This window comes from Camelus dromedarius, chromosome 2 (assembly GCF_036321535.1).
Source record: "Camelus dromedarius isolate mCamDro1 chromosome 2, mCamDro1.pat, whole genome shotgun sequence".
In the NCBI taxonomy this organism is placed as follows: Eukaryota; Metazoa; Chordata; class Mammalia; order Artiodactyla; family Camelidae; genus Camelus; species Camelus dromedarius.
The window spans coordinates 4,634,155-4,775,244 of record NC_087437.1 but is presented as its reverse complement, the minus strand read 5'-3'; the positions used below and the strand labels follow the sequence as shown (position 1 = coordinate 4,775,244).

Sequence of the window (141,090 nt, the reverse complement as noted above, 5' to 3'; positions counted from 1 at the left end):
CGAAAGTCATCGCCCAGGCCCTGAAAACGCAGGTGCAGCGGGCTCCTACGGAAGCCGGCGGGGCCTAGCGTTGTCTTGGAAACGGGGAACGCGGTGGGGCGGCCGGAGCGAGGTGTGTTGGAGGGTTCTTTGTCGACCTCCAGGAGGGAACGGTGGGGCGCGGCCCCGGCACTTAATTCCCTGTTCCTGGCCCCCAGGGCGTGCGCTACATGTTTGGCATCGTCGGCATCCCGGTGACTGAAATCGCCCTCGCCGCCCAGGAGCTGGGCATCAGATACGTCGGCATGAGGAATGAGCAGGCGGTAAGTACGGACGCGGAGAGCCGAGTGCATTGCGGGGTGATTAACACTAACGGCCCGTATTCACTGCGGACAGTCAGTGCTCACCGCTATTCTAATACTTTACACGTATCAATCACAACAAGCTTAGGAGGCAGGAACTTGTTAACCCTAAATGCAGGTAAGAAAATGAGGCACAGAGAAGTTAAGACACTCGCCCAAGGGGACGGCTGTGAGACTGGATAGGTAGTCCGAGGGGAGGTTGGAGAGAGTCTATAGCTGTAAAAGGAATGTGGTCTTTTTTTCAGTGGGCATTGGGTGAGACTGGAAAGGTTTTTCTGCATAGATGGGAAACGTAACTGTATTTTTACTTTGGAACGATGATTTTCATGGTAATAGAGAGTATGGATCTGAAGGGCAGCTTAAAGTTTTACTTGAGTCCCTCTGGCTTAGTTGAGGGCCTCCATAGGTCCCGGGTGCTATCTTGGGCACTGAGTATGGAGATGAATGATACACCCTTCTTGTCTTCGAGGGGCTTATAACCTGGCTGTGGAGACAGACACAAACAGACACTTGTATTTTAATCTGGTAAGTGCTCTGATAGAGATGTAGCCAGGGTTCTGCGGAAGCCCAGGAAGGGGTACCCAGCTCAGCCCAAGACTTCAGAGAGGGCTTTCCGGAGGAGATGATGCCTGCGCTGTCTCAGAGGATGAGGAGGCATTATTCACGGGGAAGGAGAGAACAGCTTCTTCCACAGAGGATTCCTAGGTTTGGGCTTCCCTGACTGACGAGAAGGATCGTACTGCCCCCGACTCATATACTGCCCCCGACTCATATCGGGAATAGGGAGGGAAGAGCCCATGCGGAGGGGAAAGGGAAGGAGTGCAGATCTGGACGTAGTGAGTTTGAGATGCAGCATCCCCAGTGCATGACCCTCTAGTCGGCTGAGTCTTTGCAGCAGTCAGAGGATGACTTAACTAGGGCCTGGCCGGTGGGGAATGGCAGGGTGGTTAAGAGAGAATGTGAGAAGAGGTTCAGGAGCCGTTCAGAAGGCAGACAAGGACTTAAATCCAGTTGCATGCTTGTCCTAAAGAGGAAAGTGTAATTGGTTATATCTTGATTGTCTTTCATCAGGTCCTTAGAGTAATCAAGACATAGGGACCAGTTTCCCAGGAAGTGGGCAGACCCTTAGGAATTTAACGGTTCTCGAGAGTTCACTGTGTGCAGGCACTGTTCAGAGTGTCTTACATTATTAACTGATTTCATCCTAATTATGTTCATTATATGAATGCGGAATCCAAGGTACAGAGTAACTTGCCAGGGTGACACAGTGGGAAGTAGAGTTGCAGGGATTTGAATCAAAACAGTTTGGTTCTAAAGTCTGCTCTCTCAAGTATACAAACACTAAGCCACCTGTGAGTGGAAGTCACTGGGTAGAGGAATAGATTTTCTAAGATCATAAAACCAGTCCCTGTTCAACTTTGGACATCTGTTACCAGAGGAATGTAATTTTTGTTTTATATTGTTTCGTGTATTGCATTTTGGAGCAACATTGTTTACCCTGCTTTAATAAGTGGATAGTGCTCCTCAGTGTTCAAATAACTGTTCTTATGGCAGCAGATGTTTTATTCTATGCATGTGCATTTCTTAGGAGTTGTCCTATTGTCCTGTGTGAATTTGTCCTCATGCAAAACGGGAAAGAGATCAGGGCCAAAAGAGAATAGCAACACGGAGAAAGTACAACTTCTTAGTTAGGCTTGTGGTAGTGGTGCCAGGTGAGATATGATTCATAAATACTTACTTTAAATTTTTTGCACGTATCTCCTTAACATGGATTTAAGTTTTTTTCTTAACTTAACACTTTTATTGTCATATGGTTCTTGTACAGTAAACTACACATATTTCAGATACGAAATTTAATGAATTGTGATAGACGTGTACACCTATGAAACCACTACCACAATCAAGACAGCTAACATTTCCATCACTCCCCAGGAGGTGCAAATTTTGAACTCCCAATTTATCCCTTCCCACCCCCTTTACTCCCTGGTAGCCATAAGTTTGTTCTCTGTGTAAGTCTGTTTCTATTAACATGGATTTAAGTTAAGCATGTCACATATAAAGTTGAGTTAGAGGTTAGAAAATACCCAATTTTTTATATTTCTTAAACAAATGAGAAGAAATAATACTGGAAAAAATGATGTCCCAGACTAAGACAAAGAATTTGTTTGAAAGGGCATTAAGCATTTTTCCAGGTTATCTTGTATTTAATTGAGCATTTTCCCTCCCTTCCTGTAATGAGCTCAAGTGCAGTTTAAAAATAAAAACTAACCATATGAAGGCCATAAAGAAAATGTCAACAAATCTCCAAAGATGGAAAACATAAAGTGTATCTAACCTGACCACATAGAAATAAACTGGAATTCAGTAACAGAAAGATAACTAGTAAATCCCCAAACATTCGTAAGTTCCGTAACACATTTGATCCTTTGTAAATGTTTGAAAAGATTAATAAAAGCAGTAAACTTCACAGGAGACTAAGAATAAAAGAGAAATACAAATTACCAATGTCAGGAGTGAAAACAGACCACGGACCCTAACTAACTCATGGGATGAAAAAGAAATCACAATGGGAAATGGAACGTATTTTGAATTGAATGATAAAAAGATGAGCTCTCAGACAAGTAAGTTACAGCTAAAGGAGTTCTTAGAGGAAATAGTTTCAAATGAATCTGTTAGTGAAGATGATCAAAAATCAATGCTCTAAGCTTACATTTTAAGAAGCTAGAAAAAGAAAACCAAAGTAAACCCAAACTGAAAGGAGTGAAATAGTAAATACAAGGGCAGAAGTTAGTGGCACAGAAAACAAAGAAACAGTAAAGAAAAACCAGCAAAGCCAAAAATTGGTTCTTGGAAAAGATTAATAAATGTAAATTCCCTAGCAAGACTGGTAAAGAATAAAAGAGAAAAAACACAAATTATCAATGGTAGGAATTAAAAAAGGGGACGTTTCTGTTGATCCTGCAAATATTTAAGCAATTATAAGATGATATTGTGAATAAACTAGATGATACGGACAAATTCCTTGAAAAACTAAAACTTAGATTTAGATACTTACACCATTATTTGAAATTTACGGGTAGAATATGACTGTTAAAATGAAAAGCACTCCAATTCCTCCTTAACAATGAAGTTCTACTTTCTTGCTTAGTAGTAAATTATTATATACATACTTCATAAATGGATAATACTTAATACTTATTACCGAATACTGTTTAATAATATATGGACGCTGAAGTCCCCATGTTTTTTCTTTGTAGGCTTGTTATGCTGCCTCCGTGATTGGATATCTGACAGGCAGGTAAACTGAAGTCTGTTTCAGTTTCTTTTTTTAACTGAGTTGTAGTTAAAATACAGTATTATATTAGTTTCAGATGTACAACATAGTGATTCGGTATTTTTATACGTTATGGTCACCACAGTAAGACCAGTTACCATCCGTCACCATACAGAGTTGTTACAGTGTTACTGACTGTGTTCCCCATGCTGTTCATTGCCTCCCGGTGACTTACTTATTTTATAGCTGAAAGTTTGTACCTCTGAATCCCCTTCACCTATTTCATCCATCCTTCCACTCTTCTTCCCTCTGGCAACCACCAGTTTGTTCTCCGTATCTATGAGTCTTTTTTTTTTTTTTTTTTGCTTCATTTGTTCATTTGTTATGTTTTTTAGATTCCACATATAAGTGAAATCATACAGCGTTTGTTTTTCTCTGTCTGACTTATTTCACTGAGCATAATACCCTCCAGGTCTGTCCATGTTGCCACAAATAGCAAGATTTCATTCTTCCTTTGTGGCTGAGTAATATTTAATTGTATATATATACCACATCTTTCTTATCCATTCATCTGTGGGTGAAAACTGAGGTTGCTTCCATATCTTGGCTACTGTAAATAGGGCTACATGAACATAGGCATGCGTGCATGTTTTTGTATTAGTCTTTTTGTTTTCTTTGAATAAATACTCGCAATAGCATTGCTGGATTGTATGGTAGTTCTATTTTTAGTTTTTTGAGGAACCTCCATACGGTTTTTCACAGTGGCTGTACCAATTTAAAGGCTGTCTTAAGTAGAGGTTCTTAAAAATTATTTTATACATTGAAAATGGCAAACTGATTATATGGAGATTTTTCTTCAATGCTTTAGGCTGAGAAAGTCATCTAGGTAATAAGGCAGAGCCCTACGCTTCAGAATTACTTCCTGTCAGAGACCAATTGATGTTTTATATTTATTTATTAAGAAATTTTTCGAAAACACTTTCACCATACAGAAATGTACTCAGCAGCCAAAAATTTGCTTCTGTATGCAGTTGACTTGATTTAGCCCAAACATACTAGGAGCAAAATATGAATAGGTTAGTGAAGTACAGTGTGAGGATGATAAGTACCTTATTTCCGGCAGGAAGACTGATACAACCCTGTTTATCTAATTCAAAAATACAATTGTTTTACCAGTTGTAGTAAGACCTATATGTCCTTTCTTTGAAGTCCAGAAGGTTACGTTTCACAGAGTGATAATGAATCAAGTATTGCATTTGACCTACTTTTAATAAAGTGAATTCTGTTTTGCTTTCAGGCCGGGAGTTTGCCTTGTTGTTTCTGGCCCAGGTCTCATCCATGCCTTGGGTGGAATGGCAAATGCAAACATGAACTGCTGGTAATTAGATTGTTATTATTGAAAACAGTTTCTTAAAATCCCAGTGCGTGATTTTACCTAGTGAAGTATCCACTGATCTGTGATGGGAATACCGGGAATCAAGTGCTTGAGGAAATGACTCAGTGACAAATTAAGAAGAGCATTAGGAATAAAGTGAAAAACCATCAGTAATTCCTTCACTTAGGGATAAACACTGTTAATATTTTGGAATGAATATGTATTTGCATATATATATATATGTATATTCCACATCTACATATGTATGTGAATGTGTGTTTGCCTCTTTACTTTAAGTAAAGAATTATTTATTAAAGATCCCAGCTCAGTATGCAAGAATATATATAATTTTTCACCTTGTCTTTCATAACTAGGAAAACAATTGAAATCTTACATTTGCGTTTGCTTTATAAGTTCATTAGTTGATCTTGGCCTTTAATCCCATCTCTGGTTCTTTACCAATAAGATCATGTTAAAAGGGGCTATGTCTTGATCAATTCATACAATATTTAATTTTCCAGAGGGAAGGACATTGTTTTCTTTCTTGCTATGTGTTTGTTACAGTTTCTTCTTTCCTTTCTTCCTTCCTCATCTTTCTCTTTCTCATCTGCTTTAGAGTCCAATAATTTTTAAGTAACTTTAGCTTTGCTGTATCTTTTTTTTTTCTTCCTGAAGGATAAGAATTTTACTACTGAGAAATTTTCCTCATTCTGCCATTTCCAAATAGACTTACTTAGGAAAGTGTAAAAAAAGTTTTTCCTTCTCCTGATCCCAAAAATAATAGGAATGGCCTAACAGTTCATTTTACATCACCACATCAGCACCTAGAAGAGGCAGGGGAGAGCCGGGCATGGAGGAAAAATATTTACTATAAATTTCAGAGTTTTCTGAAATTGCAGAAGGGTTCTCTTACATTAGGTTGTTTCCTAACTGTTTGTAAATTGACAGGTCTTAAGGGAAAATATAATTTTCTTTCTCTCTTCTTTAACATTCATTGAATGTTTTTTATTCATTGAGCACCCTGCTGAGTATTTTACATGTTGATCTTATTTGTAATTCTCCTTTTTAAAAAATAACTGTTTCAGGCCCTTGATTGTGATTGGTGGTTCCTCTGAAAGAAGTCAGGAAACAATGGGAGCCTTTCAGGAGTTTCCTCAGGTACCGGACTCTAAGATCTTTCCTCTGGCACCCGACTCTAAGATCTTTCCTCTGGCATTTAGTAGCATAATTATGCTCCATTAAGATTTACTCCATTAAACCTCCTGCCTGCAAAATAAACAGTTAAAATAAAATATAGAGGTACCTGAGATAATTTAAAGGTAATTTTTCTTAACTACAAGAAGACTTCAGTGCGGATATTAAGAAAGCTTATGTTCTGCTTAGGAGCAGTCTTCCAATACTTTTTGACTGAATTTTGGAGTCTATAAAAAAGTTCTTCAATGGTTCAAGAAAATGCAGGAATAAAAATGGTTTGGGGCTATGCCTCTCAGACTTAGAGGAAGCGAAAAATTGAGAGGAAAAATCCTACTGAAAATGACTATCAGTATACTCTGGACAGGGTCATTTTTACTTTAGAGGAATAAAGGTAAGTATTTAAAATTTTTTGAAAACTCCAAAGAATTTGTCAACAAAGTGCTACAGTTTTAAGCATAGCTGTAAAAAGCAAATAGGTGAGAGTGAATGCTTAAGATGTGAATATATTTGAGCATTTATGGTAAAAAGTTATGCGTAAAGTTAAAACCATTTGGCAAAGTCTACTGGTAAATCAGGAATCGTGAGAACTTCAGAATATAAAAACAGAATTTTGTATATGATTTAAACTAATATAAAATATTACATTTTGGTATTGGTTAATGAAAAGTTAGATTTTTATACTCTCAAAAGAGAATTGAAGTTTTATGTAGTTTATGGTAGAGAACTGCAACAGTTATTGAGAAGATGCTGATATATTTAAAAAATAAGTAGAGCAGGTAAGTTATTTAAAAGGAAATTTAAAATTACTACAGAAACATTACAGATGAAAAAAGAAAGCAGAGAAGAATGCCCATTACAAAAATTTTTTCCTGAAAAGGAAGATAATACATATTTATTAGATGAAATTAAAAATTTGAAGAGAAAGATCACTGATTTGATTTAAAGTCCAGGTATGTTTCTTGTAGAAATACTTAAAACTAAGTGACATGACCAGAACAGACTGAAAGCTGGGGGGTAGTCTTAATTCTGTCACGCTTGTGGGATAGAAACTACCAACTGTTCCATAGATTTCATACCAAAAAGTATCAGGAGAAACAGGTTCTCTACAGTGCTTCAAATAAACAGTAAAAAATTAACACTACTGAATTTACATAATCCAGACAGCAAAGCAACAAAATATGTAACAGGAAAACTGGCAGAAGTATGAAAGCAGATTATTATTGTAATGCAGTGTGACAGATGAAGTTGCGTATTCCTAGCTGTGGTGTTTCTGGGTCTGAGGATATACTTCTTTAAATTTTCAGGAGGCATTGCCAACTTCCATTCTCATTTATACCCTCACCGCAGTTTATGAGATTGCCTGTTTTCCTGTATTATGGTAGAAGCTGGGTGTTATCTAACTTTTTTATTTTTGCCAATCTGAGAAATGAAAATGGTGCCTCATTTTCCTGAATCATACCAAGGCAGAAATTTGATTGTGCTTTTGGGCCTTTAAGAAACAGTCCAGGTAATGCTTTTTTCTCCATCTTGCCTCTAAACGTAATAGAAAGTAATGGCTTAATATTTTGTTTTCCTTTAGAGGAGTAATATGATACGTGAGCTGAATTTCAAGTTGTCTTCTTTTCACATATAGGTTGAAGCTTGTAGATTATATAGCAAGTTCTCTGCCCGGCCAAGTATCATAGAAGTTATTCCGTCTATTATCGAAAAGGTACAGTATTTCATTGCAAGTCCTCTGAGTCAGCTGGTTTATCTCAGTTGCTTATACCTGTGTTATTTTTATTCTCAATAGAATGAGTAATAATTTGGAATATACTCAGGCAGTTAAAAATGATATTGTTCAATAGCTATTTACATTTTAATGTTCACTGTCGTTAATTTTAGAAACAGATAAAATGATTTATTTTTGGAAAAATTTCCTCCTTTTCTTTAGTTTAAAACACTTTTATTTTAAGTTACGGAAAAGTAGAAGGAAGGATATGAAACCCTGGGTGCCTTTCTCTTATGCTTTTGCAAGATTATTTTTGAAAATTAGCACTGATGCGTATAAGACTAGCTCTTAGTTGATTAAGTAGTGTATTATAAATTAATTTTATAAGTGAAGTTACAGTTGCACTGTTTCAAAAGCCACGTGTTGCAGAAACTATTTGACACCTGTTACAACATCACAGTTTCTGAAACCTTTGCCCGATCATTAGGATTAGGAAGTGGGTGAAAGTGCATGGTAATAAAGACTTGGCAGGCAGAGCCTAGTAGATAATTTTTAAGACTGAAGTGTAATAGAACATGAATTTTAAAGCCCTAAGTGAGTAATTTCTTTCTTACCTCTCCTCTTTTAAATAAAAATCTTTTAAAATGTATACAATCAATAGAGGACATTTCAGTTTTAATAAGAATTGCTTATTTTTCCAACTAAGGATATCCAGAAAAATTAAAATAGTGTTCATTTCATGATTTTAGTTTACCTTTGAGTGGAATATAATAAGGCTTGAGATTTTAAAAATATTTTCTTCCATTTGTAATAAACTCAGGCAGTGAGAAGCAGTATTTATGGTCGACCAGGTGCTTGCTATGTTGACATACCTGCAGATTTTGTCAGCCTCCAGGTGAATGTGAATTCTATAAAGTGAGTAATAGTTAACTGGAGTTCTTTCTTAATTGTATTACCATAATGCTTACCTTTTAAAAAGAATTTACCTAGCAGTTTATAAGTTAATCTTCATTTGTCTTAACTTTTGATGATTTAGTAATTAAATTGAATCTTAGCCAAACGGCTTAATTCTCTTAATTAAAATGGTATTATTTAGTAATTATTTTGGAGTTTAATTACTCATCGAATACTTGGAGCTTCTCAAAATCCTCGCTTGAAATTATTCTTCCAGTAACCATAAGAAATTAATCCTCCCTAATGTTGTATGATTGTTTAGAGTCTTCATAGTATAACCAAGAGATGAAGTGACTATTGAAAAATTATTAGAACTCAGCATGAAAAATTTCAGTCTATCTCTGTGATTTAAAAATATTCTGACACCAGATGTTACTATGCTGTGCCAAGTTCCTTTAAGTTCCATAAGTAAACACTGAGTGAACACTAAGTACGACGAACTGGTGTCTCAGTCACCCCTGGTAAGGATGGGCACGCGGGTTAACGCATCACTATGAGTACCATTTAGCAGATTCCTGCTGTCGTGGACCAAGTGGCCCTTTAGGGACTACAGAGAGACAGTGGGCATTTCTGCACACTCAGGGTACTGAGTGGCTTCTATGTGGGAGAGTCAGACAAAAAGTGTATCTATTCTTCATAATGCTGAAACATGACAATCAAAATAATATTGCTGTGGGGAGAGGTGCCTCAGGTAAGTTAACCCTGTAAGCCGTCTTTAAAGTCTTTGCAAATATTTGTATGTCCTTTTTTTAATATTATATGCCAAAGTTTTGTACAATATGATGTTTATTAATTACGATAAATGAAATAAAACACTGAGGACTTGGTGTCTAGAAATACTTAACTATGACAGTTTTAATACTTTTTTTTACTAATGCATATTGTGGTACTGAAATACTGACTTCCTCAGGGACTGGAAATATAGTGAGGTAGTTAAAAGCATGGACTTTGGACACAGAACAGCGTGCTTCCATCCAGTCTTTGCCACATGCCATTTGGGAACCCTGGGCAAGTCACTTACTTTCTGAAATTTTCTCCCCCGCAGTGGTGAAATGGAGATAGTGGTAATACCTAACCTCATTATTTTGAAAATTAAATGAGAGTAAATGGCACATAGTGTAGATATTAAATATTAGCTTTTAGTATATTTTGATTTCTACTACAACAACAGCTACTACTATAATGTGAAGCCATTAATTCAGATTTCCTGCCAGTGAGTTACTCATTGACTGGCTGTTAGATGGTCTTAGGGAACAACTGCTGGTTTACCAGATGTGACAAGGATATTATGGTTATATAGGAGAAAGTCTCCATCTTTTGGAGCTGCGTGGAAGTTTTTAAGTCTTGCTAGCTGTAACCTGCTTTAAACTGGTTCAAGAAAAAATGCGTATGCATGTTTACGTGTGTATGTGTGAAGCAAATGTGAAATTGTAGTAGCTGAGTCCACACGGTGGGAACATGGAGCTTGCCATCCTGTTTTTTCCTGCCTCTTTGTGTGTCTGGTATTTTCTCAGTTGGCCACTTTTCAGTAACAGAGCTCTGCACCCCCAGGTACGTGGAGTGCTGCGCGCCTCCTCCTGTCTGCATGGCGGAGGCCTCTGCTGTGCGTCTGGCCGCGTCCATCCTTCGGGGCGCCAGGCAGCCCCTTGTGATCGTCGGGAAAGGTAGCCCCGAGCCCAGCCCTGACTCCTGCCGGGCTTTCCAGAGGGTGCTGGCTCTCTTCAGCAATGCTCTACGTGATTTACTAGTGTCTGCTTTAATGTTCGATGTTAGAATGCGAGTTCTCTTCATCCACTTAGCATTATTTATTAGTTTTGAAATCAAAATTATTCCAGAATGCCTGGAATATCGCCTATTGGATTTCTTTGGTCTTATGAGTAAAATGTGGTTTTTTCCATTATAAAAATAACATATGATTATTATTAAAAATTTGGAAAATCTAGGTTAGAAAGAAGAAATTCCTTCATACAAAGAATACCATTTTAACATGTAGTAGTTTTCTTTTCCTTTTTTGCATGTATATTTTATATTGTCATCATATTATATAGACAGTTTTATATTATACTTAATTCATTTAACTTTATAATAACATTTTCTCATGGTCTTAAATTTTTTTTACATGTAATTTTTAATATCTGTTCATGTATATACTAATACTTGACTGGCAAATTATTTAAATCTTTGCCAGTTTTTGTTTATTTACAATAGCTGTGACAAACTTGATTGTGTTTAAAGCTTTTTCCGTATTTAGAATATAAGATTGATTCCCAGAAAGAAAATTAACTAAGTGAAAACATATTCATATGTTAAGACTTCTGGTGCATATAGTCAGATTGCCTTCTCCCGAGGTGTAGTACCAGCTTATGCTCCTCATAGTGTCTGTTACGTGTTCCAGAACTGAAGGGCTATGAATCACCTGTGCCCATGCCAGTCAGTGATTATACTTAGGAACTAACCACATAGAGACTAAAAATAGTTTTAATAAAAATGATGGATAACAGGAAAAAAGTGAAGTCAGAGCTGAGTTGAATACAGCTGTCTGATGTATTAGTTCTGTGATCTCAGCAGACACTGCCAAGTCTCAGTTACCTTTCTTGCAAAAGAGATATTAGCTACCTCAACAGTGTTATAATTAGACAACAAAATAGATGGAAAGAGCTCAGGGGATGCTAGTTTTCATTCTTCCTTTAACCAGCATTCGCTGAGCGCTTACAGTACAGCAGGGACCACAGAAACCATTTGTGAGGAACGTAAAGGAACCAAGGTCCCTACCAGTAGGTGGGTGGACCTGGTAGCGAGTGAGCGTGGTGTCCTCTGCAGTGACGTGCAGAGGGCGGAGGTGGCTTCTCAGGCAGTGGCGGTGTTGCTGTGCAGGTGGTGTGGAAAGACTACCAGAGGAGATGGCACTGTGGCCACTCCTGGAACAGTGGGTGGCAGGTCACTGAGTAGACGCAGAACACAGGCAGTCCAGGAAGGAGAACCGAGTGGACAAAGGTAAACCGAGGCAAGAGGAAGGATTCAGGGAAACTTTCTGTATTAAAAAAAAAGGAACTGTTTTTTTATCCTCTGTGAATGAGAAAAGATCCTGAGGTGGTTTTAACAGTGGAGAACATTATATTGAATCTGAAGGCATTACGCTGTTCACTGGGATTCAGTAGAGAATTTTAATTTGTGGATAGGGAGTAGTGTTCTACTAACCCTGAGAGAGAGCACAGAGTTAAATAGCTACAACGCTGGCCTTGGTGGCATCAGAAATGAAGTCATTTCTCTGTTCAAACAGTGAGTTGTTTTCAGTGGCGCTGAGGGCGTAAGGCCTAGGGTTGCTCTGCAGACACACAACTGCAGAAACACACAATGGGACCCAGTCGGGTGAGCGCTGTTGCAGTCACAGCATCGTAGAGCCTGTGTGGCGATCCCTGGAGCTTTAGAAACTCGTGCGCCTTTTTAGAGTTTCCATGCCTAGACCCGGAGACTGCAGTCCGGGGTGGCCGTGGTGGGAGCCACCCATGAGGTTAGAGAGAGCCTCTCCCTGTCGGGACAAAGTCCTTTCGTGCCCACCTGCACCTACCAGTAGGTGGTGCGGCCAGGGAACTGTGAGTGGTGCTTCAGTAGGAACATAGCACAGAAATGGCCGTTAAGAGCAGCAAGAGGGGTGAGGTGTGGCTTTGTTTGGGGGTAGACATCCTTGAGAATAACTGATAATATCAGTTGGGGGGAAACTAGAACTGTTGCCTTCTTAAACATTTAAAAATACCAAAGATAAAAACCGCTGTCACAGTTTGTTCCAGCGTTAAGCCGTGGATAAGCAGGACAGTATTTGAGAAGCTCTGAAAGCCACGCCACGTGAACTGTCCTGAGGGTCCCGTGTCTGGAGCCGAACTGACTTGTCCGGTGCACGTGCCCCTCTTGCAGGCGCTGCTTACGCCCGCGCCGAGGAGGGCATCAGGAGACTGGTGGAGCAGTGTCGGTTGCCATTTTTGCCCACCCCCATGGGAAAGGGCGTCATCCCAGACAACCATCCAAACTCTGTGGCCGCTGCCAGATCCAGGTACGTGGCTCCAGGTTCTAAACACAGCGCCTGGCAGATTTTAGGCTGATGTAAAGTCTTCTGTGACTTTAATGAGTCTAGGAGACGTTCTGAAAGAGTCATGTCATTGCAAGTACGTCTGTTTCTTCTTAGGCTTTTCAGCACATTAAAGGTGCTGTCCTCTGCCTCCCGACCCTCATGGTTTCAGACGAGAACTCTGTAGTCTGTTCCCCTCTATGTAATGTGTTGTTTTTCTGTGGCTCCTTTCAAGATTTTTTTTTTTTATCTTTGGTTAGCAATTTGATTATGATGTGTCTGGACATGACTTTGTTTTAGTTTATCCTGTTTGGGGTTCTCTCATCTTTTTGAATCTGCATATTGATATCTTTCACCAAATTTGGGAAGTTTTTGGCTGTTATTTCTTCAAATATCTTTTCTACACCAATCTCTCTCTCCTTTTTGGAGTAACACAAATATTAGGCATCTTGATATTATCTCATAGGTCCCTGAAAAACTGTTTAAGTCTTTTCGGTCTTTTTGTCTTTTATATTTTCTGTTTCTCTGCTGAGAGCTGTAATCCTCCCATTTATTGCAAGAGTATTTTTATTTACCTTATGGGACCTAATTATGATAGCTGCTTTAAAGTGTTTGTCTACTAGTTCTGTCATCTGGGTCATCAATAAAATTGGTATCTATTCATTATATTTTCTTCTGAATTGGTTACATTTTTCTGGCTCTGTGTATTGAGTAGTTTTGTATTAGTTACATCCTAGAATTTCGAATACTATTTCGTGAAATTCTAGGTCATATTGAAACCCTCTGCAGAATGATTTGTCTGTTTTAGCAAGCAGTTAGCCAGGTTGGGTTCAGACTGCATGCAGATACCGTCTTACTTGCTGGAGGCCTGGTTCCAGGGTGGATTCACTTTTCACAGCCTTTGCTGTGCTCCTTTGGGTCTGTCTGCACGTGCCCAGCCCAGGGGTGAGCCCAGACTTGTGCTGGTTCATATCCAGAACTAGGGATTTCTTTTCTCTCTTAGGCCAACCCCACCGTCCACCCCCACTGCACAGAGTCCCTTTTCCTGGCCTTTGTTGCCACCTTACATCACCACACAACTGGGGCTGCCTTTGAGGCAAAGTGGCAGAAAAAAGAAGAAAGATGACAAGTAAGGGGGGTGCCCCATACTCGTCAGACCACAGGGGCCCCTTTTCCTGGTTCCTCTTGCCTGAAAAATGAAGTTTCTCTTGGAATTTTAGCTGCTTGGGGCCTCCCACGGTGCCTCTGTGCTGCCCTCAGAGCACAGCTGGGAGAGAGAAAAACAGAGAAAAAGGAAGAATTCAGTGCTTTGGGTGTTGCAGGGTCCCTTTTCCTGACCTTGTGGCCAAAAAGACAGGGTTCCTCTCCAAGTTTTTGCTGCCCTTTATTTCTGCAACAGGACTGCTGTGAGTCCCCGCTGGGAGATAAAGGAGGAGAACACCTTGGAGAGTTGCCACCCATAAGGGTCACTTCTTTGACCCTTCCGGGGCCACCTGCTGTTGTTTACTTTGCAGAAGCCTCAGGTAGTTGCTTTTTCTAGTTGTTCAGGGTTTTCCGTTGTCATCAGTGGGAGAGCTCGGCTGGAGTGGGTGTCCCCAATCTTGGCTGACACTGGAAGTCTTCTCTTTCCAGATTTTTAAAACACACTTTTAGATTAACCATACATTTTTCTTTTAATTTTTTTATTATGAAATATTATAAATATACAGATAAGACTAGAGAATAATTTAAGGAACACTGATATAACTACCACTGTAAACTTTAGCAGATACAACACAATATTAAGTAGTATGTTGTTGCTTTAAGGTTTTTTTTTGGTAAAGAAACAAAAACAATTTCGGATTCATTTGTAGTCCCTGTGTATCTTTCCTGATTCCATTTCCTCCCTCCGTGAAGAAACAGGAGTTCACTACTGTTACGCATTTGGTAGTTTTCATATTGTCCTGCATGCCCGAAATTACTTTTGAGGTTTTTTTTAATGTGATGTTTGCTGCTCAGTCTTTAAGTGTTGCCCATTTAATGTGAAGTTAATAGCTTATACTTTCACTTTTTTCATATTAGCATTCATTGTACAGTACACAAATTAACTACTACTCTTTTTGACATACTTTTACTTGGGTTGAATTGGTTTATTTTTATTCCAGCTGAATTTTGAGAAAATAATATTAATGACATTAATGGTGTAAAAAAGATTGCAAGGGGCTATAAATAATTGAATCAATGATTTCAAGGGTTTTAGAGTGTCTGTAAGCGAGTCTATCCTTTCACTTCTAGCTGTTAAATTTGGTCCCACAGGCTCAATACAGTATATGAAGATAGCTTTTTTGACTATATACTTGAAATGATAACTGAATTTCTGTGACAAATATCATAAACTACCACAGAAGACAGAAGCAAAACTGAGATCCTCTCTGGGAAAAAGATAAGAAAAAAGGGAAAACAGCAGAGAAGTAGAAAAGACAAGACCCACAGCAGTTATGACAAATTTTCCTGAAAAAAGGCAGAAACTTTAGATTGAATTGATAGTAATGCCAGTTATATATAGCATTAGAGCCACATTGGAGACAAAATGATACAGCTTAAGAACAAGTGAAGACATATGAGATAAACAAAAAGAAAGCAAGGGTTGATTGCTATGTTAATATCAGAGTGGATGTCAGAGTAAAATTTAAAAACTGAAGTTACATGGACAGACATACTAAGATATATAAAACTTAGAAATACACTTGGTGTAGTATTTTTTGAAAGCAGTTCAAGAAAATGAATTACATTTTTAAAATACCTGCTTCTAACAATAAAAAGATGGTGGTTTCTAGGGGTTTGGGGAGAGGGAGGGAGGGAGGAATGAATAGATGGAGCACAAGGGATTTTTAGGGCCATGAAATGATTCTGTATAATACTATTGTGGTGGCTACATGTCATTATGTATTTGTCAAAGACCATAAAATGTACAACATCAAAAGTGAACCCTAATGTAAACTATGGACTTTGGTTGATAATAATGTGTCCATGTTGGTTCATTGATTATACCAAATATGCCACCCTGATGAGGGATGTTGAGGGTAGGGAAGTATATATGTGTGGATGGGGAGGGCTGTGTGGGAACTCTGTATTTTCTGCTCAATTCTGCTGTAAACCTGAAACTACTCTAAAAAAAAAAAAATAGTCTATTAAAAGAAAAACAAAATACCTGCTTCTAGGAATCAGCTTGAAGTGTGTATTGAGATTCAAGAATAAAGATGTGCAACTCAGTACTATTAAAAACAAAATATCCAGCAGTTGAGGAAAGGCAAAATAAATTTGAAATATATGTTCAGCAAAAGATGTAGCCTTTGAAATTTGTATTTAAGAAAAACATATTGACAAAGGAAAATGTTTATGATAAAAGTACATGAGACAGTATTTAGTATATAAATTCAACTATAAAGAAGTGTGTGTGCAGGAAAAAAAACTAGATGAAGATATGCCAGAATATTAACAATGGTTTATAAGTTGACAATATTGGGTGATTTTGGTTTTTCCTTTATACTTTTCTGCTTTTTCCAGATTATCTACAGTAGACCTGTATTAATTTTTCTAATGATCAGAAATTATAAATGAAATAGAGTATATGAACAGCCTTACGGTAGTGTTTCTGTGCGTATTCATCTTTTAGATTACTACTTAAATGGAATGGCTTCATAAATTATTTCAGTTTGAAAGATCAAACTTACCACATATGCTGATTCTGAAGATCAGTGTAAGCTGCAAATCATTTACACTTTTCCAAGTGCTTTAGAAATTAATTTTAGAATAATTCAAGTAAGAATGTAGATATGCTTTTTATGTTACATCAGATTTTTCTTTTCAATAGGGCTTTGCAGTCTGCCGATGTAATTGTGTTATTTGGGGCCAGATTAAATTGGATTTTGCATTTTGGACTGCCTCCAAGATACCAGCCAGATGTGAAGTTTATCCAGGTACTCAGAGAGGAGAGGTTTCAGTCAGAGCTGTCTGGAGTTTATTGTTCTTTTCTCAGCCATTATCAGCTCCACTCTCTTCTTGGCTTTTGTGAACAATCATTTTTCTTTTTATAAAAGTAGGATTTTATAAATTGTCTAGCATAATTATAGGTACCAAAGTAAGCTGCCTTTTCAAGACTGTGAAACATAACATACCACTTTACTTCTACGCAGAATACCTTTCAAAATCAAGTCTTAAACAGTTTGAAAAGCATAATGTGCCTCTTCTTCATAGTTCAGGTGTATCTAAGGTAGACAAAAGAGGTTCAAGTAGGATGGTAGGTTAGAACAAAACACTCAGCATTGTTGGGAATCCCCAAACCTTCGAACACTCTTTGATTGGAAATCTCTAGAAACAAGCTGGTTTTATCTGTGTCATTAAACAGACCGTTTGAAACAGGCTCCTGCGTCTTTGTGGCCTTCTGTATAAGCCGGTTTCCTTAGTAGTGTGGGGAGTACTGCCTGCACCATGCCGTGCAAACCTGTCGGCCCTGCAGATTTTGTAGAGGGGTTTGATGGCCCCGCCCCAGTTACCGTCTTCTCCGTTTACCTTTTACTTCTTCAGGGGTCAACTTCTAATAGTCCCTTTCCCCTTGGGGCTACTGGAAACTAAAACCACAAACAGGTGAGACCTGGGTTGCTGTGGAAGATGCTGCCACCTCTCGATTGCCCTCTTGGTTACAGAATAAAGGGCACCCCCTTTGGGGGCCTGAATTACTCCTTCTGGCAAAAGCTGTTTTCGCTTGCCCATGGCCATGCAGAAATGCAGCGTCTGAGTAAACGGGCAGCAGGCACGCGGCGCCCTGGGAGTGGTCCCCACCACGTGGTTCCTGGGCCGGCGGCGTCAGCAGCACCCGGGCCACCTGCTGAAGTCAAACTCCGAGGTGGACTCTTGCAGTCTGTGGCTTAACAAGCCCACCGGGTGATTCTATTAAATGCTCAAATTTGAGAACTCCTTCTCTGACTAGGAATTCCTGTGCAATTAAGAACCTTACTATTGATTAGACTCAGAACCAGAGTTGATCATGTCAGATGCATTCCTGTGGGTATGACAGAGCAATACCAAAGTTCTACGGAGTATTTTTAAATGAGGGAAGATAATGAGGCTTCTGTACTAGCCATGATGCTCATGTAGTTCCATGGATTTTTACTTTTATTAAGGAACTTCTTAAATATCAGATCTTTATCATATGTTACACATACACAGTCCCTTTATTCAGTCTTAAGTCTTAAAGATTTTTTAAGAATAGACATGGCTCATTCTGTAGCCTCGTCTCTTTTTCAGGTTGACATCTGTGCAGAGGAGCTGGGAAATAATGTAAGGCCTGCCGTGACCTTGCTAGGAGACATAAATGCTGTCACTGAACAGGTAGGCGCTTTCGCCTGGGTTTTAGTTTATGCGATTGGTCTTCAGGGAAGTCAGTTCTTGAAAATGTTTCCTTCTTGATTCACTTGATGACAGGTCTATTAATAACTATTTGAAACAAAATTTATGATGGAAAGCTATTCTTAAACATAACTAGGGAACTTGGTAAATCCAACTGCTTGTATATACATTTGTGTGTAAGTAAGTTAAGCGTTTTTGGAAGGTAACTGAAAACTTAAAGGCATTCAGTCAGTAAACTGATTCAGCCGCCTGAAGGACTGTGCCGTAGCCCCCAGAGGAGCTGAGCTCACAGCCAAGAAACGGCTTTATGTACCGGAAAAAGTTTAACTTAGTATTTCTTTAGGCAAAAAGGAGATTTTTGCTCTTCAAACTATAATCAGCGACTTATCCAGATTGTTATTATTTGTACATAATTTATGCATTTCACTGTGACAGGAGATAAAATATAGGCACACTTGTCAACCTGGTTTTGGAGACAAGTTGGTATTATTATCATGATAATACATGTCACGTATTAAAACACTCTGGAGCGTTTGGTCTGTATCATGGGAATCCCTAGGTATTTGGGGCCTTGAGCCTTCCGGCAAGTGTTCTGTTCTATGGTGGAGTATTTTCCTTCTAGTGTCAAAAACAGAGGAGGGCTTAAGAGCCCCCTGCCTGTGGGGTGTGGAGGGGGTAACGTTTCCGCTTTGTCTTACGGGAATCCCAGCATCTGGCAGAAGTCTACACTGAACCAGGCAAAAACTTTACACGTTATCTGTTTGTCTTCTCTTGGTTGTTTGCTGCCTAGAGGAAAGCAGGGAGTATGAGTGATGTGAAGGGCAGGATGAGAGAGGTGTCCTGTTTTCTGTAAGAAGAGATTTTTATGCTAATGTGATACAAGTTTATTCTCAAAAAAGAAAAAAAAATTCTGTGATTTTTTTTTTTTAGCTTTTAGAACAATTTGATAAAACACCATGGCAATACCCTCCAGAGAGCAAGTGGTGGAAAACTCTGAGAGAAAAGATGAAGAGCAATGAAGCTGTATCCAAGGCAAGACGGACCCACTGAAGCCCAAGGACACTTCAAGTTCATAGTTCAGTTAGTTCTGTCACAGCGTGGCATATGCATTCCTGAAGTCAATTACATACCTACACGCAACCCATTCATACATGTATCACAGCAGACATGGCACCTGACGCTTCTCGTGGCAGTGGGCATTGGAAGGCTGCAGCCCTGAGTCCCTGGGAAGTGTGGAGGGAGGGGATCTGACACTGACAGCTGTCAGAGCCCATGTGGACGGTTGTGGCTCCCTGTCCTCAGTTTGACCTTGGCACCAAATCACAATTAACCTTAAATCCTGGGGCACGTTTTTCTACCTTTAAGTTGTAAGTCCTTCAGGGCATGCATTTATAATAGACAGGTGTTTAATCAAAATTGAAAATCTGATCTAATACATAGTTGCCTTTTTAAAAAATTTCTGCCTTATTGAGGTAAAACTGACATGTAAAACTGTAAGATACTTAAAGGTGCATCATGGTGCCCTGACGTTCATGTCCACTGGGAAGGAATTCCCCATCTAGTTAATTCACACACTCATCACCTCGCATCTCTCTCTCTTTTCTTTTTTCTGGGTGAGAACGTTTATAGCCTCCTTTTTCAAATAACTTTTGTATCGCTGCTGGAATCTTGTAATTTCCTCAACTGCACTCGTGGCTTTGCCCGATAGCTGAAGGCTTTGGAAATTGTAGTAATGGGTGAAACCACCAAACCGTCCACTCTTAGCCCTGAAATGAGCCGCTTCTGCAGGATTTGGCAATTTCTGTTTAAAGTCTTTGTATATAGATAGTGTTTTTGCTTTGATTGTGAGGAAAGATGTTTCTGATTTTTTCCTCCGTTTTGTGTATTCCCGTGCATCTTGATTCAGCTGAGTGTGGTTTTCTCATCGACGGAGTCGTGCATAAGCAAATAGGAAATTCCGGTTATGCTCATATTGTTCCCTAATACATCACTTGTCTTGGAATAAATTCACATTTTCAAAACAAGTAGCGTTGGTTTATACATGATTCTTTCATTGAAATTTTAATCAATGACTGTTTCTCCTATCAAGAGCCAGTCTCAGTTCTATTTCCTGAGTGGTATCGTGATTAATTCCTTCTTTTTTCCGTAGGAATCACCTTAGTGTAGGATGGAAGGCTCTTGCCTCTCTTCTCTGGTGCAGGAGTATAGGAGGGCCCCTCATCCATCGTGGGTATAACCTCCAGTGGACCGGACTAGCACAGGTGGAGAGGCCGTGCTGGGACCAGATGGGGCTTTGCTGCGAGAGCCCATGTGGCCTTCTCTCAGCGCGGAAAGGTGTCAGCCAGACACGGGCATTTACCTTGCTGTTTTCCATCCATTCAGGGTGGAGGGTGAAGCATATCCCCTTTATTCTCCAGTGCGTGTGCGGAAGACCCAGATTTTCAGATTTTCTAAAACCCAACTTCATTTTTTTAAGCATAGGGCCATATTTTAGATGAAAATATTCTAGAATAGAAATTTCACTTTTTCTGAGGCAGCGTTTTCCTGAGAGTGCTCAGATAAGAAGGACTGTTTAGTCTTGTTTAACCCAGTACTTCCAGACGTCTTGGTCTTTAAGATGCTAGTGTGTGCTGTGGATCTCCAGGAAGAGGGACATTTCCTGGCTTACTTGATTGTGTCCCACACTGGGACTGTGGGCCCTGTTCTTCTTAGCGTGCCCCCCGGGACTGTGCACGGATCAGCGGCTTCTCAGGGGCCCTCTGGAGGCCACTTGGGAATCTCTTAACTTGTTTGTTGCCTGTGTCCTAGTAAGTTTGAAAGTATTTAGTGACACTGTTTATTTTTATTGTTATGTCAATCTGATTTGATTGTATTTCCCTCTAATGCTTTAGGAATTAGCTTCCCAAAACTCCCTGCCTATGAATTATTACACAGTATTCTACCATGTTCAAGATCAGCTACCCAGAGACTGTTTTGTGGTGAGTGAAGGAGCAAACACTATGGATATTGGACGCACTGTGCTTCAGAACTACCTTCCTCGGCACAGGTACAGCTTCCAAAAAAGGAATTCTGATGATGAGAATGTGTTAAATTTGAAACTACAAAAAGCAGATTAATAAAACATTTGAGAATTATCTATGTCCAGCGTATAAGGACGTATTTCTTAAAGTATTCTTAGGTGGGGTTTTGTAGAGTTTTTATCCTTGGTATGGCCTCGAGATCATGCGATAACTTGTACACCAGGTGTTCTGAGGACGCGTTCACAGTCTTCCAAGCAGTCAGTGATTTTTCCTGCTCGTTCTGCTTATCTTTGACAAATTAGTTCCTTACAGTCTAAAACTTTACACTAAAGACGGTGTTTTTATTCTTTATTTTTCCACAAGCCATGTGACTGAATAGATTTGTGCCAACCCCACCATCTGTGACATGCCCCAGAGGGTTTCATTTTCGCTTTGTTTCCCAACAGGCTTGATGCTGGTACTTTTGGAACAATGGGAGTCGGTTTGGGGTTTGCCATTGCAGCTGCCATAGTGGCAAAAGATAGAAGCCCAGGGCAGCGGGTCATCTGTGTGGAAGGGGACAGTGCATTTGGGTTTTCCGGCATGGAAGTGGAAACCATCTGCAGGTAAAACAGCATCCTGAATCAGAGCATCTCTTTCTCCAGAATATGAAAAATCACACACAAGTCCCACTAGCCTAGCAAACACCAAGCATTCACCCTGTGCCAGGTGCCCTGTTCTCTGCACTGTGCTGTGTCCTGAGGACGCTAGTATAAATAACCCGAGGGTCTCTTTTATCCAGGACAGTGTGTTCATACCTCTTTACCGCATGCCAGAAACTCACCACACTGGCGGGGGTAGTTTTGAGGTCACTGAAGAAAACATTCTGGTCTGAAAAAAGCTTGTTTTCTGCAGGGAGATAGCAGAGCTTGATGGCTAAGAGCATGGCCTCTGGGGCAGGTGGCCTGGATTTAAACACTGGCTTGACCAGTCTCCTCTAAAGTGGGGATACGTACCTTACTAGTTCCTACCTTAGAGGACAGTTGTGAGGAACAAATGAGATAATCTAGGTGCTTGAGAGGGTATTAAGTATGGAAAGTGTCATTCTTACTGACAACGGGATCTATGAAAACCAAGGTTCAGGAAAGCTTGGTGATTTGCCCGAGGTCCATAACTGCACAGTGGCAGAACCAGGTCTGCCAGCCCCAAATCTGGCATTCTTTCTACGACCCCATGATATTTCTGTTAATGATTTCATAGTCTTTATTAGGATAACAAATGCTTAATTTTCAGTCTTCCCCTAATATTACAAAAATGCTGATAGAAAACTATCCATTTTCCAAGTTAAAATTTCAGTCCCATGAAAAGAAATTGCCTTAGAATGATGAATGATTTCCTTTGTATTTTGCTCTCAATTTTAGGTACAACTTGCCAATCATACTTTTGGTGGTGAATAATAACGGAATTTACCAAGGTTTGGATACAGATACTTGGAAGGAAATGTTAAAATCTAGAGATGCTACTACAGCGTAAGTAACCCAGAACAATGTATATTTACTTTTTTTCATCTATTTTAATCTCTCTTTAAAAAGTTCGCTGTATTGGAATGTGCTTACCGGGTGTAAGTGTTGCTTGCCTGCACGGTCAGCCCCTCTGAAGGGCAGGAACCCGCTCTGCATGGTTGGTTTTTGCACATCCAGTGTTGATTGGGCACTTCAATAAAGAGTTTATGATCAGGAAGCCACTGAAGACTTGGGTGAATGAGTTTGATCTCTAAGCCTTGTTAATGAAAGGGCTTATAGCAAAATGCTTCCAGTCCTGCTGTTCCTACTGCACCACGTAGGAATATGGATGCTTAAATATTACTTACGATACAGAAATGTTTCCTTTTACCACTTGGCTCAGTCTTGATTATCTGTTGACAGAGGCAAACTGAGACAGCAGTGTGGCCGGCTGTGGGCTACGAGGGCTGTGAATCTGAGTCCGCTGCAAGGGAGCGGGCGTGCTTACCTAGGCCTCGCTGACTTCATTTGTTGTTTTGCTTACTGTTTTGTAGTCAACATCCCTTTTTTTCCTCTCTTTTGAGGGGTTTCATAATAGTTGACGGTGTAGCCTGCACTGTGCAGTTTAGTAATCACTAGGCACATGTGTCTATTTAAGTTAGATTAAAAATTCACTTCCTCTTTTTAACTAGTCACATTTCAGGTGCTCACCACAACAGGTCACCAGTGGCCACTGTACTGGGCAGCACAGGTAAAAAATTTCCATCATCACAGAAAGTTCTATTGGATGTTGCCATATAGACAAGACAAAATGTATGGGACGTTTAATGTACCGGCATCTCGGTTTGCAGAAAAGTATCTTTCTGTTCAGTCAAAATTTTTCCATGAATTATTTCAGAGAATGACTTTTTTCTTAACTTGTGACCTCCTTTTACAGAGCCCCTCCGATGTGTCTTCTGCCACACTCACATTATGAGCAGGTCATGACTGCATTTGGAGGCAAAGGGTATTTTGTACAAACACCAGAAGAACTGCAGAAATCCCTGAGGCAGAGCCTGGAAGACACAACTAAACCCTCTCTCATCAACATCATGATTGAGCCACAGGCCATGCGGAAGGCCCAGGTAAAGGCAATTGCTAAGCAGAAATGCATCTCCCCTCCCACCCCCAAAAGTATCTACCTCATAGAACACCCTGTAATTTACAGAGTTCTTTCTAAACCATTTCTGAACTTAGCACTTTGATTTGTTTGTTCAATGAATATTTATTGAGATGTGTGTTAGGTGTGCTGTGTCAGGTGCTAAGAATAGCATGGTGAGCAAAGCCAGACTCAGCCCTCACCTCATGGAGTTTACTGTCCAACAGGAGAGAAGTACAGACGAGTCACCTCTCAACTGAATGTGTCACAACAGAATGAGGCAGTTTCTCTGAAGGAAAGAAACCCAGCTCTGAATGAACGAAAAACAAAACAATCAGATTTATACTGAGGTCACAGGGAAGGCTTCTCAGAGGAAATGATGCTTAAATGAAGGATAGGTAGGGGCAAACTCAGCAAAGAGGCAAGAGATGTGCAAAGACCCTGTGGCAGGAGGGAGCACACAAGTCCGAGGAGTTGCAAGAAGGCCAGCGTGGCTGGAGGGCAGAGGGTAGAGGAGGCACAGTGGAGGTGAGACTCTAATAGGGTGATTTGTGCGGTTACATTCACAGTTAGTTACTTCGGCCTCTAAAGCAAAACCACAATGTGGATGATAGCAGTGAGATAAATGACAGTGTGTAGTATGTTCCTCTCCAAGCCCAGATTAAGATGCTGTTCATACTTAACTTTGTGCTCGGGTCCTGGTCCCGGTACTTGCTTTCTCTTATATTCCTGTCCTCCACGCTTACACCTTGCATTTCAGGTGCTGTTTTCAGCACAATAATTTTTTCGAAGTAGTTTCTGTCTTGGTTCTTTATACACATATCTGCTGTTAAGATTTTTTCTTTTTTTGAACAAGACAGTGGACAGATGGGCAAATGGACACCTGGACAATGAATGAAATGTAAATTAGCAAATTTGGAAACTATAAAATATATAGAATTCTACTGAAATTCTGTTTCTGTAAAAACAGATACTAAGGATTTTGGTGAAAGGAACCAAGGGGAACTATAGGACAGCTGGAAAACAATAAAATGGCAATAAGGACATATGTATCAATAATTACTTTAAATACTAATGGATTAAATTCTCAAACCAAAATAAATAAAGTGGCTCAGTGGATACCAAAACCAGACACATCTGTGTGCTGCCTCTGAGAGACTGACTTCAGCTGTAAGGACACACAGACTGGAAGTGAAGGGATAGAAAGGGATGACACATGCATATGGAAACCAAAAGAAAGCTGGAGTAGCAATACTTGTATCAGATTAAACAGACTTTAAAACATAAAGACTGTAGTAAGAAGCAAAGAAGGGCATTACATAATGACAAAGGGGCCAACCCAACAATAGGACGTAACATTTGTAAATATTTATGTAGACAACATAGGTGCACTTATATATATAAAGCAAATATTACCAGACCTAAAGGGAGAAACAGACAGCAATAATATTAATAACAGGAGGGGACTTTAACACCCCATTTATATTAATGGATAGACCATCCAGACAGAAAATCAGGTAGGAAACATCAGCCTTAAATGGCAAAATACTAGCACACTGAACCCAGCAGCACATGAAAAGCATCACATGCCGTGGCCAAGTGGGAGTTATAGGGATGCAGGGTGTCTCAGCATCTACAGATCAGTCAGTGTGTACACTGCATGAACGAAGTGAGGGGTAAAAGTCATGTGATCATCTCCATAGATGCAGGAAAAAAGCATGGTGACAAAATGCAGCATCTATTTATGGTAAAAACTCTAAACAAAGTGGGTATAGAGGGAGCATACCGCAACATGGTCAAAGTCATATATGACAAGCCCACAGCTAAGACCATATTCAACAGTGAAAAGCTGAAAGCTTCCTCTGAGATCAGGACCAAGAGAAGGATGCTCACTCTCACTGCTTTTATTCACCATGGCATTGGTGGTCCTAGCCAGAGCACTTAGCCAAGAAAAAGAAATGAAAGGCATCCAGATTGGAAGCAAAGAAGTAAAAGGGTCACTATTTGCAGATGATGTGATGTTATATAGAGAAAACCCTAAAAACTCCACCAAAAACTGTTAGAATAAATAAATCCAACAGAGTTGTAGGATACAAAATTAATACACAGAACTCTGTTGCATTTGTAAACAGTAGCCACAGACTATCAGAAATCAAGAAAGCAATGTCATTTACAGTTGCATCAAAAATAATAAAGTATTTAGGAATAAATTTAACCAAGGACTTGGAAGATCTATACTCTGAAAACTATATGACATAAATGAAAAAAAGTGAAGAAGACACGAAAAAATGGGAAGATATTTCATACTCATGGATTGGAATTTTAGCAGTTCATATTGTTAAAATGTCCATACTATCCAAAGCATTCTACAGATTCAGTGCAGTCTCTATCAGAATTTTAATGGCATTTTGGAAATAGAACAAACAATCCTAAAATTTGTGTGGAAACACAAAAGACCTCAATTAGCCAAAGCATTCTTGAGAAAGAACAAAGCTAGAGGCATTAAATTACCTGATTTCAAAATATATTACAAAGCTTTGGTAATCAAAACAGTATGGTATTGGCATTAAAACGGACACATAAATCAATGGAACAGAATAGAGAGCCCAGAAATAAACCCAAGCGTATATGGTCAATTAATTTATGACAAAGGGGAAATGAATATACAATGGAGAAAGGACAATCTGTTCAGTAGATGGTGTTGGAAAAACTAGGCAGTCACATGGAAAGAATGAAATAAGAACATGTTCTTATGCCATTTTTATACCATGTTCTTACACAAAAATTAAAGTGGATTAAAGACTTGAATATAAAACCTGAAACCGTAAAATTCCTAGAGGAAAACTGGCAGTAAGCTCCTTGACATTGGTCTTGGAGGTAGTTTTTTTTTAATCTGACACCAAAAGCTGAGGCAACAAAAGCAAAAATAAACAAGTGGGACCACATCAGACTAAAGCTTCGACACAGCAAAGGGGACCATCAACAAAACAAGAAGGCAACCCATTGAATGGGAGAAAATATTTGTAAATTATATTGTGTGATGCAGGCTTAGTACCTGAAAAATATAACGAACTCATTTAACTCAATAGCAAAAAGTAAACAGTCCAGTGTAAAAGCAGAGAGAAAATATAAATAGACATTTTCCAAAGAAGACATACAGATGGCCAACAGGCACATGAAAAGATGCTCAGCATTACTAGTCATCAGGGAAATGCACATCAAAACCACAATGAGATGTCCCCTCACACCTGTTAGAATGGCTGTTACCAAAGAGACAAGAAATAAGTGTTGGTGAAGATGTGCAGAAAAGGGAATCCTTGTGCCCTGTTGGTGGGAGTGTATATTGGTATAGCCATTATGGAAAACAGTATGCAGGGTCCTCATAAAATTAAGTGCAAAACTACCATGTGATCCGGCAATGCCACTTCTGGGTATTTATGTGAAGAAAATGAAAACACTATCTCTAAACGATACATGCACTTCCATTTTCCTTGCAGCATTATTTACAATAACCAAGATATGAAACAACCTACAAGTTGGATTATTATTCAGCTATAAAAAAAGACTGAAATCTTACCATTGCAACAACATGGTTGGGCCTTGAGGGCGTTATGCCAAGTGACTTAAGTCAGACAGAGAAAGACAAGTGCTGTATAATCTCATGGAATTTAAAGCAAACAAAAACATGAGGCTCCTAGATACAGAGACAGATTGGTGGTTGCCAGGGGTGGGTGGTGGGGATGGGTGAAGGGGGTCAAAAGGTATAGAAAACAAATATGTCATTGGAGATGTAATGCACAGCATAGTGACTATAGTTAATAATGTATCGCATATTTGAAAGTTGCTAAGAGAATAGATAGTAAAAGTTCCCGTCACAAGAAGAATTTTTGTGACTATGTATGGTAATGAGTGTTAACTAGACTTACTATAGTGATGACTTCTCGATGTGTACAAATACCGAATCATTATGTTGTGCACCTGAAACTAACGTAATGTTATGTGTCAGTTATACTTCAGTTTCACAGAGACAGAGGCAGGCTTTGGCATAGCCTCCCCTGGGCTCTTCACAGAGCAGAGAGAAGAGATACTTGGGGAGAAGCATGCTGAGGGGGGTGATGAGCAGAGAGAGGTGTTGGGGAGATGGCATTAGCAGGGATCTATGTGGAGCAAGCAGGCAGACTCTTGTTAGGTCGGATTCACAACTACTCTGTACCTTTGTGGGTTTAATGATTGCCTTTTAAAAAAAATCTAATGAGGGAGGAGGGTGGGAAGGGATAAACTTGGAGTTCAAGATTTGCAGATACTGACTAGTAGCTATAAACAGATGAACAAATTTATACCGTAGAGCACAGGGAAATATATTCAGTATCTTGTAGTAGCTCATGGTGAGAAAGAATATGAAAATGAATATATTATATTCACGGATGACTGAAGAATTGTGCTGTACACCAGAAATTAACACAACATTGTAAACTGACTATAACTCAATAAAAAAAAAAAAGAAATCAAAAAAAATTTTTTTAATTCAAAATATCTAGTTGTTGAAGTTTTTAATACTTTGATTTTGTTTTGACACCTCATTTTCTTACTGTGAAAAAATTAGTTCCCAACAATACTAATTACTTACTTGATTTTATCCTGATGCACACACACATAGACATTAATTGTTACATATATAAGCTATTGTAATAGCTTCAAAATAACAATTTTAGTACGAATATAAACCTACTAAATTCAATTTAAGACATCTTTGCAGGTGTTTTTTTCCTTTAGTTATACAGTGAAAATACAGAGCTTTAAAGTCATAACTTTTCTCAAAGTGGTTATGCCACTAACTTTATACAGTTAGTTTCATTTGTCTAATTTTTGGCTTTAAATGGGTTTAAAAATATTTTTAAAAGAAAATCTAGTTGTTGAAATGATTTCTGCTAGCTAGACTCACAGTAAATAGGTCTTAAAATCTCATGGCATTTTGTCTGCAGCTGAGTATGTGGCTGGGATGTTAGTTTTGCAACCCAGGACGCCCTCCTCCAGGCATCAGGGTATCAGAGTCCTAGGGAAACTAAAGCCACAGAGGCTTGGTAAACACGTTCAGGACACACACACAAAATAGTCTTGACACCTGTGCTGGTCACGTAGGGGCCCAGGTTGTCCCTGCACTGCCTTTCTAAATGATCTTTGAAAGGTCTATTCTCTAAGTTCTCTATGAATTTGGGGTGGGTATGGCTGGAAAAATGCAAGTTCTTATTTCTTCTTTTATGATTTGATGAAGATTATCCTTATATTTTTTGCATGTACCACTTAACATTTTTTAATCTTCATTCCAGTAGAATTCCACACACATTATGGTTTCTAAGCGTTGATTTTTTACTGATGGAGTGTGTCCATCACCATTTGTCATTCTTTTAAAATTGAAGTATAGTTGATTTGCAATATTATGTTAGTTTTAGGTATATAGAATTTCTATAGATTATACTCTATTTAAAGTTATAAAATGTTGGCTATATTTCCTGTGCTGTACAATATATCCTTGTAACACGTATTTTTATATGCAGAAGTTTGTGTGTCTCAATCTCATACCCCTATCTTGTCCCTCCCCCATCCCTCTCCCCACTGGTCACCTCTAGTTTTCTATGAATCTAAACAAATATGTGCACCCCAGTGTTCAGAGCAGCACTATTTACTATAGTCAAGACATGGACGCAACCTAAATGTCCACTGACAGACGACTGAATAAAGGAGATGTGTGTATATATACATATGTTTGTGTGTGTGTGTATATATATATATATATATATATATATATATATGTATATATGTATATATGCATATATACACACAACAGAGTATTCCTCAGCCAAAAAAATGAATGAAATTCTGCCATCTGCAACAACATGGATGACAGATGGACCAGAGAATGTTATGCTTAGTGAAATAAGTCAGAGAAAGAATACTGTATATTACCACTTATATGTGGAATCTGAAAAATAAAACAAATGAATATAATAAAACAAACAGACTCGCAGATACAGGGAATGGACCGGTGGTTACCATTTGTCATGGAAGCAGTCTGGCTGGCCGCTTCCTGCTATAATACAGGGAGGCCCTAATCTCCACAGCTGCCTGTGGCCGGGTCACTCGTGTGCGATTTTAGTCTTGGGCAAGGCTTCCGTGCACTGGCCTTTCTACCCTCGTTCTTAGACATGGGAGCTCGGCCCTCTGTGAGCTGCCTCCATCTTCTCGCTTCTTTTGCATGGATTTCTGGTGCTTTCAGACTCGTTTTTTTGTGCCCTGATTACTATTAATAGGGGAGGACCTAGAAAGTGATTTTAGGTTGTTTTGTAGGATGAGACGGCAAGGTTCACTAATGGATTTTTATTAGCTCCTTTTTGGGAAGAGCTCCAGACCAAAGACAAACTTCATTTACCACCATCGTGGCTAGCGTGGTGCTAGCGGGACTTTTAGAGTTTAGATCAAGCGAAACAGGATCTAGTTTGAGACAGTTACTTCTTTTGACTGAATGCTTGTCTTTCTTTTTCTAGGACTTTCACTGGCTGACCAGCTCCAAAATGTGAAGACTCCGGTGAGTGGCTTGAGGAGCTTTCTCTTTCCTGTGAGGTGGACTTTTATTTTCCACAGCAACATTACTATAATGTTAAAATTGTTGTGCAAAGAAAAGTAAAATACATTTCTAAATGATATTTTATAATAAAGGAATTGATTAAAAAACATTAAAAGTTACCACCAGTATCTTATCACAGAAATAACCACTTACAGATGAAAAGAGTTTATTAAATAGCATTGTTACACATCAGTTTTCTTTTAAGTAAACCTATTCCTGAAGTCACATATCTTTTAAAAACATCTTCCAAGGAAGAAAGTTCCAAGAACTGTCCAGTGCCAGGCATGTTCTGTAAGTTGGGTACCTGGACTCTCCCTGCTTGTCTGTAGACCACTTCCTACCTTAGCTGTGAATGAAAAGCCGGGCTGGGCTAACAAGATAGCTCACAAATCTAAGTGTTGGAATACTGATCTGAGTTCTGCTGCACTAACTTGTAGATCTAAGTTAATTAGTGTTGGTTTGCTGTTCATGTTTTTTTGCTTGCCAGCTGGGTTTTCAAAGATACATACCTGGCTTTGGAATGTTGGTTTGCTGCCTCCCCGCCTCCACTTTTGTGATGATAATGCTGCTAAAGCTGTTCCATGCCTATTGGCCGAATACCCCAAGCTTGTACTTTACCCTATAAAACCTCATGCGCACGTCTTGGAGGTGCTCAGAGCTTCGGAGCAGAAGCCCCTCTGAGCCCACCGGCGTAATACATCTGAGTACTCCAACCCTCCGAGTGGCGCTTGTTTCTTGACTGGCCTGTCGTTTCCGTAACAAGCCTCTGTATTTCATGGGGCTTGTCCTACACTTATGAGTTGGGTTTTTGTTCTGTTTTGTTTTTCTGGAAATGACTTATTGAGCCAAAGGAGAAGTCACACCACACCCAAAGTAATAATTTCAGGGTATATTTGGATTAACAGCCTTTTTATGTGTGCCACCTTGAGACCAACAGAATCAACAGCCTTAATATATAAAGAACTCTTATAAATAAGAAAGATATTAATGCACTAGTAGAAAAATGGGCAAAGGACATGAATGTGTGATTAACAGAAGTACACAAGTAATCCATAAAAGTATGAGTATGAATAAATATGAATTGTAAGTTAAACAAAAACCTTTTTTTACCCTAGCCGCTTGGTAGTGCACTTTTTAAATGATAATTCTCAGCGCTGGGTGAGGTGAAGTGGGGACTGCCGTGCTGGGTGGAAGATGAACGTGGTGCAGGAACCCACAGAGTAACTCTAGCAGTGCTGGTGTTTGCAATCATAAATGTGCATACTCCATAACTTGACCCAATGGGCTGATTTCAAGAATGTATTTTAAAGAAGTAATAAAATATTCGGTCAAATATTGACATATATAAGGCCGTTCAGCATAGCTTTACTTAGGAACACCACCAGTGTTTAATAAGACATTTGTTATATAAATTATGATCTGTCAACATCACAAAGTAAATGGAGAAATAACCACAATATAATACTAACATGAGAAAAGCAAGCTACAAAAGTGGATGGGTCCGGGTCAGGATATACGCCTTTCACTCACACACAGATACATACATAGAGGGAAAAAGATGGGCACGAAATGAACCAACATTAATGTAACTTGGTGATGGGATCGTAAGCAATTTTTAATTTCCTCCTTTCCTGCTTTTACAAAATTTTAAAATAAAAATAATTATCTAATTGTATTGTTAGAACAGGCAGATAGCTAGATATGAGCAGAGAAAGGGGGATACAGACCAAATGGCAGGACATGGGTAGAAAGGAGGGGCACAAGACAAATGCAGGAAATCACACATCATGTAAGCACCAGGGGTCCCTGGGCAGAGAAAGAAAAGCAGGAACCTTTGGGCTGATAAGGGGCCACACCTTTTGGGGTGATGAGTGGCCTGGAGACCGCCAAAGAAAGGTGAGAAAAGGCAGGAATTTACAGTGTCCGAATGTAACCTTTTGCTCATTATGCCCCCATTTCAATAAAATCAGCCTTGCAGATCAGAAGTACCCATCGTGCACCAACGCCATGTCAGTGCTGATCCAGACTCAATGACAAAAATCCCTCCCTCCCTCTAGGAAGGTGGAGTTGGGATGATAATCAGGAAATATAACCCCAAGCCCTTCTCTCCTCAATGAATATTCTGCCCATTCATTTTTACACCCTATGTAACTAACTTGCCAAAGACACACAGGGCAGCCGCTCCCCTGAGCCTGCCCGCTCTCCCCTGAGAGTGTGCTGTCCATCCCTTAATAAATCTTCACTTTACTTTTCTTAACCACTACGTCTTGTCTCTGAATTCTTTCTGGGACGGGACAAGAACCTGGAACACCGGTTGCATCCACCGGCAACAGTATTACCGGTAACAGACATTATTTTAAGAGAATGCTGGAAGTGGAAAAGTATCCCTTATTTTCAGGGCCATCCTTGTTGATTTCTGTGGTTCTATATGAATTGCAGCATAGGACTTTATATCCGAGTTCAGCTTGTTTGACTGTACTGTACACATCAGACTCATCTCCACTGGCTGGTTAGGGGCCTAAGTGACCTCCACAGAGTGGTGGACTCCAGCTTTGAGGTGTGAACCCAGGGGATACCTGCAGGGAGCCGTGGTTTTTACCTGACAGGCCCATGAAATCAGGCCCCCCAGCAGGTTCTCGAACAGAGTTACACACTAGAGAGCCTGGGCTGTGTAAGAGCAGAGGGTGGAGGAGGTATCCAGGCTCATGTTACCTCTGCCCCTGGACCCTGGCTGCTGGCGGCCAAGGGAAATACAAGATTCTGCTGGAAGGCAGTGTGGAGAGCTTGATGGGTACTTGTGAGTTGAACTGTATAAGTCTGGATACTAGATACAATTTGGGGAAACAGCTCTTTCTCTAGCCATATTATCTCAAGAGAGAAGAAATGTTGGCAGAGCAGTAGACTGCCCAGCAGAGGTCAGTCTGAACGTACAAAGATCAGACTAGTCCAGGAGCACGGTCCACCAACTGCCTGTTTTATAAATGGGACCTTGAACTTGGTCTCCTCATTGGAATCTTTCCTTAAAGGATAGATACTGAATAAGCCCCTCTGAAATGAATCTGTTGGTTGATAGTCAAAGCTTGCTTGATGAAACATTTTGCATCCCCTAGTTTAATAACGAACACTCTTTTTGTGATCCTAGTACATTGAATGCTCAAGTGCGTCATAAGAACTGAACTTTGACAGATTATGGTTGTTTTCTTGATTTAGGAAAACTAAGAATCCGGGCTGGGAAATGGATGAGTTCCTCTGTTCCTGTTCTTTTCAAAACCTTTCGTACTTCAAGGGGTTGTCTGGGGATTCAAAAAGCTATCCAAGGGCGAGGCTATAGTTCAGTGGTAAGAGTGTATGCTTGACATGCTCGAGGTCCGGGGTTTAATCCCAGTACCTCCATTTAAATAAATAAATAAACCTAATTACCTCCCCCCTCCAAAAATAATAAAAGTAGGGGGCTGGGAGGAAGGGAATGAAAAAAAAAAAAAAAACACTTCCCCAATTGAAAAAAAAAAAAAAGCTCTCCAGAAGCCCCAGCCAGATGCCTGGCCTCTGGAAGGCACTCAGTCAACGCCACTGTGTCTTAGGAATACGCAGCTTCAGGGTAGAGGAGAACGCTGGCTGGAATTGTGTCCTGTTTAGCAGCATGGTCTCACTTTTCAAGTAAGTGGGTCCTGTTTCCCAAGAAGATGAGTCATTTCCTGGAAAGCGGGCTGTGTGTTTTCACTTCCTTCTGCAGCCACCCGCCCACTGACTAACAGTTGAATGAGCATCCATGATGGTTGGAAATCGCTCAGTGGGTATTTTCTGTGTTGTTTCACATATGCATCTTTGATGCAGCTCAGCTCATTATGTGACAGGAGTATATTTTCCTTAGGGAAAAAAGTCTCAAATCTGTAACAAAGAAATAATAGGGTTTTGACACCAAAGAAAAATGAAAATAGTCTTGCATCTGAAAATATCTTTGTTCTCTTACTATTTTTAATTGAATTGTAAGTAACATACAGTATTATGTTTCAGGTGTACAACTTAGTGATTAGATATTTTTATACATTATGAAATGGTCACCAGGGTAAGACCAGTTACCATCTGTCACCAAACAAAGTTGTTACAGTGTTACTGACTCTTCCCCATGCTGGTCATTGCTTCCCTGTGACTTGTTTTACAGCTGGAAGTTTGACCTCTGAATCCCCTTCACCTATTTCATCCATCCTTCCACCCCTCTTCCCTCTGGCAACCACAGTGTTCTTTGTATCTATGGGTCTGTTTTATTTTGTCTGTTCATTTGTAATACTTTTTAGAATCCACATATAAGTGAAATCACACTGCATTTGTTTTTCTTTGTTTGATTTACTTCACTTAGCATACCACCCTTCAGGTCTATCCTTGCCACGAATGGCAAGATTTCATTCGTTGTATGACTGAGTAGTAGTATGTGTGCTGTATGTTGAGTAGTATGTGTGTTGATACCACATCTTCGTTATCCAGTCATCTATGGATGGACATTGAGGTTGCTTCCATAACTTGGCTACTGCAAATAATGCTGCACTGAACATAGAGGTGCATATATCTCTTCAAATTAATGTTTTTATTTTTATTTTGGATAAATACCCAGGAGTGGGATAGCTGGGTCATATAGTAGTTCTATTTTTAGTTTTTTGAGGCACCTCCATACTGTTTTCCACAGCGGCCGCACCAATTTCCTTTACTGTTTCCAAGACACTTCTCTAGGCAGTGGAGAAGCCATGCTGTGCAGTGAAGAAGTGACTAAGTGGCTAAAGCGTGTGCAGACTTACAGTGACATGAATGTACCGAGACCTGGGAACCAGTTCAGTTCCAGATGGGGATTATGACTGAGGCATGCTGTGGGGAGCGACATGTGTACTGAGGAATCACCGGTGTTTTCTGCTGGCATTTGCTGCTAATCTGAATAGCACAGTCAGTGGATGGAGGAAATCGAAGGCCCTGCAAACCCCTCCCATAGGTGAGGCGCAGGTTAAGGTGCACCTCGGGTGGGGTCTGAGGCAGGACTGCCCGTGCCTCCGCTTTTCCCTGGATTATCTCGGCTCTCCCTCCCCTGCGAGGCCTTTTCCTGCAGGAGAGAGGCTAGCCGGTCAGCGAGCCCTACAGCCCCGCCACTGAGGGAGCCGAGAACAAAGGCACCCAGAAACCACTAGGTCTCCAGCCTCAAGGTCTGAAGGGAACACTTTACAAGGTTCGATGCAGGCCTGGAAATACCAGAGATGGCATCACCCGTCCTCCCCTTCCCACGGTCACCGGAGCCGGCTCTGTGGAGTACACGGGCCACAGCTGGACGGTTTGTCCCGAGGCCCATTCCCTGTCCCTGCGTTTCCCAGGAGCTGCCTCCTCACCCTGCTGGTCCCGGTGGGCTCAGGAAATCAGACCCAGCGTCCGCTGCAGCGCTCTGTGCGCGCACACCTGTTTTTTGCCACTTGGAAGCAGCTGTATTGCTAAAGGTCCGGCTCAAACCACCTCTGCCAAGAAGCTGTCCTCTCCTGGCGCCCCTGCAGCACCCTGCGTGTGCCTCCTTCACCACTTGCGATGTTCGTGGTGAACTGAGTTCCCACCTTCGTCCCAGCCCGACTGAGTGCCTGTGTGCCCGGACGTCGCCCATCTCTCCTCTTCCATGGCCTGCTTCCTCTTGCTCTGTTTGGCAAGCTGCTCTGTGGGGTGGCCCTTGAAGAACCTGCTCCCACATAGTGACACAAACATCACATCGGGGACACTTCCTTGTGGGGGTGGTGAAACAAGAGGAGGGGTGCACGTCACAAAAGCTGCAGCAGACAACTGTAAACAAGGGTGAGGGTGGATAGATAAGGCCCGCTGTCCTCCGAGGTACACACTGGGTGCTGTGGTGGGGGCCCTGGGGAGAGGACAGCTTCAGGGGGGTTATTTCCCACCTCAGCAGAACAGGTCAAAAGTGAAGTTGAGTTGAGTTACTGGGAATAAATATTTTTTTCACACCTGAGTGCTATGCGCCAAAATTTACACCCACTGCACTGAGCACTCCCAGCTAATGGGGACACTCCAGCCCCCACCCTCCCTCCGCCGCTCCTCTGGTCCCCTCTCCCCACCGCCCTGCCTACGTTATTCTTCAGAATTTTCCTGGTTATCTTCATTTGATTACTTTCTGTATTAACTTTAGTACCACACACAACAAATCTAGTAATGCCCATTTAAAGATACAGTGATTAGTAGAAAGACTTCAGATTCAGCAGGGCCACCAGATCAGGAGATGATTGCCGAAGAAAAGACAGTTTCCTACTCACAGTTCCCCAGAGGAGAGGGCGCAGGGCCGCAGGAGGAAGCAGGTCGTCCCGGCACTGAGAGACAGGGAGCTGGTGGGCTGCAGCCTTTACCGTGGCTTCCTCGGGAGGAAGGATGTGAGGCAGATTAAACAGATTTGGGATCGGCTCCTTTGAACAATGCCCTTGGGCTCCAGGGTGCAGAGGCTGCCCCCACCTGGTGCACGACCCCGGGGCGACTAGGGCGGGGAGCTGGAGGCCAAGTGGGATAAACGGGGAGGGGGCGGGTTACGGGCAAAGGATTGATAAGCCTTTACAAAGAGAGCTGTTTGCGCTCAAGGAGTGAGCTCACCTGGGAGGGGCAGTGCCTGGGGCCAGCAGGCGTCAGAATTACAGAAAATAAGATGCGGTTAATACAGAGTGGCATTAAATGGATACTTATTAAATCTTCATTTAAACATTAAATGAATATTTGGAGATTCAGATCTTAAAATATTGCTGACTTCTATTCAAGAATAAGGTGTCTCTGAATTTATTCAGGTGTGATTTCCGACCCTCAGTGGAGTTTTAAAGTCTTCATCATTTTCACGCTGCACTTTTGTTAAACCTGTTCCTAGACCTTAGTCCGTTTTGTCTCTATTGTAAATAAGTTCTTATCTTCCACTGTATTTATATTTAGCTCTTGTTTGTGTGTTTGTATATTAGTTCCGTGCCACAGAGAATTCTCTCAAACCTCTTCTCTCTGATGGGTGGCATTGGCAAGTACTTCCAGATGGATGCTAAGTGGTCCTGGTGACCGCAGGCATGGACCACTTTCCTTCTAGGTGTTTTAGAATCAGGATTCATATACTCTCTTCCTTCAGGAGGAGCAAAAGATGGCAAGAAGATCTCCCTACAAGGAGTTACGTGGGCTGCAGGGCTTGAATATCTTCCCCAAGGGACATAACAAGATGGGGAAAGACTTCCTACCATTTCCAAATTGGCGTTTGTGCTTGTGGTCCCCTGCCGTAAGACAGGCTTTCTTGATGACTGAATTAGGGCTAGTGGGAGTGCTAGTCAATTACCTGTCGCCTAGACTTCCTTCCTTCATGACTCTGAGACCAATGAGAAGGTAAACATACTGAGAAATCGGTTCCTCTGTCGTCTTCGCCTGCAGAATCTCAGACCGAGGTCCTCGGTAACCAGCAGAAGGTGACCTCCTTTGCGCCCTCTCTCCTCCCAGGTGACATGTGCATGGTTGGGGACCAGGGTGAGGGTGCTGTTTTAGTCCAAGTCTGCAGAGAAGCAGATGCCAACATGGGGTTAAACACGTGAGAATTTTGTTACGGGAAATTGCAATGAGAGCAAGCTGTGGGGCTGGAAGCTTGGGAGAGCCACCAGATGATGCAGACCAGACCCCAGGACAGGAGGGGGAAGGAGGCTTGGGTGGGAGTACCGTCGTTGCCACGCAGTCCAAAGAAGATTTGGCAAAGCTTCTCTCAGAGTTCCGTGTCTCCCGGGAACAGCGCCCTCTATAGACTGCTGGACACAGACAGGAGGGGGCCACAGGGTGCCCGGGAGACGGGCTCAGCACAGATGCCAGCTACGGGTTTCCGAGAGCCTCAGCTGGGGCCTCTGTCCTCTGTCACTTCCGCTCCACAGGCACTTGTGGAGGCCTTTAGACTGTTAGAGCTGAAAAACAAGGGGCAACATTCGTTCCACAGGACTTACAATCTTAGCACCAGACCCAAGTCTGTCTGCAGCAAGCTTTTCAGCTTTGGACCTGGACTGTCCTCTTGGACACAGTCCGATAAGCCCGAGTTTCCCTCCTCGCTCTGCTTTGGCAGTTTCACCTCTCTGAGCCTCAGTTTCCTCATCTCTATAATGGGGAGAGGGAATAGATGCCTAGCTCGGAGCCGCCTGGAGCATGTGCTATTGACAGAAACGCTTAGCAGGAAACCTGGGATCCCTGTGACCACCTTTAGTCCCTCTCCCTTCACTCCCACTTCTGTCTCCATCCCCAAGCCCATGCGGAGTCACAGAGCCAGCTTAGTCCCACCTTGGGAAGAAAAGTCCCCATGCCTGCACAGTGACCGTGTGCCTTGGACAGCCGGTCCGCTGCCCACTGGGGAACTGCCGCAGCCAGTGTTCAGTTTGGCCACCTCCCTCCCACACCTCAGCACAGGCCTGGGCTGTCAGTGTAAAACCAGGAAGAGGCACATTCATTTGAACCCAAACTCAATTAGCCAGGCCAGTCAGTAGCCGGGAAGTCACGTGCTGCTTTCCCAAACCAAACAAATTATTTTTAGATTATTCACTCTTCGGCATCATCCATGCCACAGCCCCTCCTGTTAGGGCGCATCAGGGAGAGCTGGCTGTGGCCAATTAATGGATGTTTCGCAGCCATTTTTCCGCACTGGGCCTCCGTGTACTCGGTGGTGGAAGCAGTACAAACCGACCCCTGGCTCTCAGCGCTGACAGTGCCCTGCCACCACCCGGGGGCTTTAAAACTCCTGGTCCTCGGGTTACACCTCAGCTACGCCTCGGCCCCATCGCATCGGAATCTCTCGGGTGGGACCCAGGCATCATCGTCTTTTAAAGCTCCCCTGGTGATTCCAGTGTGCAGCCCCGTTTGAAAACCAGTAAAAGACAATTTCAAAGTTTCCTTCCATCTCTGATTCCAGGGACAATGGCCTCAAAGAGGGTACAGCCTACTTCTAATTTAATCCATAGAATAGAAATTGTGTGAGTGACTATTCCAGCAGTTGTGTGATTTCATACTCGTCTTAAACTCCCCACTCTCGATCGTATTCCTCTTTGGCACCTTATCACTCAGTGTTTAGACTCCTAATTAACACCTGTGCCATGCATCTGCCATAAACCATTGTTTTCACTTACATAGCGTTTGTGGCAGGCATACATCCACAGAATGGGTTCACTTTTCTTTGTCACTCTAACAGACGTTACTCCTGAGCGCCATTTCTGCTTGTCTCATGTGTACAGCCCAGTGAACTCTTTCACAGGGGTGCGTGCACCTGGCCACCGCCCAGGTCGAGATAGAGGACCCTTCCGGCAGTCCAGGGCTCACCTCTGGCCCCTCCCACTCGCCCCGGCACCCCGCTGGGGAGCCCTCTGGCTTCTAACACCAGAGGTGAGCCCCGGTCTCCTTCGACTAAGGGCCTCCTCTAACTGAGGTTCGTGCCCCTCCAGTTCCCTTCTTCCCTGAGGATGCACTGAGTCCTGGGGGTCTTGCCGTCCTGCCATGGGCAGGGGGATCTGCCTCAGGCGTGTGGCTGTTCAGTAACCTACTGAGGTGTCACAGACCATCCCCAAACGTAGTGGTGAACATAAGACGTGCTCTCTCACAGGCTGGTGGCGTGATGGGGCTCAGCTGAGGTCTCTCGCAGCTGCAGTCAGATGGCAGCTGGAGCCAGTCCTCCAGAAGCCTCTCTGGGCTGGAAGGTCCAAGTTGCCTTCTTTTTCTGAGAAAGTGAAAAGTAGCTCAGGCTAACGATGTAAACATCTGCCGGGCCGGTCATCAGGCTGGAATCCGAGCCTCAGACAGAGCCGAAAACAGAGCTGGCAGGAGGAAACATCCCGTCCAAGGCCTCACTGCAAGGGGCGAGTGCCGAACAGCCCTCTTTTTCATTCCCAAGTAACTTTGTTTTCTAAAATCAAAGATGATCAGAAACTTTTTTCAGGAAGAATGACATGCCCTGATTTTGCCCAGAGGCGCTAAGTCCCTTGGACACAAAACAGCCTCAGTTTCTTTCCGGACAAACCTCAGGTGCGCCTCCTCAGGTGCAGGGTTTCTGGGCCCAGCACTTCCCGTCTGTCCCACCTGTGTAGTACCCGAGGGGACAGGACCTGGGGGCCCACTTCGCAGTCCCAAGCAGTTGTGGAATGCTTTACACAGGGCCTGCTCTGCTCTGAGCCTAGCAAACCTTTGATTCTGTGCTAAAATCACTTAACTGTATACTCTAAAATGGTGACTTTTACAGTATGTGAATTTATGGCCTGTGAGATATGGCATCTCAATTAAAAAAAAATAAATAAACATAGCCATGGAAAGAATTAGAACTTGTATACGGCTTTGAATCAGCTGGCACTCCCTGTGACGCCTTGTTCCCCTTGCCTGGCTCCCGCTGGGTCTCCTGGGCTCCGTCTGTACCTGGGCCAGGACACAGGAACTCTCTCCTGCCCCCATCGCCATCCTCCGTCTGAGCCCTAATTCCCACCCATCCCTTCCCATGCAACACACCTATGTTCTCTAAGCGCTTTGCATGGAAACTTGTTGGCTCTTAATGTCAGTTTACACTCAGTTTCTTTGATGACCTCAATTTTATAAAATGGTTTTTTAGTTAAAAACAAACAAAAAACTCAGCTTCATTTACATTCCACCAAACTCCACCTTTCCCCCAAATCCTGTATAACTCTACGTTTGTCTGGTGCGACGCCCCACAGTGAGGTGTGTGGTCTGTACCTGTCCGGCTGCAGGGTGTGGCTGGCTGTCCCAGGCTGTCCCCGGGGCCTTGGCCCTCCTCCACAAGGTCTCTCTTCCTGCCAGGGGTCTTCCCCTCCAGGGCCCCCTCCCCGGGCTGCCCTCTCCCACCAGGGACCCGGGCTCTCACACGGCAACTGACTTCCGCAAGGCTATAGCAAAAGCTGCCAGGTTTTCTGAAGACTTGGCCTGGAGCTGCCAGTGTCCCTTCTGCTGCACTCTGCTGGTTAAAGTGAATGACAGGCGTGGGAGGGAACTGCCCAGGGAAGGGAGTCCCGGGAGGTGTTGTTCATCAGGGCCACCTTTGCAGGCCGGCTACCACCACTGGCCTCTCTCCTCATGACATCCCTCCTGAGGCTTCATCCGCCTTCATCAGCCTCAGGCCCTCTTGCCAGTCTGCAAATAATATTCACTCTTTGCAAACAGCCAGAGCTTCTCCGGTTTGCCATGGCTCAGTCCCTCTCCAGGCCCTCCAGGGAGAGAGGGAGTTTCTGGCTGCACCCCCCATGCTGTGCTGGGCTGGCCAGGTCTCTGCAGGCCTCTCTCAGGCCCACCTGCCTGGGCTTCCTCCTCAGACATTGCATTGCTGACACCAGGTGCCACACTGGATGTGGCTTCTCCCGGGGCCAGCACTCAGGGGAGTCAGGCCCTCGTGCTGAGGATCCCCGACCAGGCTGACCTAGCCATTCCTGGAATGTGAACACCACTGACTGCATGAATGGAGGGCTCTGGGAAAACAAGGGGAAAAAAATGTGATGTGGAAGAGAAAGCGGCTAGAATCTAAAGGTTATATAGTATACCTTTTCTAGGAAAGCTCCAGCAGCGGCCTCTCCTGTTTTAGGTAGCTGTGAACGTTGATTACTGGTATTGTTTTGATCTGAATTTGAGGTAATGATAATGACAATAAAGTTTACATAATTCTTAGGAACCTTCATATACATAATTTTATTTCATCTTCACAGTAACCTTCTGAAAGGAGTGAATATTTTTATCCCCACGTTACAGACAGGGAAACAGGCACAGGGAAATCAGGGGGCTTTCCCAGGGTGGCACATTGTATGGTTTTAATCTTGAAGGGACAATTTCAAAAGAGGAAAGATTTGAAAGAGAACAAATGGGCCTGTGATTTTAAATGAGAACTTTTCGATTTTTCCATTTTGATTGTTTTTTTTCAAAATACTGGGCTCAAAATTTAGAGGCGAAAAAACCTCAGGGTTACCTAAAGAAGCACAGAGGTGCAGTATGGCGACCAGTTGTGACAAAGCGATAAAAATTCGATAATACAATTTCCGTTTAATTCAGCATGTATCGAGTCCCTGCTGTGTGCCATTCACTTAGCTACTCCCGTGTGTGACAGGATGGGAGCCTCTGAATTGCTCACCTGAGAAAGGACAGAGAAGCAGTTCCCGGCCTGGATCAGCTACTGGGGCTGCCAGACCAACTCTGGGCTGAGGTCTGACTCAGTGAGACTGACCACGAAGACGGTGCAGGTGACATAACGTTTCTCTAATTGCAGGAGCCTGGGGAGGGGTGGTGCTGTAGAGACGTAGGATTCAGGGCCCTGACGATGTCCTACTCCTCCGCAATAGTCACATGCAACAACGTGCCTGGGTGTGTGCTGCAGAGTCCTCTTCTCAAATTCCTGCCCAGAGGAACTCTCCAGAATGGGATGGACGCAGCGTTCACGAGCACCGAGACGTGGGAGAGGAGGGGCCCTCCAAATTCTCTGACTTTGGGGGCTCAACTTAGAAAACTGCTGCCCAGTAGATCTTATAATACATCCGGATCCTGCCTTTAAATAGCTGTGTAATGAACACTTGGCATTCATTTTTTCTTAAAAACCAGACTCCAGTTTAAGTAAAAACAGAACATCAGCTGACTGGAGAGAGAGAGGCCACCAACCAAAAACTGGTGCGCATTGGTGTTGCCTTCTTCTTCCTGTTTCTCTAAACATGTTTATATTTGCACATCAGGACAAGTTCGAGCTACTAGAACATAAGCCGCTTCAGCTTTCTTTGATGCTGTGACTCAGCTTGGGCAAGAGGGTTGAGAATGAGCCACAGAAAAATAAAATAAATTGGCTATTTATGGAGCCAACTACTAATAAAAATGGAAATGCGTTTAGCACATGTTCTTTCCAGGAATCTCCCAGACTGATTGAAACAGGGAGGGAATAAAAATGGAACATTGCTTTAGGAGGGCATTTGCACATTGGCTGCTGCCACTGATCAGTTGCCTTGAGCTTGTGACGTTCCTAATTCAAGAACTGGCCATTTCTATAAAGAAGGGAGAATTGTAAAAGAAATTTGGGGCAGGTAAGAAAGACAAAAAAAGTAATGAGATACGTATTTTTTAAATTAAAAATTTTTTTTCTAAGTAATTGTTTTTTTTAAATGGAGGTGCTGGGGATTGAACCCAGGACCTTGCGCATGCTAAGCACACACTCTACCGCTGACTATACCCTCCCTCCTATAAGATATGTTTTAAATTGACCTCAGTTCAAAAACTGTGTTTGAATTTGCAAACCACAGGCCTCTTCCAGTGTGCCTCAGTTCTGAGAATCTGTGCACCAAGTAGAATATAGTTACAAACAGAAATCTTAAAATATGGTTATATATGGTTTTATATGCATGTGATATTTAAAGGGAGGGGAGGAACATAGGGGGAAGATAAGAGACCAGAAAAAACACTGCCACAAGGTAGAATTTTCCAGGAGGTTGTCAGTTTGTCCAAATTTCCCAATGGAAAATGGTCATCAGAATAAGTATGCCCCAATAATTCAATCGCCAAAGATACGCTCCTTTCGCTAACTTAAACTCTTAGACCAGTGGTTCTCAAAGTGTGGTCCGTGGACCGCGAGCAGCAGCAGCAGCAGCAGCACCACCTGGAGACATTGGAAATGCAAATCCCCACCCAACTTCCAAGACTTCCCAAGTCAGAAACCAGGAAATCTGTGTTTTAACAAGCCCACTGTGTGATCCGATGGGCGCTAGTCAGACCAGTTGACCCAGATTCGTAAGTTTTCAGTTCTAGGCATCTAAGAGGGAAGACTTGGCCCGTTTTCCTCCTGTCCAGGTGTGCCTCATTTCCAAAGCCCGGGGGGTCAGGATCGGGAGGTGGATGTCAGGTGTGGATTGTTTCTGGGTCATGATGTCACACAGCTGAGGAGAGATGCAGGGCTCAAGAGAAGGACCAGGTTGGGCGCCCCTGCAGATGCAAAGTGGGGAGTGGGTTAAGGTGCAGAGGGAACTGAGACGCCTTCTGAGGAGGAAAGGGAAGGTCGGGAAGCACAGGCCCGGCTCCAGAGAACGTGTCCTCAGATTGGGTACTCCTCCCTTCCAGAGGGGGACTGTAACTTCCCTTCCTCTGGGTGCGGCCTGGACCCCGTGACTTGGTCCTAGCGACCCTGCCGCACTTCCAGGACAAGGTCACAAAAGGCACTGTGGCCTCTTCCTTTCTCTCGCTCTTGGATCACTTGCTCTTGGGGAAGCCTGTTGATGTGTCTTGAAGCTGCTCACGAAGCCCCACAAAGAAGTCTGTGCGGCAAGGAACTGAGGTCTCTGAAGAGCCTCCAGCCTTCAGATGGGCCCTTGCCACCTCCTGAAGGAACGTGACTCCTCCCATGGCCCTGGCTCCCCAGCTCCCTCCATCACCCACACTTGCCTCCAGCCCTCGGAAGAGGAGGGTCTTCCATCACAGGGCTGTCTATGCATTTCCCGCTGCTTAGCCTGCAGCCCACCCTCAGGGGCAGCAGGAGAGATGGACAGGAAAATGTGATAGAGGCCTCCCCTTCTCCCTGGTTGACAAACGAAAGTTGGACATGTTTAAAGTCTGCGATATGGTGTCTTGATCCATGCGGACACGGTGAGATGATGGCCACAGTCAAACCAGCTGATGTCCATCTCTTCACATAGTTACCGTTCTGAGGAGAGGGGGGAACACTTGAGATGTACTCTCTTAGCAAATTTCAAACAGTGTGCAATACACTCGTGTTAATATTAGTCACCTTAGGGCCTCAGAACTTCTTCGTCCTGCACAACTGGAACTTTGTTGCCTCTGACCAACACCTCCCCCTTTCCCCACCCCCAGACCCAGGAACCCACCCTTCTACTTCCTGCCTCTATGATTCTGGCTTTTTCTAGATCCCACAAATAAGTGAGGTCATGTAGTATTTGACTTCCAGCGCCTGGCTTATTTTAGTTCACTCAGCGTGATGTCCTCCGGTTCACTGTGTGTCCCCTCCACCCACCAGTTCACATGGTGAAATTCTAACCCCCAAGGCGATGCTATTGGGAGGTACCCTTGGGAGATGATAAGGTCAGAACCCTCATGAATGGGGTTGGTGTCCTTATAACAGAGACTCCAAGGAGACCCCAGGGACCCCTTCCACCATGTGAGGACACAGCGAGAAATCGGCAGTCTGTGAACCAGAAGGAAGAAGGTTTCCACCCAAACCTGACGGTGCTGGCCCCGCTGATCTTGGAATTCCAGTCCCTGGAACTGTGAGAAATAAGTGTATGTTGTTTATAAGCCACCCAGTCTGTGCTACGTTGTCAGAGCAGGCGGAGCTAAGACATCCATGTTGTCACAAGCGGCAGAATTTCCTTCTTTTCTGAGGCTGAATCATGGTTCATTGTACACACATAGCATTTTCTTTATGTTTCCATCCGCTGACAGACACTTAGGTTGCTTCCCCGTCTTGGCTATTGTGAATAGTGCTGCTGAGAGCATGACAGTGCAGAGAGCTCTTTGAGGTGCTAATTTCATTTCCTTTGAATAATTACCCAGAAGTGGGATCGCTGGATTATGTGGTAGCTCTATTTTTAATTTTCCCCCCAATTTTTAAACAAATCTAATGCTTTTTCTGAAACAATTTCATTTTTCCGTATTATTTACTCACAGTCGAAGTAGCTTCACCTGCCACATATAAAGAAGAGCTTTTCTAGGAAGAATGTTTCTGAAGAGTTTTCCTTTCCTGTCACATCAGGTTTCCACCAGAAGCCCTCCTCATCAGGCGTTTCACGAGAGAAGACTCAATCACAGGGAGGGGTGCGGACCAGGAGAACACAAGACTCCATTAAGAGGAACGGTTACCGTAACCACATTTCCATTTCCTCTTTGGACTTCAGCTCAACCACATAAACAAGGTGGGAGCAGAATTATGTAATATGAGGCTGTTGAGACAAAGTAGCCTGCTATGAGGGTGGGACTGGGCTGTGCCCTCCAAATTACATGATGGAATTAGAAATCCATCCAGGTCAGGTGCAGTGGATAGGATTACTTCCAGAAAGACTCTTTTGAGAATGCAGACTGTGCCAGAATTTTTATGTGATAACTTAATGGAATTGACACATAAAATGGACCAGCAATGGATGCGTTCTGTTTCTACCAACATGTCCTTGAGTTAAAATTCCATCTGGGGAAGGGACAAAACCTCCACGTGTCTGGAGTCTAATTCTGGTGTCTGGCGTGAGCTTCAGAGAGCACCGTCTCAATCCTTCACTCCACCTTCAAGGCTGGCTTGTGATCCCTAGCTGCTTCCTGCCTCACCAGGTCTGCAGAGCTTCGAGGGACCCCGACCAGGGCCCATGCACGGACTTGACTGCCCGTCTGGTTTCTGCCTGTGTCTGTGCCCCACCGGACCGGGCAGTAAGCTGAGGAGGGCCTGAAGGAGCACACAGAACCCAGGCTCTCACTCCCTGATATGTTTGGGTGCTTCATGAGTTTTACTGTTTCAAAAATTTTTAAGACTGTACTGAGGCTGCTGGTGCCAATTTTATGAATCAGGTAAGTTCTTACTTGTTGGCTGCAGTTGTATACATTTCCCTGAAGACACCATAGTGTCCAGCTTTATTAGTAAATATGACACATTGGAGCATCAGGTGCTTTGTGAGACTGGCGGAGGGTTTTAACCCAGCAGTGAGCGTTGCTTGTGAGCAGACTATTTTTAATTTTTTGAGGGATTAATTTTAGTCTCCGTTTTCCATAATGGCAGTACCAGTTTACCTTCCCGCCAACAGTGCACAAGGGTTCCCTTTTCTCCACATCCTCACCAACACTTATGTTTTATATCATTTTGAGGATGGCCATTCTGGCACGTGTGGTGTGATATCACATTGTGGTTTTCTCTCATCAGTGCATTTCCCTGTTGATTAGTGATGTTGAACATTTTTCCATGTATCTGTTGACCACTTAGATATCTTTGGAAAAATATCTATTCAAGTCCTTGCCCGTTTTTAAATCAGGTTATTTGTATTCTTGCTTGAGTTGTTTGAGCTCCTTATGTATATTGGTTACTAATCCCTGATCAGATGTATGGTTTGCAGATACTTTCCCCATCCTGTAGGTTGTTTCTTCACTCTGTTTCTCGTTTCCTTGGCTGTACAGAAACTTTTTAATTGAATGCAATCTCATTTGACTATCTTTGTTTTCACTGCCTGTGCTTTTTGGGGTCATATCTAAAAAAGCATTGCACACCAATGTCAAGAAACTTTCCCCCTATATTTTCTTCCAGGATTTTTATAGTTTCAGATCATGGTTTAGAATTTAATCCATTGGAGTTGATTTTTCTATACGGTATGAGATAATGGTCCAATTTTATTCTTTCTGCATGTGGTTGTCCAGTTTTCCCAATAGCATTTATTGAAGAGACTGTCTTTTCCCCATTGTGTGTTTTTGGCCCCTTTGTGAAAGATCAGTTGACTATAAACATGTGAATTTATTTCTGGGTTCTCTATTCTCTTTTGGTGGTCTACATGTCTGTTTTTATGCCAGTATCATACTATTTTGATTAATATAGCTTTGTAATATATTTTGAAGTCAGATAATGTAATGCGTCCAGCTTTCTTCTTCTGCAGTCAAAATGCTCTACCACTGAGCTATACCCTCCAGCTTTGTTCTTCTAACTCAAGGTCGCTTTGGCTTTCAGGGTCTTTTGTGGCTCATATAAATTTTAGGATTTTTTTTTTTTCCTGCTTCTCCTTAAAACCGTCTTTTGGAATCTTGGTAGGGATTGCACTGAATCTTTAGGTGACCTGGGGTAGCATGGACATTTTAACAATATGAATTCTTCCAATCAATGAAACAAGGTATCTTTCCATTTGTATGTGTCTCCTTCAATTTCTTTCACCAGTGTTTTATAGTTTTCAGTGTACAGATCTCATCTCCTTGGTTATGTTTATTACTCAGCATTTTATTTGATGCTATTGAAAATGAAATTGGTTTCTTAATTTCTTTTTCAGATAGTTCATTGTTAACGCATAAAAAGACAAGAGACTTTCCTGTGTTGATTTGTATCCTGCAACTTTACTGAATTTATTTGTAGTAAATTTGTGAATTAGTTCTAATAGCTTGTTTGTGAAGTCTTTAGGGTGTTCTATATATAATATGTTATCTGCAATTACTTCTTTTTTTTTTTTTTTCCAATTTAGATGCCTTTTATTTCTTTTTCCTGCCTAAGTACTCTGGCTAGAACTTCTAGTACTGTACTGAATACAAATGATGGGGGTGGGCACCCTGGTCTTGTGCCTGATCTTAGAGGAAAGACTTCCAGCTTTTCACCATTTAGTATGATGGCAGCTGTGGGCTTGTCATATATGGTCCCGCATGGCCTTTATTTTAACATCTGTTTTAGAAAGTGCTTGGTAAGAGGTTTGAGGTTTTCTGTGGAATGTTGGTAAAATCGGGTGAGATATAAAATTTTATTCCAAGGGGAAAACTCAGTTAAGAGAACGCTTTGGATTGACACTTGTATTGTGGGAAAAGATGAAAGATCTGAATTTGTGGTGTTTGAGGGGTTATTAAAAGATGTAAGAAACCAAAGGGATGAGAAATACTAATAGCCGGTTTATTGAGAGTTTTAGGTTTTTAAACAAGGTTCTGTCACATCCCCCTTTCACAGATCTCAGGCAATAGTTCAAACAGGAATCATAGCTTTGGGGTCAGTTTCAGGTAAAAACCAACTATCCTTTTCAGGCTTTAGAAAGCCCACCCTAGTCTGCACCAAAACTTCAACCTCTCATCCATTTCAAATGCCAAGGGGCATTAGGTGAGTGTGGACCACTCTTTTCTGGGGTTCACCCGGGGGGAACCCTGGGGCAGACCCAGCACCCCACCTGTGAGAGGGAGGCCGAGATCTGCTGTGCCCCTTGGTAGCTTAACAGTTATTTTAAGCTCTTTTATTTCCATGATTCTTGAAACACATAACATTTGAAAATGCTCTGCGAGGGTTTCAGGATGTCCTTCCTGGCTGCGGGCTTCAGTTCAAGAACCATCGATCGTGGTTATCATGAACCATTCGGGGGCCTCCTCTGACATCACCAGCCTCCCTGGCTTCCTGTCTTAAAGACGTGACTTTCCGGTTTCCCCACCAAGAATGTGGTTCCACCTCTTCATAGCTGAGCGCTTCTTGGACTCACAGAATTTCCGAGTCTGGTTTTAGGTAGAGACGAGGTTGGCTGATATTCCCCTGGGGAGCCCCCTGGCCTCTGGCTGGGGTTCAGGGTCCACTCTTGCCAGTAACTGCTCCACCTGCCAGACAGTGACCTGAATTTCTGTTGTCCCTGGAGCCTCCCCTAAGCTGCAGTTTTCTCATCTGTAAGATGGGCATTATCAGTCTAGTCCTGCTGCCTTCCCTTGTGGACATCAAATGAAAAGGAAAATGTTAAGAAGGAGTTTTTAAAAAGTAAAGCCCTAAATAATAATTATTTATTTAGCAGACCAATGACATGTTTGTTATATAAAACATAGATAAGAAAAAGGAGAGGATTAAATAATCGGAATGACATTAAAATGGGTTTGGAGTCAACTACTGTTTAGGGGAAAAAGCAAAAGTAAATGGGTCTCTGTGCTGCAGGACTTCCCAGGGGCTTTGGTGTGCTGACACGTACTGTAAATGTCCCAGAGGGTCACACAGCAGGCCGCCTCTCTCAATTTATATGAACTCCTCCGCTTTTTAAAAACAGTAACTTTTAGAACGGGTGCCCCTCCTGCCCAGTATGGGAAAGGCTGTATTGGGTAAGGTTATTGTCACTCTTGTGATTTACTCTAGGTGGCCCGAGGCCAGCCCAGTGGAAGTCTCTTCCATGAAAGTGAGGACAGCCGTCTCCTGCCTGGAGAAGGACCAGATGCTCACAGCCGGGGCGAGTCCGATGAGGCTCCTTAGTCCTTCTGGTTCTTAGCTGAGCTTTCCTTGGCCTGAGAGGCTCCATCAGTTCTGGCTCTGACTTTAGCCTGAGTTGCAGGGGCAGGACGGTGAGGGGGGATTTCCCGAGCTTCCAGCTGCCCCGTCTTGTCTGCCTCCTGAGGTGGCCGGGGCCTCAGTGTGACTGAGTCGTCCTTAATTCTGGGCCAGAAACACCAGTCTCAGAGCTCTGTCTTCTGCCAGGACCAGTTGGTAATGGTCTGCTCCACTCAGCACTGCGACAAGGACTTGTCGGACCTCAGATGTGCAGGAAAACGCATTTTCCCTTTCTTCCTTCCATACTCCTAAGGTGGCTGAGAATTTCATTTTGTTTAAAAAAAATCCTTTCATTTGTAAACTAAAGATTAGGTAATGCTTACTGTAAAAATTGCCACTAATACGAATATTATTTGTGTCAGCTTGAAAAGGTAGGAAAATGTATAAAAGATGTAAGGAGGTTATGAAAGTATTGCTTGTATGAGGTTTAAAAGGAAAGTTCCCCTTTTTCTCCCCTCTGCCCACACACCTCCACCTACCAAGTGTGTTGTGTGCGTTGTTCTAGATCTTTCTCTGTGCGTGCCAACAGTTGATAAGTAGACTTACTTGGCTGTTCAGATGTTTGGTCAGACGCAGTGCAACTTTCCAATTCCACTCAACAGAATTCCACAGACTAGCGTTTATGTCTGTGCAGAAATAGGAACTCTCTTTTTCTCATTTGCTTAAAGTCAAGTGTATTGAGGGAAATTTACATGAAGTAAAACACACCCTTTCTCAGAGTGCAGTTTGGTGAGTTTTGATACAGCAGACAAACAGCCATTCCATCAAGACAGAGACACTGCCGTTGCCTGCAAAGGCCCCCTTGCGGTCAGCTTTCTTCTCACAGCCCTCCTGCCTAGCAGCCACTGGTCTGGTCTCCATCCCTGGAGTTTTCTCTTCCCTAGAACGCCATGCACACGCAAGCGTGCAGGATTAGTGTTCTATGTCGGCTCCTTCCACTTTGCATGATGCGTTGGAGATTCAGCTGTGTCCCTTGTTCTGCAGCTCATGACACATGACCCCTAATGGCTGCTGCCTTGCACACAGCTTGTTTAGCTCCACCCATTAATGGCCATTTGCATTGTTTCTAGTTTGGGGTTATTACAAATAAAGTGGTTATGAGCATTCATGGACAAGTCTTCTGGGGGAAATATGTTTCACTACTCTCAGAGAAATACCAGAGTGGGTGGTATAGTAAGCATAAGTTTAACTTTATAAGAATCTGCCAAACTGTTTCCCAAAGTGAATGTACCACTTTGCATTCCCACTGGCAACATCTCAGAGTTCCTGCTGCTCCACATCCTCGCCGACACTTGGGATCGTCAGTCCTGTTAATTTTAGCCATATGTCGTGGATTTCACTATAGTCTTCATTTACACTGTCTTAATGACTAATGACATTGAGTATGTTTTCATGTGCTTGTTGGCCATTCATGTATCTTCTTTGGTAAAGCATCCATTCACACCTTTTGCCCGTTTATTTTAATTGGGTTGTTTCATTATGATTGAGTTGTAGCAGTTCTTTATATATTTTGAATACAACTCCTTATATATGTGTTTTGCAAGTATTTTCTTCTAGTCTTTGCCTTGTCTTTTCAATTTAGCATTGTCTTTCGAAGAGCAGACTTTTTAAAATTTTGATGAGTCCAGTTAAACATTTTATTCTTTTCCTGTTTGCTTTTTGTGCCCTATTTAAGAAATCTTTTTTTCATAGAAGCAGAGAATAAAATGATGGTTACCAGGCGTAAGGTGATGGGGAGATGTTGATCAAAGTGTACAAAGTTTTGGATACCGAAGATGAATAAGTTCTAGAGAGCTAATGTACAGCATGGTGACTGTAGTTGATAATACTGTGTTGTATACTTGAAATTTCCTGAGAGAATACTTCTTAAGTGTTCGCATTGGAAAAAAATAACCATATGAGGCAATGAAAATGTTAATTAGCTTCACTGCAGTAATCATTTCACAATGTATATGTACATCAAAAAATCATGTTGCAGACCTTAAATATATATAATTTTTATTAAATTTTTTTCATATAAGAAGAGACATTTTTATTTTTTATTAAAGTAGAGTCGATTTACAATGTTGTGTTAATTTCTGGTGTACAGCAAAGTGATTCATATATATATATTCATATATATATTCTTTTTCAGATTTTCCCATTATAGTTTATTACAGGGTATTGAATATAGTTCCCTGGGCTATATAGTAGGACCTTATTATTTTATCCGTTTTATGTATAGCAGTTAGTGTCTGCTAATCCCAGACTCTTAATTTATCTCTTCCCACCTTTCCCCTTTGGTAACCATAAGTTTGTTTTCTATGTGAGTCTGTTTCTCTTCTGTAAATAAGTCCATTTGTCTCTTAGATTCCACATATAAGTGATATCTTGTGATTTTTGTCTTTCTCTTTTTGATTTACTTCACTTAGTATGATAATCTCCAGGTCTATCCATGTTGCTGTAAATGGCATTATTTTATTCTTTTTTATTGCAGAGTAGTATTCCATTGTATAAATATACCACATCTTCTTTATCCAGACATCCGTTGATGTACATTTAGGTTGCTTCCATGTCTTGGCTATTGTAAATAGTGCTGCTGTGAACACTGGGGTACATGTGTCTTCAAAAGAGACATTTTTGCCTAACCCAAGGTCATTAAGATTTTCTCCTGTTTTCTTCTAGAAGTTTAATAGTTTTAGCTCTTACATTTAGGTCTATGATCTACTTTGAGCTAATTTCTATGTAGGGGGCAGTGTAAGGGTTAAGGTTCATTTTTGCTTGTTTTGCACATGGAAGACTAACCTTCCAGCATCATTCATTGCAGTGACTATATATCTTATTCTTTGTAATGACTGTATAATGTTTCATCTAATGGAGTGAAAGTTAGGCTGTTTCAGATCTGAGGCTATGATGAAATATATATTGCATGTAAATATATATCCTTGCATGTAAACCTCTGGGCAGTCGAGTGAGTATTTCTGTGGACTCTGCGTAAAATAGCACAGTGCTGCTGGGTACCCCAGATTGTTTTTCAGGATACACCCCCCACTTACAAGGCCTGGGAGGGATGGCTCTAACTTTATCTTTATCGGTGTAAGCCTTTCACAGATCTCAAATAATTTCCTTCTGGAAAAATCTAATAGCCTGTGTTATTAGATTCTGAAAGATTTAGAGCTGTTCCAGGAGGGTTTGAAGAGAGATGATAATTTCTGCCTCGGTCATTTAGGGTCACCTCATAAGAAATAGGCTCATAAAATACATGGTCCATGGGGAATGGAAATTTACAAGAAACTGTTTAATAAATATTGAGGGCTTATGAATACCTGTGTGCTGGGGCCTCCCTAGAGGGGAGAGGTTCCTGTGTTAACTCTACATCAGCGATGACTCAATCCCCAGAGGCCTGAATGTGTACATTCAGCCTCCATCATACAGGCCATTGTCCACGTGGACCACCCTCACCCAGCCCTCCCTGGTGCCAGGCCCTGGCCAGCTGGCTGCATGTGCAAAGGCTGCTAGGAAGTGCCTGTTGCTCAGTATGGCTGGGGCATAAAGTTATGTCACTTTTGCCACTTTCTTTTCTTTCAATCCTACAAAGGTGTGATTGGATCAAATTAACTGACATTGTTGAGGATGTGTTAGTTGACAAGGGTGGTCCTGGGGGCAGTGGGGATGCACAGAGCTCTGGGATATGCCTCCATCTTCAGGGACATTAACACAGATTAAATAGCAACAGAAGGTGGTTTAGAAGCAGCTCAAAAACAACAGCAGCAGGTGTCACAGGCAGGACTTAGTGACATCGTCTGTGCCAACTGCACAGTCAGTGATGGAGTCCGTCTGCTGAAGGAAGGAAGAGATACCTCTGGTTTCTCAGGGACAGTGAAAGTTTAGAATCTGACACCAAGTTCCTCGAGGGTCATCTTCCCCTACATAGACTGCACCTTCTCTAGGCTTCCCAGAGCCCAGTGCCAGTGCTGGAGGTTTCCAGAGTGAACAAGAAGAAGCCTGAGAATTTCCTGGTTAGGCTTGGCCAACAATCACGGATCCTTCTGCTAAACATTTTGGGAACAGTGATGTGGGGTATCCCCTCTCTAAGCTGTCCTGTTGATTTGTATGTAGCTCACATGTATTCTTCATGCTTTTCTTATAAATCCTGTATCAGTTAGCTGTTGCTGCATAACAAATCATCTTAAAACCTAGTGGCCTCAGGACACTGCAGGCAAAAACAGCAGCCATCTAATTTGTTCACGAATCTGCAATTTGGGCTGGTTCATCTGGGTGGTTCTTCAGCTGGTGTCACCTGGGCTCACTTCTGTGGCTGTCATCTGGAGACCTGAATGAGGCTGGGTGATCCAAAGTGGCCTCATTCTCATGTGCAGGGCCTCCTCTGAGATGGCCAGACAGCCAGGGCTGGCTGCTTTCCCCACCTGTGGCCTGTTCAATCATCCAGACTTTGTAACGTGGAGACTTGTTTCCAAGAGAAGGCAAAAGCAGAAGCTGCCAGCTGGTTAAGGTCTAGGTCTAGAAGTGGTACAGTGTCACCTCACTGCATCCTGTTGGTCAAAGCTTGTCACAAGGCCAGCCCAGACTTGATGGGAGGGAAAACAGACCCCTTCTTGCTTGGAAGGGTGGCGCGCACACAGGCTGGGGAGATGTTGGGGGCCATGGCTCCCGGGTCTCATTTCTGCATCTCTGTACACAGATTTCAATTCATGTGTGATTCATCACATGTTGCCTCATTGCAGCTTTCCGACAAACCTTTAAAGGGAAATGCCTCCATTGTATGAGAAAACTGAGGCTTGGAGAAGTCGAACAGTTTGTCACGGTCACCACAGAGCTTGAATGCAGCCCCTCTGGTGTTGGACCTGTGGGTGTCCCTTCATCCTCTTTTGTCACCCAGCCCCACCTTCCCCGAGAATGAGGACCAGCTGCTGGACCTGAGTCCAGGCCTACCACCTCGTTCCTGAATTATCTCCCATGAGTGCTGGGTGTATGTTACACAAATTAAAGCAAAATGGACAACTCTGTGGATTATTATGTTAATTATTTTAGTAATCTAAGGATCTCCATAACAGGCTTTAAAAGCTTACAAGAGGTAGTCATTCATTTAAGAATATCTTTTTTTGTTTTGAAGTTTTGTTTTCCTTGTCTTTGTTTGTTTGTTTCTTTAAATGGAGATGCTGGGGATTGAACCCAGGACCTCGTGCGTGCTAAACACGTGCTCTATCACTGAGCTGTACCCTCCCGAAGAATATCTTTTTGTTTGAAGAATTTCGTCTAGCCAAAGGTCAAGTCAATGATGTTATTTCCCAGATGTAGTTTGATCAATAATCACTTTCCAATCCATTAAATCTTTCCATTTATTTTGCTTTGCATGTGGGATAAAAGGTTACGGCTTCTGGAGAGAGATTAACCACTTTTTTTTGGAGAAAGATGTTTTGAAAAACAGAAACTCTTCCCCACCGTCATCCTTGCTTTTTACTGGATGATTAAAGGAAAAAAAAAAAAAATCCGGGGGCAACTTTACATTTGTCACCTGGTGGGTAAAAGTGTCACAGACTGACAGCAGAAGGATTTGTCTCCACGGAAATGCACTTTGAATCCAGGGAATTTGAACACCTCAGTTGGAAGTGGGTAGGCACGGGTGGAGAACCCACTAGGACTGCTTCTGGTGGACATTTGAGATTTGGCTGCCTTTTTTTTTAATCACCTCTTCAATGGTCACTTCAGTCTCAAAAAAAAAAAATTGGACATCTTAATTTTAATGTGGGCATTTGGTCCAGTGCTTAAGATAAATATAACCCTGTGTAGTACGGGGCAGGTTTAGTGGGAAATGGTTGGCATTCTTTCTTGGTAAAGGCATGGGGGAGGGAGGCGGGGAGGGAGGGAGGGAAGAGGGGGGAGAGAGGGAGGCACACAGCGCGAGGAAGACGGGGCAGAGATAAGGGAGGCTCCTCGCAGCCCTGCTGGGAGAACTTGACACTTTGCAGCCCGCAGCAGCCAGCATGGTTGTCCTGAGCCCGGTGGCTCGGGGGATTTATCTTCAGCTTTTCTTCCGCCTCATCGTGTCCCAGCCCACCTTCATCAACAGCGTGCTCCCCATTCCAGCAGGTAAAGGACGACCACGACCCCCCTTGTTCTGCCGGTCAGGGCGGGAGGGGAGGAGGGCGGACTGTTCCCAGCACGTCCTGATGTTTTTCCCTTCCCAGTCTTGTTGGAGGGAGGCCGGGGGGTGGGGGGGGGGAGCCGGCCACCGGGCAGCCTCCTGCTCATCAAAGCCAGAGACCCTTTACTGACTTGTGTCTTCTCCCCACTTGCTGCCTGGTTGCATTTTGGTTGGGAACTGGGGGCAGTGGAGACAGAGGGGAATGCATGTCAGAGGGCAGTGAGTCCAGACGTTTCTGTAAATACAGCCCTGACCCCTTGGGGGCTCGGCTCACAGGGATGCTCTGCAGGGAGCAGTCACCTACGTGCCCCTGAGGCACGGCACCAACCCCCCTCCCCCTGCTGCAGCCTCAGGACCAGGTCCCCTCTGCTCCCTGCTGTGCTTTCTCCCTGGGGTGGGCTTCGCTTCAGCCTCAGATGGGAAAGGAGAAGGGGGCTTGCTGGGGAGAGGGGAGGGGGCTGCTGAGCAGAGTCAGGCCTGGAGCTGGGGGCAGCGCAGGGGGCTCTTTCCGCCCCGCCTGGCAGTCTTTTCCAGGGCGACTGCCCTTGTCCCGACCCACCCCGGGCAGGGGAAGTATTGGGTTACTAGCCTGGCTTGTCTAAACCTTTCTGAGGAGACTCAGATGCTTCCTGAGGGCTTGAGGGAGAAAGGCAGACCCCAGGCTTTGCCTCCTGTCTCCTCACTGCCGCCCTCAATTTGCCTCAGCCCCCCCTTGGCTCTCCCCAGAAAAACGAATCTCAGAAATACTGTAAATGAGACAGAAATTTCACTCTTGCCACCTTTTCTGAAAGCTCAGGCTGTCCGGGAGGGAGGGCAGAGCCGTGAACCCAGGCCCCAACCCTCTCCATTCATAGAACAGCCCCCTGACATGTTGCCCTGCCCACACTTGTGGTCTGAGGGAGAAGGGCAGGGAAAGGGGGGGCTGGAAGAGGGGAGGGGATTTGTGGGGAACGTGGGGGCGGGGAAGGTAGGGGCTGGTGCCACTCAAATCCAGTTGAGAGCTTCAAGCTTCTTCTGGGAGTGAGTGGGTCATGATTCCTCTATTCGAGGGGGGAAGCCGGATACTTAATTTGGTCTAACTTGGTGGCTCTTAACTTTGTTTGGGTCATGGATTCCTTTGAGAATCTGCTGAAGGCTCAGGATGGAGAGAAACAGGGTCTCGGTCTAGCCCTGCCCCGGTGGGCAGCCTGACTTTACGGAGGTACTCGGCATTAGACTGTAAGCACCCTGTGGGCAGGGACCGCGTCTGTCTTGGACATTGTCACTGCTTTCCCAGGGGAAGAACAGTGCCTGGCACAAGGTCGGTGCCCCCCAAATATTTGGTGAATGGATGAGTGAATGCAGGGTTGAAAACTTCTCTGTAGATTGGAGTTTGCCATCATTTTGTATCACTTAATTAATTTATTTATTTTTATTGCAGTGCAGTTGATTTACAATCTAGGGTACAGCATAGTGATTAGGTTATACATACGTACATATACATTCTTTTTTCCATCATAGGTTATTACAAGCTGTTGAATATAGTTCCCTGTATCACTTAATTTAGATACAGCCAACATGGCTAATGGGTTTTGAAAGCTGGAGAGAAAAGGGCCTCTGATTTTCTTCGAACTCCTTGCCCTCGAGAGCGCCCTGGCGTAGCTTAGACCTCTCTTGGGTGAGACTTGGTGCAGACTGTAGCAATCAGTGTAACAGCAGGAAAAAGAAGCAACTCAGAGGGTTCAAAAAAAGACTTGAATGAAGGCATCATTTCTGAGGTGCGGGTGGGGTTAAGGGAAACAAGAAGAGAGGTTGAGAAATTAGCCACCTTGGACCCGTTACCACCTCTATGCTTGAGGAGACAAGAGGGAAAAGTGGGGAAGTGGATCCCGGGAGATTTGGGACCTTGGAGGAGGGGCCGCTGAGCGGGTGCTCTGATCTCAGAGGGACCCAAAGCAAAGAGTGTGCAGAAGAAATAACCCAACCACTCTCTCCTCCAGCCCAACCACCATGGGCAGTGCTTCCCATAGGCCAAACCCAACCCGAAGCCAGGAGTCATGGGGGTCAGCCTGGGCGGGGTGGGGGCAGAATGAAGGGGGAAGGGGCGGGAACTTAGAAGAGCCAGCCCACCCATCCACAGGCACTTCCTCTGGAATTGCTAAACCCAGATCTGGTTGGGCATGCGGTCTTTAGACATTTGCTAAAACAGTGGGGTAGATCTGGCGGGAGTCACCAAGGTGTCAGCTCAACAGAGCACAGAACATCTGCTTTGTCGTGTGGAGTCCCTCTGCCCTGTCCCCTTCCTCTAGTCGCCAGCCTCCCTGATAGCACAGCTCAGAAATAAACACACGCCCTGGAGCCGGAACTGTCCCTTAACACTGGAGAACTGTATCCTTTGAAAATATTTTCCAACAATTTGATGTGAAGTCGTCTGTGTCCAGAAGCTTGTAGGTTCTTACTCTTCTGAAGAAGACAAGGCCTGTGCACACAGACAAAAGTGCCGCCAGGAAATCTTTTCGTTCCGCCCACGTGCCCCTGGTGAGTGCCCGCCGCGCGCTGTCCAAACAGACTGCCCCCGAGGCCGCCCTGACGGAGGAAGAGCTCTCCGGGCCCACAGGCTGGTCCCTTCCTTCACTCTCTTCGGGAAAGACTGGATCCCAGCAAGGCTGGACACAGCGCGGTGTCCCGGAGCAGATGGTCGTTACCTGGCAGCCCCCACTGCCGGGCCCCTGAGAGGACCAGGAGGGAGCAGAAAGCATTAAAGGGGCCAGAACTGGTGCTAGAAAGCCCAGCACTAAAGCACCTGCATCCGACATGCGGAAAACCAGTGCAGGCTGTTCCTCCAAGCCTGTGAACGTACGCTTGGGACATTGTCCTGACGGGCTGAGAAAGCGGGGTTCTAGGGGGTGGTGACTGAGCTGGAGCACATCATACTGCGGACGGGGCCGCTGGCTAAGATAAGACAGCTGGTCAAACAGATTACCAGGAAAACGGTACAGAACCAGGGGCTAGTTCTGCGATCTAAGAGGGTAGTGGATTGGAATTCTTTCCAGAGCCTCCGTTCTGTACGTCCCCCCGAGGGCATCTCCGACTTATGTATAGCATATTGACTGGTTTGCACTACAGCGAGCACGAAGGACCGAGTCAGACTGAATTATGTTCACTTTATTTCACCTAAGAAGGCAGACAGGTGTCAGATTTATTCATTTCTGTTGAATGTGGCCTTAAATTTGTTAATGTCAGGAGCCCTAACTTTGGTGTATGGTTTTAACCATTGCCAGGTGATAAACCACCCTGATACTCAGGGGCTTAACGACAGTTACTTGTTATTGAACTCCACGTGTTTGTGGGTCACTCAGGGTCCGCTGGTCTGGCCGGGGTTTGGCGGGCCCTGGCTGGGCTCACTGCACTCCGCGGGTTGACTCAGCTCCACATCCATCCACAGACATGGCTCAGGAGCTACACAATGTCTGGAATGCTTTGGCCCAGACCCAAGGACAGTAATTCATATGGAAGGACAGTCCTTCCACACGCTCCAGGCTGTGTAATTCTCACAGCACCCCAGTGTGGGTGTAGCCTCACTCCTACTTTTCAGATGAAGAAATGAAGGCTCAGAGAGGTTAAGTGGCTCACCCAAGATTACACAGCTGATGTGTGGGAGAGCTGGAGACTGGAATCCTGCCCTCTAAGTCCATGGCTTTTACCAATGTAGACCAAATCAGTTTATGGCCATGGATAAAGAGTGATCTTAGCTTTTAAAGTCCCACACCCTGGCCTCCGAATACCCATTGCAGGCTCTTTCTTCCCCATTCTCTCCTGTCTTCTCCTCAGGATATCAGTGCTCGAAGCTCTTAGCAAATGACTATGATTACTTTATACTAAAGTGTGCATGACTTGCCAGGGTACTCGCTTATCTTTCTTTGGAGATATTTGTGTTGTACCAGGAGTCAAAGATCTAAGCTACAGGATGCTCTAGTAGGTGAGCTTCAACCAGGGCATTTTGGGGTATGAGGCTTCCTGGAGTCAGGGGAACACTGTTTCACAGACATTCTCTTTAGGGATGTGAGCCAGGCGACTCTATACCCACAGACACGTGTGGCTTCCCTTTTCCAGCACAGGATTTCTCAGGCAGGCAGGGACTCTCCAGAGGACGTGTGGGTCCAGGGCTCAGGACCAGGTGGAAAGAAGACCCAACCCTGTCCTGGAGAGCGAGATCGTGTGGGAGCTCGTGAGTTTGTCTGGGTGCCAGAGTCTTCTCCGTGGGTGCTGGGATGCGGCCTGCAGGACCTGATGTCCAGCCCTGCAACCCCCGGTGGGAAGCCAGCCAGGCCACCACTTGGGAACCAATCCTGTTCTCAGCAGTAGATGATGAGCTATTTATTTGCGTCTGATGCTGGTCAGCTCTTGTTTAATGTTCCGTAATGCACTTCCCGGCCGTCTCCTCCGATTTAGCTCCAGATATGTCCTCTGGATAATAGAATCAGAGAAGGTTCTTAAATTAGAGGGCCCTCCAGGGGTCCTGGCTGGCCGATTTCACCCCTCCCGAGCCTCTGGATGAAACAGTAGACTCCTCTCCAGCTCAGAGAGGGGTGGGTGTGAGCCGGGGGGGCTCTCTCTTCAGAGACCCAGGCCGGGCCCCGACACAGTCATTCACTACACCCCAGCCTGCTTTCCTCAGGTCCATAATCATCACTGCCAGAGCCACGCAAAAACCACACAGCTCCAGAGGGTCCAGAAGCCCCTCTGACTCCCAGGAGTCATCAGGCAGGTCGACGACCCATCTTCTTGAAATACAGTTCAAGCCTTAACTGCTACTCGTATCACTGGTACCAAGTGTCCCTAAACCTCTCATTTTGTTTGCTGAGCTTTCTCACAGCCACAGGGTACTTCCTCTTCACAGTTGTCCCTACTGTGAGGGGTCTTGGGTTTGAATCCTGACTCTGTGTGATTGTGGAAAGCTTATACCATAATTGCGGTAAAAAGTCCCAATTTCCTCATCTGTAAAATGGGTATAATAGTCTCACTGGATTGCTGTGAGCATGTATTCATTCAGCAAACACTCAAAGTCCCAACACTGTACCTGGAACCAGGATGCAGCAGTGAGCAGATGAAAGCATCTCGCCCACGTGGATTTCCTGTCATCACCCTGAGAAGAGCCGGGTGGGCCAGAGGGGTGAAAAGACCCCTGCAGCGGAGCCAAAGCTCAAGAACCAGCTGCCTGGGAGCCCAGGTCAGCCTTCATGTTGCTGAAAAAAGAAGAAACAGAGAGAAAAAGTTTTTAATTGCCTTAGTTGCTAACATTTAAGAATCAAGTGATTTGACATTAAAAAAAAGTATTTCTGATATCTCTTAAAAACCCAAAAGCTCTTAAAAAGCAGGACAACCTGGCAGTCCTGGCCCACATCCTGATACCACAACGACTGTTTGGAACAGAGCGGCTCCAAGTCTGCACCCTCTCATCTTATGCCTGGGCTGCCTTCCTTGTGACCGCTGCCTGTCTAGCCCGATCTACACAGGTGGCTTTTGGCATCTGGGGCCGGAAGCCGTGCTGGTTTGGACTCAGCCTCCTTCTTTAGCAGTCTCGGGCATTTCCCCAGAATTCCCGAGCTCTGCAAAGCTTAGTTGGACAGTTAATGTTCTAGATTGGTGGATCTCAAACTACAGCACTGGTTCTCTGCCCTGGAGACACACGAGAATCCTCTGGGATGCTTTACAGGAGCCCAGTGTCTAAGCTGAACAGACCAAGGACATCAGAATCTCTGGGGCAAGGGGTCAGGCACTGGGAGTGTGTAAGGTTCTCCAGGATTCTAATGTCTAGCCTTGGTTAACCATTGCAGCCAGCACCAGAATCACCTGGAAGGTTTGTAAAAACACACACTGCTGGCCCACCCCCGGAATTTCTGATCCAGTGGGTCTGGGGTGGGGCCCAGGGTTTGCTTTTTTTTTTCTTTTCCATTATAGGTTATTACAAGAAATTGAATATAGTTCCCTATGCTATACAGTAGGACCTTGTTGTTTATCTATCTTATATATAGTAATCTGTATCTGCTAATCCCAGATTCCTAATTTATCCCTCTCCCTTTTCCTCTTTGGTAACAGTAAGTTTGTTTTCTATGTCTCTGAGTCTGTTTCTGTTTTGTAAATAAGTTCAGTTGTCTCATTTTTTAAGATTCTACATGTAAATGATATCATATAATATTTGTCTTTCTCTGCCTGACTTACTTCACTTGGTATGATAATCTCCAGGTCCATCCATGTTGCTGCAAATGGCATTATTTCATTCTTTTTCATGGCTGAGTAATATTCCATTGTGTGTGTGTGTGTGTGTGTGTGTGTGTGTGTGTGTATGACATCTTCTTTATCCAGTCATCTGTCGGTGGACACTTAGGTTGCTTCCATGTCTCGGCTATTGTAAACAGGGCTGCTGTGAACACTGGGTGCATGTGGTCTTTTTGAATTAGAGTTTCCTCCAGATATATGCCCAGGAGTGGGATTGCTGGGTCATATGGTAACTGTTTTTAGTTTTTTAAGGAACCTCCATGTTGGTCTCCATAGTGGCTACATCAATTTACATTCCCACCAGCAGTGTAGGAGGGTTCCCTTTTCTCCACAGCTGCTCCAGCATTTGTGATTTGTAGACTTTTTAATGATGGCCGTTCTGACTGGTGTGAGGTGATACCTCATTGGGTTTGGATTTGAATTTCTCTGATAACTGAGTTTGCATTTCTGTAAGATCCCAGGTACTGCTGAAGCAGCAGGTCCATGGGCCACACTTTGAGGACCGCTGCTCAAGTCTGTATCCTGAGTTTCTGTGTTAGTTTCCTGTGGCCACTCAGTGGTCACATGACCTCCTTCTTTGTCAGTCTCTTTCTTCCTCTCTCTTATAAGGACATTTGTGATTACACGTAGGACCCACCTGGATAATCTCCCCTAAACTTCTTGATTTCATCACACTTGCAAAGCTCCTTTTGTCAAATAAGGTAACCTTTATGGATTCCAGGAAATAGGGTGTGAACCTCCTTGGGGGCCATTATTCAGTGTCCCACAGTTGCCTTTCCCACTGGGTAAAGTGTCCCACGAGTGCTCCCTTTAAGTGACGTCAGGATCAAAGGCACAGGCAAGTATACTGTCATCATATGGATCCCTTCCCAGAGCAGACCTTGAGACAAGGATTGGGGTGCAAGTGGTGTGTTTGGGAGGCGATTCCAGTAGGGCACTGGGAAGGATGTGAGGCCGATCTGGCTCTGACATCTGTCACCCCATTGATCACCAGGGTTGATTCGGCTGATCTGGCTGGCTGGGCGGGTGTCCCCTTCCTCCCTCACTGCTCCATGAAGCTGTGCGCTCTGTGGAAGGGGATGACCATCCCCAACAGAGGAGGACTGCTGTTCTCGGTCAAGGGCATACAAATAGCTGCGCTCCCCTGCTAGAACCTCCAAACAAGCTCTCAAGGTCCAGTAGGGCACTAGGAAACCGAGACAGGGAAGGGAGATCGCCAGTCCTGGGGTCAGGGGGCAGGGAGCTCGTGAGCAGATTTCTGCTGTGGACAGCGGGGCCCCAGATCCACTGGGGACCCCAGGGAGACAGGGGCTGGGATACTGACCCCCAGCTCCAGGGGTGTCCCTGCCTCCAGCCACTTCCTCGGACGTGGTGTCTGTGGCTGGAGCTGGAAGCCCACAGGGCCTGCGGGATGCTGAGGGTACAGGTTGGGGTGGGGGAGAAGCAGCGCATCCACTGTAGATGCGCTGAGGGAGCGGCCGTGGTTCCACTGGCTCTGCTGCAGCTGCGTGCCCACCGCGCCTTCCAGGCAGCGGCAGCTACAGCTCAGCACACCTGGAGCTGGGGTCCAGTTGCTCAGGGAGCCCCACGAACACCAATAAAGCGCCTTGCATGGAGCACTGCTTATTTGCTAGACTCTTTATGTACCTGACTTCTAATCTTCACAACAGTTTCACAAGACATCAGTCCCCGCATTTTACCAAAGAGGGAACTGACAAAGAGAGGTGCAGTCACTTACCTGAGGTCACATAATGCCAGGGCCAAATTTCTAAATCAGGACTTTCTGAGCCCCAAATTGTTGTAGAGGCAGAAAAGCCTAGTGGTTCAGAGTAGGACATTTGGTGCCACGCTGCCTGGGTCCAAATCTTGTGTTTCCCTTAGCTGTGTGATGTTAGGCAAGCAAATTGCCCTCTCAGTGCCTCAGTTTCCCTGCCGGTGAAATGGGGCTAAAAGAAGGATTTCACTCATAGTGCAGTTGTGAAGATTAAGTGGGCTCATTATGAACATAAAGGACTTTGAAAAGTGCCTTGTGTGCAATGTGTAAACTTTTTCTCTCATTATTTCCAGAACCTGACAGTGTCTCTACACACGCCAAGAAGTCATGATTTCCCCTAAGGTGCCTTTGTGGCAAAAGGCAAAAGTCCCCAATACAATCCAAAGAGTGGCTTTTTGCTTAAAATTTCCAGTGGGTTAAGGCCAGAAGAGAGGCCCCGCTTTGACCTGTTTTGCATTTGTGAACCAGTCCCCAAACCAGGGACCTGTGGACCAGGGAAGGAGGCTCTTACCGTGGTGACCGGCTTCCCCAGATGGCTCTAAAATTATACCTGGCCCTGTTCCATCTCCCGCCCGCCGGGAGCGGTCAGCTCCATTCAAGCCTGCACTTAGGTCTCCACGGCGACCAACATAAGCACAAGCGGGGACCGTACTGGGAGCCGCGACAGCTGCGGGGGGCCTGGTGGCTGCTGAGGGCTGTGCACCGCGAACCAGCTGAGGTCTGAGAAAAGCAGGAAAGGAGAACGGGGGTTGGACAGGCCTCCCCCCACCCCCCAGGCCTCCCCGCCACGTTCCCCACGTGTCCTGCGGCCCCTCACTGGGCCTTCTTGATCACTTTCTGAGAAGTCTGGAGAAAGAAAGCCAGGAGCTTTCCTGATGCAGCTGGGAGTCCTCTCTTGGGACACACACTGCGGGAGGGACCTTCTGGGGTCTCAGACCTGGCACGGGGGTCTCGGGGGCCCAGGAGGGTGAGGGGTGGGGTGACGGTGCCCATTCTGCCTGTGGAGGCCTACCTGCCCGACTGGGGCTTTCTTACTTTCCTGTGACTCTGGGTTTGTTCAAGTGTTTGGACTTGTCCCCTGTATGAGGGGCCTGCGGGTAGGGGTGGGGGTCGTTATCATTGAGTTGAAACTAGGCCGCCCTTTGTGCCCAAACAGAACTGGTTCAGTGTCTGAGATCATCTGTTCTAAGGTGGACCCCACAGGGGGACCCCCCAAAGGCCTCCAAACTCTCAGTGGTCAGGATTTAGGGGGCACCAGGCCAGGACAGCCCTTTCCCTCTTGTCTGTCTCCCTAAGAGCTGTATCAGGCAGGTGGCTGTGGGTAAAGTTCACGGTTGGGAAGGCGAGCGTCCTGAGGGTCAGGGGCCACGGGATAGGGGTGGCACCTGCCTGTGAAGGGGCACTGGGAGGCTGATAGGCTGTCTGGATGATTCAGGCCCTGAAAGGGCTTCCCCCAAAGTGTCTGAGCAAATGGTTTCTTTTCTTTTTTTCCTTCAATAATCTGAGTTGACGGGACAGCCCTGAAAGTCAGAGGACACCTGCCTGACCGCCGTGGGGCTGCTGCTCAGTGTCTCCTGCCCAGGTCCCACCAGAAGGTGGCGGGCGACAGTGAGCCAGCCGGCTTGTCCGCTTGCCTGTTTCGGGTTCTCCAAGAGGCTCAGGCCCTGAGGTGGACGTCGGGGAACCCGGTCACCTCTCTGGCCTGCTGTTGACTTGGGGACATGTGTAGCGTTGGGCCAGCCATGCGCTCTCTGGGAGGCTCAGTTTCCCCATCTGCAAAGCGCAGGGCTGGGCCAGATTCCAAAGAGCCTCTGAGCCGTAGACTTGCTCTGACTTTGTGGCTGACGAGTTGCTTGCTAATTTACAGAATCGGCTCCTCCGCAAAGAAGGGGTCTTGTCTCGTGCTCCTCTCCCGAGCACTGGCACCCGAGAGCCCACGGAGCAGGAGGAAGAGGCAGGCGCCGCACGTTCAGACAGCTCTGGGCTTGAGTGGCAGCCTCGTGACCCATTAGCCGAGTGAGCCTGGCCAAGTGGTCTTGGTTTAATTTCTTAGCACCTCAGTTTCTACCTCTGTAAAGTGGGGATGAGAGAGCCTGCCTCGTCAGATGGCAGTGTAACAGCACGGAACTCTGTGCGGCACCTGGAACACAGGCATGTTCTCAGTTACAGGTTCTTCCGAATGCGGTGAGACAGCTGGAGTCCAGGCCGCCTGCCTCCCGCTGGGGTGCTTCCTTCTACTATAGTAGAAATTTTGGTAGAAACTACTCAGGAGTGGTTGTGCCTTGAGATGGCGACACTGGACTTAGAGGACCTGGAAAGCACAGCTCACACCTGAGGATGGAGCCTCAGCTCCAGAGCGCTCAGCTGCACCCGCAGGCGCCCCTCCCAGGCAGGGGAGCTCACAAGGAGCTCCCCTCTCCCTGCTCCCGGGCACTCCATCCCGAGGGCGTCCCCTCCCCCAGGTTGGAAATTGCACAACCCTGCAGGGACACGACTGGTGAGACAAGCCACTTCCCGTATCTAATTCATCTGTGTCAGGAGAACGGGCTCTCTGTCCACACCGCATCTGCCTCATATGAAATGACAGTCTTGCCCCCTTCAAAGTGGACAGCGATGCCAAGTCACCAGGCCTGCCAGCGTGGGTCCTCCCGGGAGATCAGAGGCAGATTATTAAACATGGAGATTTCGGATGGAATGCCAGCCGGTGGCGGCTGACTTGACAAAGATGCTCAGTTTTGTGGCCTTATACCCATCTGCTGCCACTTTGCATTTTGTTCCATTTTTTTTCCCTAAATGAGGCAATAAAATCCATTTGAATGGATTCAGATTATTATTATTATTATGTTTAAAGCTGTCTCTGTCTCTAAACAGAGATTACTTATGAGTCTTACTTGAAATATATAGCTTTTGATACACTTCCCAACAATCGAACGACCAATTTTTATTGCGCCTCCTACTGTGTATTTAGGTATTATATTGAACAAGAAGATTCGTAAGACAAACTAACACAAGGAGCCCATCATCTGTTTGTGACACTAAAATAACAAATGAAACAGTCAGTGAGAAGTGAGGTGAGTCACCCTCGTGGTGTCCGGGGTGCAGTTCGTATGAACGGAGCAGTGAGGATAAGAACACAGCTGATCTGGGTTCAGTCCCAACCCCGCCGCTTACCTGGGCACTTCTTCAAGCCTCAGTGTACTTATCTGTCAAGTAGAGAAAATATTACAGCCCTGACAGCTGTTGGAGCCAGTGCTCAGCACGTGTGAAATATCTCCTGGAAAACAAGCAGACAAACTTACATCTTACACCAGAATAAATCACAAATGAATTAAGATTTAAACATAAAGTATGAAATTATAAACTTACTAGAAGAAATCTTGGGGGATTTGGGGAGTAACTTTAGTGTAGGGGGAAGACCCAGAAGCTATAAAAAAAAAAAGTCTTCTACAATCAGTTCTATTACATAAAAAGATAAAATTTGTATGTGGGAAAAACAATTAAAAAGAAAAAAACAATGTCAAAAGGCCAAAACAAACTGGGGAAAATATTTGCAAGTCATATCATAAAGTATTGCTTTATGTGTAAGTGTGTGTATATATATACATATATTTTTTTTGATAAGGGAAGATCAACAACCTAATGGAAAAGTGGAAAAAATACACATGGCTTTAAAACTTGTGGCAATACCCCCCGCTTCATTCACCATAAGAGAAATGCAAAATTAAGAGGAGCACACTGACATACCATTTTTCATATGTCAGATGGGTGAAATTCAAAAGATCTGACGTCATGAGTGCTGACAAGGGTGTGTGAGAACAGATACGCTCATCCGTCCTCTGCTTGTGGGACAGAATGTGGGTTGCTGGAGACTGTGGAGGTAAATTAGGCAGCCTGTGTAAAAACTGCAAACGCACCCACTCTTTGACCCAGCAGTTCTATTCAAGAACTCGTCCAGTGGGCCCGCTTACCAACATGCACGAAGATGCACGTAGAAGGTTACTTCACGGTATCGTTGCTGGTATCAGCAAGTGTTTGCAAATCACCCAAATGCACATCAGTGCAGGGCAGGGTGAACAAATTATGGTTCTTCTAAGTGAAGGAATATTATGCAGCCAAAGCAAGGAATGTGGTTGCATTTTCTGTAGTAATACAGAAGAAACTCTTAGAAATACTGTGAAGGAACCAAGAGAGAGAATCACAGGTCTACTATTTCGTTACAAGTAATAGTAAGAGCAAGAGGAGAAAATATACCTACCTGTTTGCTTCTGTGTACATAGAATCTTTATGGAAGATTACACAGGAGATTAATTGATAATAAATCATTGGAACTGGGACAGGGGTAGGAGAGTTTTCATGCTCTCCCATTTATGCTTTTTGAATTTTGAATCACATGAAGGTATTCCCTATTTTAAACAATTAAACAAAATCCCGTATATGCACACAAAGCAGAGTCTCTCATCTGGAGCACAGGGTGGGATTTTTCTGTCTTTAAAAGTCTGTTTTAAAAGACTCAAGTTAGCAGTGGGAATGGGGATCTCAGAATTTCCCAAATGGTGGAATCACACAATTTTTAGCACTGCTTAGAATGCCTAAGGGTCGTCTTGCCCGCTTGTTCACTCGAGAAGCTCAGTGGCTCAGTTGAGTCCAAAGGGGTCAGCCCGAGATCCCCCACTTTCTGGAATACAGGGATTTGAGTGACTCATGAGACCACTGGATGGAAATGTGCCAATGGGCAGCCAGAGCTCCCAGGGACCACCTGCCATGGACCTGGGATAACAGTTACCAGAGGCGGTGGGCAGGGATGGGGGCTCTAGGGAAAGGGTTAAGGGAGCCACGTGGTTTTGAATCACAAGTAATCAGAGCGCTGAAATGTCATCATGAAAAAATGAGGACGTGGAAACATAGCTGGTGGAAACTCAGGGTCTTTCCACCTGGCCCCAGTTGTCAGCGCATGTTGGCAACAGCCAGCCTCTGGGCCCCGTGCAGTTGGAGGAGTCTGTCTCTGTCCTGGCTAGATCTCCCGAATAACTCTAGAAACCTGGCCTCCCTCCTCAAGCCAAAGCAGAAGATGTAACAGGACTTGCTGATTTATCCCGGCCGCTGTAATCAAATTCAGAGCCAAGGCGCAGCCAGCCTGGGGGAGCTTTCCTGATGTTCCCTTGGCTCCTAATAACATTGCCTCACCCTTCCTCTCTATTACCACATGCCATTTGGTCAAATTAGAACTTGAACTCAGAAAAGCAGATGCCTTCCTTCAGATAAGGTCCAAAAAATTTCCCTGGTGGGAGGAAAGGGAGATGAGTTTGTCTCCTTGAATCTGTACACAAAGGAGTAAATTTTTTTTAATTGAAATTTTGTTGATTTACAGTGTTGTGTTAATTTCTGATGTATAACATGGTGATTCAGTTTTACATTTATATACATATATTTTTCATTACAGGCTATTACAAGATATTGAATATAGTTCCCTGTGCTATACAGAAGAACCTTGCTGTTTATCTGTTTTATATATGCTGATCCCAAAGTCCCAATTTATCCCTCCACCTCCTCCCATTTCCCGCCTGATAAGTTTGTTCTCTATGTCTGTGAGTCTGTCTCTGTTTGATAAGTAAGTTCATTTGTGTCATTTTTTTAGGTTTCACATATAAGTGATATCATATGGTATTTTTCTTTCTCTTTCTGGCTTACTTCACTTAGAATAATGATCTCTAGGTCCATCCATGTTGCTGCAAGTGGTATTATTTCATTCTTTTTTATGGCTGAGTAGTATTCCATTGTATAAATGTACCACAGCTTTTTTATCCAGTCACCTGTTGATGGACATTTAGGTTGCTTCCTTGTCTTGGCTATTGTAAATAGTATTGCTGTGAACATTGGGGAGCAGTCGTCTTTTCGAAGTAGCATTTTCTCTGGATGTATGCCCAGAAGTGGGCTGGCTGGATCATAGGCTAACTCTATTTTCAGTTTTTAAAGGAATCTTCATACAGTTTTCCATAGCGGTTGCACCAAATACATTCCCACCAGCAGTCTAGGAGGGTCAAGGGAGTCACTTTTGATATGTGACTTACTATAAAATAATGACCAGTGTGAGGTGGTTTTCCTTCATCCTTGTAGCTTGGGGAGCCTGGGGAGTGTGGCGTCTGTATTGTCGGGGAAGGGTGCAGAAAAGAACGTCTGTCTCCTGTCCTTCCTGGGGGTTCAATTCCTCGCTCAAGGTCTCCTGATGAGTGCAGACATACTCCTCCAGATGGCGCTGGTGTCCTGGCTCTGTGCAGCCCCTAGATGTTCACCAGCAAGGGCGCTGGACCCACCCACCCCGATCCTAACCCTGTGGAGATATCTTCTGGTTCTCTGTTGCCTACCTACATTTTTACATTTTATTTTATTATGAAAAATCCCAAGCATTCAAACAAGTGGGAAGAATTGCCCAGGGAGCACCAGATACCCCCGGTTACGGGCTGACTTGCGTCTTGCCCTCACCCCCAATGTGCATGCTGAAATCCCAACCTCCATGACCTCAGCATGTGACTGTATTTGGACACAGGCCTTTAAAGAGGTGATTAAGGTTACAGAGGCCATATGGGTGGCTCTGGTCCAATAGGATGGGTGTCCTTACAAGTAGAGGAGATTTGGGCACACAAAGAGACAGCAGGGACGCTGAGAAAGAGGAAAGGTCCCGTGAGGACACAGGGAGAGGGCAGGCATCCGCAAGCCAAGGAGGGACGTCCCGGAAGAAACCAAGCCTCCTGACACCTTCACCTTGGACTTCGAGGTTCCCAAACTGTGCAAAACAAATTCCTGTTGTTTAACCACCCGGGTGCTTGGCTGTGGCAGACTCGCAGACAAATGCACCCACCACGCAGATGTTGCAGATTCTGCAAATGTTATAATTTTTGTGGTGTTTACTCCATCCCCTGTGTGTTTACCCATCTTATTTTTTTTGATGGATTTCAAAATGAGTTGCAACCCTTTGCCCTCTTTGAAGAGTAGACTATTCAACAGAGAAGGTAAATGACCAAACCCTCCCTGTGGCCGGGAGAGTCCGGGAAGCCACTCGGACTGACAACTCATTTATGAACCAGTGAAGTAGGATCGAAAGATCAGTCATCGTGAGGTTTGATTAGCAAGACGTGGAACCAGGTGTTGGAAACGCCTCCAAGCCCATTTGGCTGGGACGACACCTGCTGTTTTTTCTGAGTCCCTGCTCATTCTCTCTAGATGGAGTTGGGGGCGTGGGGCGAGTCACCATGTTGTGCTGGTCACCAAGTCATCCAGGGTCAGATGTCAGGATTCAATCGATATCTTCAATGCAAGACACCTGGCCAACCACCTGCTGGCTGTGTGTGACCTCAGGCGCCTCCCTGGATCTCTGAGCCTCATCTGAAGACAAAGGTGATGGTCCAGGCACACACCTTGTGTGGTGATTTGGGGAACAGAGAAGGACCCTGGGTGCTCACGGACGTTCCATGGTTGGCACCTCACTCGCGGGCTAGGGTGATGCTATCTGCTGTGACAAACAAGCGCCAGCATTTCCAAGACTTAGTCTAATCGAAACGTACCCCCTGCTCACCCGAGAGTCCAGTGTCCCTGGTTGGGGGTGGCCGGCCTCCCCGCTGGCGTCCAGGCACGCGGGCCCTGCCTGTCCTGGCAGCAGGGTGAGAAGAGGCGCAGTCCCACGACCCCAGTCCCCACACCGAGGGGGCCTGGCAGTGCGGCCACTTCTCAGGGGTAGGTCTGGCCGGTGGGGCCAAATATGTTGGGGGGAATACAGCCCCAACTCTGAAGAGGCCCTGAGATGTGAAGTCAGTGGCTGGGGGTTAGGAGTGGGCGCCAGGGAAGGGCCGGGTCCACAAGAAGAGCGGGGGTGGGGGAGACAGTCTGATGGGGGTCCCCCCCAGGGGCTGGGGAAACGGCCACCAGGGGGGCGTCTTCTCCCAGGGCTGGGCCAGAGTCCTGTGGAACTCTGACCCCGACTGTTCTAGCTGTGTGGCCTGGACAAGGTGACTCGGCTTCTCCAAGAGCTCTTTTCTCCTCTGGGAATGGAGGATGACTGCTGGGAGGGTTCAACAATGTTAATAATTCAGTAATGCCAAGTCCAGCGTTGTCTTTGTTGCATGACGAGGACTTGGCGAGACCAGGGCCAGCAAAGACGCAGCGCAGCTGCCACGCCCGCCTCTCCTCTCAGGGAGGCAATTACCAGTAAGGCATGACCCTTTCCTCAGGGTCCTTCTTTACACAGCATCCCAGGAAATCTGTATCAGTCGGCTGGAGTTAGCAGATGAGAAGAGATCACTGCCCTCCAGAGGCTAGACTGTGGGTGCATCCACCCCACATCCTGCAGCACAGCAAGGGCTCCGCACGAGCAACTGCTCAGTAAAGGGTTAGGAGCTCAAGTTGAATCTGTGTCAGGGCTCCCCTGTGTGCAAAACATGGGTTCTGTGTCAAAGAGAAGATGGTTCTGATGCTTGTTGAAAGGACTGGGAAGACTTTGAAGCAGACTCTGTCCCCGGGAGGCAGGACGGTCTCAGTAGGGGAGGCTGAGCTCAGTTCCGAATGAAACAGAACAAGTGGGGATTTGTAGTCAAGGAGTGGGTTGTGGGGGTCGGTGGATGGAAAATCACCAAGAGGAGACATCAAGGGTAGGGGATCTTGCTAAAGCCTCTTAGCAGGACTCCAGCTGAAGGCAGGCCAGGGTGATCAGATACCAGGGGTGGGGATTCTCGCTAAACCGACTTAGTGGGTTCTTGCTAAAACTCGACTCAGCAAGGCTGTCACGGAAGCCCGAGGTCGAGGCCTGGTTGAGAGCCTGACCAAAGTCAGGCCAAGGACAGGGTGTCTGGCAGTGAGAAGGCTGAACCCAGATCCTCCAGCCTACTTCTCTGCCCACCCAGGTTTGGGGGTGGGACAGCAGACCCAGGCGCCCGGGGCTGGCGGGACCCGGGGCTCTGCCCCCAGATGTGCACTGGGACCCTGGCTCCTTTGGAAGGATGCCGAGTTATCCAGGCCGCACAAGCTCTCTGGGCCGCAAGGGCAGGAGACACAGCAGGAAGATGTAAAGCAGACTCTGCTTTGTTGGGGCAGCAGGAACCAGGCCTACGCATGGCCGCAGCGGGGACAGGCGCTCTGGCCCCGTGCCCGGGAGGCAGTATTCCAGAAGTGGTCTTCTGGCCTGGGTGATAAATCCCAGAGCCGCAATTAAGACAAAATACTGTGAATATGACACCTGCTGACGGCTGCAGGAAGGGCTCAGAAACCTTTCTTATCAATTAGATTCTGCAGGCAGCCCTGCTCTGGTGAGCCAGTGCTGGGCCCAGGATGGGCAGCCCAGCGGGCCGGCTGCCTGGAGGGCAGGGATCACTCTCAGGGGAGTGGGGGTGGTCCTCCATCCCGGTCCAGCACCCTCATGAAGGACCATTGCGTCTTGGGTGTCACCACCCCTGGAAGAAGCCGCGGCTGGAAAGGAAGGGCTCAGAGCTCATGTGGTCCAATGCTCCCATTTTACATTTGGGAACACCAAGGCCCAGCGTGGAAGTGAATTGTTCAAGGTCACACAGCAGGTTACTGACCACACCGGGGCTGGAGACCAGGATTCCTCAACCCAGGCGAGCACGCTTGGCTGAAGGGGTGGTTAAGGAGTGAGCTCACATCCAGGCTTTTGACTTCAGGAAATCCAACTGTTAGTTGGGGAGGCAGACACAGAGAGTGAGACAAAGTTAGAGATAGGGAGGCAGAGAGATGGAGGATGGGCCTGGGGCAGGAAAGAGAATGGCAGAAGGAGAAACAGAAAAGAGAGACAGCCTGAGACACTGGGTTCGGAGCAAAGATTCAGATGCCTGCAGGGTTGGACAGGACCTCTGCCATCATCTGGTCAGTCCCCTTCATTTTGACAATAATGAAACGAAGTATAGCAGAGTGGTGTCTTGTGTAAGCCTTTTGAGAAGAAGTTTGATGCCAGTGGTAAAAAATGGATGCTTTGGGTGCTAAAAGTGGCAAAACGTCCACCTCCAAGGATCTTTGAAATGAGCCCTGAAAAATAGAGCCGTAGGAACAGGACCTGGCACTGGGGTATTTCAGAAAATGTGACGCAGAAGACTTTTCTGCAATGGTCTGGGTTTCAGGACCGAGCTCTCCACGCCTTCCGCACTGTCTCCTCTGATGTCTTAGACTCTGTTTCTGAGAATCGAGGGAAACATCCCAGAGAAGGAGCAGAGCCTTTCCCTGCCCTCCCGTCCCCCTCCCATTGTTGTACCAGCAGACCTTCTCTGCTTGCAAAGTGCAGCTCAAATGCCACCTCTTCCAGGAAGCTTTCCCTGATTTTTCTCACTTGTATCCCCCGCCCAACTTATACCCATCACTTTCTCCTGTAACCCACCACCAGACACCCCAGTCCCATGGTAGCCACCTTTCTTTCTCCACCTTGTGCAAGTTACCTATGGAAATGTTGATAAAAGAGCTGCTGTTCTATGCCCAGGAACTCCAAAAGCCACGACGAGCTCGCAAGATGCGTTTCTCCATACCCTCTCTACAGACGAGAAAGCTGAGGCTCAGACAAAGTAAATAACTTCCTCAAGGTCAGACAGCAAGTGAGTGGCAAAACCAGGACTCCAGCCTGAGTTTGCCTGACTCCATTCCTCGACACCAAATGACTCATTTCAAGGGCAGGAACCGTGTCGGGTCATCGTGTCTTGCAGGCATTTGGTCCCCGCTCACTGTGTATTTCTGAATGAATGAGACAGTAGATGAATGAATGAATGAACGAATGAATGAATGAATACAGGAAGCATCCTTTCTTTTGGAGGCTGTCACTCAGTGGTTGGCTCACTACAGCCTGTGGGCCAGATCCAGCCTGCCTCCTGTTTTTGTAAGTGAGGTGCCATTGCAGCAGGCCACTCGCATTTCTGCCCGAGGTGTCTCAGGAAGCTCTCATGTGCAACAGCAGAGTTGCTCCAAAGGCCACGTGGCTCCTAGAGTCTAAAACACTCACTATCCGGCCCTTTCCCGAAAAAATTTGCTGACTCCTGCTGTAACTCTTGATCTTTACTAAGGTGGTTACAACAGCAGTGCTTCCTGCGAAGTACTAATGATCTTGTCTTCTATAATCTTGATAATTGCGTGTGCGTGTGTGTGTGCACGCACGCACGCCTGCTTGTGCACTGGGTGCCTACAAAGTATCAGATTGCCACATGCATCTGGTATATGTCACTTAATCATTCATTTTACAAGGAGGCTCCAGCTAAGGTTTGCCCCGTGAGCCCTTTGTAAACATATAAATATATTTAAAAAATTAAATTTAGCTTTGTTGGCAGCACTTTGGCACTGACATGGTGAAGCAACAAAGACCTTCCGTGGAGCAGAGGGAGGCTGAGTCCCCCCACACCATCCCCCTCCCGGATTCCACTCGGTTTCCTCTCAGCTGCAGGGCCATCACTATCCTGGGCTCCCAAGCTCGCCTCCCCACCCCGGGCCCTCCCCAAGGACCCATCCCTCTCCCAAGCTGCCCCCAGCACAACCTCCTGCGAGGCCAGAGCGCTGCCTTTCCCGTCCTGCTCCCGGGAGCTCAGGACTGGCTTCCGGACCCCTGGCATCTGGGGCAGAAGCAACACCAGAGCAGGATTGGCCAGCTCCCACCCCAGATGCCCGGCAGGCTGGGCGCCGGGGCTCTGGGGGCGTGACGCGTCTCAGCCTGCCTCCAGCCGGTGCCCCGGCCAGTCTGCCTGGGCCTGGCCCCCCGGTGACGATGACGGGCCCGGCCCTCAGCCTCACTCACCTGCTCACGGTTTCAGGACTGCTCTGCTACTCAGCCTGCTGCCGGGGTGAGTTGAGTGAGTGAGTGTGTGCGTGCCGTGTGGAAAAACGGACCCTTGGAAAGCAGACTTGCTCTGGGAGCTTTCAGCAGCCTTTAAATCTGAAACTTCTCTGCTGGTGTTGGATTGCAGTGCAAAGGGGTCTGACAGAGTCTGTGAGAACCGTGGCACACACGCTCGTGTGATGTGTGTGTGTGTGTGTGTGTGTGCACACTTGTGTGTGCCCCTCTTGTGACCTTGGTTCGGACTGGCCGGCTGGCAGCTGCTGCCCTCTTGGCTTTGAAGTGGCATGGTGTTGTGCGGTCCAGGGCCACCCCTGGCTTTGGGTTGCCGAGACGCCCTCCATCTCGTTCCGGGCTGCCTGGCTTGGGTCACGTGGCCGACTGTCCCTGGGGCGAGTGTCTTCGTTGTAGGTTGTGTCCTCACCTGCCCCCCACAGGCCTGCCTGCTCCATCACATCCCAAGACAGCAAACCCCTAACGTGGAATTTCAGAGAAGTGTAAACACCTTCAAGCGTTAGGATCCGAATTTGTTCTTCAAGGTGTGTGTGCTGGGAGTGGGGTGAAAGGAAAGTTGTAGGGAGCCGCCTTCCCTGGAACTCGTGAACCCGGGAGAACCAGAGAAAACCGGGCAAACCGCAGCCAGATCAGGTGAGAAGGTGGCTGTAGCTGAGACACCTGACTTGCTGTCGGAACATGATGCCGTGAGTGTGTGCCCGTCGCCTGTCCTCCCCTCGGGCTCCTGCTCGTTCCACCAGGTGGCAGGGGTGGGGTGGGGGCACCTAGAAAGAAGGAGGATGTGAGGACCTGAGTGCAAGCAGCTGTGGGGTCGGAGAGAGTGGCCGCACCTGTGATTTCCCCAGCCTGCAAGGGCAGGATGTTAGGGTCGCTTTTTTCCTTCAGTGCCGCCTAATGACAATTTGACTGGCTGAAGGGGTGCCACCTGATGCAGAAGGAGGCAGATGGAAAAGGCTGTCCCTAGGGCCCTGCTGATGGGCCAGTCTGTGAGTGAGAGGTCCTCATGGATGTGGTGGTGGTCCTGGGACCAGAGGAATAAAAAAGGCCTTTGGAGATGGTTTGGGCCAAATTCCTCGTGGTGCAGACGGGGACACTGAGTCTCAGCTTCAAGAAGGGAGTCACGTGGGTCACACGGTCACTTGTACCCGGACTCACACTCTTTGATCCAAGTCCCTACGTTCTGAGAGTAAGTTGTAGTGAATCACTTTCCAAGGATATGCCCAAGAGTCAAGTGGGTGCTGCATCCAAAGGGCAAAGCCAGCAGCAAGAAAAGCAAAGCAAACGTTTGCCAAAAGCCTGCATGGGGCTCGGGGTTGTTTCTCCCCACGACATGGTGCTGCAGTGGCCACACACAATCTGACTTTGGTGTCTATAAATTTGGGGCAAGCAGTCCTCAAATTACAAGGCAGCTACCTGGGGCTGAGCCACGTGGGGCCCCAAGGTTTCTGCAGGCCCTGCGCGAGCGCGCACACACACACACACGCTCGCACAATCGTTTCCATTACAAGTGAGCCCCTGGGGCTTTTCCAGGCTGGACCCAATCTTGGACATGATTCCCTGGAGGCAGCACAGTCCGGAGAGAAACCCGCAGGCCACTGGGATGACACCAAAATAGACATGTGAAGTCCTGGCTTAATGGCTGGGAGGGAGGGGCAGGGGGAAGCTGTTCACAAACACGTCCACCTGATGGAAATATTCTGAGCTGGTGGGAGCTGTAAATAAACTGGACTGGGCTAAACACAAACATCTCCAGGGAGTTGAGGGATGGGCAGAAATAGATGGTCTTCACCTGCTGAAATGAAGTGGGTCGAGGGGGGCGGGAGATTGGGGGGTGAACAAGGCAGAAGCCCCAGCGGGAGGAGCAGCTGCCGGTGTGTGTCCACTGAGGGTGCTCCCACTTCCCGGAGGAAGTGAGGGAAGGGGCTTTAAAGGAGACAGGGTCTTTCATCGGGGCGGGCTGCGCAGGATGTATGCTGCAGGGAGGCGCGGGGGCCATAGGTGGTCTGGAAACAGTCACCACATGCACCTGCCGGTCCCCAGGTACCCCAGCTGACCTTCCAGAATGAGCGTGAATGCCCCCTCTCCTGGGACGCCTCCGCGCCCCTCCCAGCTGGTCATTGCCTCTTCCTCGCTTCTCTGAACTCCCTGGGGTCCCTGTTAACCTAGCAGCCTGGGCAGATGCCGTCTTGGGTCTGGGAAACCAGGTTCTGTGGACTGTTTGTCACCGAGCCAGCTCCAAGCTTGGGATAAGCCAACCGTCCCTAATGGGGCTGCTTTGAACATTTTCATTTTCGGCTGTCACAATGGCTGGGTGAGACGTTTCCTGCAAAGAGCAGGTCAGAACCATACATAAATGGGGGGTCCGTGTGCCACACGACCTTGAAGTGTCACAGGGAAGATTCACGCCTTTTCTGAAGACCTCATCCTAGAACCTAATTCTCTTTCACACCCCTCTCTGCAGAACCGCTCTTGTATTAAACTGAGTTTTCTGAGGCTCTTGAGCAATGCCTGTGCTTGTTTTGGTTGGGACTTTAAGGCGGTGTTGTCTGTCATTTGAGAAAGTCCCACCCCTCACAGCGGAGCCAGCCCTTGAAGCTTCCGTGTTGCCGTGTTGGCCTTGGCTGTGATCTCACACACAGGCGCAAGCCTCCACCTGCATTGTCTCGTTTTCCCATCTGCTTCTGCCTGACCGCTTATAATCAAATATGCATATTTTTATACCTTAAATTACTTTTATGGTAAAAAGAAGTAAAAAAAGAGCTCTCTTTTATGTTACATTCCGAGCATTATGTTGATTTTGTAAATTGCATGGATGTGTTGTCTTTTACTTGTAAATTTCATTCTGGGGATAATAAAGGGGTCTTTAAATAATATTTCTTACCAACGGGGCTCTTCCAGGGGCTGAGGACCACTGGCCTAGCCAGAGGGATGCAGGTCCACGAGACATCAGGGTGTGTGTGTGCTCAGGGCAGTGACTCCCAGGGCGCTGGAGCTGACACACACAGCCCCACACCAGAGCCCTCTGGGGAGCACCTATCGGTTGCCTGATGTCTGAGGAAGGTCCTGGAACACAGGGTGGAAAGGGAAGGCCAGCGCTGGCCCCTGGGGGACAAGACTGACAAGTGGGTGCAGGGCTGAGAGGCATGAGAGGGCGGGGGGCAACCTTTCTGCGAGGTCAGAGGCTTGAAGGCGTGGAGGCCAGGGCACATCATGAGACCAAAACTGGGAGATGAAAAATCACAGCTTTTGGCGATGATGGATCTTACTGCTGAGAATGTTCTCGTTCAGGTGTTTGGGTGAATGTGCACCCACTTTCCCATCAGTAAGCACTTAGGAGTGGATTTCTCAGCTAAACGATGTGCCTACATTCAGCTTTAGTAGACAGTGTTGAGCAGTTTTCCAAAAAGGTTGAACCAATTTTCACTCCCACCAGCCCACGCATGAGAGTTCTGGCTGTGCCACACCCTGGCAACCTTGGATGTTTTTGGTCCTTTTTGTTTTAGCCATTGTGGTGGGGGTGTGGCGGTGTCATCCGATGTTCAGCGGCCATGGGATGGACACATAGTCACACAGGGGAGCTCTAGTTGGCAGCACGAACAGCTGCAAACAGCGACCAGGCACAAAAAGAACCCAAAGGGTTGACATGTATGTCAAGTGCAAACACAGGCCCCAGGAGTCCCCAGGGCTGGAGGTGGGGGCGGTGGGGAGGGAGCAGTGCAGGGACCTGCGGGAGCTGACGGCGCTGCTGGTGGCTGCGCGGTCCTGTGTCTGGGCCCTTGCACCCACTTCCAGGGCACGCTCCCTGTGCAGCAGTCTACTGGGCTGGACACTTAGGATCTGTGTCCTTTCTGCGAGGTGAACTTCAACACCGAACACATGCCGACATTGAACGTGCGTGAGTCTCCACGTCACAGCAAAGCTGTAAGGATCCAGGGCCATTGGCCTACCTCTTTACATCTATGTCTTTTTTTCTTTTAATAATTGTTGGCTTTTATATTTTTTATATTCTTTTTCATATTCTTTTTCATTATAGGTTATTACAAGGTATTGAGTATAGCTCCGTGTGCTGTACAGTAGGACCTTGTTGTTTACCTATTTTATATATAATAGCTAGTATCTGAAAATCCCCAGCTCCCAGTTTATCCCTTCCTCCACTCTCCCCCCCCCCCGGTAACCATGTTTGTTTTCTATGTCTGTGAGTCTGTCTCTGTTTTGTAGATAAGTTCATTTGTGTCCTTTTTTAGATTCCACATATAAGTGATAGCAGATGATATTTGTCTTTCTCTGTCTGACTTCACTTAGAATGACAGTCTATAGGTGCATCCATGTTGCTGCAAATGGCGTTATTTAATTACTTTTTATGGCTGAGTAGTATTCCGTTGTATAAATACACCACAGCTTCTTTATCCAGTCACCTGTTGATGGGCGTTTAGGTTGTTTCCATGTCTTGACTATTGTAAATAGTGCTGCTGTGAACATTGGGGTACAGGTGTCTTTATCCAGAGTTTCCTCCAGATATATGCCCAGGAGTGAGACTGCTGGATCATATGATAACTCTATTTTTAGTTTACACTCACATCTTAAGACATTAAACTGTCGCTCTCTGGTGAGCATGGGTGACCCCGAATGTGTGTGTAGAGTCTGGAGTCAAATGCGTGTTTGAAGTTGTGGCTCTGGGTCTAATTGGCACTGCCTCCAGCCCTGGCTGCCTCCTGCTCTGAACAGTTCCTTCCAGGCACAATGTCAAGGTTATTAACAGACACTGCCTTCTCCCTGTTAGTTGGGGGGCACATTTTGAGTCTGTTTGAACTTTGCATTCTTTGTCCCATCTACAAAGTGAACAGTCAGCATCTGGAGAAGGAGACCTGGACCTTCTAAGGTTGCAGTGTCTGCACTAGCTGCTCGCTTACTCAGAAGGTGGTGGAGGGCTACGTCAAGGAGAAGCAGGAGGTGTGCTCACATCTAACAGGCTGGAGAGCAGACGCGGACATCTGGGGAGGCATGCAGGTCTCCCCCTGGGCTCGGGGGGCACACGAAGGCCCTACTGCTGACCCGCACTAATGAGCAGTGCTTTTCTCTGAACAGCCCTTCCCGGCCTGGACCAGAAGAAGCGTGGCAGCCACAAAGCATGCTGCCTGCTGACCCCCCCTCCGCCCCCTCTCTTCCCACCACCGTTCTTCCGAGGGGGCCGAAGCCCGGTGAGTACCTCAGGGCCGGGGCGAGAGCAGAAGCCCGGGCCTCAGGCCCACCACACAGCCCACCCACACCCCTGCCATTTGGACACTTTGCAGTTTGAGGTGCGCGTCTGTTCTCCCACTGTCTTAGACTCCCTGGGAGAAGACTCCCAGGGAACTGGACTAGGCGACGTGCCCCATCTTCTCAAAAACAATGAGGGATTTATGACTTTCTGGGGTCCCATTAGCGGCCCAGACCAAGAATTTCCCCTTTTGTTTTTCTTCTCCCCAAGTGAAATTTCCTTCCACAGCCTGTATCTAACTTAGACCATCTCCATGAAGTGACACATGAAATAGTCCTGTGAGGGGAAATGGAACTGGGGAAGAAGGGAAAAGGTAAGGAAAGTGCGAGATTTGGGATGCTGATCTGGAAGACAATAGGCCAGGGCCTTCCAGGGACTTGAGATGCTCAGATCTTTCCAGAAGCCCTTGGACCTCTACCATCCAGGACAGTAGCCACTGGCCCTACATGGCTACTGAGCACCTTTAACATGGTCAGTCCCAGTTGAGATGTGCTCTGAGCATGAAATACACACTGGATGTATTTTATAAGAATGTAAGATTCTCGGTAACTTTCTATGTTGAATATACATTGAAATAATAATATTTGGGATATATTGGGTAAAATAAAATACTTCTTAAAATTAATTTCACTTGTGTCCTTTTATCTTCTTAATGTGGCTACCAGAAAAATGTGAAAGACACAGGTGTCTCACATTTTATTTCTGTTGGCCAGTGCTGCCCCGGACGTTGGATAGAGGCCCCTGAATCAGCTTCCTAACACATCGCAAGTGGCCATTATGTCTCCATAGAGTGACGGTTGTACCTCTTCCCTTCCAATTTGGATCCCTTTTATTTCTTTTTCTTGTCTGATTGCTATGGCTAGGACTTCCAATACTGTGTTGAAGAGACATTATATCTCTATAATCTATTCAAGCCAAGTTTGTCTCCAGAGCAGGTGAGAGAACAGGAACTGGGGGCCCGGAAGTCGCCTTCTTGGGATCCCCACTGAGGTGTCAGGGAACTGCCAGCCTGGGGGCTGGACTGTGGAACAGGTCTGTGTCCAGGGGTGTGACCCTTCTGTCCCCCAAGTCTGACCTGTAACCTGTGTCACTTTGCTTTGAAGCTTCTCTCCCCAGATATGAAGAATCTCATCCTGGAGCTGGAGACCACACAGGAGCCCCTGTGCATGCAAGGGTCACTCAGCTCCCCTGGGCCTCCGGGCCCCCAGGTCAGTGCATCCCCCAGGCCCTCTGCCCTGCCTCTGTTCAGAGCAGGGATACCCACTGGGCAGAGCTGCCCTCTTTAATGTGACATGGGGTGTTTTCCTTCCCTGGGTTGCCTCTAGTTCCAGAGACACGTGGATAGAAAACTGGTTCTTCTTGGGGTGAATTCTGCCTCCCAGCTTTCCTGTTGATTTCCTTATGTGTGCAGTGGGGCTGATAGCTTCCCCTGCAATACTGGATTCTGGGGTGACCAAATGAGGCGCTGCCCAGTTGGGCTTGGTTATCATATAGTTATCGTCAGACAAGCATTGATGACAGTGTGACCATGGACCCCACCAGTGGACGCAGGGGTGCCTGCATTCAGGGCAGAAAAATGGAGACAACAAGGAACACGTTACCCTAAGCTTATTTGGGCCCCCAGATACCAGGCAGCCCATCTCACCCCACCAGAGCTAAAGTAAGGGTGAGAGACAAGCAAAATGCCAGAGAAAGGATTTTCTAGGCCAGCAAAGAGTACCCTCCATCCAGAGACCCTGCTTCACAGACTCCCGCCCCTCTGGCCAGCCTGGGAGAGGGGATCCATCAAGGAGGGACGTCCCCCGGCCTGGGCCTGCTTCCCGTCACAGGAGGACTGAGACAGACCCCTCATCCTGGAGCAAAGCCTCTGCACAAGGGACTCTGCCCACACCTCTTGCATCAGCTCGCATGACTGCCACTGCCCGCGCTGTGTCTCTCCGGTCCTCAGCGCCCCAAGCTTTTTCCGGTCTTAGGGCCTTGGTGCTTGTGGCTCTGGCTGTCTGGGACCTTCTTCCCCCTGATTTTTAGTGTGACCAGCTCTCTGGTCACTCAGTGTGCATGCCCCTATGCAGAAATGCCTCCCCCACCCACCCCATCTGCAGGCACCTTCCCTGTCTCTCTCCAGCCAGTGATCTGTCTTCATTCTCTGCATAGTTTTCTCCTGTTGTTAGAGTTTTCTTACCTTTGGTGCCTGATCTTTCTGGTCTCCCCTCCATAAAATGTAAGCTCTGTAAGATCAGCAAACAATGATCCAGGGGTCCAACCCGGCTTGTTTTTGCAATTAAATTTGATCATCTCTGGCTACTTTTGTGCTGAAGGGCAGAGTTCAGTTGAGTTGTCATGACAGCATTGCTGTATCAGAGGCACAGCCTGAGATATTGACTCTTTGGCTCTTTATAGAAAAAGTGAACTGGCCCCTGATCTTATGAGCAGGGTGGTTGTCTCCCTTGCTCACGTGCACCCAGCCCACACCCGTGCGTGGGGAGTAGAGGTTCCCCTTGCAGATTTGTTGAATGCAATGAGGAAAACAGGACCTCAGACCCTGAGTTGGCCAGAGCTGCCACAGACGGGCTGGGAAGTCTGCGCAAGGGCAGGGTAGGCACCAGAGGATCCCCTCTCGGGGGGTTTCCATCGTCCCACCTCTTGTGGTCCATGCGAACAGTGTGTGACTGCGTGAGACCCCACAGAGCACGAGAAGGGAAGGGGGTCCCTGCTGCCCTCAGACTGCCATCTCCAGCACATGTGCAGTCCCGCTGTGTAGAGCATGCTGGCCTGATAACGATAAATATTTCTAGCCCATTTGAAGAAATGGAAAAAATGGAGGCTTGGAAAAGGAAAAAGAGTGGAGTTGAAACTCTCCCTCCTTCCCTCCCTGAAACAGGAGTTTCTGTTGGGAACCAAAGACAGTGGTTCCCAAACTTTTCTGCACATCAGAATCCACCGGGAGCTTCAAGAATCCCTGATGCCTGTGCCCCTTGGAAATTTTCAAAGATCCCTGGGGGGTTCTATTGTGCAATCGGCTCAGGAACCACTGGCCCAGGGGGCCGGGCCGTCTGTAATTTGGACAAGCATTATAGAAATCCTATTCCAAACAGGCTTTGTGCGAGGCATGTCCACCTGCAGGTCTTGGGGATGAAGTGGTGGCCTCGGGGTTTGATGGATTTCCTCTCTGCTGTCCTGGGGAGCTTGGAAAACAGTTGGCAAGCTAAGTGTTTCACAGACACGTGAACAGAGAGCAGCTGCGCTCTGCTGTGGGTGTGCCGGGCTTTAGTGCAGCGGGTGCCGGAGTCCCTGAGCGGGAGTCGGCCCCGCTCCCAGGCAGTGGGACCCAGATGCACTGTTCCCTTGCCCATGTCCTTAATATCTTCAAACAGAAGGCTTCTGCTGTACCACTGAGGTCTTCTTCAAATTCACTGTGGGAGTTTCTGAGTCCGCTGCTCTTGTGTGCAAAGCACCCCTTCCTCTTGTCGGGGACACTTGGTAGGAGCAGCTGAAAAGGTAGGAGAGGTGGTGAGGCATCTTGCTTTCAGCCAGTAGCCTTTCTGCAAGACTTTCTAGTTGCTCTCACCAAGCCCTCATAATGTTTCAGGCAACCCAAGAATTCCAGGGAGCAAATGACAGTCACGGAGCGTGGGTGTGTGAGCATAGCAGTAACACAGCTCAGGGAAAGCTGGGGGAGCCGGAGCCTGGGCTGGAGGGCTGGAGGGTCCTCCCCGCGGTGCCTGGAGCCCTGAGTCTGCAGAGCGAACAGGGCCACCGATGCAGGCACCCAGGGTACCAGGACCCCCACCACCCCGTCCCGCCTCCCTCCCCGCCCGTCCTGCCTTGGTCTGATGTTCACTTTCTTCACTTCTCTTGATTGTGCAGGGCCCACCGGGGCTTCCTGGCAAGACAGGACCAAAGGGAGAAAAGGTATGAGCCACCGCTTTCTTCATCCCACGTCTCCTGGGTAATTGCAGCCTGTTTTCTCGGGCTGCCACGGAGTAGTTTCCGGGTGAGATTCCAAAGCACGTGCTAATCCCGCCTTTGTGGGTGAGGACTGGCTCCATGAAGACTGGGCTGCTGTGAGTGTAGGACCCCACCGGTGGGTCTCAGCATGGCCAGGGTGCTGTGAGCCGCCCGGGGACCCAGCTGCAGGGGCATGCCCAGTCATCAGCCCTGCAGAGCCCTCTGCTTCCAGAACTTTTCCTCCAAACAGCCTCTCCTTACCTCTCTTCTCCATCCACAGGGGGAGCTAGGCCGACCAGGAAGGAAGGTATGGAACATGCCCCGCGTGTGTGTGAGTGTGTGCACCCCAGGAGTGGGTGGGGACCAGCCTTGCACCTCTGCGGCCCTGATACCCAGGTGGTCGATGATGGCTCTTCCATCCCCATGACAGTAGCCCACTGTGCAATCTGGAGATGCAGCCTGCTCCTGCCAGCATTCCGACGTCTGCTGGAGGCTGCCAAGCTTGGCCAAATATCCCCCAGCCTCTGCGACCAGCAGATAAACCCTCCAGGGCCCCAGTCAGTGGCACAAAATGACTCTCCCTGTCAATTCAATTAAACTGGAGTAAAGTGTCAGACAGAAACAATGGTTTTGCTCCCAGGCCCAGCCGAAATAAATGAGAGTCGCTTCAGGTCACGGGGACTCTGAGTGACCCACACATGTTGGTAAGACTCCCATTAGTGTCAGGAAGGAGTAAGCCAGCTGCGACTTGCTGTGGTCAGTGGACGCTGGCGCTGAAACTGTAGGGCTTGGTGGTGGAAGGAGGTGCAGTGCTTTGGTCAAGGAATAAGGTTCTAAAGATAAATTACGATTTTCCCAGGTAAATGTCTTATTCAGATGCTTTCACTGTCAATAAAGGCCCCAAGCAGAACTTTGTGAGGCAACGTTCCAGCTCTTTAGGGCACAGCTGGCAACTCCAGCCAAGGCCTGGTGGTCGTCTGAAGTGCTGGGCTGGAAGGATGCTGGCCTGGCCCCCAAGCTCAGAACTGACAAGTGCCATGAAGGACTGGGCACATCTGCCAGGGCTGAGAGAGGCAGGAGCAGAACCTGGTACACAGGCCAGCATCTGTGATCTCTGATTTAGGGGCCAAGCCTCCCACATCTCCAGTGAGGCTTACTGAAAGTAGCCAGTGGGGGCGGAGGTCAGGACAGACCCCCAGTGGCCGCTCCCTGGGGCTCTCACGGGGCACACTCCCACAGCTCAGCAGCTTACGTCAGGGGTTCCGAGACACAGAGACAGAGATGGGACAGGCTGTGTGCAAGTGGATGAACCATCGAGGGGCTCTGTCAGGAGAAGCCTGAGGGGAGGGGGCCTCAGAGGGGCAGGGGCAGAAGGCTGGTGTAGGGTGGGATCAGGTGACATCCAGCCTCAGGCTGATCCCTAGGGGAGCCCTGGAGTCTGCATCGTACCACAGAACTACAGAACTCGTCCTGCCTTGACAGAAGGGAGCTGGGCTGTGGGCTGCAGGAAGGGAGAGGTACATAAACTGCTAGGCAGCTCCGAGCACCCCTCAGACTCCACCGTCACAGGCTGCAGGAGTGAGTTGCTACAGCAAGGAGGGAACGCCCTGGGAGGTGGGCACCCGAGTCGGGGAGAAGATGCGGAGGGAGTGCCAGCAGCATCGCTGCAGCTCCAGGCATGGTCCCTCCCCATACGCTGCCTCCCGGGGGCATGCAGGGAAAACCGGGGGTGGATGGTGGAGGAGGTAACGATGGAAGAGCTGAGACGCTGAGAACCCCTTCCCCACCACCTTCCGTGTCGTGAGTGGAAGTCTTGTGTGTGGACACGACGTGGCCAGGGGCTTCGACTTACAGCCAAGTGACCCAACTTTCTCGGCCATCAGTCTTCTAAGGGCGGGGATGGGGGCCCTGGGGCCACGCTTGGAGGCCCACACTTCCCTCTGGGCCCCAGAGACAAATCGGAGTCTTTGGAAGGAGGGGAACAAAGCTAGCTGTCCTGACTTGTGTTCTTTGTCTTTGAAGGGTAGACCTGGCCCCCCCGGGGTGCCTGGCATGCCTGGGCCTGTCGGCTGGCCCGGCCCTGAAGGCCCCAGGGTAAGTGTGACGTGGTGTCAGAACCAGAGGGGAGAAGGTGGCAGCTCCCCTGGCCCCTGGCCCATAGTAGGTGAAGCTCCCTTCCTGCGGGGCTCGGGGGAGGAGGCAGGAGGGACCATGAGGACTGCCCAGAGGTCCCCAGACACTCCTGCTTCCCTTGGACCCAAGGTCTTGGTCAGTCCCACAGCTCTGCTCCTGCGGGGTTGGCGGGGAATGAGGGTCCTGGGGCTCCTTGTCCTGAGAGTTAACGTGCAGTTAGTTATTCAGCTTTCCTGGGGTGACCCTAGAGAGCTGGTGTCCAGAAAGCTGTTGGCCTGTCCTGCTCATCGGCAGGGCTGGGGGTCAGGGCACAGGAGTTCGCTGAATTCATACATTCAGAGAGAGATCACCAAATGCTGGTACAACCCCCTTCCTCAGGCAGGTTATGAAAAGCCAACATGTCCACACCCACGTCTTCGGGTACATTTTTCTCACTTTGATCCTGGACCGTTGGGTGTGGAAGCCATGACTTAGAAATGTGACCTGCCAAAGTCAGGGGTGGGCAGGTGAATGTCACATTCTGCCGTGACTCACTTACTGGCTGTATTTATTACGAGGATAGAAAATTGTTCCCAGTCCTCTTAGGAAGAGTCCTGAGGATATTTCTTTAAAAATCCACTACACAGAGCTGAGCTGCCCAACATGGCAGCCACCAGCCATGTGCAGCTTTTGAGCCCTTGAAATGTGCCCCGTGCAACTGAGGAACTGAATTTTAAGTTTGAATTGAAAAACCTTTCCTCTGTGCAGTTATTGGAAAACATTTAAGTATCATGGAGTGACTTGAGTATGTGAATTTGCTTTTTTCTTTAACTATAAATTTAATGAAACCTAAATACAGATCAAGTGTTTTGGATGAAAATCTCGCACCTGGATTGAGATGTGATTTAAATGTTAAATACACAACAGGTTTCAAATATTTATTATCAAAAATAGAATGTAAAACCCTCATTAGTGATTTTTAATTGACATGTTGAAAAGATAATTAGATTAAATTAATTAGAGGAAATAAAATATGTTTTAAACTTAATTTCATCTGTTTAGTTTTACTTTTATTGTGACTTCTGAAAAAATTAAAAATTAAGTATGGGGCTCACCATATATTTTATAGTTTAGTGCTGTTTTAGAGGATTTTTTTAGCACAAAAAGTACTGAAAGTTCCAACTGTAAACCATTCTAAGATCCCAGCCATGAGTCCTAGCCCCCAGCCTCCATGGTAAATACCCAGAGTCTCTTGTTCATTCTGCTTGGCTGCAGACCTAGGGTAAGAGTACATGGGAATATCTGAAAGATTCTCCCTATGTAAGAGCAGAGAAGGGGAAGTTTTGGGGGAGCTGACACCCTGTCCTTTGAAGCCCCGTTGCCTGCACATGCTCTCCCCTACCTTTCACAGCTCTTTCTGGAAGACCAAACATCAGTCCACTTACAGTATCTTAGTGAGTGTTTAGTTTGGAGACAGTCTCCGCCTTAGACAATTTCACTCTCTGTTTAATCTCAAACACCAGAATGAAGCGTGGAGCATGCAGTCATGGGCGAGTGAGCTAGGCAGCATTGGGGTCCTCGGAGTCACAGGCCAGCCCCAGTGTCCCCATTCCCACCCTGGTCTTGCCCGTGCCTTTCCTGGTTCACTTTCTCTAGGCAGTGTCATTGTAGCTCTTTTTCCCTCTTTTTCTGATTCCCACAGGGTGAAAAAGGCGACCTAGGTGTGATGGGCTTGCCAGGGTCGAGAGGACCAGTGGGCTCCAAGGTCAGTGCGTTGGTCCAGACAAATGTTCCCAGGCTCTGGAGTAGCTGTAAAGATGGGGACTGAGTGGCTGCGTACTGGGCTGGGGACTGTCACAGATGTTGGAGAGCCCAGTGTCAGAGTGCGCCTGTCTCTGCCGGCCCGTTGGGGGATGTCATGCCCTGGGATGTGGGGGTGCAGGGAGGCATTCATGCTGGTCTCCTGAGCTGCGAGGCTAGGCCTCTGTACAGCAGAGCAGATGGAAACTTTTGTTCAGGCCTTTGGGGGAGTCAGAAGAGCAGTGTTCTTCTTAGGCCTGGTGTAAACCCAGCCCTCAGGGACATCTTTCAACTTACGGCTGCAGCCCCTGCCCCTCAAACTTGCAGTGCGACGTGCAGACGTCACACCTCCACAGTCAGGGCTTCCTTCGCTCTGGCACCAAACCCACCGGTCCTCCGGGGCTGACTGTCAACGCACCTTCGCTTTCTTTCAGGGCCACCCTGGATCCAGAGGGGAGAAGGTTGGTGCCCGTCTTGATGGCTTGGTCTGGGCTGCCAGGTCTGGGGTCAGTGATGAGCAGAGGGGTCCCCGGGGGTCTCTCTAGGCGGCAACTGCAGCCAGCAGGCCGAGATGTGCCCCGTCCCTGTCAGTGGCTGGGAGAGGGAAGCGAGGGCCTCTGGGGCAGGCCTGGGGCAGGTCGGGAGGAGCTCCTGGTGGAGGTAGAGGCCCTCACGTGGATCGGGTGAGCAGCTGAGGGTCATGCAGGTGGAGGTGAACGGGGTGCTGAGGGAAGGTGACAGGTGTGGGTCCAAGACCAAGCTTCTACCACACAACCATGTCATCTGTCAAAAATGGGGCAACACAAAACCCCAGCCAGACATTAGGGACACATGTCCTAGAGGATAAGAGAAAGTCTGGGACCCAGAACCTTCTATGGGTTGTCCTCTATTAATGTAAGAGGTCTTTGGGGTCTAAGTAGGAGGTATGTCACAAAGCATTCCTTCCCGGGACCAGTCTCCACCCCTCTGAGTCTGTTTCAGTTTGAAACACTCTGGTTTTCCCCCCATGGTGTTAACTCATAGATTCTCTCCTGTGGTTCCTCCTAGGGGTCCAGAGGTGAAAGGGGGGACTTGGGCCCCAAAGGAGAAAAGGTAATGGGAGCATAAATGGCAAACTACAGTCACCGTGGCAGCCCCTGCCCACCCCATCTTGTGGCTGGCTGGCTGGCTGACTGACTATCTGACTGACTGACTGGCTGACTGGTTGATTAACTGGCTGATTGACTGGCTGCTGACTATCTGACTGACTGACTGACTGTCTGTCTGTCTGACTGACTGTCTGTCTGTCTGACTGGCTGGCTGGCTGATTGACTGGCTGTCTGGCTGTCTGACTGACTGGCTGACTGGCTGATTGACTGGCTGACTGACTATCTGAATGAATGACTGGCTGGCTGGCTGTCTGACTGACTGACTGGCTGTCTGACTGGCTGATTGGCTGTCTGGCTGTCTGGCTGTCTGACTGATTGGCTGTCTGGCTGGCTGTCTGTCTGACTGACTGGCTGACTGGCTGACTGACTGGCTGACTGACTGAATGAATGACTGGCTGGCTCAATGACTGACAGGGCTCTATCTTGAAAATGGCTGACCAAGCTCTTCACAGCCCTTCCAAGCATTATTTCAGAGGAGTCACTGTGTTTGTTGTTCTCTTCACAGGGTTTCCCAGGATTTCCTGGAATGTTGGGGCAGAAAGTAAGTACCTAGAAGTAGTAAAAATAGGCCTCAGTAATGAATTAGACCCTCTAAGTACAGCAAAAAGCGGTCTGCCGCTCCATCCTTCAGGGAGGGAATCAGTTGTCGCTGTGGGAGGTTCTGGTTGGGAAGGAACGTGTTCCTGAGACGTCCCTCCAGCTCAGCGGGAGGAAAGGACGCCCACCCGAGTGGAGAGAGGCCTTCTCTGCACCTCCTGTCCTTAGGGCTGTGGGACTGCTCACAAGCAGAAGGCCTGGTGCCCAGGGACTCAGACTGGAGCTGTGCGCGGGGTCGGGCGTCCGCGGTTAAAGCCGCTGCTGCCCGCACGCAGCTCGGCTCCCTCGGGGGCGCCCCTGCAGCCCGGGGCACGCAGAGTTACTTCAGTGGGTTTAGATGGCTCAACGGTCTTTATTTGATATTTACATTTTTAAATTTTAAGTATTTATTTAAGTATTTAATGGGATTTCATGGATATGTTGCTTGGGACAAGGCTTAATAAAAAAGGCTGTAACCCAGTTGACTTAAAAAATACTCAGTGAGTAACAATGGAGTGGGGTGCAGATGTGATGAAAACTGTGAACATGGCAGCTGACTGACAGATTTTTAATGTTAGCGGTAAATTTTCCTTCGGGTCAGGGTCTGGGGAAGAGGACTGGCGGGAGGGTGAGGGGAGGTGTCAGAGAGCAGAGAGAAAGACTGTCTGAACAGCCACGTCCAACACCCACCAACCTAATGGCGGTTCCTCGGGCTGTAAGGTGTTAACACTGGAACCTCGTTTTTCCCTAAGCCTCAGAGTGTGATATTCTGCAAACAGGCAAATGGGATGCTCTCTTAGGATTCTAATTTTTTTTTCAAGTTTCACCCTAAAGTTTTATCCTCCAAACTTGAACGATTCTGTAATCTGACTGCCTCCCCTCAGTAGATCCTATTTAAATAATGTCAGTCATCTGACAGTATTATAATTTATCCCGGACTGAAGCTGTCAAAAGCTCGGTGGCTGCTCCCCTACGTAGAGTGTTGGGTTGCAAAGAAATAGATGAATTATCTGAGCAAATGAAAGGAAACATTAAAAGAGAGAAATAATTTTATTAAAAAATATTTAGCCCAGGTTTTCATTCAGTGCCACAGAGGACATCAAGGAATACTGCATCACTGTAAGATTAAGTCTGGCAGCTTCTCTGGTCTCTGCCCTATTTACTAGACTTGCTGTAGAGAGTTCTCTTCCCTCACGGCAGCCTGTTTTAAGACGGAGCTGATATTATAACCTTAATTAGGTCTTAGGAGAGAAATTAGATCAAGACATTACTGGCTGCTTCCAGCTGCTGGTGAGAAGGACCACACTTCCTTCAGACAATGTTCCCCCCGCCAAAATACGCTGTTTGGGCTGCTGGGTTCTCCCAGCCACACACGACACTCCTCAGCCCCCTCTAAACAGCCGAGGGAAACCATGCAGACATCAGGGCCACAGAGAAGCCACCCAACCCTCTGACACTCTCTCCCTGCCTGGCATGTCGAAGGACCGGACGGATTGGAAAGAAATCGCAGATTTAAGGACACTTCTTGGCGAGGCAAGATGTTGAAAGCCTGACAGATTCGTGACATTGGCTGAGCTGACGGGTAATCTCAGAGTTTATGCCCAATCCTCACTGAATACTGGTGTCCCCTGGAATTTTCCGTTGTGTTGCAGCTCCTCCGAGCTCCCAGCCAGAAGCTGTCAGGGCTTCCTCGTTGTCTCAGAGTGGCTGGAGCAGCTCCTCACGGGCACTGGCTGCTCAGTCACGGACACTGTCACGGTTCCAGCTGCTAAACTTGGCTCGTGGTGCTGCATCCGGGGCTGCAGCAGGACTGCTGGGGGTGGGAGTGATGCCCTGCGGTGGTCACGATCCAAAGAAGCCACAAGTGGGCCTGGAATCCTGGAAGAACCAGGAAGGAGGAGAGAAACCAAGATGGAGAGATGGGTTTTACTAAGGCTGGCCTCAAACTCTGGAATTCTGCACTCGGTGCATTTGGTTCTCACAGTTCAAAATAGGGCTTCTCCACCAGGAGTATTGCTTTCCATGCCTCTTTGAAGAATTCTGTTGAGTATCTGAACTTATGTCTGAAACATCTCCCCCCGACAAAGAGTTTGTATCTGAATCTAGTGGAAGTGAGGTAGAACCCAAGCCCATTTCGGACTGAAGAGTGAGGAGATGCAGAACGTGGGCAGAAACTTCCTGAAGACGACCATGGTCAGAACTGCCTCCGACCGTTCAAAAACCCACAGATTTGAATCTGTGCTAAATAGAAAATAAGACACAACGTAAAATTTCAACAAAAAGAGCAAGCCCTTTTCCCTGATGCTGCCGCAGGCACGTGCGACAGAAACATAGGTGGTTATTTCGGACCCCAGGATGTGTGCTGCCTGGTGTGCAGACGCCCCCTCAGATGGCAAATCCCTCCCGGGGCAACCCCTCCTCCCCTCCTCCTCCATGAGGAGGACTCATCGCTCTCCTGTCTCCCGGAGCAGCCCACCTGGGAAAGACTGGGAAGGACCAGGGACCCTGCCCTCCTGGCCCGTGACTGGACAGAGCTGGACAGACCACATTCCCCTCTTGCTTCTCTTTTCTTCCTTCCAGGGTGAAATGGGGCCAAAGGGTGAGCCTGGGATGGCAGGACACCGGGGGCCCACGGGAAGACCAGGAAAACGAGGCAAACAGGTAAGGACCCCGAGGGCTGACCATGTCCCTGAGGTCACCCTCCTGACCTGGAGTGGGGTGGGACAGGGACACTCCGTGGACGCGGGCAGCATCCTCTGGGCGGGTGGGCAGGGCAGCGCCACTTCTGGGGCACCTGGGCTCTCGAGGCTTAGCCAGGGTTTGAGGCGGGTGGGGTAGTCCAAGTGTCCAAGTCTGGAAGCAAGGGTGCACCTTCCGTCCATAGCATGGGTCTGTCTTAACCAAAGCAGAACCAGATCTGCTTGTGTGCCCAGAAAACCTGCCTTTTGCCTTGATGCCCAGACACAGATGGAGTTCTGGAATCAGCCCAGATAGTTCCCTGCTGGTCAAGGGACTTCTGGTCCATTGGTGAAGGACCCTCTTTATCGGCACTACTCAGGGTGTCAGGGGATTTTTCCTTCTGAATCCCCCTAGGCAGCAGGCTCTTGTGTCAAACCACATGCTGTGAGTGGAGAGGAGAGAGGACGGTGTTGGCCTGGGCTGCTCTGAGCCACCCCAGTGCCACAGGGAACCGCTCCTCTTTGTGAGAATGGACTGCCCTCCTGAGGCCAGTGCCCCTTCCTCTTTCGGCTGTCAGTCTGTTGGCATTTTATCTCCTTTCCCGTTATATGTGTGACATATGATCATCACAGAAAACGGAGAATTCAGAAAAACAGAAAGGAGATGATCTAAAGATTTAACACCCTGCATAACCACGTTAGCATTTTGGTATACTTCCTCCCAGTGTCATTTCTTCTGTGGACTTGCCAGTCATTTGTTCCTTTTATAGCCAATATACAGTTATTGTATCTTAAATTTTTAACTTAAAAATCACAGTGTACACGTTTTTACTTGTTACTGCAGATATATTCATTAAGCATTTTTTATTGAAGTACAGTCAATTTACAATGTTGTGTCAGTTTCTGGTGTACAGCATAATGCTTCAGTCACATATACATACATAATTCATTTCCATATTCTTTTTCATTCTAGGTTACTACAAGATATTAATATAGTTCCCTGTGCTGTACAGTAGGACCTTGTTGTTTACCTCTTTTATATATAGTAGTGTGTATCTGCAATTCTCGAACTTCCAATTTATTCCTTCCCACCCACTTCCCCCCCAAATAACCATAAGTTTGTTCTCTATGTCTATGAGTCTGTTTCTGTTTGGTAAATAAGTTCAGTTGTGTCATTTTTTTTTTTTAGATTCCACATATAAAATGATATCGTATGGTATTTTCCTTTCTCTTTCTGGCTTACTTCACTTAGAATGACAATCTCCAGGTCCCTCCATGTTGCTGCAAATGGCATTATTTCATTCTTCTTTATGGCTGAGTAGTATTCCATTGTATAAATACACCACATCTTTTTTATCCAGTCATCTGTCGATGGACATTTAGGTTGATTCCATGTCTTGGCTGTTGTAAATAGTGTGCTGTGGACATTGGGGTACATGTATCTTTTTGAATTAAGGTCCCTCCAAATATATGCCCAGGAGTGGGATTTTTTGGATCACATGGTAAGTCTAGTTTTAGTTTTTAAAGGAATCTTCATATTTTCCATAGTGTCTGCACCAGCAGTGTGGGAGGGTTCCCTTTTCTCCACAGCCTCTGCAGCATTTATCATTTGTGGACTTTTGAATGATGGCATTCTGACTGGTGTGAGGTGATACCTCATTGTAGTTTTGATTTGTATTTCTCCAATAATTAGCGATATTGAGTGTTTTCATTAAGCATTTTTAAACTTCTTTTTTAAATCTCTGCATCGGATCTTAGTAAAGGAGTCACTGGTGGGTTGCTTGGACAAGGGAACCCTAACCAGACGCTATGTAACACTGAGACCTACCCGTGTGGTGGGCACAAGGCTTATCCCATTCTTAAATTTCCATTCTCTCCTTTGGCTAGATCCGTGGTTCTCCAATTTTAGCTTACATCAAAATCGTCTTGGGGTAAGTACAGATTCCTGCCCCAGGCGTAACGGTTGTAGTTCCAGATTTGTGTCTGCTTGTCTGCAGCACCTTGGCCTCTCTGCCCAGAGGCTCTGACACAGCTGGGGCTTCGGCGTGGGCTGTCGCTGTGTGTAGGGCTGTCCCCGTGAGTCTGACCTGGGCCGGGCTCTGAGCCATGGGAACACTACGAAGCCAGTTCCGGCCTTTCCGAAGTGAACTTAGGAATGACACAGACTCCAACCCGGATACATCAGATTCCACAATAACTTAAAAAAATTTTTTTAGACAGTTTTTCTTCATTATTTATTTGACAGCACTAAGTGCTTTATGAAAAGAGCTGAGGGCAGCTTCTCTTCTCTGCGCCTGAATCAGACATGACACCGATAAACCACGAGGGGGCATGAAGACACATGATTATCCTGGGATAACAGAAAAGATGCCACGAGAACTTCTGACATCACAATGTTCCCGTTCAACTTTTAAAGCTTTACAGTTGGTGGCATGGTCCTGGCTTCACAATGATGCCATAGATAACCAATTTCCTGAAAACTAGGCTCAGAAAAAGAAGAAAAAAAGGGGAAAAAATCTTAAAGAAAATATGTTCTCCCCTACTGCTGTGTCCCATCCAGAATTTTTTCTGTTTGGGGTTCAAGAAGCCAGCTGGCTTCTGTCGTCCAGTTCCTCCCTTGGGCAGTGTCTGTCTTGTCCTGCTCAGGGCTGAAGCCAAGAAGGCTTCTTGACCCTGTTGAGAATGATTCTGTTGGAGCAACTGTAAAAACGACACCAGAACCGTGTCTGGGAGCTCAGAGAGGTTAGGGGAATGAGCCCATCTTCCTGCAAGATGTTATAAACGACCTGAGCGTATCCCAAAGCCCGGGGCTTGTCTAGTCAGCAGAGGCTTGAGCATCAGCCTTGGGAACCTGGCTTCGTGCTTTCTTTTCACCATGAATGAATTGCCCAGTGGGTGCAGAGTGTCTGTTGAGCCAGTGGGGCTAAGCATTTCTGGAGGTTACTGTCAGTCAACCCACATCCTGGAATCAAATCCAGATCAGAACTCCAGATCCAGAAGGACTACAGAGAACACCGACCCAGTTCCCTCCACGGAGTCGCCAGGAAGCCGAGGGTCAGAGGGTCCCCAGGACCCTCAGCCGAGCTGTCTTGGGTGTGAGAAATTAGAGACTCAAAACCAGCTTTTCCCCCTGGAGAGCAGCTCTTGACTTGATCATCCAAACCTTCAGTCAAGGAGCCAGAAGAACTTCCTGAACAGGAGTCACCAAACTCTGTGGCAATAAAGGAATAGAGTGTGCTTTTCCTGGAAGGCACTGCTCTGTGAGTCCTGCTCAGAGATGGGCTGTTCTGAGCAGATGGCCGAGAATATTCCATTCCTGCTGAGGCCACCACGAGGAGCTCTTCCAGCTCCTTCAAGCTGTGGTGCTTCCCATGCCGGCTGACGTGGCTGTTAGGAAAACAAGACTTGACCACGGCTATATTGAGATGGTGTGACTTCCTCAGCCACCAGGGCCCCATCTTGGTGCCTCACAGGATGCTTCAGCTTGGCCAAGGCTCAAGATCCCTCCATGAGGAGAGAATTGGAGACAGACTCTGACCTCCAAGTCCCAGATTAAGAGTTTAAGAGCATCTTGGACATTGCCGAGAGAGCCTCCAGGGCCCTGGTGATCAGGCGGCAGGTCACACGTCACCATTGGGATGGAAAGGAGGCCGGATTCTCATCCAGGTGGGCAAGGCTGCCAAGCGCCAGCGTCTGAAGGGGACCAGGCTAAGTCCCTCAGGCACCAGTCCCCATCCTGGGTAGCCCAGGGCAAGAGCGGACAGTTAGCAATGTGTTTGGGGGAAGGACCTCCAGCCTGTGCCAGCCTTGGTTTCTGGGGTCGTTCCTAAGGGCAGCCCTGGGTGGCGGGGAATGTTTGCTCTTAACCCTCCCAGAGCAGGCGGGGGGAGGACACCCCAGGTGGGACGACCATACCTGCATGTGTGCCACTTGTTAACAATCAGGACTCCTCTACACACGTGAAAGAGGTGAAACCAGGCGGGTTGCCGTGGTCATCAGCCCTGGGTTCTGCACAAACCACTTTTCCCCTCTGACATCTCTGTTAGCCTCACGACAAGCCTGAGCAGGTGTCTCTCACCTGGCTCCATTTCACAGATGAGAAAATGGAGGCGCAGAGCAATGACATGAGTTCCCCGGTCTCGTGGCCAAGATGAAAACCCAGAGCTGTTACCTTGGAGCCAGCAGGCCACGTCCCCTTTGTGCGTTCAGCTTCTTCCTCCTCCCTCTTTGATCCAGGGGAGGGAGGGGAACAATGTGGACAGATTCCAGCCCATGGGGAGCTGCTGTCTCCTGGAGAGACACCGATGCAGTGACCACACGAAGGAGCGCGGGTGGAGTCATGATGGGGGATGGATTCCAGGAAGGAGAGGGCCTTCGACCAGAGAACGGACTTGATCAGGTCAGGAAAGGCTTTCCGTGATGGTGATGCTTTAGCTCAGAGAGGAAGGAGGGAGAGTTAAGCAGGCAGAGGGGCGGGAAGAGGAGTTATGGGCAGAGAGGCGTCTTGAGAAGGGAAACAAAAGGCTTGGTGCTCTGAAGACCAAAAGCACTGGAAAGAAGGCCAGGATAAGCGGGGAAAGCCCACTGGGCAGGGCGGCGGGGGGTTTGTCCTGAGAGCAACGGGAGGCCACAGGGGAGAAACAGCTCTCGTGCTGAAACTGAAAAGGTCCTACGAGCATGCGGAGGCCTGGAGCCAGATGATTGTGTGAACCCCTGCTCTTTGCTTGAGCCTCTGTCCCTTCACCTGCCTGGTGACGGGAATGGGTTGGATTGGTTCTGATTGTTTTCAGGACAGAGCAAGAGTGACTCTGTAGAAAACAAACTTATGGTTACAGGAGGAGAGAGGGACAGGGAGAGGGGAAAATTAGGGGTGTGGGATTAATAGACACAAACTACTGCACACAAAAGAGAGAAACAACAAGGACTTACTGTAGAGCACAGAGAATTATACCCAAATTTTGTTATAACCTGTGTAATCTGCAAAAAAAAGTAATCTGCAAAAAAAAAAAAAATAAAAAGCACCCAATCACTATGACGTACACCTGAAACTAACACAATATTGTAAATCAACTGTACTTCAGTTAAAAAAAAAAAAGTAATGCCTATAGACTTGCATCCATCGCTGTCTCAAATGTCACTTGCCACAAGGTTTTTAGGAGCTTGGGGGTCCCCCTGGGACTGTATCCTCCCCTGGGCACTTGCTCCAAAGTGCAAGTGGTCCCCAACTTAGAGGTAAGTGGGGAAGGAAGTTTTCCGTGTCATGCTGTTGTAACAGCTTCTGTCTTCCTCTCTGTCAGGGGCAGAAGGGAGACAGTGGAGTGATGGGCCCACCAGGCAAACCTGGGCCTTCTGGTCCACCTGGCCGTCCAGGTCCCCCAGGCCCCCCGGGCCTCCCATCTGCAGGTAAGAGCTACCCCTCTTCACCGGATAGACCGTGTCATCCTTCTGGCCAGCCTCCCAGAGAGGGCACAGGGTGTCAGCAGAGGCCTGCCTTGTGTTTTGAGTTAGAAATGACCCAAAGCATTTCAATATGTTGATAATTTCTCCACGATTTAGCTTCTTCAAATTTTACCCAAGAGAGATCAACACAATTCTGGCTCTGTTTTAGCATTCTGGAGAACAATTAGAGGAGAAGAAAAAGAAAAAGAAATTACACTGGTGATGCCATTTCTACTTTAAATGAAAAATGGCAGGTGCCTATTTCATCAACTAACACCATTTTCTGGAAAAATATTTCATGGCTCCAAGCAATTCTCTTAGATCTAGAAGTAAAGACAATGTTGTAAATTTTTCTGTCTTACAAGGTGTTATGAAAGGGTCCTTACTGATTTTCATTGAATATGGGAAGAAATCTCTAAAAAGAAACAAATGTTTACATTGAAGAGGGCAGAGGAAGGCCGCTGCCTTGCTTCACCTTGTCTCACTGGCTGAGCCCAGGCTCCAGTTTAGTTTGCCAGCTCCAAGTAAGGCCTCTCATGGCACATCGTCTGTATGAACAGCAGCTCCAGGCCCAGGAATACTGTTTCCTGACAGTGCAAGATTCTTTGTCCTCAGTTTTAAAGGGATCCAAATTTTTCTTCTAATTTTACAGTGCACTTTTCCCCACCGTGCTTATGGGAATATATTTACAACCACATCATGGGATGGCCACGAAATGTCATTTTGTTAGATCCTTTAAGCCCAGTTAAAACTGGCCCTGCGACTCCATCCTGCCGGGCTGGCAGGAGAAGTCAGTGTCGGGCATTATTGGGGTTTTCTTCCCTTCTTCAACTGCCACAAAGCAGTGGGGGCCAAAGATCTGGGGAGTTATGGCAGAGAAACATCAGGGGAGGGCCCTCCAGCCTTTGACCCGCCCTGTTCAACTCTGAAATGGCCGTGGTCGGAGGCCGTGTGCTCAGACACGTGACCACCTTCCTCCTGGCAGGCTTGGGCAGCAGATCATGTCCAAGGCTGAGAATCCTGGTCCCCAGCGTTCCACTTCCCCAGGAGAGCCCACAGCCGCCCCTTCTGAGATCTCATCTCTTCTCCAGGATTCAGGAGTCCCTGTCCCTCCCCTGTCTGCTGGGACCCCTCCTCTTCTGACCTCAGCCCCTCCCTCCTCACACTCCTCCTACACCGCCCCTCCCTGAGGAGCTTTTCTCTTTTGAGAACAGAAAGCAGAAAGACAGAAGTCTTCAAGTAGTCAGCAAGTCTTAGCAAGGGCAAGAAAGCCGTAAAGTCTTGCCACCTCCTTGAAACTGGGAGAGGAAAAAGTAACGGGAGAACGAGCGTCAGTTACTGTGATGCTAGCCGTCCGGCCGCACCTGTTTCGGTTTGTTAGGGGAGCTGGACGGAGGTGCAGCTCAGGCCCTCTGTCCACGCCCCCTGACCCATGTCCCTGAGTTGACCGGATGATCCAGGGAAGGTTGTTCCTGTGGGTCCTCTGCCTCCTTGTTCTGGTTGCATGACATTCCCCGAGCCCATGACCTCGTGCCGCCTGCGCCAGGGATGGCGAGCATGGCCTGAAGCCTGGGCTTTGCCTGGAAGGGACTCTCTCAGGCTATTTAGGGGCTCACAAAACTGAGGACTAGCCGGGGGGGGAGTGGGGTTGGGAGCAACCTCAGCAAACGAAGACGTCAGTGGTCTCGCTGTGCATATCTGACTTGAGTCCTGGTTCCCTCCTGGGGCCTGGAGACCCTCGGCAGCTCACGGAGATGCCCACTGTTCTGTCTTATCGTCTCTGGTTGTTTGCGACCCCGTCCCTGCAGCAGGGTCAGCGTGATCCTACCTTCTCTCCTTGGCCTTCCAGCTCCCTCTCATGCAGCTCGTTTGCCCACCCCCTCCTCCCCAGACCCCAGCCTCACTGCCCTCTGCCCTCCAGGGGACTCTGCTCTCTGGTGAGCACATTCTCACCATCTCTCTCTCACGTGGCCTGAAATAGCTCTCCTGTCATCTTCTGGTCCACGCCACCAAATCCCCTCCTTCTTCCAAAGCCCTCTCTTCAGTAAGGCCTTCCTTATCCCTCACCGGGTGGGTGTCCGGCCCCTGGCCCCAGTCCCACGTGGCGTCTGCTGTGGCCCCTCCCCTGGTGACTGTCTTCTGCAGATATGTTTCCTCTTCCAGGTGGCAGGTCCTTGAGGCACAGTCTTGGCCGAGTCAGCTCTGCCTCCTCATGGCATCTGGCAGGTGGGGTGGGCGGGGCCGGCCCCAGCAGGGGCTCCCACACCTGGGTTACCTTGGCTCTCAGTCTGTCCCCATGGGTCACCGCACAGCAGGCAAGCAGGAAGCGGGCCACCTCTCTGACTGATGTCCCCTCCCTGTGCCTGCCTTTGAGTCCTTCCCTTCTGGGGAACCTCCCAGGATGAGAGGCTGAAGAAAATGGGGCCATAATCCTGCTCTTTGGAAACGTTTTTTGGGGGCTGGGGAGAGAGGGGGTGGGAGGAGTTTAAAAGAGAACTTCCCTTTGCTTGGGACCAGCTGGAGCACCATCAAGGGGTGGGGACAGAACCTTTGAGATCAAAGTCCCAGACTCACTCTCAGGGAACAAAGGATGTGTCTTCCTGCCTCTGAGGTTCTGTACACTACTTCCCAGAGTTCCAGAAGACCTGCCCCAAATCCGTCTTGGGATATCCGTGGTCTCTGTGGACCCCGGGTTCCACTCCCCTGGTCTAGTTCAGGCCTCCTCTTATAGATAAGAACTGTGGGCCTCAGAAACTGCACACACACCCCCAAGGTCACACAGCTGATTGGCGGCCACTCTTGGTCCTGAGACCTTCCTACATGGTCGTGCAGCCTCTGAGGGGCAGAGTGTAGGACCAGGGGATGTGGAGACTATTCTGTGGTCCTCTGCCTTCCCCAAGACCCCTGCTCAGACCTGCTCCCGCCAGCAGAGATGGGAGGCTCCCTGGGCAAAGATGGAGAGCCAGGTCCTCGGGCTCTCATGGATGGTGGAGAGGCCAGGCCCACCGGACAAGTTCCGAAAGGCCAAGCTGGGGAAGTTTGGGTCAATGCAGGCTATCAGGAAGCCCCCCAACAGCTGGGAGGACACGCAGAGAAATGGCTGTGGTGGCGGGAAGCAGGCTCCCTGCCACATCCTGCCGTCCCGTCTGGAGCCTCCTCTGCATCTGCGTCTGCTGCCTGGTGCTCAGGTGGGATGGTGCTGGGGTGGAGGGGGACTTTTTTGTCACCCAGGTTAACCAAGAAAGAGGGACTGGCGGGGTGGGTGAGGGAACTAGGGCAAAATGTCTGTAGGATGTAATTTGCAACGACCAGATTAGAAATTTGGCTGAGTCCTTCCTGCACCCAGGCCAGGTATAAGTGAATCAGCATGGTACCTGGGGATTGCCAGCTTCCTGCGAGCATCAGTATTCTTGGCCACGTGTCTTTTGAACATCAGAGTGTTAAGTCAAACATAAATTCAAATCTCAGCCTCACCACTAAGTAGCTGGATAACTGGACACACTCCTGAATCTCTCTGAGGCCATGATTCTGGAGGTGTCATCGGGGCTGCAGAGCCTGCGGGAAGTTTGCTCCCATGCCTTCTCGTGCCCTCGGTTGCAGGGCCTTCCCACCTCATCTTCCCCAGGTGCTTGCCTCCCCGCAACATTCCTGGGCTGCTGGAGGCTCTGTCTGTCCAAGCTCCACTGAAAATATCAGAACATGAGATGGGTGCCCCTCCCACAGGATTGCAGTCGTATTTCCTGTTAGAACAAACAGCCCTCACTTGGTATCAGGTGCTGGCAGGCCTCCCTTCCCCTCAGGCTGGCAGCGTTCTGGTCCCGGCCATCTCTGTCCACCAGCTCAGGAGGGCTCGGGGTGCGGGCCCTCGGACTGGGGTCTCCTCCTCCAGCTGCAGCCGCTTCCCCGGGGGCCCCGAGGTCATTTTTCCCTGCCCTTGTGGGACCTGCAGACCATGTCCCCAGTGGCTGGCTGCCCTGGATACAGTTCTACAACCTGACACCAATGGCTGGCCAGTCTCCCAGCTCCCCCGCCTTCCCGGGAGGAGGGTGCGTCCTTATTTCCGTTTTCAGTCCCCGTGTCCCCTCGCTTCCTGCTGGGAGGCTCTGGCACTTTCCTGCCAGCTGGAGCTCTAGTCTTTCTTTTCCTTCCGGTCAGTCTGCACTCATTCATTCAGTCATCTGACATGTACGGTGCCTCTGCTGGTTACCCCCTACTGGTGAGTGAGGACAGGCACCCACCTGCCCTGTTGACGCTGACGTTCTCCTGGGGGAGACCGACCCAGACTGGATAATCTCACAGTGGATACAACCAGAGATGAGTGCTGGGAGGAAAAGTCCACGAGACTGTATCTGATGTGGACGGGAGGGAGCGTGAGGAGGCAGAGAGGCTTCCCTGAAGAAGTGATGCTTGAACCCAGATCAGGAGTGAGTGCGGAGGCACCTGGGAGAGGGGTGGGGACAGCCTGCTGGGGGATTTTGTGCCAAGACCATTTACTGGGACTGGCGGCTCTCAAACTCGGCGCTCATTGGAACCATTGTGAGAGCTTTGAAAAGCACAATGCCTGGGTGCTATTCTCAGCCATCCTACTGGAATTGGTCTGGAGGGTGGCTGGGGCATCAGGGCCTTGAGAAGTCCAGGTGAGACCTACTCCCCAGCAGGGCTCCCACTTTGCAGGGAGTAAAGTTCCTGATCACATCTTTCCAGGACACTCTCTTAGTATCAGGGAAGAACAAACAGGCCTGGCATTTTCAGACATTCCATTTTCTTCCAGAAGGATTAAAGAAACCCATATTCAGAAATCCCTTTGTAAAGATCCCGTATATAAGAACAAAATCAAATGATTCAGCAAATAATAAACGTTATGAGTCAGCAAATAATAAACGTTATGAGTCAGCAAATAATAAACGTTATCAGCCAGCAATGGGGTCATCAGCCAGAAGACCCCCTTAATAATGGTCTAAACAAAAAGGGGACTGTTTTTCTCATACAACAAAGAAGTCCAGAGGTGGACAGTGGCTGGCTGGGGTTCAGCCTCTAAGTGTCACTATCAGGGCCCCAGGCCCACGAGGCCCTGGTTTTTTCTGCATGTTGGCTTCTCTTCTCATGTTTGTTACTTCGCGGTTGCAGCATGGCTGCTGTAGCATCAGACATCTTGTCTGTCTTCCAGGCAGGAAGGAGGAATCTCTGTCTCCCATCATCTATGTTTCTCCCCTATGAGGATAGACTTTTCCAGATGTTCCCCCTTCTCCCACCACAGACCTTGCATTAGTGAACACTGTGGCACATAGTCACCTCCAGGGGCATAGTCTTCTGGAGTTCATGCCATCTGTCTGGTCTCGAAAGTATAGAGAGAGGGAAGGGAGAAAGAGGGTCAGGAAAGGTGCTGCCACACCCAGTGTGGTTAAGGAAGCACCACTTCCTCCAGACCTTGGACCGCAAGGTCTCTCCTCCAGGCCTACCGGAGATCCTGTGGACTTCAGACTCCTTTCTGTCCTGAAGGTTGCTGACACCTCCCTGGGCTGTTTGGTTTCCTCTTCCTTTGCTCTAGTAACACGGCCCTCTGTTGCTTCCTAGGACAACTTGTAATGGGACCCAAGGGGGAAAGAGGATTTCCCGGGCCTCCAGGAAGATGTCTTTGTGGAACTCCCACAAATGTGAACAACCGTCCCTATGGGGAGTCGGCGTATGGGCCCAGTTCCCCGCGAGTCCCCGTGGTAAGGCTCTTCTGGGAGGAATCTGGGGAGGTGACCCGTCACCCGATGCCACCCTGCGCTTAGTAAAAGCCTTTTAGTAAAACTTATTTCCCCATTATACCGGACAAACTCATTAGAGGAAATGGGAAAATCAGAAAAAACAAAAGAAGAGAACCAAATTGTCCATTTGGTTGTGGGTTCATTTTGGAGTATTTTCTTGGTCTTTTTGAAGAAACACAAATTACAGAAAATTTCAAATAAACACAAAAGCAGAATTAATAGTCTAATGGACCGCCACATCCTCTTCACCCAAGTTCAACAACGATCAACTCTTGGATTTTTCTGAAGTAAACCCTGGACGTCAGTTTGTCCTTTGCAGGGAGATATGATAATCTGTCTGTCATGTGGCTGTGCTATGGTTCATGAAATCAGTGCGCTGTTGTCACGTATGTGTCAGTGCACCCAAGCTTTCCCCTGATGTAAACAGCACCGTCTGAACGCCTCTGAGCATCAGAATTGTGCTAAGCATCATTTCTACATGTTAAATGACTGGATTAGATGACATCTTTATTTAAGTCTTTATTTAAGTACCAGTTTACACGTTTAAAAGTTTTAAACCTCGGCGGACATTTTTATTTCGGTCTCAGACACCAGGAACTGGATTGGGAGGGTATGGGAGTGGACAGGCGTCACCCATGCAGGAGGGACCCGGGAGTGTGACTCCCGACCCCATCCCCTGAGCACCGGCCCCAGGACGAGACTGTTTCCTCCTCCGACTCCTCCCCCGTCCCCCGTAGATGTGTTTTCTGGAATCCTCACCAGTGTGTTCCCCCGCAGATTTTTGTGGTCAACAACCAGGAGGAGCTTGAGAGGCTGAACACCCGAAACGCCATTGCCTTCCGCAGGGATCAGAGGTCTCTCTACTTCAAGGACAGCGTTGGCTGGCTGCCCATCCAGGTACCTGGGGTGGGGGTGGCACCCAGGACACACCCCGCCCAGCTGAGGGGCACCCAAAGAAGGAGAGGCCGGCAGTGGGCCCGGCGCGGGGGCCTGTGCAGTCTGCTCCTGTGGGAGACTGAGCCCCCTCACCCCGCTGCTGAGAGCTCTCCGTGGTCCACACATGGAGCCTCCGCTCTGGGCCCAGGCTCCGGACCGCCCCGCCCTGCCTTCCCGCCACCCCCAGAGCTCTGGGCCACGGGACAGGAGTGCCCTTCCCTCCCCAGGAAGCCGAGGGCTTCCCCCGCCCCCCCCCCCCCCCCACTGCCTGCATCCAGCGCCTCTGCGCCTCTGTCCCCGGCGCCTGCGCTGCATGGCGCGCCCTCCCTGGCAACTGTTCTGTTTCTCTGGCCAGCTGACTCCTCTCTACCCGGTGGACTACGCCGCGGACCCCCGCGGCTTCTGTGGGGACGGGGTCCTGCAGCCTGGGGAGGAGTGTGATGACGGCAACGCGGACGCGGGTGACGACTGCATCCGTGAGTGGGGCCAGGCCGGGATGCCCGCTGCGCTGGTTTGGGGCAGTTCCAGAGCCACAGCTGGGCTGCCGGGGCACCGCCCTCCCCACTCTGGCCAAATGTGGACCTGCCATGCACGCATGGCGATGGGGTCGGTGTCAAGGATCTTGGCCCCAGAGAAACCACCAGGCCCCCCGTCTTCTCTGAATCTTGCAAAACCCACATCCTGATCCACGTTCTTTAGCAAAAGAGAAAAGCGCTGCAGGACTGAGGGCAAACGGGAGGAGCCAGGCACCTGCACGAGGACCCGCTCTCAGCAGACAGCCCTGCGGGGGGAGTGGGCGGCCGGAGCCCCCTCAGGCTCCGGATGCCACAGGCTCGGGCAGGCAGTGTAGTGCTGGAGGGCTGCCTCTTTTCCCCTTTTTCTTTTTAATCAAGTGACAGGAGCAGGAGGTGAGGGGTCAGACAGAGTGTGGCTGCAGGTCTCAAAGCCACCAGCTCAGCTTCACGCCCAGAGCAGAGGCTGCGGTGGGTAAGGTGGTGGAGGCCTTGCTTCCCCCACTGACAGAAAGATGGGTGTGATGCTCCGACAGCCAAGCCCTTAGATCCTGGGCAGTTCCTTAAGCTGACATGCGCGTGGATGGTCTTGGGGGAGTAAGGGCTCAGAGCGCCCTCACTGAGTTATGGTGAAGCCTCTGCTGAGAGGAGCCAGGCTGCACTCAGGCCCGAAACATGCGGGTGCGAAGGCAAGGAGCTCAGGGGAGGGTGAGCGTGCCCAGGGTGGGTACGGAGTGGGAGGCAGTCTGTCCTCCCATGTAGCTGCACCTCCCATGACAGTCCCCAGGGTGGCAGTTCCAAGCATGCTGGCTCTGCCTGGGGTCCCTCTGGCCCTGGTGCATGAAGGGACTCGTGGGGTCTGAAGCGCTGTGAAAGCCGGGCGGGGTTTGAACTCCAGGCCCCTCCCCTGGTGTAAGAACTGGACCCCGTGCAAGATGGGCTGGCTCTCGGGGGACCCAGGGTCGCCATCTGGAGGCTTCCTGCAGACAAACAGCGGTCAAGGCTACCTGGTGCCGGCCTCTGTCTCCTGATGCTTGACTCGCGGGAACCTGCAGTGGTCCTGCGATGGGAGGCAGCGTCCAGGCCCCAGGCTTGGGACAGGACACTGGGGCTCCGGGGCCAGTGCTCTCAGTCTCTCGGCCAGCAAGTGGCAGGACTGGGCGGGGGGTTGGTCTCCTTCCAGGGATCATGGCCTGAAGTTTTGTGGAGGTTGGTCCACCAGGGTGCAGGCTCTGGGGGGATCCTTTTTGGCCACAAGGTCCTGCCAGGCTGTTCCCCCTGTCCCCCCTCAGGGTGGCCCTTCTGTGTCCCCTCAGGCTGTCGCCGGGCCTACTGTGGAGACGGCCACCGGCACAGGGGCGTGGAGGACTGTGACGGCTCTGACTTCGGCCACCTGACCTGTGAGACCTATCTCCCCGGGTAGGGACCACTTCCATCCTGCATCCTCTTCGTTTGACAAATATCCCTGGGGGCCCCTTATGTACTTTCTAGACACTGAGAGAGGGTGATACGTAACAGAGCTCATGGTCCCTGCTCATGTGGGGTCGGGGAGGCGATGAACACATGACCCTTCAGGCCCCCAGCTCCAGCCTGGGCCCTGGGCCCTGGGCATCAGCAGCACTGTGCTCACCATGGCCCCAGGCGAGCAGCTTCATTCCCAGTGGCTCCCGGGATCATAGGGTCCCTGGGCAGTGGGCCTCAGAGGGGAGCCCAGTGGAGGATGGAGGTATCCGGGCACTTCAAAGAATCGAAATGTGGTCACCCGCAAACTCAGTTTAGGCTGGGCCAGGACCCTTTGCAGCTGCGTGTCCTCCCCCTTGCCGAAGCCAGAGGCTCCTAACAGACACCTGCCAGAGAGCTGGCGGAAGCTCTGAGCAGGTTGGTGCCCCATGAAGACATCTGAGTGTGGACAATCAGACGTGGAGTATAGGCCAGTGCAGCGCAGGGCTCACCGCTGTCTTGGTGTGGTGACTCTCCGAGTCCCTGGGAGCCTCAGGGGTGCATGGGGACGCGGGTGTAGTGCATTACACACTGGCTCGGAATTAGCACCCGGGCTCACAGAGGTGTGGGCTGCGTTGTCCAATACGGTAGCCCCTGGTCACATGTTGCTATTTAAATTTCAATAAAGTTAAAAACCCAGTTCTTCAGTCGCACTAACCTTATTTCGGGAGCTCCACAGCTACGTGTGGCCAGCGGCCGCCATGCTGGGCGGCACAGAGGCAGTGCAGGGTGTCTGACGGACTTTGCTGGGAACCTCTCTGGCCTGGAGAGGTGGGCGACTCCCTCAGAGACGCTGCGTTCAGAGCACAGTCGCCTGCCAACCCAGTGTTCCCAGGTCCCTCGGCTTGACTTGGCTGCCCCAAGCCCCACACCCCACATGAGAGTGAGAACAGTCTCTGAGGAGCCCTTGGCCCTCAGTGAGGTGGCAGCAGGGGCAGCTGGTTGGTGAGGTTTGACCAAGGTCATGAGAGGTGGCCTTTTAGAATGTGGCTGTGTCCCCAGCTCCCGCCCACGGCCTGTGTCTGCCTCCCTCAGGTCGTATGGAGACCTGCGGTGCACCCCGTACTGCTATATCGACTCCACGCCCTGCCGCTACTTCACCTGAGGGCCGCCTGGAGGAGGCAGCCCTACCACGGAGCTGGCAGCAGCCCCTCCACCCTTGGCAGACTGACCTCGCCTGTCCTGGTCCAGTTTCCACCACCTTTGAGCGACAGAAACAAGGACAAACTCTTGCTGCTAAGACGTGCTTTTAACTCAGTCCGACTGGAGGAACTTAGGACACTTGCATCCTGTCCTAACCCCAAGTCCCAGGACTCCTCCACGTGCCCAGCCTGGGAACTGCTCCCCGTCGCACCCTCTGGCCCGACAGCCGGCCTGCAGGGCCCTTTCCTCCCGATGCTGTGGACTTGGCTTCGCACTGTTAGACACACACGACTGTTGGAGTTTGCTCTCATCTTGGGGTGTCTGGGGGGCAGGCCTCTCCCCTCCTCTGACCTCTGGGACTGTGAGCATTCTCACCCGGCCCTGGGGACCACAGAGCAGGGACATGGGCCCATTCTTGGGGTGGCCCCCAGCTCTGGGCCTGCCCAGGGACCCCCCAACTGGCCACAGCCCAGCAAGGCCTCCTGTGGATGCGGCCCTCCCAGGAAGAGCCCCCAACTGTGAAAAAGGACTGAGGATGCCGCCCAGCCCGCGCTTTGCCCCGGGGGGTGCTTGCCGTGCGAAAGAAAGCAGGGCAGTGGCCTCCCCATCCCTGGCACCGTCCTGACCTCGCAGCTCTGTGCACTTGGGCCTCTGTCTCATAAGCGGCCCTCTGCCCCTCTCTCAGTCAGGAGATTCGCTGGCAGGCAGGCCGTTGGTGGGTCCCTGGGAAAGTGCCGCCTGGTTTCCCGCCTGGCCCCACGACTGAGCATGAGGTGCGAGCTCTGGGCACTGTCCTGTCTGTCCTGAGCGCCAGTCCCGGCTGCCTGCCAACTCCTGTCGCCCTGGGACCGCCTCCTGTGTCTCCGTGGTGCGTGCCCGTGTGCCAGAGCCCCCGTGTCTACAGGATCGTGAGTCCTGCGTGTCCGTGAACCGCCTTTCACCTCCATCTTTCCTGAGTGGGGCTTAGCTTTGTTTGGGAAAGACATCTTTCCCACAGCAGACCTCAAATGGGACGTGCCTGCTGGTCACCAGGTGGAGGGACACTCCTGGGCTCATGTACAAGGCTGTTAACTGTGCCTAAGTCTCAGGCCGTCGGCGTAGTGATGGTGGTTTGTCGTGGGCAGGATCAGCCCAGGGGTGGTGTCCAGAGGGACCACTGGTCAGCCTGGTTCCCTCAGCCTCTACCGCAATTCCTGGGGTGATGTTACATGGCCCACGTCGTCCCATGTGAAGCCACCGCCTTCATACTGGGACCTCCAGATGGGAAATCAGTAAATAAAGGCCGTGTGCTTCCCTATGGTGGCTCTCTCTTCCCTAGGGGTGTGGGGCTGGTGTCCCAGAACTGCTGGCTGGAATGAGAGGTCTGAATTCAAGTCTGCTTCACAGACTCTGCAGAGGGTTCTGGAATGTGGGAGCAGTCCTGCTCCCTCAGGGACGAGGGAGGAAACTGAGGTCCAGGGATGTGGAGGGACTTGCCCAAGGTCACAAAGCCCAGTCTTGCAAACCCAGCCCTGCCCCCAGCTTCGTGTTAGAATCTGGTTGAGGACAGAATGGAGCTCCAAAACAGCCCTGAGACTTGGCCAGGAGGGCACTGCTCTGGGCTCCCTCTGGCTGTGACCAGGCCAGGAGGAGGAGGTCTCTGGGGCCAAGGTGACATTTGTACACTCCATGCTCCAGGTACTGGGAAGCCCTAATTCCCCACCCTAGGGGTCCTGCTTCCTGGGCCTACACAGCCCTCTCCCCCGTCTTTCCTCCTGCATGACTCACACATAGCTGTAAGCATGAGGGGTGGCCAGGACAAGTGGTTTGCAAGGGCCGGAGATGGAGCTTGGACACGCAGGCTGGGGTTTCCTGGGACAGACACGCCGGTTACCCATCACTAGATGTGCGTGGAGGGCATGTGTGGGTCAAACTGCTTAAGAATCTCTAAATCTCATTATATAAATGGGCCAGCCTACACTCCAGTTTTACTGTTTTACTGGGTTGTCGCCCCCCCCCCCCCCGGAGTGGAGGGAACCAGTTAAATTTTCAACGAAGCACCTGTCTTCCATTTGTGTGGTCACAGTGAGCTCTCAGCTGGAGGACCCTGGCAGTTCACCAAGGAGACTGTTGCCCTGGAGCAGCCCAGTTACCACCGTGGGTGCAGAGGGTCTACAGGTGTGGGGCTGTCTCCCCCATCTTCATGGTAACCATTCTGGGGGGGTGTGGCTCCTATGAGAGGAGTGGGTGAAGGACTCCCCACCTCACCCAAGCCCCACCTCGAGGAAGAGGATGGGAGCTCACACTGCCTTCGCCCGAGGGCTTTCTCTCTGGTGGGGAGGGGCCACCTGAGTTCCGTTCAGCCCCAGGCAGCTGACTGATTTTAGAGTCAGACTAGTCTCCAGGAAACAACCTTACCAAGGAAAGAAACTGGCCATTTCCCTTGTCCCCCACCCCCATCCCACTGCTCCCTTCAGAGAAAGGAGGTGCCCACATCACAATGAGGTTATCCCCCGGGACTTCCTCAAGGGCAGCGATGAATGTTCTGTGCTGTTCCACCCCATGGCCAGCCCCACTCCCCTGGGTGCCCTGGGATGGGAAGGTGACAGCAGTCGTGGTGGTCGTGGGGCTCACCTGGGGAGCTGTGTCCCAGGGGAGGGAGTGGCTCCCAAGCTGTTGGGTTCATCAGAACGACCTGGAGAGCTTGTTACTCTGACTCAGCAGGTCTGGGGTGAGGCCTGAAAATCTGGGTTTCTTGCAGGGTCCCAGGGATGCAGGTGCTGCAGACCAGGGACCAAAGAGCCCACTCTGGGGAGAGGGCTCGACCAAAAGCGATGAGGCCGGAGACACAGGGCAGAGGTGGGGACAGGTGTGGGTGGCTTTTCATACACTTTCATTCAGAGGTGGGGTCTACATCCCTTCCCCTTGAATCTAGGTGAGCTTTTGATCACTCTGACCATTAGAACACTGGGAGGTGATGCCGCACCCTCCAGGGCTGGGTCCTAAGAGGCCGCATGGCTCCTCAAGACACTCGTTCTAGGGAAGGCAGCCACCTTGTGAGAAGACAGGGAGGCCACGTGTGGCCCCACGAGCCTGTGTCCAGCCATCGCACCGCAGGGCCAGACACGTGAGTGCAGCCAGCATGGATAGGTTTCTAGTAAGAAAATAAAACCCACAAGACATGAAGTGCAGGGCTGACCTTCACTGTTTACTTAAGTATAGTGATCTTTGAAACCAAAAAAACTACACAGCAAATACTTTACATAAATAAAAACATGCACATCTACTTCATAATTAAGCAAAATAAACTTTCAGGAACAAGATATTAATAACGATTAACGAATGAGACATGAACCCAAGATGGAAGTGGTAAGAGCTGGAACAAGACACATTCCATGACACTTCACTTGGTCTTGTCCACCTACTCAGGCTAAGGCCTGAGTTTCGGGAATCCCACCTTCCTCGCCAAATGGAAACATTCAACTTGGCCGTACCTGACAGATATCCACAGAACAGACGCTTACCCTTTCCAAATTATATAACAAATCCCCCCACTTAACCAGCCTTTCAGATAGAGAAGTAAGGATTTTGGAATTTTCAAGTTTTCCCGCCACTGAAGCACATCCCTATTAATATCACACATAGGAAAAATGATTCTGCTGAAGAAATAAAATGGTAAATGGTTGATGACTGGCACCCGGACAAAGCTCTAGTCTGTTTAAGTTTCCCCAGACTGCGTCTTGACTGCGGCAGGTTGCCATGGCTCCTGAGATACTTGGGAGTTGCTGAGTGGCCCACGACATGGCAGATGTCACACAGAACAAAGAAAAGGCAATTTAAACTATTTAGCTTGAGACTTCAAACCCGTGGAAATCAGCACGGGTAGTTTTCGGCTGTCTCCAAGTGCTGGGAATGTTGGCCCTCCGCGTGCCCCTGAGCTCCGCAGGCTGCTCCCCTGCCCCTCCCTGCAGGCTGTGAGCACCGAGTGTCCCGTGTACACTCCAGGGAAGGAGGGGAGAATGGCGGCTCCTGCTTAGAAGGCGTTCCTGCCAACCAGAGCCCAAGTGAGAGGAAGGGCTGTGTGTGCAGATGGCACTCCAGTTGGCTGAAACCCAGAGGAAGAGCCCAGGAACGGGGCAGCCACAGAGCCCTGGGAGAGGGGCCGGGGTGGCGGTGTGGGGCTGAGAAGGCACAGACCCAGAGAGAGCAAGTCCAGCTCAGCTGGCGGGAGGGCTCTCGTGAGAAGCAGTCTGTGGGGCCAAATTCTGGGTTTCCAAAGAGAAAAGATTCCTCACTCTGTCAGGTAAAGCTGGAGAGGGAGGAGAGGGAACCCTGAAGGCCTGAGCAGAGAACAAGCCTGGAGCTGTGATCACAGATGATACACCAGCAGGGCTGCGCCAGGGGTGACGGGGGGACGGTCCCAGCTCAGCGCACCCGGCTCACCCAGCCCACGGCCACCTATGAGCACTTCCTATGAAATAAACACCTTGACCCGACGTGCCCCAAACCACAGTCTGTCCATATAAATCAGGACTTCGGGCAAAACTAAAAGAGGGAGGCTTAGGTAGACTATTTTTAGTTCAAGTTCCTGGAACCTGCCCCAGCCTGAGCACGCAGAGGGCAGGGAAACCACCCCCATGTCCGGCAACAAGTCTCCCAACCAGGACCTGACCTTCCCTGAGCTGCCGCTACTGAGGAATTAAAAACCAAGTATCTGTTCACTCTAAGTCAGCTCTCCCCACCATGAAGCCCGCTGAAGCCTTGTCCGGGCTCAGACCCCACCTCGGGGCACCAGCCTGTCCCTCTGCCTTTCTGGGTCCAGACCGCTCCCCTCTGGGGCTGGGAAGGGAAAGGCCATCCCCAGGGAGGAGAATTGCTCTTAATGTTCCCGATGCCCACTGAGCCAAAGAAGACGGAGTTTCTCAGAACATGTTCACTCAAATGCCGGAACGGGCTACTCCCCGGGAACGGCGGGCCGGTTTAGCACACGTCCACTGAACACAGAATGTGACTAGTGGCCGGTTTCCTGCAGCAGCGGATTCGCCTGGAAACTGCAACTCCAGAGGCAACCTGTGACTTTTTGCCAGGCGCGGTCTGGGAGCCAGGCACACACAGTGCTTCAGAAGCACGAACAGAAACACCTCACCACACACTGCTGCTTGTTCCCCACTAACAACGCCTATCCAAACCCTGGTGTGGAAACCGGCCGCTGGGTCCTGTGCTCAGAAAGGTTCCTTCCCCTCCCACCACCACCCCTTGGAAGGACACCAGTATGGTCCGTGTGGAACGCCAGGCCTCAGTATGGCGGCCACTGCTTTAATCTGCTCCCCCCGCCTTGTGTATTTAGGGGCTGTTTGGATCTCAAATGGAGCTATAAGTAGCCAACAATTCTGCCTTCTGGAAGCCAATGCAAGTTCCAGCACACAACTCTGATTCCCAAGTATAAGACTCTCTGTTCTAGCAAGTGAGACTCAGGGCAGGGAGCAGTGGGCAAGGCCCAGATGGGGGCCAGACTGGCCGTGAACCAGCCGTATGCTTCCCCTTGCTTGCAGACAAGGGGCTGACCGACAGTGCTGCAGGGACCCCAGGCTGGCTCGGGGGTGGTCAGACGGCTTCCTTACCACTTCAGGGCAAAAGTTAAAGTGGCTTAGACACACTTCTGTGCTGCAGGGGGAGGGCCCCCTCTCCCGCCCTGAGACTGCCTTTTCTTTCACTGGTGCAAAACATCTGGCCAAGCTGGCGGCTGCTGAGGGTTAAAACTGAAATCACTGGCCAGGTGAAGAGACGCCTTTGAGCACCTAGACCAGGGCACGCCTGTCTGTTCTTCATTAACGGTGTTAACCAAATAAGAAAAGATTCTGTTAGTTCTTCTACAGATCTACTGAAACTCTGAAACGTGAAATTGTTCAAAAATTACACGAGAAAATCACCCATCACCACTAAGTTAAAGACATGGATATCCGAGGCCCGAGAGCCTCCCTCCTCCCACAGTCCCCGACCCACCGCATCCTCCCCTTGGCAGCGGGCTCGCGCCGAAGCGCCCGTGCTCACAGCGGCAGGTGCCCTGGACAGCTGGCTCGGAAAGACCCGGCTCTAGTCTTCACTGTCACTGCCAGACTCACTCAGCTGCAAGTCGTTTCCTGTGAAGAGAAAACAGAGTCAAACCAGAGCACACAACTTGAAAACGGCTTCCCTGCCATTCTTTGCTGGATGGAAAAGCAGGCCACTTCAACTTAGTGAGCAAGGAAAACCGAGGTGGCTCAGTGACAAAACGGGTGCAGTCGCCATTTTTAAAGAACTGCTAATTCTGGTGTCGCAAAGCACAGCAACACCGCTCACTGGGACAGAACAGGGGAGGAAGAGAGGCTGGCCAGTTTTTGTATGCGTAAATAAATAGCAAAAAAAATTTATGAATAATTCACTCAGTGTCTAGAACTGTTCACATACGCTGCTTTACAACTAAAACGACACCGAGCTGGGCTCCCGTAGAGCGCGCTCTCCTCACTGCCCACCTCAGGTCTCAACTAACGAGCTCTGTGAAGTCTCCAACTTCTGTTCAGTGTGCAGAATTTCGGGTTTAGGGGTAAAGAATGTGAGTATTTCAATCTAATGTTATCATATCAGATAGATTAGCTTAGATTAGATTGAAATATTAATCTCAGGACCCCAGTTGATACCACTTGGAAAAGAACAAAAGTGAACCTTGGTATTTCTGGGTGACTGATCTCCGGGCCACCTCTTCTCAGTTTGTTCTGAGGACCCTGGGGTCCCTGAGATCCTTCCAGAAGGATTCAATCTGCGGCCCTCCTTTTTCTGACTACATATCTATCTGTGTGAGGCCAGATTTTCTTCATACACTTCAACCTAAATAATCTATGGCAACAGACTGAACGCAGAAGCATATGTAAGAATACAGCTTTCTACCAAGGCAGATGTTGAAGAGATTTGCAAAATTTTAGGATTTTTTTTTTTTTTTGCTGGGGGGAGGTAATTAGGTTTATTTGTTTAGTTTTGTGATGGAGGCATTGGGGATTGAACCCAGGGCCTCGTGCATGCTAAGCATGTGCTCTACCACTTGAGCTATACCCTCCTCTCCGAGACTTGCAAAATTTTAAAGCAATGTTACCTCTCTCACTAAACACCTTTTTGATTTGAAAATTTTACTTTTCATAAAAATATTATTTTTGTTAACATATGATAGTTCACTATTGTCCTTTTAAATGAATCACTGAATGTTTTAAGTATTTCTCAGTTTTAATTTCCAATATGGCAAATACTGATAGATAAAAACTACACACAGTCTGGTAGTTTCCCATCAGGGATACCAAGCTCCCAGTGTGAAACTTACCCACCGGGCCAACCGAGAAGAGCATCCCACACACCCTGACAGCCAGAACCTGGCCCGAGTGGTGGGCAGACACCACCCCAACTGACATCATGACAGTGCCGAACTCACTCAGGTAGCAGAGCAGGGCCCAGCACGGTGGTCCTCCACCGGCAGGGGTTTTGCCCCCGGGGACATGTGGCCGTGTCCTGAGACACTGAGGGCTGACACAGCTGGGGGAGCAGCAGGGAGTGCGCCAGCATCCGGGGGAGACGCCAGGGACGCTCTTCACCATCCCATGGTGCATGGGCCAGGCCCCCACTAGCACATTCACACGTCCACGGTGTCGACGCTGAGAACTATCTTTGCTCCACAGGAGGCAGGTCAACCAGGCCAACTTGCCCGCCACTGCCCCCGACCTTCCCACAGAAGCCACACCCAGTGAGAGAACATCACAGGGCCTGGAGGGAGAACAGCGCAGAGCCCGCACCTCCCCGCCTCCCCTCCGCCCTGCTGCACTGCCAACTGCACCGAAAGCCACGGGACACCACAGTGTCCCTTCCTCTCCTCCCACCGAAGCCTAGCAGGCCTTCAAATACATCCGCACGGCACAGGCTCCCAACTCTGTGGGCCGTGGGCCCTGCGGTCTGACACAGGGCTCTCGTGTGTAAAGAGACCTGGAGATGGGCGACAGAGGGGGGCAGGCAGCGCCCCTCAAGCTGGGTATATGCAAAAACAAAGAGCCCGGCTGGTCACGTTTTGGCACTTTCCAGAATCCACAGGGCCTAATTTGTGCCAATGGGGAAAAGCAGGGAGTGAGCACGGGTGTTCAGTTTTGCGTGTCCCTCCTTTACTGTCTGGTGACTGCTCCTTTCTGCTCCAGACCGTCTGTCAGGACCCCTCCTTGTGCCTTAGCTGCCTTCAGCCCGGCCCGAGTCCCCCCACCTGCCAACAAGGTGAGGGACAGCGCACTCACGGAGGGTGCTCATGAGCTGCGTGCTTCCCTGAGGCCGGCTGGTCCCGTTGGCCACGGCCGGCCGGCTGCCGAAGGGCGGCTGGTGGGGCGGCGGCAGCAGGGGGGACGCAGGGCTGTTGTCCTCGCCACCGCTGCTGGAGCTCTCGTCGTCGCTGCCCGACGAGCTCTCAGAGTCGGAGGAGCTGCTCCCGCTGCTGCTGCTCATCTGCTCGATGATGTCCACCTCGGCCCGCAGCTCTGCGGGGACGACAGGACACGTTGGCACCCAGCCCGCGGGACAGGAGCCCGGCAGAGCCAAGACGACGTGACCCGAACCAGCTCTCACCAACAGAAACGCCTAACCTGTCTCCGCACAGACGAGGGAGACGTTCGATTCGCCCAAAACCACCAAAAAGCAAACTGTTTAGGACAATGACTTTTCTAAGAAATGAATTAAGTCTCTTTCAGCTTTCATCTCCTAAAAAAAGAAAATAGTGAATTATGGGATTAAACCCCAGAAAAGAGCAGAGAGGAGCACTGTTCTGAGGATGATGTGACCCGGATCTGGAAGGCCCAAGGGCCTGCTCCAACCCACTCTAGCCAGTGAATCTTCAAGGAGCTCCAGGGAGAGGAAGGGCCAGAGCAGACAGCCCTTGGGGTCCTTTCCAGCTGCAGGAGGAGCCGTGGGGGCCCAGGAGAGACTGTGGGACCACATGGCTCCTCCACCCCCTTCACACACTAGACTGACAGCCACGCCTCCAGGCACTGCACTTCTGATAATCACAGAGCAGGGAAGGAACACGTTTTATGGAACCATCTCACTGTCTGTGAGTTCATGAAGGACATGGCATAGGACAGAATTGAGAGATGGCAGACTTTCCTGTCCAAACACCATGTGGCCTTATACGACTCTGGTTCCTCAAAGCGTACCTGGCAACAACTAATCCCGCGTGGTCCAATTCCTGTCCGACCAAAGTGAAAACTCTCACAAAGCATTTTAACATCCGTGAGGGAAAAAAAATCAAGAGGCTTAACAACTATGCACCACGCAGAGTGATCTTGTTTGCTGAAAGACAGCATTTCCACAAGGTGGAAGAGGCAAGCTTCCCAACGGCAACTTTTGATCTCTCCCTGTTTACTACTGTGATGGATTTAACTTTGTTTCATCAAACTTCACAAATAGGAAACACCACAGTTACCTTCATAACTTCTTAAGAGTGTGGACAACAACACCGCCCACTGTAGAGGGGAGAGAGCCAAGGTCAGCTGCTCTATCTCAGGTTTACACTGGAGACAGTCTGACCCGACCTCCAGGTCTCCCTAGGCCAGAGTCCACGGCCACTGGCCCTCGTGGTGCGTCCATGTTTACACACCGTGTGTTAGTACAAGCAGCTGACATGTCCCTCTGACCTACACACTATACTAACATTGGCACACTTGGTTTTCACCCCAACATCTTGGAATTTTCTTCTTCCAAATCCATCAGGTGCATCGCATGACCCTGAGATGGCAGAGAGGCTTGCTGAAAATGCGGGCTTCTCAGCAGAAAGCTGCAAAGACAGCACAGCGCCAGCCACTATTCCCGACGGCCCCGTCAAGTCAGGTAAGTGGTAGGCGCCCCGAGCCCATCACATATGCACGGGAGCCCTGCGGAAGCTGTTATGATGGCAGAGAACACCAGGGCCACCCCAGACAGCGGCCTTGTCCCCTCCACAAAGACAACGCTGTCCTCCAAGTTGCTGTCACAGCTCCAGAAAACACCCTCTACCTCTTTTGATGTCGTCCAGCTGAGGTTCCGGTGAGGGGTTGTCCTTCAGGGGAGATGTTTTGGGTCCAGTTGGAGGCTTGGTTGGAGCTCTGAACGGCACGGGCGGTGGAGGTGGTGGCGGCTGTGATGGCGGTGGGGGCCGAGGGGGCTGCTGCTCCATCCGAGCCTGGATTTTACTGCTCCCCTCAGCTCTGAAACGAGACGCAGACATCACACTGGTGGGGCAGAAATCGTGGTTCTCAAGTTCGCCCAGGGGACCAAGCACCTGGGAGTCTCCGCAGAACCTGGGCTCTTGACACAGCCTCAAATACGGATGCGTGTGATTGTATCACATGAACTGATTCTACTGCAAAGAGGAGTGAAACAGACTCGCTGCCTGCAGGGGGCTGACGTTTTATCACAAGTGGCAGACAAGATACACGGGAAGGATATAATGTGATCATGAGGACCCATCTTACTACCAGAAAATAGAACCACCTGACCTGTGCACACTGCAAAGTTATAATCACAAGTGCACGAGTTAATAAATAAAACTAGCTCTTGAAATACTGGTCCCTATGCAATTTTCTCCATTATTTCTTTACTGCTTGCTGATTTTGCCATGTGCCAGCTCTTGCGGGCAGACAAGTAGAGCATTCCACCCCAAACCAAGAAAATCCTATTCGTTAACAATTTCTTCTGTAAATGGACTGGCTCAGCACTCTTCAAAATTTGGTGTACGCACACGTCACCTGGGGATCTCGTTAAAGTGCAGATTCTGACCACGGAGGTCCTGCAAGTCTGTCCTTTATCAAACACCTAAGTGATAAAAAGAACTGCGAGTTCCAGGATGACACTGGAGTAAGAGAAGCACCTACAATCGTCAGCTGTTGGAGGCCTAACAGCGGCACCTGGTTCACGGAGGTGATCAGCACAAAGGCACTGTGGCAGGAGAGGAGGGGGCTCTGCGGAATGCGGCCCCGGACCAGCCCCAGTCTCACCAACCCTCAGACTTCATCTGTGTGTGTGTGTGTGTGTGTGTGTGCGCACTTTAAAGGGTAACAACACCGCCTTTCCCAAAGTCATTTGTAAAGATTAGACAATGCACGTAAAACATCTAGCACAGAGCCTGGCGTGTGGTCACCCCTCGATGAATGGTAGCTGCTTTTACTTTCGGGGAACAAGTAAAGAAAAGAGGCTAGAGGACGCATGAACAGAAGAACCTCAGGATCTAACACTCTCTTTAAAACTTAATTACTCTATTACAGTAACTGCTGTATCACCATATAACAACAGAACCACTGGGTTACTTCCATTTATAGAATGAATTTTGATTGTAAGATAAAATTTAATTGGCTTCACGTTAGACGTGTAACGCCTGTTGAATTCAATATTAAAGAGAGCTCACTATTCAAAAAAAATAGACAAAGCTTCATTTTGGTATTATAATGACCTTGAACATAATCTGGTAAAAAATGTTTGCACTCTAATAAACTATATATATTATTCAATTATTCTTTCATAATTACAAATCTGTACATTTAAATTTTATCCCTGAGGTGCTACTATATCAACAATCATGAGATCAATAAAACTGATTTAATTGCGAAGTATCCCCCTTTCCTCGATGGCTTCCATGTTTCAGGTCTTAAAAGCATCATTTCTTTTTGTTGCCTTTGAGGAAGAGATGTTTTGTTGACTTGTCTGAGAAGACACGGGTGGAGCCGTTGGGACTGGACAGGACAGGCAGGACCCAGATGCTTGCATCCTTACGCCATCGCTGGCACAAGACTCCAAGCCACAGACACACCCCACGTGCCTACACCTGCTACTCCCGTACCTCGTCTTCTTGACCTGGATGCTGCTGCTGAGTTTCTCCAGCACATACTCCCCGGTGTCGTGGTTAATGATGAGCACACAGTCCTTCTGGTATGGCCTCTTGTTCCCCTTGAACACAGTCATGGGTGGCGTGGACCCCTGCATGCCACAGAAGGATAACTGAGACCGTCAGACTGAACACCGCAGTCGTGAACATTGACACTGAGTCTACCGGGGACTCGACCTCATCAGATCTTTTATCAGAGCTACTCAAAAAGGACCGGAATGAACTGATCTGCAGTTGAACTCTTTCTGGTTTCCCAAGCGAAAATAAAGAGGAAATAATACAGCAAGAACCCGTGACTGTGCGACTGGCTCTAAGTAATCAAGAAAGGTGATACACGACTTTAAAATTACTGTACGTTCTTCCGGCGATGGGGCAAACGGTACAAATAATGGTGAAGTGTGAACTAAGAAAAGTCAACGAACCATGACTTGTCACCGTGAGAAGCAGAGCCGCTGAGTGATCTCTGTATCCCCTTGTAAGTGGGGAGCCCAGCGATGTCCCTTCAGACAAGTCACCACAGAGCACTCCCCATGGCAGCCCCTAATTCTGATTAGTTTTAAGTAAGCACATCACACCATTCATCTGCCCAAGGCCTTCCCTCACGACCTGGCCCTTCAACCGCACCCCAGGACTCTGCTGGCCTCCTGTCAGACCCTCGAGCCCCTTCGTGCAGGGATTTAACAAGGCTTCTGCTTGCAACATGCCAACCCCTCCCTCCCTTTCAATTATCCAACCTTCAAATCTGCTCAGAAGTCACTTCCTCAGGGAAGCCTTCCAGGATTTCCTAAAAATAAATGCTATGTTTTCTTATATTTAAACTCCATAAAGGCAAGAAATGTGCTGTTTTGTTCAAGACTGTATTCTCAGTGCCTAGTAATGAGCCAGCCCACCAGGAGGTGCTCAATTAATATTAGACAAATATAGCATTTAATCCCCCGTATGGAATCAAAACTGCTTGGCTCCTTGACTTTTTATTCATACAGTAAAAATTTAGACTTGTAAGGGACCATAGGGACCATTTATCTAATCCCTTCCTTTCACATCTGCGAAACTAAGGTCCAAAGGGAGATGATGTAACTTGTCAAAGGCAACAAGTAATGAGGTGGCAGGTGGAACCGGCAGACAGTAATTCTTCCTCAGCACCAAGCTTCCCAGGGCTCCCTGTCCAGACCTTTTCATTCTATCCCTGGTTACCAAGAACTTCCAATGTTCCAGGACAGGGCCAGGGCATGCGATGACACCTGTTCATTAAGAGTATCTTGTCTGTTCCTTTGGGTTTTGTGATCAGACTGCTGCCTCGGGCAAGGCTTCAAAACAGTCTCTCTACAAGGATTCCTCATCCTTACTTGAGCTAAATACTCTGAACCTCTGGTTCCGCCTGAAACTACCAGCCTGCACATCACCCCTTGCCAGATACATGAACCATGTCGCCCCTGCCTTCCCACGCTCTTAAGCTGTTACAGCCTTTGTATCCGCAGGGCGCCCAAGACTTTCCTCTCTACAGTTGATTGGGGGAAAATGGCAAAGAATTATTTTTACTCAAGTACCTGGGAAGCATGAATTCTATCCCACCCACCCCAACCCCCCCCCAAAATTCTTTTTCCTTATAATGGCACTTTGGAAATCTAGAACGTTTTAAACAAGAGAAAATCAAATCACAACAACATAGGATACAAGGCTTCACAGTGATCCCACATTAAAACAATGGAGTAAAACTCACAGGGATATGTGGCAGCGTAATTGTGACTTCATCTCCTTTGCCAACCTGTAGCTCTCCTTCACAGGAAGTGTCTATAGATGCTGGCTTAAAGTCATCTAAAGGGCAATAAGAAAAAAGCATTTACCCACCAGATTACCTACAATGAAGGCTTCCAGAGCATTCTCACTAAAGAACTGAAATTTTTTATAACTCAGGTAGACAGAAAATACAAACTACTCAGGCTTTTTTAAAAAGCTACTTCACTGTGGAAAACTTCTCACATGCCAAAGCAGAGAGAATAACACAATGAGCCCTGTGTACTATCACCCAGCCTCAGTAACTACCAGCTCCGGGACAATCTTGTTTCATCTATACCCTCACCTACTTTTCCTCCCATCCCCACTGAGTTATTTTGAAGGGGGAAAAAAAAGCTAGAATTTATACCCCATTTTATTAAGCGAAGATATTCCCTTCCCCCAAGTGACAGATGAACATTAACACCTTATTATTCATAATGAGGTGTTTTATTAAGGTTATTATAAGGATCAAAAGCAACAGGGCACATTTTAAAAAATCCCATGATTGTAAAATCCACAGTGAAATATAAAAAGCCGTGGCATCCTGTAAGCTGATTTCATTTCCCACAGGAACTCTCAGAGTTAGGATATGCCACACTCAACTTCCACAGCTTTAACCAAGATACTCCCGCAGATGTTCGGAGCAGGTGCCTGAACTCTATTTCCAAAGATGAATCCTGCCCACATTTCTAAACTGCTAAAGCACAACACAAACAGCTGTCTTACACCACTGTAACACACACCTGCCTCAAACTGCAGGCCAAGTGCTTCTCTGAAGGGTCTCACTGAAATCCCACACTGCCCTCCACGCTACTAAAACACTAGCCTAGTAAACCGCTCGGGAAATGACGCCCATATCACGTTGCCAATGTCCTCCCTCTGAAAGGGCTGATCTGCTGTCAGTAGGAAGCACAGTAACGGCCTGGCCAAGTGACCACACAAACATAGACCTTCATTATCTAACACGCCCTCTTCCAATGCGTTGAGTCACATCTGGGAGCCCCTTAGACAAAAACAAGTCTTAACCAGCACGAAGGCTACCAGGTTGGGAAACCAGGAGCCTGGGAATCACAGAGGGATGCTCCAAAGGCCAAGTCTTTACCCGGGGCACAAAGTGGAAGCCCTCCCTTAACAGAGTCCTTCATCATGCAGAGGGGTCCAGCATGATGAAGCTGGGTCCAGAAGTCCAGCATAAGGACTGTTTCCACATTCCTTATGCCTGCTCTCTTCTGCTTCCAAACAGAGATCCAGTTTCAACTTCCTCCTGGCTCACAAACTCTAATTTTATTCTTCACCCACGAGGAACTTGGTCCCCAGGAAGAGTCGGGGGGAGGTGACCTCAAGAGACATCAAAGTCACACAAAAAGTTGGCACGGAGAGGTGGAGGAGGAAGATTGATGAGGCGCAGGGAGGATGCAGATTCCCGGGCTGCGCAGAGGATGAAGCGGGGGTGAGGGAGGACAGAACCAAAACGGACGAGTTAAGAAAAGTGATGAGAACAGGGAAGGGGAGAATGGAATAGGAGGGAGAGTGGAAGAAACTCCGGAGAAAACTGAGGAGTCCTTGGAGCGTGGAGACCCCGGTGGGGAAGTAGAGGGGGCGGCTAGGGAGAAGGACTGGAGTCTGATGACGGGGTCACAGCCTCGCGGGAAGAAAAAGGGGAGTTCGGCGCGCGGGAGGGCATGGCGGGGCATGAACAGAGAAAGGGGCGGCTGATCTTCGGGAGAAGCATGTGGGACCACGAGGCACAGGAACAGTAGGGAGGGACGAAGGGTCAGGTCTAGGAGGAGTGAGATGAGAAAAACAAAAGGAAAAGACGAGACGTCCCGGCGGATATGGGGTGGGAGGAGGGAGCTGACGCTGGCGGGGCCCCCTGGACCTTGGGGGAGCCGAGGTCGGCCGGAGACGGCAGCGGGGCCGTGGACTCACAGCGGATGGTGTGGAAGGAGGCCCGCGGCCGCTTCTCGAAGCTCTCCCCGAGCCGCAGGCAGTGCTCCTCGCGGTCCAGCAGCGGGTTGGCCGTCCCGTTCATGGCCGCGCACGGGCCTCGCGCCCGTAGCGGCGCTCTCCTGGCGCGTCCGCGGCCGGAGCCGCCGGCGCCGGCGTCCGGGGTGGCTGCGCTCCCGGGACCCCGCTCCGGGACGCGCGGGGAGCCGCGCCGGCGCCCACCAGAGGCCGGAAGCAAGTCTTCGCCTCGGCGTCGGGGCGGGGGAAGACTCTGAGGAAGCAGGACCGCTGGATTTCCGGCGTCGGGGAGGGACTTCCGGGCCCACGGCGGAAGTGGCGGGGGCGGTGCCATGGACAAAGGACTCCGCCTGGGGAAGTGGGGCTGGAGGTACTGCAGGTGGGTTTGTGCAGTCGACGGGATTTGCGGCGGTGGCTCCCAAATTCTGCTTCCGAGACTGGGCCTGGCTGAGGGCTCAGTGCGCCCGGCCGTTCGCGTCCAGGGGAACCTAGGAACTGATGACGGGGGCCCAGCGCGCGGCGGACTGGGTTAGCGCGGGCCCGAGAGCCTGTGTAGCCGGCTCCCCGCGGGCCCTCGCGGCCCGGCCTCCTGGTTCATCTCGAGTCCCGGGGCCCTGCGCCGCGCGTCACTGGGGCTCTTCCTCCCGTTCGCGCGGCCGTGGCGGTGCGAGGGCCTCGGTCCCTGGGAAGCGACGCTCCCTCGTCGTGAGAATCAGAGGCTCAGGCCACTCGGGCTTGGCTCCATTTCCCCCCGAAAACCACTGAGTCTCCGATCCTTGGGAAACGATGACCCTGCGTTGGTCTGTTAATTGACCACTCGCCTCTGGGTCGGGCAGCTGTTGTGGTTGTTTTTAGGTCACCTCTTTCACGGGCACTGAAAACTCCCCAAGGTTTCTCAGTTACTTCTTGGGAGGGCCCTTTTTCTAAACTGGTTTCCTATAATAGTTGACGTATTAGGGTTTGAATTAGAGTTCTGTGCGGGAGAGCCCCGGCTGCCGAGTGTCAGCCCTCTGAAGGCAGGGACTGTGTCTTGGGCTTTGTGACCTATTTGCCACAGCGGTGCAGGGTTTCGTGTAGAGTAGGTATCTAGTAAAAGTTAAGTAAATTGAACTATTTGGTGAGAGCACTGTTCCCGAATCACTAACCCAGCATCTTAAAAACTGTCGTAGAGTCTCCAACCAGAATCTCATTCTTTTTCCTCGAAGCACCCGATTCTGCCTGAGGCTTGAATCCCACCCAAGGGACCACATCTGAGAAAACCCAGCCTGTGTCTGCAGCATCACCTTGAGTTCCTCGGATGATTCAGGAATGGAGAATCGTCAGCAGTGTTAAATATACACCATCAACTTAGGAGATGTCATCTTTGCAAAGGAAAGGGCTGCAGGCAAGGAGTCTCAGCTCTGAGGAAGAGGAGAAACTGAAGCGGGACCAAGTTTTAGTGTCTGATTTTAAGCAGCAAAAGCTGGAAAAAGAGGCTCAGAGGAACTGGGACCTTTTTTACAAAAGAAATAGCACTAATTTCTTCAAAGACAGACACTGGACCACCAGAGAGTTTGAGGAGCTCAGGTCATGTAGAGAGGTAAACTTATATCACACCTCATTTGAGCTGTTCTTCTTTTAAGTGGATAAAAGAGGGCTGTTGTATTGCATCCCCGGGGGAGTGTAAGGGAGAGAATTTATGAAGCCTGTCAAAATGTTTTGTACCTTAGAAATACACTGTTTGGTCTCAACTAGTTTTAGCAGTTCCTGGGTTGTATAATACACAGGAGAGGGAACTTTAGTGGGCATTTTCTGTTTCTTTAAAGCTAATCTGAACGTTGTAAATATTAAATTCATACTGGATGATTTCAGTGACCGATTCATAATAATGAGGGTGGTGATGAACACTATGCCACGCCCCTTTTCTAGAACTTTTCCTGTGTTCTGTAATTTAAGCCTTATAATAACACCGTCAAGTTTGGCATTAGTGTTATCCTCACTCGCTGGTGAATGGAGGCACTAAGCTGTTTAAGTGATTTGTCCAATGACAGAACATGGGCGAGGGGAGAAGTCTGGATTTGAGTGCAAGGGATTTAACCCCAGACAGAGCCTGTTCTGTTAACCAGTATGCTGTATCTTCTCCATACCAGACTGCCAGTGTTGGACAACAAATGACGTGTCAGTATTAGCTTCTGGTTATCTGTTTACTTGTTCATTGTCTGCTTCATAGGCGCAGAGACCTTGTCTCACGTTCTGGACCTTCTGGTTTGTTTTTTCTTTCATTATGCAGATGTAGTGTACTGTAACTTTGGTGTCTCTTTCCTCAGTATGAAGATCAAAAATTGATTATGCTTGAAGCTGGCTGTGGGGTTGGAAACTGTTTATTCCCGCTTTTAGAAGAGGATCGGAATATCTTTGCCTATGCCTGTGATTTTTCTCCACGAGCAGTTGAATATGTCAAGGTTGGTGCACCGTCTATGTATTGTGTTATGTTTCTGTTTTCTTAGACTTGCTTCATCTGCCTTCTATACCCATTTGCCCAATTCCAGTCCTCTCCCTGAAGCTAACCAGCTATGATCAGTGCGAATGTTGTTTCCTGTTTACACGCATATATAATACTTACAGAGACAGCATTATCCAGAAAAGTAGGAAGAAATACTGTAACAACATACTTATATCCACATTCAATGATTGCCAGCATTTTTACCACATTTGCTTTATAGACTTTTTTTTTTTTGCTGAACTGTTTTAAAGTAAGTAACAAACATTGAGACACTTCACTGCTAAATATGTCTGCATACATCTTCAAAAAAATGAGGACTTTTTCTACATGACCACAATATATTCATCTTATCTGACAAAAATAACTGTAAGTCCCTATATCAGTAACTCCCAGTCGAGGTTCAGAGGGCCCCCCGTAGTCTCAGATGTCTTTTATAGCTGTATTTAATGAAGGACTACATCTTACACTTCATTATGTGCCTTCAATCTCCTGAGCCTAAAACGTGCCTGCCCCCCCCGCCTCAATCTTTTCCCCACCGACATGAAGTTTTTGGAGAGCAAGCCGTCTACTGTAATAAGGTCTCACATTTCACTTTGGTGTGACTGGTTCTTTTTATCATTGTTTAGCTTGTTCCTTTAGCCCCTGTGTTTCTTCTAAACTAGAAATTAGAGTTAAATCAGGAAAATGTATTTGTCAAAAACACTTTAATAGGTGACATCAGACCTTTCACACTGCATCCTGTTGGGAGGCAGTAATGGAATCTCACTGTAAGTGATGCTAGTTTTGCTCACCGGGTGAAGGTGGTAACTACCTAAGTCCCCTGTTGTACAGGTATTTTCTTTTTGCCGTTAACAAGTGTGGGAGATACTTTGGCAACATGCAAGTATCTAGTTTTCCGTCAACCTTCCACAGTTTTAGCATCCATTAGGCTTTTTAAATAGTGCTAGCATATTGTACTATAACTTGCTTTCTTCACTCTACATTATATTTTGTTGAGGTTTTCATCCTAGGACATAATAGATTTAACTGCATTTTATTTACCTGTTACAGTATTCCATAGCCTGGATATACCATACTTTAACAATTGCCTTGTTTATAATTATTTAAATTGTTTCTAATTTTTTGCTCTTACAAGTAAGGTTACTTTAATCAGCATAATACACATACCTCAAAACACATGTTTATACATCTCTGTGGTGAATAATGGAAGAAGTAAAATTCCTTGGAGAAAGCATACATATTTAAATTTTAATGCCATGCTTTCCAACCAGAAAATTATACCAATTTATAATTTCATCAATAGCATAAAGATATTTTTTCCTCTCTGCCCTCAGTATTTGCCATCAGTTTTCTTTATATCTTCCAACCTTATGGACAAATAATAGTGCCTCCATATTTTAAATTGTTTATTCCTTACAACCAGTGAGGGACTTTGTAATATGTAAATAAGCCATTAGTTTTTCTTCCTGTTGGTGAGTTCCTTTATTCCACATATATTTGTCAAGAACCTAGTATGTGCTGGTCACAGTTCTAAGCACTGGGATTAAGTAGTAAACAGACAAGAACCCCACTCACATGGCACTGGGAGTGAATTGTCTGTTCACACCTTTGCCCATTTGTGATTTTATTTCTTATTTTTAGGATATATTCTGGATATTCTGTTACATTCGTTGCAAACATTTCTTCCAGTTTATTCAGCTTGTTTTATGGTATTGTTTTACGACAGGATTTAAGTGATCATGTCGAATGTATTAATCTTTTCCTTTTGAGGTGCTAAGATTTTCTGTCTCGCTTAGGAGTTCTGTAATCACGTAGATTTTTTTTTTTTACAATTTTGGTATTAAGGTTTTCCTGTGGCGTAAAAACGTCTTTTAATTGAAGTATATAGTAGGTTACAATGTTGCATCAATTTCTAGTGTACAGCACATTATATCAGTCGTACATACACATACATATATTTGTTTTCATATTAAGGTTTTTAATTAATCTGGAAAAAGTCTGGCCGTTATTTCTTTAAGTATTTCTTCAGCTCGTTTTCTCCTCTGCTTCTGGGATTCCAATTACACGTATGTTGTACCATTTGCTATTGTCCCACAGCTCTTGGATGTGTCTTTGTTCGTTTTTTTGTTTTTAACTTTTTTTCCTTTTGTATTTTCAATTTGTGTAATTTCTGTTGTCCTGTCAAGTTCACTGATTCCTTTTTGGACAGGAGGCATTCCTGTTGATGAGCTTGTCAAAAGCATTCTTTGTTTCTGTTACTATTGGTTTTTAGCATTTCCAGTTGATTTTTTTTTTTTTTTGTAATTTCAATTTCTCTGTGAAATTACCTATCTGATCTTGCATATTGTCTGCTTTTTTCATTGGAGCCTTTAATACATTAATCATAGCTATTTAAAATGTCCAAATACATTAATCATAGTTATTTAAAATGTCTAAATCTTTAGTTCTAATATCTGTGTCTTACTTGAATCTGGTTCTCATACTTGCTTTGTCTCTTCAGGCCATGTTTTTCCTGCTTTTTTATGCTTTGCGCCTTTTTGTTGAAAGCTGGGTATGTTATATAGGGCCATGGACACCGAGGTAATAAGGATCTGTAATAATCTAGACAGGAGTTGGGCTGTATTTGAAGACTGTCGTTGCTGTAGTTACCTGTGAGGTTTGTTGTTGCCACGGGCACCAGAGACTTCAGACTCCTCTGGTGACTGGTTTTTGTCTCTCCTCTTGGCTCTGGGTCTTCCCTTTGTGCAGGTCCCCATAGAAGATCTGTCTCTTGCAGCTTTCCCAGTAACCACCTGTTATCACTGGAGGCCAGTCGGTAGGGTGTGGGTAAAGGGATCATTCTCTCATGATCTGAGTCTTAGTTTTTGAACTGCATCGTGGGCCTGTGTCATAGGGGTATGGCCCTCACAAGTGTTTCTACTTCTCCTGGAATAGAGCTTCTCTCTCCCGTCCCTCCTCCAGCTGTGGGCCATATCCACCTGTATCATCCTCTGGCCTTGAGGCCGTTCCCTCCACAGAGTGAGCCCAGGTCTGAGCAGAGTGGTTCCCTCTCCCAGGGGAGTGGTATTCCACCAGTGCCCTAAGGCTGCAGGCCTCTGATGACTTTTTCCCTGCAGATCAGGCCTTTTCTCCCTTAAAGGAGATGAGAAAGTCCAGCATCAGAAAGAGCACCATTCTCTCTGCGAGAGCCTGGTGATGTTCCGGCGGTAACACCTCCGAAGGGTGGGAACATCCTGATGGCTTCAGTCCCGGGCACTTCACAGCAGCCTCGCTCAGTGTCCAGCTGTTTGTCAACTTTCTAGTTTTCTCTCTCCAGTCTGGAAGTTTCTGCCTCAGATAAGCAAATGCTTTCCTCCATCTCCCGAAGGCCCCTGTCCCTCTCCAGATTTGGGGACAGCTGGTTGTTCTTTGACCTCTGTTCTTTTGTGGGTTCACATAAACGTTGCTGTTTGTCCAGCTTCCTTTCTGTAAGGATGGGGGCCACATCCTTCCAGCCCTCCGCATCTCTGTGCTAGAACTGGAGGTCCTTCCATCCCTCTGGGCGCCACTTGTCCTCTGACTCCAGCAGGTGGAGCTAGTTGTCTCAACAGTGAATGGATAAGAAATTCAGTTTCCATTCCTGACATCACCTTTATTATCCACCTTTATAAAAAATCTAATGTCATTTTTGTCGTCTGTCTTCTGTCATGTACACTACTGATTCCTCTATACCCATGGGTCTGTGTGGGGACTGTTTTGTCTCAGTGATCAATCTGTCCCCACCCTCAAACCATGCTGTTTTAGTGCTACATTTTGTGATATGTCTTGATGTTCAGTAGTGTACCTCCTCCTCCATTCTTCATTTAAAAATTGACTTGGCTATTCCTAAAGATTTTCACTTTCAGATGAATAAAATTCACCTTGTCAAAGTTCCTAGAAATCTGTTGGGATTCAGTAGAGGTTGCATTGGATTTAGAAGTGGAGGTATATTATGCTGTACACCAGAAACTGACATGTTATAACTGACTATAGTTAAAAAATAAAATATAACAGAAGTGGAGTCATAGGTAGAATTGATTCCATATTGAACCTTCCCATCTCATAACTTTGTATGTATATTTATTAAGGTCTTCATTTACATTAAAGAAAAGTTTAATGTTTTTCTTCATAATGCTCTTATACATGTGTTGAAATCCACCAACCAAAATTTACACACTTTTACTAAAAAAAAAGAGTTAGGTTTATTTAGCTTGCTGCGTCAAGGGAAAATCTACCCAGAAGAACTGTGGGAGCATCTCAGTGAAGGGAGTTGGAAGGACTTCTCATGGGATTTAGCATTGTAGTGGGTGATTCAAAGGAGGGATAAGGAAGCAGAGGCAGGTTTTGGATTATCATCCCTCTGGAAATACATGCTTCTAAAACGCTTGGTTTTGAGTTTATGATAGACCGTGTACTCAGTTGGAAGTGATTTGTGAAAATGAAGTCTTGCCCTTGTGGCACCGTTGAATGTTACACGCTTCATCGTGCACATGGTTCACTGCTCAGTTGTACCCAGTAACCGTCGGTTACTGTGTAGCAGCACAAGTGGGAATAGCATCTCTTTTTGATGCCTTTTTTCCCCTCAATGTATCAACACGGATGTTGCATTGAAATTACTCTGTTTTTTCCCCTCTAGCAAAATCCTTTATACGACACAGACAGATGCAAGGTATTCCAGTGTGATCTAACTAGAGATGACCTTCTGGAGCACGTGCCCCCAGAGTCCGTGGACGTTGTCATGTTGATATTTGTGCTCTCTGCGGTTCACCCTGATAAGATGCACCTAGTCTTACAGAACATTTACAAGGTCGGTGATGGGGAGCCTGGGCTGGAGAGTCAGACATCCTGATCTTTCCCCCTCCCCCCCTTCTGAGGCTCAGAGTCTCCCCACTCTCACGAGGTGGGCTGTGTGTCAGTATATGGAAAGAGGTTCTACACAAAACATCCACCCTGAATCTGATTTGCCTGATGGCCACCGCTGCCCTTCAGAGCTTGGCCAGTCTCAGAGCAGGGACGGTTTTGCAGCTTCCTGGGCTCTTGGAGTCCTGCCATAAAGTGAGAGGCTGAGGTCCCGTGGACAAGAGCTCACAGCTGGAGGCAGAGCCCTAGAGTCAAAATGTGGCTTCCCGACATAGGCGAGTTCCTTTACCTCCCCAAGCCTCCGTTTCATTACCTGTAGAACGTTCAGATAATAGTGCCTAGATCTTAGGATTTGGAGGAGATTATATGAGATCTGTACTAAGTACTTAGCACCATGCCTGGAATGTGGTAAGTGCTCTTTCAAAGTCAGCCATTGTGGGGAGGGCGTAGCTCATGGGTGGAGTGTGTGCTTAGCAGGCACCGGGTCCTGGGTTCAGCCCCCAGTCCCTCCATGAAAGTCAGCCATTGTTCCTGCCGTCATTGTTATTAGGAGGGGGAGAACCCAAACTGCTGGGGCCGCCGGGAGGCTGCCACCACACTCAGGAAGTAAAGTGTCACTCCTAAGTCACGTGACCCAGGGCAGGCCCCTCATCATCCTTCCTGGGCCTCAGCTTTCTTGTCTGTTAAAGGGGGATGCCTCTCATGGAGTTATCATGAGAGGCAGGTGAGATCCCACATGAGGTTTTTTGTCCACTGTAATAGTGCTCTCTGATATATAGTTGGTAACAGTGTTTATTGTTTTAAGATCAACCAAATCAAGAAATGATTTTAAAAGAATAGCATGTTCGTACTGTAAACAGTTTACTATAACTTTAAAAATGTTGGTGCCCACTTAACTGTTCTTTTAGGGCAGAGTCAAGTCTTTTGCTCTGAGTATGGGGCCGTTTGTCTTTCCTACGTGGACCACACATACAATAGAGTTTTCGTTTCTCTAAAAGTAGAACGAGAACTTAAAAGCAATTGGTAAGTAATATGAGGGAAGATTCTTTTATATGTTAACCCAGACTTCCACAGTCGACCCTCCCACGCCTGATTAAACAGCAGTTTGTTCAGTGCACAGTCACGCCCTCGCAGTGGGGGACGTGCTGAGTCTTACCGTGCCTTTGAGTAGGAGCCCTTTGCCCTTTGTATTACGGGTATGTTGGTCCGGCCCCTTTCCTGACCGTCACAAATGCATGTTATCTTAGTCCCTAGACTAATCAGATTTTATTTTATAGCAGGCCTTGTTTGACTGGGCCCCCAGAGTTATGTGCAGTCCGTTGTGTTTCGTAGGTATTAAAGCCAGGCAAAAGCGTCTTGTTTCGCGACTATGGGCTCTATGATCATGCCATGCTTAGGTTTAAAGCCGGCAGCAAACTTGCAGAAAACTTCTATGTTAGACAGGATGGAACCAGATCGTATTTCTTCACTGATGGTAAGCCTGAGGGGATCTGTCTTTATTCCTGTTTACTTGATTGTATTATCACTGTGGCACCGGGTGGGGTGGGAGCAGCTCTACTCCACACACAGGCCACTTACCCAGCGCCAGCTGTCAGCTCACAAGCCTCCTCTGGTGACAGCGTCTAGTGACTGAGCTGAGTTCGTGGATAGGCTTGGACACGCCATGTGGACCACCTGCCAGGAGCTATGCTGAGGGGCGGAGGGCAAACCAGGCTCTTCAGTAAAGCAGGTAGGGCCGTACAGTGCCATGAGGTTAGGCACAAAGGCAAGAAATCTTTTTCTGTAAAAATGATTGACTCTTTTTAACTACACAAACTTGATATAGAGGGGTCTTTAAAGGGTCATTTTTGATCGGAAAACCGTCCAAACACCGAACATTATTTTATTTTAGGTATTTTGAACAATAATTTTAAGCCTGTTTAATACAGGCAGACATCATTTTATTACACTTTGCAGATAATTGTGTTTTTCTCCAGTTGGAGGTTTGTGGCAACCCTGTGCCGAGCAGGTCTGTTGGCACCATTTTTCCAACAGCATTTGTTCATTTCATATCTCTGTCACATGTTGGTAATTCTCACAATATTTCAAACTATTTCATTATTATTGTATTTGCTATGGTTACCTGTGATGAGTGATCTTTGATGTTACTTTTGCGAAAAGATTTTGATTTGTTTTAGGCTCGTGATGGTTCGCAATAAAGTATTTTTTAATTCAGGTATGTACATTGTCTGTTTAGACATAGTGTTATTGCACACTTAATAAACTACAGTATAGTATAAGCACGACTTTCACCCACACTGAGGACCAGAACATCCACGTGACTGCTTTATTGTCGTGTCTGCCCTTGTTGCAGTGGTCTGGACCAAACTCACAGTACCTCAGGGGGGCGCCTGTGATCTGGACCATATGATAATTGCCTTCTTAAGCTCTGTTTTTTTTTGTTTGGTTGGTTTTTTTTACAACATTTGTATTTCTTGAAATGAACTATTCTCTTAGATTCTAAAAATAAAGCTAAAAACGAGTGATTACCAATAAAACTACGAAACAGTAAAAATGTCAGGTGAAAATTAAAAATTTGTTTTAAAGTTTCAGATTCATGAAATCTGATTAAACCAACTGTAAGTAATTGAGAGGAGGCAGTAATGCCTACAGAGGGCTTCGGAACACATTCTTCGGAGCAATGCCTTCACAAGTCTTTGTTCCCGCTGCGTTGCCGGTCTGGTTGTTTCATTTAACTTGTAGGGATGTGTTATTTGGACTGGCTTTTCCTTAGGGTGTGTCACCATCGGGTGATTTTTCTCCCCACTCTGGTCACAGCTTCTCCTCCTTCGTGTTAAGACGGATGAGGCTCTCGATGTAGACAGATTGAACACACGCACACTTGGTACGAGTCCAGCCAGTTTAGAGTCATGTTTCTCACTCAGACTTTCATACTTGGGGAATCCTTGCAGGGCAAGGTGCGCTTCTCCAGGTCTTCCTCAAACTTTTTTTGGTTCCTGTTTAGTTGGGGGTTTCTGTTTGGGTGTAAGCCAGTGAGAAGTAGGAGTGTGTTAGCTTTCCAAAACAGAAGCTGCTTTAGCTTTCAGCACTGAGGTTCTCCTTCTGTTAAGGACGAGGCTCTGGGCCCCCACCCCCTCACCGCCGCTCCGTGGTGTGGTGGTGTCCAGCCTGCAAGCGCCGTCCATCTGCCTGTCTTCTAGACTTCCTGGCGCAGCTCTTTCTGGACACGGGCTACGAAGCAGAGGTGAATGAGTACGTGTTTCGTGAGACGGTGAATAAAAAAGAAGGCCTGCGTGTGCCCAGGGTTTTCCTTCAGAGCAAGTTCCGCAAGGCTCCCAAGAGCCCAGTTCCTGGGGACCCGGGCCTGGGCCGGGAGTCCTGACCTCTCCCGAGGTCGGCATCTGTGCCTCCCCTTGGAGAGGAAAGTTTAAAGTCACTCTATGTATTTTGTGTATTTTTATATCTTAACTTTTTAAAATGAGGATATATAATTTTTATATTAAAAAGCAAATGTGTGTGCATTATAGCAATGTAAATAAAATTGCAAGGCCTAAAAGGTAGTTTTATGGCATAACATATTTTAGCTGGTTTGTGTGAGATTCCACAGAGGACAGCGTAGGGCCCTGGCACTTAGATCCTCAGCATTTGTTACTCTGTGAGTGGGCCTCCCGGCAGCACGTCAGACAGCCCTGCAGAAAATGAGGCCAAACAGACGAAAATAGCACATCCATGTGTATTGTTAGCCTGAAGGATTGTTCTCTTTACTTCTCTTCCCATTGTCTCATATTTGCCCATTTTTCTCTGCTTCCGCTCATTCATGTGCCCTTCAAGACCAGTATTCCTCAGGTGCCACTTGTGGTCTCTCAAGAATGCCCTGTAGCTCCCTACCTCATTCTTGAGAGTCTCTGTAATTGGGCCAGTTTGTGGCCACCCTGCCCCGATGGAGAGAGGGGAAGGCCATCACCTGTCCCCATCCTCCCGATGCAGTGTTTCCAGGAAGACAGCGGACGGACTGTCCCAACCCCCACTGGGAAATGAGGAGGCAGTGGCTCGGAGGTAGTGACCACATGGCTAGTGTTGCAGTGGACCACGAGAAATCCTGAAATTGGTCCACGGACCTGTTCCCCAGGCATTCCCATATAAAGACTTTTTCTATAGAATATAAAATCAGAGTTCCTTTGCTCTGCTGACAAAAGTTAATCCTGTAAGCCTTTATGTTTCCCTTCTTGCAAAAGCTGTTTATGAGAACGTCTGTCTTCAGAGTTGTCTGGACTGCACATGCGGCCAGCTAGGGCGCTCAAACCCACCGCGTCAGAAGGGGGATGGTCCCCACGCGGAGGGGCTGGGGAGCAGTCATGGCCTTACGTCCCCGGCTCCTGGAGGGGAGAGGGACAGGTGGTGGGCTCAGCACGCTCGCTGGGTGTCCTCCTGCCGTCTGTCCCTGACTTCTTGAGGGGGTGTCTCAAGGTCCAGGGAAGCAAGAGGAACCCCCTGTCTCCCGTTGGTCTGTTGCTTTACTTATTCTTCCCCCTTCTTTTTAAGGCTGGAAGATGGCTGTCCCAGGTGAGAACAAATCTGATAAGGAATAGAACAGAGTTGTCTGTTGAAACCAACCTGTACAGAAGGTGGCCCTGGGGTGGGGGCGGGGTGGGGGGTGTGGGCTCACAGGCCTCCTCACTGAGTGAGGGGCAAGCCCAGCCCCAGAGCAGTTGGTTAGGGGAGAGCCACGACCAGCCCCAGGCCCCACATCCCGCCCCGGGCTCTTTGCTCTCAGCACCTCCCCCATGAACCCACAGCCAGCTTCAGCCCAGAAGGCTGCTCAGCAGCCTCCACAGAGGTCCTTTCACTGTGCTCCACCAGGTCTGCCCAGTGTCACTTGGCTCCTAGTGGCTGAGCTGGATTAAAAACTGGACATTTAAAGTAGACAGTGGGGAGCAGGGTGGTGTCGCCATCACTGTGCCCAGATGAAGACAGAGGAGAGGGTCTTCTCTGGGTTGGGGGCCCCGGGAGTCTGGGAAAGCAAGGCCACGGCTGATTTAGTCGCAAAACTCTGACAGGATTTGCTACATCGTAGAGTACAGAGTCCACCAATATAGCCTTGTCTTCCCAGACAGAAAACAGCCCCGGAAAGGTAGTGAGTACCGGTTTCCAGTACTGCAGAAAGCAGCGGAAGTACCGCCGTGCTCTGTAGCGTGGTGTATATGCTGACACGCAGTCTAGCGCACAGGATGCCACATGGCGTAGACCGTGCACCATGCTCTGTGGTACCACGGGTTCCTGCCGAGTTTTTGATATATACTCCATCCAACACCGCTAATTATGTTACGCTGTTTGGAATATGAACATCTGGGCTCAAGTCCAGGACTCGCCCCAGACGTGTAGCCAACTTTCCTGAGCCCCGGGCTTCACGTTTCCAAGACCAAGGTCCTGCCACCACAGCACAGGCCGCTGCCGCCGTTCACCGAGCGCTCTGCTTACTGCACGGTTACCGTCAGGTGCTAGCTCCTTCTGTTCGATGGTATTCCTCAAGAAAACAACCTCTCCTGTGATTTTTAACCCAAACTTCTCTTCCGTCGTATTTAACATGGGGGCCTTTGAAAGGGCCCGGGATTTGGATGCACCACCACAAGGTGGCGCTAGGTGCCAGCGCTTCCCATCGGCTGCCCCCACCCCATCTTGTTTGAGGTTAAAATGTGTCCATTCTTGTTGTCTTTGAAGAAAAATGCCTACAAATGTGTTTTCTGGGTCAGCTTTACCTCATAGGGTCATTGCTGGCCTCACTGGGGGGGTAAGAAGGCCAGGGTGCTTTTATCCAGCGTTCAGTCTGCATTGCCTATGGAAGGCAGCATTTTTAGGCTCTGACGGGGTCTGCAGGGCCTCCCTCCTCCTCACCCTTGAACCGTTCTGTGGACTTGCTTTTCCTGCCGCCAGAGAAGAAAGCAAGCGAAGGGACTGCAGCGTGGACCCTTGTTTGCCTGGCACATCGTTCAGACGTTTGTGACAGCCTTTGCTCCCCTGTTTCACTGTCGTCAGTCATGAGAGGGAAGCTGGGAAATAAATCGTGTCTACCAACAGAGTGTTTTCCAGGACCGTGTTTGCTGTGGGGGCAAATATTTAACAGAAACTTACAGAGGCGCCACTACTGGAACCAAACGTTCCATCAGAAGTAAAATTAGCTGTTTTTTCACTTTTCCTTCCTGCCCTTCTCAGGAGTGTAACATTTCACCAAATGGTGTTCAGTGGGTACCAGCCGGGCAGAGGGCCCTGTGGGGTGACTCTGGCGGGAGGACAGGGTGGGAGTGCGGGCACACCCCGAGAGGTGGTCCCGGCCGTATCGTCACTGAGCCAAAGTGAGATGGTGGGAAACCAACACAAACACTCGGCACCAGAGGAAAGAAACAGGAAGGCAGGCCACGGGAACCCCAAGTGTGACAGCTGTCATCATTCGGAGAGGATATTTCCACATTTTCACAGTGGAGCGTCACCTGCTCTGGGCTGGGGCGGGGCCGTGGAGACGAGAACATGACAGCCAGCTCCTTCGGGGCATCTTCCCAGCATGTCTAGGAGAACATGGAGCCCAGCAAAACGAGGCAATTCCCAGAGGAGTACGGCTGCTGACAAAACGGTTAACTAATTAGAAATAAAACGGTTAACTAATTAGAAATAACCAAAAATTAAACTGAGACTCTTTTTCCCTATCAAATGGATGAAGCTTGAACAATACTCCATTGCTGGTAAAGAAACAGACTGATTATGGAGGTGCAGAAAGTGTGGCTTCTCTAAAACAGCACTGTCCACCAGAGTCCTCTGAAATGGTAGACGTGTCCTTGGTCTGCACTGTCCAATGTGGTAGCCACAAGCCACATGTGGCTGTTGAGGACAAAGTTAGTGGCCAATGCAGCAGAGAAAGTGATTTTTAATGTAGGTGGGGTTTTTCTTGACAGGGGGTATGGGGAGGTAATTATATTTTTATTTATTGTATTTATTTAAAAATTTTTTTTTAAATGGAGGTACTGGGGATTGAACTCAACCAAGACCTCGTGCATGCTAAGCATGCCCTCTACCCCTGAGCTCTAACCTCTCCCTGAAAGTGATTCTTAAATTGCATTTAAATTTCAATGTAACTAACTACGTGGGGTTAGTGGCAACTATATTGGACAGCGCGGGTCTAGAACACAAGCAGGCATTGTGTAGCAAATTCCATTAAATCTAAACATAACCTTTGATCCAGTAATCCCATGTTTGGAAATCAATTTAAGGAAATAATCAGAGATGTTTATGTGAAGGATTCCATCACAGGGCTATTTAGAACAGTGAAAAGCAGCAGCTCAAATGTCTAAAAGTAGAAGTTAGTTATAGAAATTATACTATAAATGAGAATGTTGTGCAATCATTAAAACAGTTTTGAAAATTTTAGTGATAAGAAAATGCTCCTTATATAATACAATATAAGTAAGCGAGAATATGAAGCTATATATAAGAATGGTTTTAGTTTTTTTTTAATTTTTATTTTTATTTATTTTTTTATTTCTCAGAATCTGCCTTAGGGAACGAATGGCCCACATGCAATGAAAGGGGTGTACAAAGATTTTCAGTGTTACATTGTTTAGGATAGTGGAAAATTGGAAATACCCTAAATGTCAGTCCATAGGGGAGGGGTTAAATCAACAGCTGTATCTCCACACTACCAGATACCACGCAGCAAGTTTTTTTTTTTTTTTTAACGTGTTAGGTGTTTGTTTGTTTGTTTTTCACTTACTTATTTTGAAGGGTAAGAGGTAATTAGGTTTATTTATTTATTAATGGAGGTGCTGGGGATTGAACCCAGGACCTCTTGCATGCTAAGCATGCACTCTACCACTGAGCTATACCCTCCCCCAAAGAATGGTTTTAGTTTTATTTGTTTAATAATAAACATTATAAAAGGATGAGTAGATAATACTTAAAAAAAAAAAAAAGCCCACACAAGAAGGAACCAAAACAAAATGATTACAGAGTTCAGAGTTGTTCAATCAAAGCTGATGCCTTTTCTTCTTTATACTTTTTTGAAATTTCCATGTTTTCTGTAGTGAGTGTATATTGCTTTTACATTGAGAATATAATAATCTAGCATCCTTAGAACTCCTTTCAAAACCGCATAAGTTGAATGAACTAAAATCTTAGTGACAAATCTGCTAGAAATACCTGTTGATCCCTTAATCTTACCCAGCAGGAGCTGGAGGATGGACACCTCCCAGGAACAAGAGAATGGGTGTCCTAGGATGGTCCTTGTGCCCGGAGAGGAGCCTTGGGTGGGGGATTTTCATCTGTTGGGCTGACCCTTCATGGATGCTTTGACCTTGGGGATGCATATCCTTCAGTCCCTCGGGGAAATTCACTTGAATTACTTTCTTAATGACTCCCCACCACTACCAACACACACACACCCTGCATGTGTTTTCTCTCTTTCTGGAACTCGTACTATTAAAATGTCAAACTTCCTGAAGTCACCATTTACAATCTGTTCTCTCCCTTTCTGACATCTCTTTCTTAGCATTTTGGGGCTTAAGATTCAGTGTCTCGAGGGAGGGTATAGCTCGTGGTAGAGCACATGCTTAGCATGTACGAGGTCCTGGGTTCAATCCCCGGTATTGCCATTAAGATAAATAAATAAACCTAATTATCTCTCCCTCCAAAAAGTAAATAAATAAAACAAAAAAATGGAAAAGATTCAGTGTCTCGTCTCCCAAGTCAGCTGCTATTCATCCATCTGTGTTCAAG

At 47.7% G+C, this 141,090-nt stretch overlaps 4 protein-coding genes across 11 annotated transcripts in view; 3 read left to right on the top strand and 1 right to left on the bottom strand.

Annotated features, from left to right (window-relative positions):
* HACL1 (2-hydroxyacyl-CoA lyase 1) overlaps positions 1 to 47,537 on the top strand; it is a 47,838-nt gene extending 301 nt beyond the window's left edge. The window contains exons 1-19 of one of the 6 annotated variants that reach the window (XR_010382882.1): positions 1 to 32; positions 198 to 302; positions 3,599 to 3,639; positions 4,913 to 4,993; positions 6,076 to 6,148; positions 7,818 to 7,895; positions 8,716 to 8,810; positions 10,401 to 10,513; positions 12,762 to 12,897; positions 16,766 to 16,871; positions 18,199 to 18,282; positions 19,231 to 19,332; positions 21,192 to 21,346; positions 21,767 to 21,925; positions 22,721 to 22,828; positions 23,739 to 23,925; positions 30,482 to 30,522; positions 46,289 to 46,448; positions 46,855 to 47,029. The exon at positions 1 to 32 is cut by the window's left edge and continues 301 nt beyond it. Coding sequence is in view for 5 of the 6 variants with exons in the window: in XM_064490875.1 (XP_064346945.1) it covers positions 1 to 32; positions 198 to 302; positions 3,599 to 3,639; positions 4,913 to 4,993; positions 6,076 to 6,148; positions 7,818 to 7,895; positions 8,716 to 8,810; positions 10,401 to 10,513; positions 12,762 to 12,897; positions 16,766 to 16,871; positions 18,199 to 18,282; positions 19,231 to 19,332; positions 21,192 to 21,346; positions 21,767 to 21,925; positions 22,721 to 22,828; positions 23,739 to 23,925; positions 30,482 to 30,514 (1,688 nt within the window). In the remaining variant the exon portion in view is untranslated. Of the gene's footprint in view, positions 113 to 197; positions 303 to 3,598; positions 3,640 to 4,912; positions 4,994 to 6,075; positions 6,149 to 7,817; positions 7,896 to 8,715; positions 8,811 to 10,400; positions 10,514 to 12,761; positions 12,898 to 16,765; positions 16,872 to 18,198; positions 18,283 to 19,230; positions 19,333 to 21,191; positions 21,347 to 21,766; positions 21,926 to 22,720; positions 22,829 to 23,738; positions 23,926 to 30,481; positions 30,677 to 35,274; positions 37,079 to 45,658; positions 45,776 to 46,288 lie in introns of those variants that run through there. The other 5 variants (XM_064490875.1, XM_064490878.1, XM_064490879.1 and 2 more) reach the window with 5 other exon arrangements.
* Positions 47,538 to 56,426: 8,889 nt separating this feature from the next.
* Positions 56,427 to 110,617, top strand: COLQ (collagen like tail subunit of asymmetric acetylcholinesterase). The gene is made up of 17 exons (XM_031466959.2): positions 56,427 to 56,629; positions 81,623 to 81,735; positions 82,898 to 83,002; positions 85,662 to 85,706; positions 86,023 to 86,049; positions 87,765 to 87,836; positions 89,557 to 89,619; positions 90,089 to 90,115; positions 90,702 to 90,746; positions 91,308 to 91,343; positions 93,959 to 94,039; positions 99,354 to 99,459; positions 105,070 to 105,209; positions 106,026 to 106,145; positions 106,540 to 106,660; positions 108,013 to 108,115; positions 109,232 to 110,617. Exons 1-17 carry the CDS (start codon positions 56,524 to 56,526, stop codon positions 109,299 to 109,301), a joined length of 1,380 nt encoding a protein of 459 aa, XP_031322819.1. The 5' UTR covers positions 56,427 to 56,523; the 3' UTR covers positions 109,302 to 110,617.
* Positions 110,618 to 112,505: 1,888 nt separating this feature from the next.
* Positions 112,506 to 125,343, bottom strand: EAF1 (ELL associated factor 1). The gene is made up of 6 exons (XM_010988984.3): positions 124,935 to 125,343; positions 122,950 to 123,044; positions 121,185 to 121,321; positions 119,366 to 119,556; positions 117,619 to 117,855; positions 112,506 to 115,458 (listed from the first exon to the last, which is right to left on the bottom strand). Exons 1-6 carry the CDS (start codon positions 125,302 to 125,304, stop codon positions 115,412 to 115,414), a joined length of 1,077 nt encoding a protein of 358 aa, XP_010987286.3. The 5' UTR covers positions 125,305 to 125,343; the 3' UTR covers positions 112,506 to 115,411.
* Positions 125,278 to 135,888, top strand: METTL6 (methyltransferase 6, tRNA N3-cytidine). 3 transcript variants are annotated; one of them, XM_010988981.3, is made up of 6 exons: positions 125,278 to 125,349; positions 126,176 to 126,549; positions 127,277 to 127,411; positions 132,107 to 132,277; positions 133,663 to 133,804; positions 135,531 to 135,888. In XM_010988981.3, the coding sequence occupies exons 2-6, from the start codon at positions 126,325 to 126,327 to the stop codon at positions 135,710 to 135,712; spliced, it is 855 nt and encodes a 284-aa protein (XP_010987283.1). In that variant the 5' UTR covers positions 125,278 to 125,349; positions 126,176 to 126,324; the 3' UTR covers positions 135,713 to 135,888. The 3 variants fall into 3 exon arrangements, with proteins under 3 accessions (XP_010987283.1, XP_064346930.1, XP_010987284.1); XM_064490860.1 differs by lacking the exon at positions 135,531 to 135,888 and adding an exon at positions 133,900 to 134,544; XM_010988982.3 differs by having other exon boundaries at positions 125,298 to 125,349; positions 126,140 to 126,549.
* Positions 135,889 to 141,090: the final 5,202 nt, after the last annotated feature.

What these genes read in the sequence shown, in the direction of transcription:
- COLQ (XM_031466959.2), top strand. Translation starts at nt 56,524, where the DNA reads ATGGTTGTCCTGAGCCCGGTGGCTCGGGGGATTTATCTTCAGCTTTTC. An exon ending in CTGGGCCTCCGGGCCCCCAG is followed by an intron (nt 83,003 to 85,661) that starts GTCAGTGCATCC and finishes TTGATTGTGCAG; the next exon opens with GGCCCACCGGGGCTTCCTGG. An exon ending in TGGGCCCCAAAGGAGAAAAG is followed by an intron (nt 90,747 to 91,307) that starts GTAATGGGAGCA and finishes TTCTCTTCACAG; the next exon opens with GGTTTCCCAGGATTTCCTGG.
- EAF1 (XM_010988984.3), bottom strand. Translation starts at nt 125,304, where the DNA reads ATGGCACCGCCCCCGCCACTTCCGCCGTGGGCCCGGAAGTCCCTCCCC. An exon ending in CTCCTTCCACACCATCCGCT is followed by an intron (nt 123,045 to 124,934) that starts GTGAGTCCACGG and finishes ATTGCCCTTTAG; the next exon opens with ATGACTTTAAGCCAGCATCT. An exon ending in ATCCAGGTCAAGAAGACGAG is followed by an intron (nt 119,557 to 121,184) that starts GTACGGGAGTAG and finishes GTCTCGTTTCAG; the next exon opens with AGCTGAGGGGAGCAGTAAAA.
- METTL6 (XM_010988981.3), top strand. Translation starts at nt 126,325, where the DNA reads ATGTCATCTTTGCAAAGGAAAGGGCTGCAGGCAAGGAGTCTCAGCTCT. An exon ending in GAGCAGTTGAATATGTCAAG is followed by an intron (nt 127,412 to 132,106) that starts GTTGGTGCACCG and finishes TTTCCCCTCTAG; the next exon opens with CAAAATCCTTTATACGACAC. An exon ending in ATCGTATTTCTTCACTGATG is followed by an intron (nt 133,805 to 135,530) that starts GTAAGCCTGAGG and finishes CCTGTCTTCTAG; the next exon opens with ACTTCCTGGCGCAGCTCTTT.